The sequence below is a fragment of the Lissotriton vulgaris genome, chromosome 2_1 (genome assembly GCF_964263255.1).
Source record: "Lissotriton vulgaris chromosome 2_1, aLisVul1.2, whole genome shotgun sequence".
Lineage (NCBI taxonomy): Eukaryota > Metazoa > Chordata > Amphibia > Caudata > Salamandridae > Lissotriton > Lissotriton vulgaris.
In genome coordinates this window covers 162218343-162362521 of record NC_141687.1, presented here as the reverse complement: position 1 = coordinate 162362521, position 144179 = coordinate 162218343, and the positions used below count along the sequence as shown (strand labels likewise).

Sequence of the window (144179 nt, the reverse complement as noted above, 5' to 3'; positions counted from 1 at the left end):
TAGAAGAAGAGGCGGCCTAGCTTTGGTAGCCAGAGCTCCTTTAACTGCACACTCCTTGCTGTTACATCTGCTCCGGGAGCCATTTTAGAAGTGGCCTCTTTTAGTATCAAATTGACAGAAAACATTGGTTTCTCTGGAATTCTGGTCTATCGTCTGCCTGGTCCGCGAACTAAATTTGTGGAGACATGGTGTAAATTTTTGAGCCGTTTGCCGCCACTGCCCGCTATACGATCCTAGGAGATTTTAATTTCCAGCTGGAAAGTCTCCTAGACACAGATACTATTCATCTTGTTGATCTTATGTCTTGAGCTGTGTTTGAGCAGCAGGTTCACGCCCCAACCCATACTGCTGGTCATACACTGGATGGCTTTTTTAGTAATCATGATAACCTAGCGATTGAGACTATCCACCCCCTTAGTTGGGTGGATCACTATCTGGTTGAATTCATAATTGCCCTCCCCCCGGTAGCCCACAAAAAATGGGTGGGGTCCTCGGCTAGATACCATTCCTGTAGGAAACTGAATAAGATCACTGCGGCTAGCTGGGAGGCTGCCCAAGTCAGAGCCCTGCTTAACGAGACTGGTTAAGCAGGGCTCTAGGCACAGTTGCCCCCTCAAGAACTGCATTATCAAAAAGAGTAAACCCTCTGCCCCATGGTTCTCAGAGGAACTTATGGCTATGAGACAGGAATGCCGCAGAAAAGAGCGTAAATGTCATATTAATCCTTGCCCGCAGGAGAAAAATATGCAGCGCTCTATACTGCGGAATTACAAGGAGGCTATCTTCCAAGCTAAATCCTGCTGTCTCTCTGGCTGGATAATGACAGCTAATAATTCATCCATCATGCTGTTCACAGTAATTAAGGACATCTCTGAACATCCCCAGCAACTGCCCATGGCTCCCTCCCAAGATTTCTGTGATAGGATAGCTTCCTATTTTCATGAGAAAGTTCTGCAGATTCATCAGGGGTTAGCTCCCTTCCCTGACAGGGCCTCAGCTTGTGAGGAAGTTGGGAATACTGAGGCCCAATTAAGTACGGTGGAGTGCTCTCAGATCACCAGGAAGGATGGCGTAGCTCTCTTTGCCCCTATCCCAAGCCAACTTATTAAAGATCGCCTACTCCGCCTACAATCAGGAGCACCTTTGGATCCTTGTGCACCTACTTTTCTTAAAATGGCACCTGATATGGCTGCCAACTTTTTAAGTAAGGTATACAATGGAATACTAACATCTGGCTGCTATTCAACTATCTGGAAGGAAGGTGTCGTCCTTCCGCTCCTAAAAAAAAACCATTGCCGGCCCCCTGGAATTAAAGAACTTTCGTCCCATCTCCCTCCTTCCGGCTCCAGCAAAAATTCTAGAAAAATCCATTAATACTGAGCTGATGAAGTATTTGGAGGCACAAGAAATCTTCGATGGCTCCCAGAATGGATTCCGTTCTGGCCACAGCACAGAATCTGCTCTCTTTGCAGCTTCAAACCACATTCAGTTGCAGGTAGATCAGGGGGGATAGGCGGTGTTGATTCTGCTTGACTTATTGGCAGCTTACGAAACCGTCTCCCCTGATAGAATGGTCCTACGCCTGCGAGAAGTGGGGGTGTGAGGAAGAGCTCTACAGCTTCTTCAATCTTTTCTCATAGACTGAAGGTATACAGTTAGCTGTGTTGGCTTTAAATCCACAGCATTTGCTCTTCCGTGTGGAGTTCCTCAGGGCTCTTTGCTCAGCCCCACCCTTTTTAATCTTTATGTCACCCTTCTAGCTGAATTGGTGGGATCATATGGATTTCAGGAGGTGTCATATCCGGATGACACCCAAATTATTGTTTCTATCACCAACAACCTGCAGGAAACTTGCCGAAAAATTCAATGCTGGCATGTTAAACATTATTTGCTGGATGAAGAGAAACTCTTTAAAGATCATCACAGATAGGACTGAGGTAATGATTTTCAGACCTCAAAAGTCCATCTGGTCTAAGGCATGGTGGCCTACAGATTGTGGACGTCTTTCTGACCCTGTAAAAATGGCCAAAAATGTAGTGGTCATTTTCAACAAGAATCTGTCTTTCGATGCCAAGGTCAATCGTACTGCGAGTACATGTTTTTATATTCTGAAAATCCTCAGAAAAACCCTCCACTTTTCCCACCAGAATTTCATCGTTCCACTATTATCGCCCTGATTACCTCTTGGCTAGATTATTGTAATGGCCTCTACCTTAATATTACCGCTGCATCTCTGAACAAACTTCAGCTGGTTCAGAATGCAGCTGCAAGACTGATCTTAAACAACCCTAAATATCAATCTGCTTGAAAAGATATTCAGTCTTTACATTTTCTCCCGATAAAGGAACGCACATCTCATTCAAGACCCTTACTACAGTTTATAAGGCAGTACATTGCAAGGGTCCTTCCCAACTTAAATCTTTGCTTCATCAATATATTCCCGAGAGGACCTTGAGATCATCCACTCTGCTTAAACTCGCGGTACCTAGATTTAGAAGATCTAGATGGGGAGGTTGTTCTTTTTCGGTGGCCGCTGCCAAGCTTTCGAATCTTCTCCCCTCTGCTATCGTCAATGCTAGTTCCCCCTCTATCTTTAGAAAACTCCTTTGTTGTTGACGACGATGTAGATATTATCATCGGCAGCACTGCCGTCGACGTTCCAGTCGTCGTCGACGCTGTCATCGACACTGCCGTCATCGTCTTTGTTGAAGTCTCCATTGCTATTGTTGATGTCACCGTCAACAGCTTCGTCGTCACTGCCGTTGTAGATGGAGTTGGAACTGCCTTCATCGACGCCGCCAAAGCTCTCAGCAATGATCCAGTCGTCGGAGTTGATGAAAGTTTAAGAGACTGGTCCTTGTCACTCCGCATCAACAATGTGGATGACTGTTTCTTCGTCATCTGTGTTGTCCACAGCTTCGTCGACAAAGGAGACTTTTTCTCTTGTCGCTCATCAAAAGGACTAGAGGAGGTTTTTTTGAACACCTTTCTTCCGGAGGGGAAGGAGGAGGAACAGAGCCAGACTTCCTCACACCACTGTCTCCTGTTGTAAGTACCCTCCTCTCCTTTACACCTCGGTGAGGAGATTTAGTTGGACTGCACCTGTCAGACCCATGAGAGGTCTTTTTAAAGGCTTTTTGAGGGCGCTCCTCAGAAGAAGCAGGGTCAGATCTTCTTTTTTCATATCTTCTAGAAGACGCAGCAGATGAGGCCTCATCACTGTCATCCCTAGAGACTGGATCTCTTCTGGATTTTAGCTTTTGGAGTCAGGTAAGGAGACGCCCCTCACGGGTCTCAGGGTTTTCATAGAAAAGGTACAACATACCTTACTGTCCTTTGCCTTGTGGTCCGGAAATAGGCAATATATGCAAGCTTTATGAGGGTCCTCCACATAAAGCCTCTTTTTAGAGCAAGTGGCACACGCTCTAAAATGGCCTTTTTACTCCTGGTCTGTCATGATGTCAAGTCAAGTCAAGTCAATAAATTTATATAGCGCGCTACATACCCAGAGGGTCTCAAGGCGCTTGAAGAGGGGTGGGGACTTACTTGTCAAATATCCACGTTTTAAGTTGCTTTCTGAATGCTAGGTGGTTCTGAGTAAGGCGAAGGTGAGTGGGAAGTGAGTTCCAGGTTTTAGCTGCCAGGTAGGAGAAGGATCTACCTCCCATGGTGGTTTTGTTGATGCGAGGTACAGTGGCAAGGGCCTGGTTGGAGGATCGTAGCTGGCGGGAGGGGGTGTAGAAGGACAGTCGTGTGTTGAGGCATTCGGGTCCGATTTCGTAGAGTGCTTTGTGTGCGTGGGTTAGGAGCCGGAAAGTAATCCTCTTATTGACGGGGAGCCAGTGGAGGCTTTTCAGGTGACCAGAGATGTGTTCTTTACGCAGGATGTCTAATATGAGCCTGGCTGAAGCGTTCTGGATGCGTTGGAGTTTTTTCTGGAGTTTTGCGGTGGTACCGGCATAGAGGGTGTTTCCGTAGTCCAGTCGGCTCGTGACCAGAGCGTGGGTGACTGTTTTTCTAGTTTGGGTGGGGATCCAGCGAAATGTTTTTTTGAGCATGCGAAGAATGTTGAAGCAAGATGAAGAAACGGCGTTGACTTGTCTGTTCATCGAGAGTGAGGAATCCAGGATGACGCCCAGGTTCCGTGCGTGGTAAAGGGAACAGACCAAAAAAGTAGAGTAATCTGTTGAAAAAAGTGCTGAAGAATTCTCTGAAAAGTAGTAATAAGGAATAACTGAGCAGAGCTCAGTGGAGACTCTGTAGCACAACGTGTGGTAGAAAATCTGAAGGTCTGAGGTTTTCTCAGGAGGTTCTAAGGGGTGAGGCTGATCTGATTGGTTGTTGATTTTACTTGGTCTCTTTTTTAAAAAGAGGTGGATATGTTACAAAACTGGAATGGTACTGGACTAGTTTGTAATGACTTTGCATTGTTATTTTTGTATACCGGGGACTCCCATCTCGGCGACGGGGAATGATTCAAGCATGTGAATCTATGAAAGTTTCAATACTGGAGTAAGTGGCATTCAGCTAGGCACGGATTATCATTCCTGGGCAAGGGTTGTGACAGACAATAGCTAAACAGCTCTCACTGAAAAAGGTATGCTGTGTGCGCAATCTTAAGAAACTCAATTTATAGACTTGCTATTTACTGCTTTACTACATTTTAGCACAGCACTTAGAAGTAGCACTATGCATTGTTTCATTTCATTTCAAATTCTGTGTTGTTGCCATTCACATTTTATGCACTGGATTTGGGTTTTAGACAAACATTTTGAAACTTTCATTCAGTGTTTCTTAATGCTACTTTAAGTGAGCTATTCATTTACTAAAGAGGATCTGGATTTCTGCTGTGTCCCTGAACTCATACAGAGGTACTAATTTGCACAGAAAACACCACCCACATAGTATGGCTTAGTGGATTGTGTACGAATTGCAGTCCAGCTGAATTTCTAATTTGTGTTGGCGCATTGAACTAAATCACACCAGAGGGATACAAATTCCAAACCCTGTGGCTCTTGTGCAGAGGCCCCATATTGTGACAAAAATGTAGGCGGGACAGCTGTTAACTGGGTAGATGGAGAGCAGGACAAGAGAGAAACTAAACTATGGAAGAGATCTTGATTTTCCTAAAGAGAAAGGCAAATAATTGTACTTGTTAGGAAGCTCTCCTTAAAAACATTTGTATTCATTTTGCAATACATTCTTCATTAGTTAATATACTCTTCATTACCAAAAGGAGAATCGCTCTATTAAATTTAGATTTTTTTTAAAAACTCACCGACCACTGCGACTCTATACAATGACTTTTCTCCAAAATCTTGGTGTTTCTCACAGAGAACATTTCTACAGCAGGCAGCCAGTCTCCCTTAAGTTCAGGTGAAGTAGACTGTTGCTCTGGTTCAGAGCTCAAACACTGAAGCTCAGAATCTTTACTTAGAACAATCCAGGCAGAAAAGTCATCATTATTACCTTCTGTGTAGTTCAGCAGCTGTGCTCCTGATGTTCTCGGAGAAACTGCTCCAAATGCAATGCTCTCTGGGGGCTCTCGATGAGCCAAAGCACTATCTGTTGAATCCGCCTTAGGCACAATGGCATCGAGGGAGCGAGGCCTAGATGCTGTGCTGCACGGGGAGAGAGGTTTAGATATTGTACTTTCAAGGGAGCGTGGTCTGCAAGCTCTGCTATTTAGGGAAGTATTTTCCAAATCAACTTTCCCTACAACACTAGTTAGTGGCTTTGGTTTGCTTTTCAGCAAGGCAGTAAAATCCCATTTAGAACCTTCAAGTATATATTTTAGGAAAAGGTTTCTCTCCACATCAAGTTCAACTTTCAGGTGCCTGATGCGAGCAGCTTGTTCTCCATCGACCTCCCATCGAAGCTTCGACAAGACATCTTGCAACTTGCACTGACACTCAGCTGCCCCAGAGTCTCCTTCACTCAACCTACGGACATTGCCAGATTTGCTCGAGTAGCCCCTGTTCAATAACTCCTCAGCCAGCTGTTTCTGAAGGTCTCGTGCCTGCCTGACAGCAGCATTCCTCTCCTTCTCCAAAAAACTCTGGAGCTCACGTAATTCGGCATCCTTCCAGCGCAGCAGCTGTCGAATCTCCACCTCCCGCTCTCGCACAATAAGATCCTTAAGCTGCTGAGACTCACGAGTCTTCTGCAATTCCCATTTAGACCGTAGATCATCCACCAACTTGCGCTTTTCCTTTTCTGCTGTCTCTTTGATCCCCTTCACTTCTACCGCAAACTTCCTGCGGAACTCCTGCGTTTTCAGTTTTTCATTTTCCAATTCCAATTTCAGCTGATCAACTTCTCGTCTACAATCTTCCAGAAGGATGACATCAGACTTCTTGGGTGAAAAACGAGAATTGTTAGGACTGTCTTTCATCGTGATCAAGTAAAGTAATTTGGGAAAGAATCAGCAGGGAAAAGTGGCAGCATGCAGAAGAAAGCAGGCAGATTCATGCAGAGGAGCAAGTCTAGCAGCATGCATGAGTCCAGCTGTGGGGTCAGGAATGCAAAGACAAGTTAATAAGCAAGCATCAATAAATACAAATTCCCAACAAAATACCCAATTTCACCACAATGAAAACCTAGCACTAAGAATGCACTTTACGTTGTTTATGTTCTAACTGAAATATGAGAACAGTTCAAGATTTATTAAAACTAAGTATGAAAAAATTCTGTGTACCCCTTGTCATTCAGATACAATTTTCATAAAGTCCAAAATGACTAATTCAAGAATAGGTGCAGTAGCATGCTCCCTAGCACAACATCTACATGTTTGCAAAGACTAATAAACAAACCAAGTACACACCGTCCAATTTTTCCTTGAAAACAACCTCTTGCCTATTGTTGATGAGCAAAAACATGAGTGGGTTTACAAAGACTGATAAACAAACCGAGTACACACGAGGCAATTTCCTTGATAACCAACCTCAACAAGACCAAGGTTATCTCGCTTTTGGAAGTGTATGCCCAAACAGGGCAAGTCGTTACTTAATGCACTGCCAATAGAAAGAGTATCCACCTACAAGTACTTGGGATTCACACTGGATGCAGGGGACTCCTTTGCCCCACCGAAGGAAATTATCAACGATAAGGTCTGTAGGAAAGTACCCCTTTTTTCATGGTTACCCCCCACTTTTTCCTGAGATCTGATGCACTTTTGACTGAATATGCACTGGTCCCTGTCAATCAGGTTACCAGTGACTGTGTTCTTTCCCATAACTGTAGCTTTGTTTCCACAATTGGCAAACCTCTGGCCCACATATAAGTTCCTTGTAAAAGGTGGCCCTGGCACCAAAGTCCTTGCGACCAGAGAGGTACTCTAAGGGCTGCAATATGTATTGTGCCACCCTCTGGGACCCCTCACCTAACACATATAGATAACCACTGCAGATTTTGTCTTTTGGTGCAGATTAAACTTAAGAAGAGAACATGTCACATAAACACTGCCTGTGGCATAGGTACCTCTACCAGGTCTGACAGACCTAAGGCAGTGTGCTCTATACCACAGGTGAAGGCACAGGAGCATAAGCAATATGCTCCTACAGTCTTTAAGTCCATTCTTAGACATTTTAAGTGCAGTGAAGCCATATTGAGTGCATGGGCTGGGAGTTTCTCATTATGAACTCCACAGCTATTTGCTGGCTTTACTAAATGCTAAGAAGTTTGGTATCAAACTTGCAGCATAATAAACTGACACCAGAACAAATAACTCTCCCCAGCACACGTCGAGTACAAGAGAAGTTTTTCAACTAAGCAGTGTAAGGTAAGTAGTTATAATACATATAAAATAAACACGATTCTTTTGTCTCTCTTCTTGGTTGTTTAATAGTGTTGTTCTTTAACCAGCTCCCAACAGCCAACAGGTGTTTTGTTGCATAAAGGGAGGTTATCCTGCGTCTTTTTCAAGGCTATATCTCCTCAGTAGAAAACCTTTGATTTGTGGTGATACTTCCTGTCTAGGCGGCGTCACTAATTCTGCACCCTTATCAGTATCCAGGGATCTCCGTATGCCCCTTGTCAAAAAGGCTTCAATTCAAATTGTCCAAATACCGGATGCTGCCACTCATGTGGTGCCGAGTACGGTAACACACTGACACCAGTGCTGGATTTATTACAAAATGCACTTACAGGGCCCATTAGAGATGCCCCCTGAAAAACGACCAACTACCTTGTGTCCAGCTAACTGGTCGGCACCCGCCAGGCCAGTCTGCCATACACAACCTGTTTCTGACCCCCTGAGGCAGGAGCCCTTGTGCTCTTGTGGGCCAGGTACAAAGACTGATGGAGGGAGGGGGGCGGGAGGGGGGGGGTGGCGGGTGGGGAATGGGGGTAGGTGCTTCACACCTAAACCCCAAGCAGAAACAGCATTGAGTGCGGTGAGCCTCAAAGGTTTCCTGCCCTTTGATATGCTAGCCAGGGTCTCTCCCACTAGTGGAGATATCTGCCCCCCTGACCAAGCCCCACTTTTGGCTGCAAGGTTGGTCGGAATATTAGTAATCTCTCTGCCACTACCACCCCTAAGGTGCCCTGGACCAATGTGACCCATCCTTAGAAAATCCTCCATCTTGAATGGAATGATTTTAGCCAATCAGGTTAGGGGATGGCCCCTCCCCAAAGGGAAGGGACATACAAAGGAGGATGGTCCCTCCCCAAAGGGAGGGGACATACAAACGGTGTAGTCACCTTTAAGGCAAGTAGCCCATTGGCTAACATCTGTCAGAAGCTGTGACACCCCTAAATTCAGTATTTAGGGCCACCCTTGAAGCTTGATCCTCAGACTCCTGAAATCTATGAAGAAGAAGGACGAAGACGCCGCATACTGACTTGGCCCCAGCATCGTCCTGTGTCCAGCACAAAGCTCCTGCAAAGAACACACCTGTCCTGTGACCAGTGACTTCCACAACCCAGAGGAAGACTGCCTACTCTTAAACTGTATCTTTCGTGGACATCGGCCCTGTCCAGAAGAATCTAACTACAAGGAATCCTGATCCAGCTGGAACCGCGGCTCCTGCCCCACCCTGCTATCAACGCCCACAACCCGAGTCTGAGTGGCTCACCTCTCCAGAGGCTGACCTCCCCTGGACTCATCGAAGATGCCTGCAGTCTCATCACAAATGGCCCCCCTGACCACGACCGGCTTCGCTATATAAAATCTAACACCTAAAGGCATCCCTGAATCCTAGGTCCGACTTTGGGGAGCCCTGCAGTCAGTTCCCAGTCATCCACCGACACCTCTACTTACCTGCCCAGCTGTTGGTCACCTTTGTCCAGCCTCCTGGTCCAAGTCTACAGCCTCTCTGTGCAACCGAGATTCCCCTTTATTGGCATTGGGCACCCGAAGCTGATTTGCACCCTGCACTTGGCTGCCCCTGTGCCGCTAGTGGTGTTTGGTTGGTGCTGCTTGTAGCCTACCCTGCGCTTACTTTAACTCCCAGGGCATGTGCCCTGAAACCACGGATACTTACCTGCAACCAGAAACTCTTGTGGGTGCCTCCAGTCTCCATTGACTAACATTGGGCCAAGTGACCTTTGCACCCAGCCGCCCCAGTACCTACCTTGACCTGATCCTTGCCCAGTGTTGGTCTAAGATGGGCATTTCCGGTTCTCTGGAGTGGCAAAGAGATCCAGGGACGGACGACCCCATCGTCGAAAAACTAGATCGAGTGTTGGTTGATGTAACTCCCACTTGTTGGTCGATGGGGTCGACGACGAAGACGACTTCTTCGTCGACAACGATGGAGTGGTCGTCGACGGAGTACTCGTCGACGGGGCCGTCGATGAAGCTGACTTCTTGAGAATTCTCGTCGACGATTTGGTCGTCGACTGTAGAGTTTTTTTCGTCAACGACGAAGCAATGGGAATGGTAGATGACACAGTCTTTAAACTGAGGGATACCTTCGTCGACGATGATGACATCAATGAGACAGCCGTCGACGATCCTGAAGCAGACGTCGTCGTCAGGTCGCCGTCGACGAGCCGGAGATGGCAGATTTTGTCATCGGGACGAACGACGACGCTCCCGTCGACGAAGAAACATGTTTTTTCACAGAAACATGAAGTGAAGATGCAGCAGACGCCTGAGAGCCAGGTCTCGTGGGCATGGAAGTAGTAGGAAGAGGTGAAGACACCGCAGGAGCCATAAAGAGACATTTTCTTCTTTTTAATGACTCGAGAGGGCAAGTCCTGCACACTACTACGTTTAGATGCTGCTTGAGAAGTACCAGAAATTAGACATTCGGCATCAAAGTATATTATCCTTGTCTTTAAGTCTCTGAAGCCACAGGAGGAGACAGCCTTTCCTGTTTTTGTAGAAAAAGTTCTACAGAATTTAAAAGTTGAAAACTGAGCATAGCTCAGGGAGACTCCCTTCACACGACGTGCGGTAGAAAATCTGAGGTACTGAGCTCTGAGGAAAAGGTTCTGGAGGGCTGCTGGGGCCTGATTGGCTACAGTTTGGACCAGTATAATGACAGGAATAGGCTACAAGTGTTTTTCTCTTTCCATGTATTCCTATGTAGGAATTATGTCTGGGCATTTACTGCCTTTTTTCTAATGTGTATTTCATGTGTTATGTTTTTACATATACATATTATGAGTATGTTATTGCTATTTTATTTACCGTGGGACTCCCACTCCGACGACGGGGAATATTCAAGCATGTGAATCTATGAAAGACACCCTAATACTGGAGAAAAATCAAGAATCTTCTAAAGGCCCCCAAAATTCTGCAAAGGTGAGTGGGCCCCAGACCCCTTCTCAACCCAGCTGTGGGCACAAAGGTACAAATGTTGATCCCGTAAAGGCCTGGTGGCACCACTGTAAGAAATTGGGACACACAACTGGAGACTTGCCTGTCCCCATAAAAATGCCCCATATCCTACTTCAGTTAGCAATGATACGACAAGTCTCCAGGTGGGATCAATAGTGTGCCCAGACCAAATCAGGGTTCACACTGAAGCTATTAGTCTCTGACGGTGGGGTAGATTTGGCCACACCTGCTGTTAGACCCCCTATTATGAAGACGTACCAGCAGTACCCCTTGATTAATAGAGCTAAAATAGATTCCCTGAGGGATACAGGTGTCAGTGTCACCATGGTGACAGAAACACTGGTTTCCCCAGGACAATACTGTAGGAAGGTACCTCCTGACTATGGTTGCCCCCAACTTTTTGCCCTGTGTTTTAGCTGGTTTTTTGACATAGTCGACCTGGGACCCTGCCAATCAGGACCCCAGGCCTACTGCTCTCTCTGTAAAATGGATTACATGTACCCTAGGTGCATTTACCAATTGGTACTGGGCCACCTTATCAGACCCTGTAACTCAGGGCATAGGTGTACTCAGGGCCTACCAGGGGCTGAAGCATGTATTATGCCACCCCTGGCTGGCCTCCTAAATTTGACACAACTGGCTGCATGACAGCTGGGGCAAAGTCGTGTAATCACCCTTTGCTGTAGATATACTATACCTATATCTAACCCTAAAAATGGACACACAGATTCATATAAGTCACTCCTATGGCAGGCCTTAACAATTCTGAAGGCAGAGTGCTTGGAATCGTGTGAGATGGTGCTCTGGCATGAGCTGAGCCTGTCTGCAGCTTGCGGAATCAAGTCCTAATAGCTGTTCCATGATATCGCATACCATATACTCTTAAGTGCATTATAATCCTCGCGGTTAAATGCTATCTTTGGTATTGCTTTATCAAAACATGTCGAGTAAGGTGTCATACAAATTGGAATACTAACCCCTCGCCAATTCTGGCGACGGGGTTAGCATTCCACCCTTCTAGAGGGACACGACATGGATGTAACTGTGAACCCCGGTTAAAGTTAAACGAAGCCTCAGCTCCACAAAATGGATGCTGCCACCACAGACACGAGTCTCCCCTTCCAGCGAGGGGAGCCTGGACAAAGGGTTTCCTGTCGGGGGCGGTGCTAGCACCGTCCCAGACAGGGTTTTGTGTATCCTGGGTAGGCAGGGCTTTACAGGAAGGTGACTGCTGAGTGGCACCCCGGTGCTCACTACGCATAGGCCGGTCAGAACCAGTTCCAGGGGAACACCAGCCCCTGGCCTGGGGAAAGTCCGGCATGGGAGAGGGGTGTAACCACCCCCCTCCTAGTCCCACCCATAGGCAGGACCTAGCCACCGGGTCAGCCCCCTTTTTTAGTATAAAGATAGCAGCGGGCCCCCTGTTAAAATTAGATCATCTTTGGAATCAAGACACGACTTTCTGCGAAAGGACATCAAGATTTCTTCTTCAAGATTCTCCCTTGTGACTAAGGAGTAGTCACCCTGCATCAAGCGGGCACCATCCTAAGAACACTGCGGTCTGCTGCAAGTCCTTCCTCCGGAATCCGACTGCCCAGCTCGACGAGACCCGGCTTCCCTGGCACCTCTGACCTCTACTCACCTCTACAGCCAAGCTGAGAACCGTGAGTGCGACGAGACCTCGAGGGACCGACGATCGCCAAGACTGCACGACTTCTTTGCAACAAGCCCACCGTGTGCTCCACTGGTGAGTGCTTTGGGGTCCGAGAAGCCCCAACCCTGAGCAGCTCCAGCACCGAAGATCAGCCCTCCAGCATCTCCACGATCTGCGTGGGGCCCTTCTGCTTTTGCCTGCTCACCGCGCTGTGTGGCTACAAGCCGGCTGGCTTGTGGCCTTCTTCACGACGCCCGATGACATCACTGCTGCTGGTCTGGTTGCTCCAGACTGGCCCTTGCTTCCTTGCAACAGAGAAGCACCCCGGACCCTCCTGGTCCACTCCAGACGCCATTTTGAGTCCACCGCGTGGGCTTGAATTTGCCAAGGCTTTGTTGCCCAATCCTGGGCCCAGCGACGCCGACAGCTTCATCCATCGTGGGACAGCTCGCTCCTCCATCCTGGTCGCCGACAATGCCTCCTGGTCCGTGAGATCTGCAGAGCACAGCGTGACCCACTCACCTAGTCGAGGTGACTACCATCCGGTGCCCTCCTGGTGCCACCTGACTACTGGCTAGTAGTCTCGAACTTGGTCCCCTCTGCTTTCAGGTATCGTCCATCTTCAAGATCCAGGCTTGGATCACTTCGAACTCTCTTCACTGGTCGCCTGCCAGCATCTTTCTTCCAGGCTCCTGGTCCGTCTACGAGGATTCCCGACGTCTTTTGAGACCTATGCAGCTGCAGCCCCTGGGCTAGGTAACTTCGGCATTTCGGTGCCCCAGCATAGCCTCACTATCCAAGGGTCAGAATCCACTTTCGTTTTCCTCCTACCAGGTCGGGTTCGCCCGAGAACACTAACTCTGTGAAATCTAGCTACCATAGACTTTGTCCTGCATCCCGCGTGAGTGCACACTCTGCACCCGAGTCCCCTGGGTCTCCTAGAAGTAATCTGAAGATTCTATAGTCAAGACCTAGCGATTCCAAAGCCTATTAGTACTGTACTTACCTGCTAGTAATTTCGCATTCCACTTTCAGAGTATATGGTTTTCCGTGCCCCTCGGGCATTTGTATATACTGTGCTAACTTCAGTATTTTCGTAAGAGTTTTGTTTTGTGCTTAGTACCCTGTCCTCATAAAGAGTACAGGGCTGTTGTGATTCTTAATAAATATACTGTTTATTTTCATAACACTTGTGTGGTGTCCTTTCACTTGGTATTCAAGGGGTATATGTGTGGTATAACAGCTGGCTTAACACGCCCTCTCGAGTCTTTAGCCTTAGACTGCTCGTATCCACGCTACTAGGATAGCTGGTCTATAAGGTTGACTTACAACCAATCATCAATAAGGGTTGCTGGACTGATACATAGTGTTCACTAGAATAGTGAGCACTGCATATCAGGCCACCTTCTCACAAATACCTGACTGTAAAAGCCTATTCAGTCACCAACGCTGATAATGTCACTAGAGTCCATCCCATATCTACTGTGTCATTTGAATTGGGAGAGGTTACTGGCCTGAAAGAGGTAGTGTTCTCCCCTAAGATCCTAGATCAATGTCTGCTAGGGAATGATCTGGAGACCCCAGCATGGGCTGAGGTAGAATTGAAAACCCAAACAGCCATGCAGAGAATTCCTGAATGTGTGTGTGCAAAAACAAGGGCACAATGCTGAGCACAGGGTGAAAAAGAAGTGTTGTAGCCTGGAAGAATGGCCCAACCTTCCAAGAAGAAAGGTAAGACTGGGGAACCAGCTTATGTACATCAACAAGCTCAGGACCCCTCTCCTCAGGGAGAGGAGTTGTCACCCCCAGAGGGAAATGAGTCTAGGGAACTTGAACCTTACCAGGTTGAGCTCCTGGGTCCAGGGGGGACCATCTATTGAACAGCTGTGCCTTGGACAGAGGACCTATCCAACTCTTGAAAGCCTCCAACAGCAAGTTGCTGCACAGGAAAATGGAGATGTAAGTGGCTCCCACAGGACCGATTGGGAGGAGGGACTCCTTTACACCGAGGCCAGAGACCCGAACCCTGTTACCACTAGGAGAGTGGTAGTGCATTAGGAGCTTAGTAAATTCCTCCTCACATTGGCCCATGACATCCCCAAAGCTGGCATCTTGTCCAGACTAAAACTTGAAACAGACTTGTCAGCCATTTTAACTGGCCAACCATGTCCCAAAAGGTAAATGAGTTTGTAAGCTCCTGTGTCACCTGTCAGGAGAGTAACAATACATGTGGCCACCTGAATACCTTAATTCCACTGCCAGTGGTTGGGGTTCCCTTTGAAAGGCTAGGTATGGACGATGCTGTGAACCACCCACAGCATCAGGAAACAAATACATACTGGTAGTAGTGGATCATGCTACCATGTATCGTGAGGCAATTCCCCTTAGGACTACTACAGTTCCTGCAGTAGCCAAAGCCCCTATTGGTATCTTTACCACGGTAAAGAGGTGGCATCGGACAGAGATTCAGACTTCATGCCTGCATACCTGACACACATGTGGAAGGAGTGTGGCGTGACCGGAGTTCACTACACCTTATTACCCACAAACCAATGGCCTGGTTGAAAGGTTCAAAAAGGCTTTGAAAGGTATGATCATGGGACTCCTTGAAAAGATCAAAAGGAGAAGGGATGTCCTTTTGCTATGCCTGCTTTACGCCTAGAGAGAGGTGGCTCAGAAGGGAGTAGAGTCCCCCCCCTTTTGAACTTCTGTTTGGCCAACCTGTTAGGTAACAACTTTGTCTTGTGAATGAAGGTTGGGAGAAGCCTCTCCAACAACCTTAGCAGGATATTGTGCACTGTGTACTAGACCTTTCCTCCAGAATGGCAGAGTACATGGTGAAAGCATCCAAAAACCCTGAGGCCAGCCAAAAGCTTCAGAAGATCTGTCTGGTATGACCAAAAGGCGGCATTGGTGAAGTTAAAACCAAGGCGGGGGGGCAGATAGAGAGGCCCGTTGAACTACACCCGCCATTGCTCTGGGAAGACGGAGGCCATCCGCGCGAGTTGGGACTGTGATTCCGGGCCGCAGGAGGGAGCCTACCTTTGGGTTCAGTGACGGGACACATGCTGAGCGGCGGCAGAGGCCTGTAGGTGGGGCGCCAACCATCACCGTAGCCACACAAACATGTCCAGGGCCTCGTGTTCACGCGACTGTGCCTACAGCATACAGCAGCCACACAGCAAACGATCATTGAACTCCTGCACACCGCCTCAACGCATTGCTGGCTTCAGGCCCGTGCTCCTGGTCCTCCCCTCCCGCCCGGCACTGGGCCTCGTGGTGCGCAGTGGGGGACCCTGGCGAGGGGTGAGATCATAGGAGGATACAAACCGGCACTGTAAGGTTGCCTACATAGATAAGGCCCCAAAGACGCTGCAGCCACAACAACCATCAGTTACGTGGGGAGAGACAGTCAAGGAAGACATGTTCTAGGCCCTACGATAAGCATTGTGGCCACGCACCAGTGGGACAGACCCCGATCATTGCAGCACAATGGCAACCCGATAGCGGTGACCCGACAGCCATCTGCAGCTTACCCAAGACAGACGGCGACCCCCAAATCCCCCGGCTCCCGGTGCTGGGACTCGAGGCGCGAGTCGGGGGCCCAGATAGGAATATCTCCTCTGACACTATGGGATGCCACCGCATCACAGGGCCCACGCCGGCACAAAGTCGCAGGCAGGCTTCCCCGGAACCCGTGACTTCCCTCACAGAAGGGGGGCCCTCCCACGCGGCATCCACATCTGACAAACTGGATAAAGTCCTCGCCGCCATGAACACTCCAGGGTGACGATGGACAATAAGTTTGGAGAATTGGCAGCAGATATCAGTATCTTGCGAAATGACCACCAGAAATTAGCGGACAAAGTCAAGCATACAGAGACGACACTTCAAGTGATAGAACCAAAGGTACGGATGCACCAAAATACCCTGAAAGACCTCCAACAAAGAATACAACTCCTTGAAAATAAAAACGGACGATTTGGAAGAACGCTCTCGGAGGAGTAATATCCGCATCTTGAACCTGCCGGCGCCAACCCAGTTAAACACATGGAAACATGGATCAAGTAATTTACCCGACCAGAGGATTTGACTCCGTACTTCTCCATAGAAAGGGCGCACTGGGTACCAGCTCGTAAACCAATACCGGGCTCACCACCCAGACCGTTTCTCCTGACGCTACTCCACTTTCAGGACAGAGACACTATTCTCATGGCAGCCCAAGAGAAGGGTCCAATTCAAGTAGAAGATACGCGCGTTATGCTATTCCCAGACTACTCGGGTGCCGGCTAACAGAGAGCTACCTTCCTGGCAGTCAAACGAATCCTGCGACAGAAAAATGTGCAATACGCTCTCCTCTTTCCAGCCCGCTTAAAAATCTTCCATAACGACTCTGCACATTTTTTCACCGACCCTGCATAGGCAAGCGACTGGGTAGACCAGCAGCTATACGGGCCGGATGTCTACGAGACCAAGCAAAGCCATCGACCATCGAACCGCCACAGGCGTCAACAGAGGAAAATTACCCTCACACAGCTCAGCTCCCGCTCGGAGTCACTCACACATCGCTCCCTCGATTTAGAACAAATTATAGCAGAGCGCAGGAGGGCCCTACAGGTAGCAGCCGCAAGGAGGGTGGTCGAGAACAACTCGGATGTGGAAAAAGCTCCTCACATCTTCACGTCGACGATGAAGTAAGTGATGCACACACATCTTATGGCGGCTCAGGCACGCCACCAATCGTCACTCCACAAACAGCAGACATGTTGACATATACTGTGATGAGAGGGACAGGTCATGCTAAAGTGTAGCGCCCTCGCCGATGTCCACCCCGGACTCAGAGTGCAATTATGGCAGCAACAGGTGGTGAAGCTAAACAACCCAAGGGGCGATCCACCTTGGCTTGTCACAGAGAGAGACGACACATGCGCTACAACACGAGAGACCAATTCCTTAGCAACATGAACTGGTCACTATTTAGCGGGCGGGCGGACCTCTGGAGACACCCGCAGCCGAGCAACCATCCCCCCCACAAAGAAAGATTTAAAGACAGTACATGAAGTACAGTTTGGACATACTGTCCCCGACGCTATGTCCCTCCAGTTGGGAAGCTTCCCGGACATCCAAGGTTTACTTTCCCGTTTTCCAGGTTCCTCCTATACCCCCTGCAGAACAATCTAGTAAAATCATATGGAATCAATGGGCTGTGGACAAAAGGAGGGGAAGGGCACAGGAGGGAGGTGAAGGATGACACACGAGAGCGGCTGGCCCGCGCTCACGACATATCATGACCCATAAGGTCCCTAACACAGATATAAAGATCATTACCATAAATGTCAGAGGCATGCACACGGCTAGCAAGCGATAAGCTGTTTACGCATATATCAAACAACAACAGGCACAGATAGCGCTCTTACAGGAGACACATTTGTCAGCACAGGAAGTGGGCAGGCTACACAGAAAATGTCAGGGTATCGTATGTGCCACTACTTACTCGGCATTTGCCAGGGGCGCTCTCATCTGGATCAGGCGGGGGATCCCGTTTAAAGAACAAACACGGGTCATGGAAAAAGAGGGCCGATATGCCCTGATAGAGGGCATGCTGGAAGACCGGACTATCCTACTGGGAAGTATATACGCTCCTAACATAGATCAAAATCAATATTGAAAGCGTCTCACTGGAGTACTTACTCAATACACCTCCCATGGCTCCTAGGCGGTGATTATAATTGTGTTCTGAACATCCAGCTTGATAGGTCCCACCTGTGAGAAGTTGCCCTGATATGTGATGTCCACTATTCTAGTGGACACCCTGTATCAGTCCAAACAACCCTTATGGTGATGGTTGTAAAGTCTACCTTATAGACCAGGACCAGCTATCCTAGTGGTAGCATGGACAAAGCAGTCTTAGGCTAATACTTCAGAGAGCATGTGAAGCCAATTGTTTTACCAATAATAACCCCTTGAATACCAAATGAAAGGACACCACACAAGGTATATATCAAATATATATGTATGTATTACTAACACAACCCCTCTGCACACTTATGAGGTCAGAGTTCGAGATACAGCACAAGTTACTCAATAAGCATACTATAAGTTGCACAAATACAATTCTGCCCTCGGGGCCTCACGAACCATATACTAAGTAAGTGGTATAAGAACCACTTCAGGAAAAGTGAACATGCCTAGGGCATCGCTGGGACTACACTGAGTAACCAAAGGTTAGAAAGCAGAAGTCCTACAGGATGCATGTGCAGTGTCTAAACACACACGCGGGTTCTCATAGACTTATTATGGGAACATAAAGATAACAAAGTAATTAATTTCGGACACTTCCGGGTGGACTACGGGAAAACCCAGTTAAAGTAGGACACTTGGATAGTTATTACCTACGGAAGCACCGGAGTACTCGAGTTACCTCACCCAGGGAAGCCGGGTGCATAGGTGTTCTTTCGTGTCGGGTTTCGTCGTCGAATCCTATGGAGAGCTGCACAAAGATGCTGCAGGCGACCAGGAGGAAGATGTCCGGTTGGATCCAAGGGTGGATCGAAGCAGTGAAGAACCTGTAAGCAGAGGGGACAGAGTCTGGGTTACTAGCCAGTGACCAGGAAGGAACCAGGCGATATCGAGCTGCACACAGGTGAAGAAGTGAAACTTGTCTCTGCAGCCACGTGGACCAGGAGGCGTCGACGACGACCAGGAGCTGGATACGGACTGTCCCACGAAGGATCTCGCTGTTGGCAGTGTCGGCTTCCGGATTGGAGTCAACAAGCCTTGGCAAATGCAACCCACGCAATAAGGGAAGATCGACTTCTGTTCAGACCAGCAAGGTCTGGGGAGCTTCCCCTTTACAGGAAAGCAGGAGCAAGCCCAGCGCAACCAGGCAAGCGGTGTTGATTCATGAAGATGTCTTCAGGAGGGCCACTAGCCAGCGGGCTAGCAACCGCGAAGTCGCATCGAGAAAAAATGCAGGAGCAGGCCCCACGCGGCACTCATGGAGTGTGGAGGGTTGAGCTTCAGTGCAATTCCGGCTCGGTGTTGGGGCTTCTCAAGTCCCAATGCACAACTTCGAGGACGCCTCAGAAGCTGCACAGTTAGCAAAAAGCAGGTATTGCAGGTAGTCCGGTCCCACGTCTCTTGTGTCCGCCACGGGTCTCAGCTTTGATGTGGGTCGGGTCAGAGAAGTCTGGAAGTCCAGAGGATGCGTCGCTAAGTCTTCGAGCTCCGGCAGGAGTGTCGACAAAGCAAACCCGCAAGTCACTGATGGTGCCTGTATGCACAGGGTGGTCACTCCTTGACCACAAGGGAGATTCTTCAGTCTTCTAAATGCAGTAGAATGTCGAAGGTCCAGAGTTTTGTTGCAAAGTTTCAGTTCAGGATAATCTAAAGTCTCTAGATTCAGCTCCTAGCTTTATACTAATCTAAGGGGCTCCTCCTATGGGTGGAACCTGGGAAGGGGGTGGTTACACCCCTTTCCCATTGTCCAGTTTTGCGCTGGGGCTGGAGTGCCCCAGCAACTGGTTTGAACCGGGCTATGCATGGAGCACCTTGTGTGCCCAGGCAGTGTCATTTCATTCAAACCACCCTGCCCCAATACACTATAGCCTGTCTGGGGAGGTGCTAGCACCTCCGAAGGCAGGAAATCTATTGTGCAGGCCTCCCTCGCTGGATGGGCTCCCAGCTGCAGGAGGTCAGACTTGTGTCTGTGGCAGCAGCATCAATTTTGTGATGCTGAGGCTGTTTAACTTTAACCGGGTTAAGCTACAACTGCATGTCTTCTCCCTCTAGAAGGGTGGAATGCTACCCCCGTCGCCAGAACTGGCGAGGGGGTAGTATTCCAAAGCGTATGACACCTTACACAACATGTTTTGATAAAGCCAAACCAAAGTTAGCATTAACCGCGAGGATTATAATGCACTTAAGAGTATTTGGTATGGCTATATCATAGAACAGCTATAAGGACATGGTTCCGAAAGCTGCAGACAGGCTCAGCTCATGCTACAACACCATCTCACATAAAACCAAGCACTCTGCCTTCAGGATTGTCAAGGCCTGCCATAGTAGTGACTTGTAGTGACTTGGAGTGACTTGTAGGTATATATGTGTCTATATGTAATGGTAGGAATAGAGATACTATCCCTAAGCAAGGGGTGATTACATGACCTTGCCCCAGCTGAGTGATCAGCCAGTTGTGTCAATGTGGATGGCCAGCCAGGGGTGGCATAATACATGCTGCAGCCCCTGGTAGGCCTTGGATGCACCTATGCCCTGGGTACCTATGGTACACTATACAGGGGCTCACAAAGGTGACCCAATACCCAATTAGGTATGTACCTAAAGTATATGGTATGAATTTAGAGAGAGAACAGCTGGGCTGTGGGTCTGATTAGCAGGCCCACAGACACACTAAAGTCGAGAAACCAGTATATCAGAGCAAAAGGTGGGGGTGATCATAGGAAGCAGACCCTACTCTCCTACACCACCCCCCACCAATACACTCCCCAACACACAAACATGCAGCCCAATACCAAGCATGGGTGCAACACTGGAACCTGATGGGCCCGTGGCGGGAGAAAAACACAGGCATTAAACTCCACTCCTTTCACTCCGTACCACACAACCTGCGTGTCCGCTTCGATAGATTTCTCTGCTCCTCAACGGTGCTCTCATATGTACAGCATTCTGATTATCTAGGTAGAGTACTTTCAGATCACGATGCCCATATACTGACACTCAGATGGAGACCGCCGCACCCCCCGGTGCCCACATGGAAACTACTGCGTGATTGTCTCTCCCATCAGGTGTTCCGACAGAAACATAGCGCCTATATCCGGGAACACTTCGCACTCAACTCAGACACAGCAGGGTCTAGACTTATAGAATGGGACGCGTTTAAAGTAGCGGCCAGGTGTCACTGCATACAACAAATAGTAGGGGTTCGAAAGACGCTCGACAGAACACTTCAAGCAGCAGAACTGACGCTTGCAACACTACCAAAACTAGCGGGTACTGCTGAAGCCACTACTGAGCGAATAGCGGCGGCTAAAACCACCTATGCAGAGGCACTGCAAGATCTGCGCAAATATAACTTTAGGCCCTAAGCCGCCAGAACACACAGAGAGGGCAATAGGGCGGGCACACTATTAGCGTTGTTAGCCAGACAGGAAGTGGACACAAAACCGGTCACGGAACTACTAGACCACACAGGTACCCCCAGGCACTCACAAATCTAAATTTTACACATCTTACGAGATTACTACTCAGAAATATACCGAACCCCAGCTCAAACAAATCAATGGGAAATAGCACAATTCCTCCAACCACTGCAAATTCCCCACATCCCAAAAACCGCCAGAAAAGAATTGGAGACGAACATCAAAGCCCCAGAGGTCACTCACGCCATTAGACATAAAGCCCCAGGAATGGATGGCTTCCCACTTGAATACTACAGCACGTTCTCGATGCATCTTGTCCCCAAGGTAGTGACCATCTTTGAAGAGGCACTGACAAGGAGGGAACTCCCAGGGTCTCTCCGGGAATCCGTAATTGTAACATTTCTAAAGCCCCATAGGGACCTCACCCTCCCAGCTTCTTACAGACCGATAACACTACTAAATACAGACTGTAAATTGTTGAGGAAGATTCTAGCGAACCGATACACCCAAATTCTAGCGCCGTTGGTGCACCCTGATCAAAACTGGTTCGTTCACGGGGTGAAACACCTCACAAAACATATGTAGACTGTTCCATCTCCAAGACAGAGCGAGAACACACTTTCTGAACGCAGCCTGCCGGATTTTAGATCTTGAAAAAGCGTTTGATACTCTGCTCTGGCCGTATCTGTTTGTGGTTCTGCACAGGGTTCGGTGGGACCTGTTCTGCTGAAATACACAAAACTACTCTACAAGGGCCTAACATCTCGAGTGCGGCTAGGCAAATATATTTCAGCCCTATTTCAGTTAGAAAGGGGGACAAGACAGGGGTGCCCCCTGTCCCCCCTCTTGTTCGCCCTAGCAGTAGAACCGCTCGCAATTAAACTACAACAAAAGGGACAGGCGTGGGGTATACCGATAGCAGACATAACACACTGCTTATCACTCTAACCAGACGATCTTTTGATCTATGTCAGAGACATTACGAGTGACCTCTCTACTATCTGGTCGGCGCTACAGGACTTTGCGGCAGCATCGGGCCTTAGGATCAAATGGACCAAATGCATGATATTCCCCTTGTGCCCACATCTAGCTCCACACGACATAACGGTGGGCGCTCACACGCTCACTTGGAGTACAGTGGCACCTAGATACCTAGGGGTACAATTATTTCACTCTCCCACAGATTTATACGACGGGAATCATCACAAGGTCTTAGCGGGACTGGAAGCGTCTGGAAATCACTAACCCTTGCCCCCATGGGCCGCATAGCACTTGCAAAGATGATAATGGTCCCACGACTCTTGTACCCTTCCAGTGATACCGCCACGTTCCTTTTCTACAGAACTAAACACGCTTCTAACCACCCTGATCTGGGGAGGAGGGAGAAGCAGGGTGGCCCTGACCACGCTTTACCTACCCACGACCCAGGGAGGACTCAGTGCTACGTCTTTTGAAGCATACTTCCTGGCGGCGCAACTCCAATGGTTGTCGTACTGGACAGCAGAGCGCCATATCAGAGAAACACTCACGGAACAAGGGCGGATCCCCCTTCCAGCTATACGCAGGCTACTACTACCAGATACAAAGCCCCTACGTACACACCCCTTGAAGGTGACAGTTACACGCACGTGTATGCTGAGGATCCACCGCATGTCTAAAGGGAAACCCCCGTACTCACCACTACTTCCGCTGGTAGGCTTTCCCTGTAGTGACAGTTATTATACCAACCCGCGCCGTCCAGGTTTGGACTGACCACTCTATCACGGACATGGCGGATATTCAACGACAAAGAGTGGGAAAGAGCCCTAGAGTATCCAAAGAAAGTCTCCAGAAAAATATGCTCCCAAAACATTCAATTCAATATACTCCATAGAGCATACCTCAGCCCACAACGTCTCCACCGGTTCTATCCTGACACACAGTTCGCCTGCCCCCGGTGTCAGGCCCCTGAAGCAGACTTCAAACACATGTTTTGGGGTTGCCCAATCATCTAACAATATTGGAACCAGGTACACCACACACTCCAGGAGGTCACAAATAATTTGACCCTATCCTCATGAGAAGCCAGTGCCCTCTGTGCATTCCGTAAACGGAAAACCAAGAAGGTACCATGCCGATTCGCTTCACTAGCTATTCTCCTAGCTAAGAGAGGGATAGCCATGCACTGGCATGCTCCGGGTGGACCCCCCCCCCCCCGAGGAAGCATGGATAGGGGCAATGAAGAAATGGGGGCAGCAGAGGAGGAAGCGTTACGGGATGAGAAGGTGAGAGGCATGCAAGGGCACCCAATCTCTTAGAATGGGGGCAACTGATGCATCAATTTACCCACGTAACAGAACGGCCAGCCTCCCCAACCAACTCCCAGGCACAGTCCCCATTGGGCTCCCCTTAGAGACAGATAGGAGATAATACACAAGTAACTGCCGACACCTAGAAAGATCATTAGAATGACACCAACCCTACCTCCCCCAAGGGATACATAGAGATTACGTTTCGCGAATGCCTCCCATAAAGGTCCTACCGAAGTCCACAGCACATACCTAGAATAGACTTTCTCACTAGAATCTCCGCAGCACTATCCCCCAGTTCATTCCCCCTTGAGTTAACAGTTCTTCTCTATATCGGAGGTTCCGATTCCGATACACAGTTTATAGGAACACACCCAAGGCCTGGTGAGGGGCACCACAAGGATATATGGAAGTGTCACACTGAGTCCTTGGACACGCTGGACAATACTGACCCAATAGCCTGAACACTACATAACACTACATCAGAGGGTGGGCTTTCCACAACTGACAACTATTGAAAACGTTCAAAATGACCATATGTAGGAGGTCATTTCCCTCTTTTAAAATAGAATCTCACCAATGCTCGTTGAGTGGACACTCGCCATGGATCAATGTATTTTTATGTTGAAATGATTTACGCTCACTGGGATACTTGATGTAATGTAATACAAAATCTCAATAAAAACATTTAAATTAAAAAAAACTTAGTCCCCAAGCATCACCCACAGGGTGTAAAGAGGGAAATTCGTTTTTTGTGGACTACAGAGGTGTCAGTACTGTTACAAAGACCGATGCTCACGCTATCCAGGGCTGATGAGCTGCTAAACAAACTGGGTGCATCCAAATTTCTCAGTACATTTGACCTAACAGCAGGGTACTGGCAGATTGACATGGTCTAAGGAGCCAAAGAAAAAAAACTATTCCCCCACCCAGATGGGCATGATCAGTTCACGGTTAGGCCCGTTGTCTTAAAAAATGCCCCTGCCACCTTCCAAAGGTTGATAAATAAAGTCCTTGCTGGGTTGGAGACCTTTACTGTAGCAAATCTTGATGATATAGCATTCTTTAACTCTTCCTGGAAGGATCACCTGGTCTACATAGAAAGCTTTTACAGGCCATGCAATCTGCAGGCGTAACTATCAAGGCATCCTAGTGCCATATAGGGCAGGGGACTGTTGTATACTTGGGCCACCTTGTAAGTGGCCACATTACAACCCAAGAGCCAGACAATTCTGGACTGGGAAGCTCCAATAACCCAACCCCAAGCCAGGGGACTGGGTACCACAGGTTTTTGGTGAAGGGGTATGGATCCATTGATACACTCCTCACAGAGCTCCAAGAAGATGTCCAATAAAGAAAACTGGACAGTTAGTTGTCAAAAGGCTTGTGACACCCTGAAAGAGGCAATGCGCTCAGCACCAATTCTCAACGCTCCAGACTAGTCTAAGCAGTTCATTGTGCAGACGGATGCCTCAGAGCTAGGAATAAGAGCAGTCCTATCCTAGACCAACGATGATAGCCAAGACCAGCCTGTTCCTTTTATTAGCAGGATCGTACTCCCCAAGAAACAGTATTGGAGTGCCATTGAGTGGAAGGCCTTTGTTGTGGTTTGGTCCCTGAAGAAGTTGAGACCATACCTGTGTGGTATTCACTACATCATCCAAACTGACCACAGACCTCTTAGATGGCTTATGCAGATGAAAGGTGAGAACACAAAACTTTTGAGGTGATCCATCTCCCTACGTGGAATGACTTTACAGTGGAAAACAGACCTGGGACTGCCCATATCAATGCAGATGGACTCCGGTTCTTTCACTTAGACAATGACGACTCTTTCGGGAAAGGTTATCCTCCTTCTCTATAGTTTGGGGGGGTTGGGGGATAGGTAGGAAAGTGCCCCATTTTGCATGGTTATCTTTTGTCTGACATCTGATGCAGTTTGACTAAATGTGCACTTTGTCCCTGCCAATCAGGATCCCAGTGCCTCTGTTCCTTCCCAAAGCTGAACCTCTGTCTCCACAATTGGCACACCTCTGGCCCACATACAATTCCTATGCAAAAGGTAAACCTTGTACCAAGGGCCTTGTAAACAGAGAGTGCCTCTAAGACCTGCAGCATTTATTGTGCCACCCTCAGAGACCCCTCACATAACACATATACACTGTCATTGCAGACTGTGTGTTTTGGTGTATATAAAACTTAAGAAGCTGACATGGCACACATTTCCTGTGTGCCATGACCACAAACACTGCCTGTGGCATAGGCAAGTCACCCCTCTAGCAGGCCTCACAGCCATAAGACAGGTTCTATTGGACACAGCTGCATGAGCAATATCCCCTACAGTGTCGAAGTCCATTCTTAGACAATGTAAGTGCGGTTAAGCCATATTGAGTACAAAGGCTTGGAGTTTATCATAACAAACTCCACAGTTCCATGATGGCTTTACTGAATGCTAAGAAGTTTGGTATCAAACCTCTCAGCATAATAAACCCACACTGATGCCAGTGCTGGATTTATTACAAAATGCACTCACAGGGCATCTTAGAGATCCCCCCTGAAAAATGACCAACTCAATTGTGTCCAGCTGAACGGTCTGCACCAGCCTGCCACACACAGACATGTTTCTGCCCCCCTGAGGTGGGAGTCCTTGTGCTCTTGTGGGTCAGGGACAAAGGCTACTTGGGGTGGAGATGTTTCACACCTACCCACAAGCAGTAACAGCATTGGGGCGGTGAGCCTCAAAGGCTGCATGCCCTTTGATATGATAGCCAGGGCCTCTCCAGCTAGTGGAGATGCCCGCTCCCCTGACCAAGCCCCACTTTTGAAGGTAAGGTCGGTGGAAAATTTAGTAGTCAGGAGAGTTGTGTTCCCTCTCTGCCACAACCACCCCTAAGGCGCCCAGGAACGAGGTGACCCCTCCTAAGAAAATCCTCCATCTTGAATAGTAGGACTTTAGCCAACCAGGTTAGGGAATGAATGCCCCCTCTCCAAAGTGAGGAAGGGGACATACAAAGGGTGTAGTAACACAAAAGGCAAGTAGCCCATTGGCTACCATCTGGCAGTACCCGTAACACCCCTAAATTCTTTATTTTGGAGCACCCCAGAACCCTGATACTCAGACTCCTGCAACCTACGAAGAAGAACATCATGTTCATCTCGCTGCCGACAGCATCGTGGGGAAGTTCGTTTCGGCGTTGCTGTGGAACAGAGCTACGGCCTACGAGAGGGAGGGAACGATGAGGCAGCCAGCGGAGCGCGAAGCAAGAAGCTGCCACCCAGAGCACGCCGGAGAGCACGAGACCATCCGGGGAGAAACGCAGACCCCCTGCGCTCTGCCGGCAGCTGCGGGGATACATCAGCAGACACCTGCAGCCCAGAACACCTTGAGGCACGAGCGCTTAGGCCTCGCTGGGGCTACCAGTACCCTCGCTTGAAAGACTAGCCGGCCTGCCCTGGGAGGATCGTGTAGCAGGAGCATGGCCGGCAGCATACGCAGACATGACACAAGACCCATCCTTGACCTAGACAAGGCAGAGAACGTGGGCCTACTACTGCCGGATTTGGAGCACCGCCCCCGGGTCCTGCCATAAAGCTACGCACCATCTTGAGAGGTAGTACTTTAGCAGGGAGTTGGCATGGAGGCAGATGGTGTGCTGTGGTTGAGAGAGCTGCACACTGCCCATGAGAACATGCTTGAAACCAAAACGGTAGCGAATGAAGGCCCTCATAACAGTGCTTGAATCAGCAGGTAAGAGAGCCTGAGAGTGGCCCCTGCTGCATCTAGACCTTATATCCACATTACAAGTGCTTACATTGACCCACAGAGTCACCGGCTTCAGGATAGCAGCACCTTAGTGACCACGGACAGGGAGATGCCCCTGCTACTTCGGAAGGAGCTGCATTGAGGCTGTATGGCGGTCACCCAGCCAGTTGATAGACTCAGGTCATTAAGCAGTCTCGCTTCTGAATATGTACACGGAGTCCAGTTTTGGCTCCTAACATAACCACCAACATATTTCCTGCACTGAGAGGGGCCCCGGAAAACGTGGGCCTACTACTGCCGGATTTGGAGCACCGCCCCCGGGTCCTGCCATAAAGCTACGCACCATCTTGAGAGGTAGTACTTTAGCAGGGAGTTGGCATTGAGGCAGATGGCGTGCTGTGGATGAGAGAGCTGCACATTGCCCATGAGAACATGCTTGAAACCAAAACGGTAGCGAATGAAGGCCCTCATAACAGTGCTTGAATCAGCAGGTAAGAGAGCCTGTGAGTGGCCCCTGCTGCATCTAGACCTTATATCCACATTACAAGTGCTTACATTGACCCACAGAGTCACCGGCTTCAGGATAGCAGCACCTTAGTGACCACGGACAGGGAGATGCCCCTGCTACTTCGGAAGGAGCTGCATTGAGGCTGTATGGCGGTCACCCAGCCAGTTGATAGACTCAGGTCATTAAGCAGTCTCGCTTCTGAATATGTACACGGAGTCCAGTTTTGGCTTCTAACATAACCACCAACATATCTCCTGCACTGAGAGGGGCCCCGGAGTTATGAACAACTGAGAGCCACATAACTGGCGTAATTTGTACGAGTGCAATCAGGAACATTTTCTCTTAGTGCGAATGGCCCACTAAGCCTGTTTGAAAATTCATACCCCAACCACTAGACAGCCAACCAGAGGCACAAGGCAAGCTACACATCGCAGGCAATATCCCAACTGCAATTGGTTTAAAAATAAACGCACCTGCAAAGACCACAGCTAGCGCGACTACCACAAAACCCTGTGGTGGTGCACAGTGTACCAGAAGAAGGGGGAAACGGATACCAAACAACAAAAGCTTGTTTTCAAACAGCGGAAACCCATTCGAGGGTCCCCAGCTATGGAGGAGAGCCAGCTGGAGGTGGACCCGGCCGGTGCAACACCTCCCGAACCAGACATCTGTGAAATGTTCAGGGATCTCTAGCAATCCCTCACCGCTATAGATTCTAAAATCGACTCCCTGTCAGACAGATTTGATCATCTAAAGGAGAAGGTGACAAAACATGGGGAACGGCTTGAACAACGCTGAAGAAGAAGAAGGTACAGCCACCGGGGAAAAGCTCTTTAGCATGGAGAAAGTGCTTAAGGTGATCAGGACCAAAAATGAAGATTTGGGAGGTCAGGTCTTGCCGAAACAACCTTCGAATCGTAGGAATGTCGTAGTCCACTGCCATGACATGGGTGGAAGATTATGTGGAGGAAATGCTGCTGACCCTTTTTGGAGAATCGCTGTCACCCGGTGGCATCGTGGAGCGAGTTCATAGATCCTTGGGCCCCCGTCCCCCTCCAGGTGCCCCAGTGAGGCCCATAATTGCACACCTCTTGAGCTATCGAGACAGAGACACGGTGATGCAATTAGCCAGAGACATGCAAAACATCATATAGCAGGGCATCCCGATCTCCTTTTACCCTGATTTCACTCTGGCAATGCAAACGGGCAGAAGAGACTTACTGCCAATTAAACGGGCCTTGCAGCAGCAGGAGGTCAAGTACTGCCTACTTCACCCGGCCAAGCTTTGGATATTTCATGTATTTCAAGTATTTCATACTTCACTGACCCTAAGAGTGCAACAAGCTTCGTAAAAGACTTATGACTGGCAAGGAAGAACGACAGTCCGAGAAAAGAACGGGAGGAAGAAAACCGCACCAGTGAAAGACAAACGATCTGCAAAGCTGCAGTCGAAAAAGACTGCCGTCAACTATCTATCGGAGCGGGCACGACTTGCACCGAAGCACAATATTACTTCTCACTTCTATCATTTACCTCCACTCTATATGTAAAAACTGTGATTTCTGCTCACTTGAATTATATTCTGACTGATTAATTACACTTGTAAACCTTGTCCTGCTACCTGACTTCCGCGGTTGGGCGTGCTAGCCTCCCAGTATCTCCCCCTCGGGGTGTTTCCTTACATTGAATAATGTTCTACCTATATTGAGCCTGTGGGAGGATGGGCCATATTGGGGGGTTGGAGTGGGTGGGGGGTGGGCTTCTTTGCAGATGTTTACAGGTAGCAAATGGTTGAAGTGCCATCCCTTCCCATTATTTTCCTACCTTTTCCCTGACCTTCCACACGGCTGTGACTGGTGGCATTGCATGCATACAGGTGAACAACCAAGATGGGCAACATGACTAGAGTGAAGTGTGTTACTTGGAATGTCCGAGGCCTGAATGATGCACGATAGACAGGAATGATAGCCACGCAGCTGGATCGCCACAGAGTAGACATATGCTTCCTGCAGGAACTTCACCTCACCGAGACTACATGTAGGCGGCTGCGAGCGAAGTTGATGGGTGAAAAACACATGGCATGCTATTCAAACTGTGCAAGAGAGGTTGCCATACTTATCAGAAAGGGACTGCGCTGGGGCACACGCACAGCGGTATGCGACAAGATCGGCAGGTACGCCATGATAGCTGGCACGCTCAGGGGACACCCGATCAGACTCATCTCTCTATATGACCCTAACACAGACGATCTGGCTTCTTTGCGGAGGTCTGGAGAGTGGTGCATTCTATTGGCCCAGGTGCTATAATCTGGGGAGAGGACTACAATGTATTACTTGATGCCCAAAAAGATAGAACAGGAGACTCCTGTCGCCCTCATCCCTGAGCGGCAGCACAATTGCCAGCCATAATTTCAGAGCGCAACCTGATAGATATATGGCGCCATAGGCATCCGGAAGACAGGTGCGGAAAATGCGTGTCGTCCGCCGGGCCCTCCTGGTTGCAGATAAACTACTGGCTGGTCTCCAGAGACACGATTACTAGGTCAGCGGAGGTGCGACATTTGCCCAGAACCCTCTCAGATCACTCTCCGGTGATGCTTGTGCTGGAGTTCCCAGACTACCCGACCAGAGCTTTCACCTGGAGACTGCCGCCAGGTGCGCTACGTGACCAGGTGTTCCGTGAGACCATTAGACAGGCCATATCCGAATATTTTCTTAACAAAGGCACAGTTGGCTCCCCTTCAACCCTCTGGGAGGCCTTTAAAACTGTCAAACGGGTGAATGTATCACTAGAAAGGCATAACTACTTTGGTGATTGCGGGAGGATCTAAAAACGATTAGTATGGTGAAATACAGGCTCTGGAGAGTGAGTTTTTAGTCAGTAAAGATAACAATCTGCTACGCGCCATTAGAGATAAATTAGATGAGTTCCAGGAGGCGGCCTTAAGGGAAACACACTTTCTTAGCAAGGAACCCAGAGCCCGGCGGTATGGAGAGGTAGAGCTTGCAGTAAAGACGCTGGTGTTGCTCGTCCGGAACCCCTTGGACAGTGATTATGTACCTGAGTTAAGCACCGCGGACGACGATCCGGCAGTGGGCCAATCAGCTGTTCAAGCTGAGATGCTTTCCTTATATCCTTCCCTCACCAAGCTGGTGGAGTTTTTCGACACACTGCAGCTACTATTGCTAAAGGAGGGACATAGGGCCTATCTTGATTAAGCTATTACAGAAGAGGAGGTGATTAGGGCCATTCGTGCTCTCCCTAGAGACAATACTCCTGGTCTCAATTGTCTATCATCCGCCTTCTATAAGGAGCATGCTAATTTACTTGCTGAAAATCTAATAAGCATGTACAATGTATCGGTAGAACAGGGGGCCCACCCTCCATCGCTACGGGTGGCACTCATCATCACAATTTTAAAACCTGACAAAGACCCACTCAAATGCGACTAATACTGGCCGTTCTCTATGATTAATAAGGACAAGATTCTCACCCTACCATATGAGCAGAGCGGCCTAGGCGCGTCAGATTGCGACTACTGGTAGGCCCAAGCGCAATTTGTCTACCACTGGATATATCCCACACAATTTATACACCACACCAGAGCATAATCAGGTGGCCCCGCTCCCACTCCCAATGACCCTACACTAGCCACAACCTCGTCCTTGAATCAAGATCGATACGGTGGGATGCACAGTTAGGAGCTGACAAGAAAGGCATCGGAAAGCGAGACAGGAAATAATGTATGCACCCTTAGTCCCCTTTACCTAGACACCTGGAATTGCAGTTTCTTACAGACACAGGCCCCTGCACTAAAATACGATCCATGAAGCTCACCAAGATGGGAGATGTGTTCCCGGAGGGTACCTTTATCGCACCTCATAAGGTAAATGAGGGGAAAGGGCTAACTACACTAGAGCAAATTACATACTATCAGCTGCGTGCCGCATTGCAGGCCTACCTCTCCTCTTTCCCAGCTGCGCCCCACAAATTCCAGACACTAGAGCGCTTCTTGAAGAACCCCACTCCACGCAAAATCATTACACACCTATACTCTGATATGCAACACACCGCTCCAGTGCGCACACTGCGCGCTCATCTGGACTGGAAGGCCGCGTTGGGTATCTCAATCATGCAGGAACAATGGACATTCTGCTGCAAGCAAGCACCGTCCCCAAACTACAGACAGCTCCTCATACACTTTAAATTCCTCCACCGACTTTATAGGGCACCAGGCTGGCTTAACAAAATCGGACTGTTTACTGAAGCGCAATGCCAGAAATATATCTTCCCTGAGGCGACTTTCCTTCACCTTGCGTGGGGGTATCCTCAAATACAACACTACTGGGCGACCATTTATTACACTTTTGAAGAAATTAAAAGCATATCCATGCAGAGATCCCGCTGCTTGGCTACATTAGGGACCTCCCGCCAGACAGCAGAAAGCTCACAGCCATGCTTCTATTACTCGCTAAGAGACGTATTGAAATGAGTTGGAATAGGACACGGGTACCTTAAAGAGAGGAATGGCTCAGAGACGCAGCGTTCTGTCAAGGGCGATTGTCTGCATACTGGGACCTAATGCCCGCACAATCTCAACCTAAAGATATATGGGGCCCGCTACAAATATATATATGATCGTACAAAGAGGGCAAGGGGCTCTCACCGTTTCAGGCAAAGTGCGAGCAGTAGTAACTAGACATGCATCAGTTGCGTACACTGATGCGGCCGATATCAATCCACTTGACGGAATGAGCCTAACCGGTCTAGCCCCTTGCTCACTTTCCCTGCACCCTTCCTCCCCCTTCCTAGTTTGTTACAATGGCAATCTTTTTCTTGTCAGGAACCACAAACTGTATCCTGTAATCGGACACTACTCTCTGTAACGGAGTGAATTGATTATGTGTACAGATAGCGACTGGAACCAGGCCACATGAACACACAGATTTGTCTCTGGCACTGAGAGAAGTAGGCTTGTTGCCATTGTCCCGGACGTCCATTCCAGCACTTTGTGTTACAAAATTTTTAATACAGAGAATTAAAAAAAAACTGTTACCTGACGGTGGTAACAACTACCACACCTAGATATCACAAGTTTACCCTTAGTATCCATCTTCCAGCTAAAGTACACAGGGCATTCTCTACCTGCCGCTTTTGGGGACTGCCTTCCCCTGAGGCATGTGGAGCTCCCACCAGTGGATGTTCTTTTGGTACAGACCAGGTCTTATTGTTTGTGCCCAACTAGGATCAATCAAAGCACCGGGTTGGAAGAACAATAGTTACTTACCTGTAATCTATGGTTCTCCAGTATTGGTGTCTTTCATAGATTCACATGCCTGAATCATTCCCCGTTGTCTGAGTGGGAGTCCCACAGTACATAAAAAAGCAACAATATGGACATAATAACCAAAAAACCTTGGTAATACACAACCAGGAAATAAAGTAGCCCTAGCTACAAGAGCAAAAACTTCCACACTCATGACTATCATAGTCATTTTGTATAGTCCAAACTGCAGCCCAGGTCTACAGACCACCCGGACCCCGCCCCCAATTCTGCAACTCCATCGCCGACTTCATCAGCACACACGCACTGACCTCCAACGACTACATCCTCCTCGGCGACCTGAACTACCACCTGGAAAACAACAACGACAGCAACTCCTCCACTCTGATTGACAACCTCACTACCCTCGGACTGAAACAGATCGTCACGACACCGACCACAGGGTCACACGCTCAACGCCATCTTCTCCTCCAGCCCCCACATTGCCTTCAGCCACGCCACCGAACTCACCTGGACTGACCACCACTGCGTACACTTCACCTTCCGGAAACCAGTCATACGTCACCGCGCCCTGCAGATACCCCAACGTCATTGGGGCAAGGTCACTAAGGAACCCCTTCAAACACACCTCGCACTCAACCCACCGACCAACCCCACCAACCCCGAGGAGGGGGCCCGTACCCTCAGACTCTGGATGGAAAACTGAGCCAACACGCTAGCCCCATTGAGACAGCACGCCAACGGAAACACCAGCCAGAGAGCCAGCTGGTTCACTCCGGAACTACTAGCCTCCAAACGCACCTGCGGGAAATAAGAAAACATCTGGCACAAAGAGAAGGCGCCCAACAGCCACGCAGCCCACAAAGACGCAATCCGCAACCACCACCACCTCATCAGGACCACCAAGAAGGCCTCCTTTAAAGACTGCCTCGAAAACAACGCACACAACAGCAAGGAGCTCTTCAACATCGTTAAGGAACTCTCAAACCCCAGCTCCTGCACCAACAACATCCCGCAGTCACAAGCACTGTGCGACACCCTTGCTGCCTTCTTCCTCCACAAGATCACCGACATCCACAACAGCTTCAATCCAACCCACCGACCCCCACCGACCACAACCTCCTCACTACTTGGACCAACGTAAACACCGAAGACACTATCAAGACCATGAGCACCATCCACTCAGGCGCCTCTTCCGACCCTCTCCCCCACCACATCGCCAACAAAGCCGACAGCTCAATCGCACCACACCTGTGTAACATTATCAACCTCTCCTTCGAGACAGCGACCTTCCCTGAGAGCTGGAAGCACACCGAGATCAACGCCCTACTGAAAAAACCCAAGGCAGACCCTAGCGACCTCAAGAATTTCCAGCCCATCTCCCTGCTTCCGTTCCCAGCTAAGGTCATCGAGATGATCGTCAACACCCAACTCACCAGCTACCTAGAAGACAACCGCATCCTCTACCCCTCCCAGTCAGGCTTCCGCAAGAACCACAGCACCGAGACCGCCCTCATCGCCGCCACAGACGACATCAGAATCCTGCTCAACAACGGCGAGACAGCAGCCCTCATCCTCCTGGACCTCTCCGCCGCCTTCAACACCGTCTGCCACCACACACTACGCTCACACCTCCAAGACGCAGGAATATGCGACAAGGCCCTGGGCTGGGTTACCTCCTTCCTCTCTGACAGTAGGCAAAGAGTCCGTCTCCCCCGTTCTACTCCAGAATCACCAAGACCATCTGCGGCATCCCGCAAGGCTCTTCCCTCACCCAGACGCTATTCAACGTCTACATGGCACCTCTCGCACGCATCGCCAGACTACACGACCTCAACATAATCTCGTACGCCGACGACACCCAGCTGATCCTCTCCCTCACCAAGGATCCCCTCACCGCCAAAGCAAACCTCCACCGGGGCATGAAGGCCGTCACCGACTGGATGAAAGAAAGCCTGCTCAAACTGAACACGGACAAGACGGAGATCCTCATCCTCGGGCCCAACCCCTCAGCCTGGGACGACTCCTGGTGGCCCACATCACTGGGCTCCCCCCCTACACCTACAAACCACACACGCAATCTTGGAGTCATCCTCAACTCAAAACTCAGCATGACCAACCAAGTCAACGCAGTATCCTCCACAGGCTTCCACACCCTCCGCATGCTCCGCAAGATCTACAGATGGATCCCGACAGACACGCGAAAAATCGTCACCCACGTCAGCAGCAGACTCGACTACGGCAACGCCCTCTATGCCGGAACCCCGTCCAAACTCATCAACAGACTTCAAAGAATCCAGAACGCCTCCGCACGCCTGATCCTCAAAGTACCGCGCTGAGACCACATTACCCCCCACCTCAGAAACCTGCACTGGCTCCCCGTCGACAGAAGAATCCGATTCAAACGCCTGACCCACGCACACAAGGCACTCCACAACAGCGGTCCGGCCTACCTCAACGACAGACTCTCACGCTACGCACCCAACAGAAAACTCTGTTCCGCCGACCTGTCTCTGGCCGCCGTCCCACGCATCCGCAGAACCACCTACGGGGGTAGGTCCTTCTCCCACCTCGCCGCTAAGACCTGGAACTCCCTCCCTCTCCTACTACGACAGACTGAAGACCCTCTGTCCTTCAGGAGACTGCTCAAGACCTGGCTTTTCGACCACTAGCTGCTGTGACCCCCTCCCCCAGCGCCTTGAGACCCTCACAGGTATGTAGTGCGCTCTATAAATCCGCTGATTGATTGATTGATTGCAGCCAATCAGGCGACAGCACCCACCAGAATGTTCTCCCCAGAGGCTCAGGCTCTCAGATTTTCTAGCACAGGAGTGAAGCTAAACATCATAGCCAAAGAGCTTCTGCGGGGAGGTGGGCGGGTTGCATGTGAATCTTTGAAAGACACCAATTCTGGAGTACCACAGTTTAAAGGTAAGTAAATATTGTTCTTCTCCAGCATTGGGGTGTCTTTCATAGATTCACATGCCTAAATTAGAGTAGATAGCAGTACAACCATAATGCTCGTTAGACGCTCTTTGCATCACAGAATATATGTAAACATGTTTCTCAAAGCAGCATGAGCAGAATCTTAAACGTATATAAATACAATAGTGCTTACAAATGCATACTGGGCAAAAGAGAATACCATGTAAGAATACACGTCTAAAAAGAGCATCGTGGAGGAGGGAGAACAGAGGCTCACCTTATTTGAAAAGATTGCGGAGAACTGCTCGTCATACTGACGTATCTGCTTCGCTTGCAGTGTCTAAACAGCAATGTTTGGTAAGCATGTGCCTGCTGGACCAGGTTGCCACTCTGCAGATCTGATGAAGAGGCTCACCAGCAAAGAGAGCGGTGGAAGAGGAGACCACCCTTGTAGAATGCGCTCTTGGCATGGAGCGTAGAGGCATTCCCGCTTGTTGATGACAGACTTATCGTCGAGGACATCCAGCGTGCTATAGTCTGTCTGGATACAGCGTAACCTTGACGTAGCCTTCCATATGCTACGAATAGCTGATCTGTTTTCGAATTGTTGCAGTTTGTTGCAGATAGAACTTGAGACATCTCCTAATGTCAAGGGAATACAAAGCTCTTTCTGCCGCGGTTTGAGGATTTGGAAAAAATGTCTTTAGAATTGCTGGTTCATTAAGGTGACAGTCTGAAGGAACGTTAGGCATGAAGCTTGGATTGGGGGGGCGTGGCTTGGGCGCCGATGGCGATGGTCGCCTGAGAGCTCGGCTCCGGGACTAAGCCCGGAATTATCCTGAACATCGGAGGCTGAGGGGCACCCCAGACCCCGCATTCGGTTGAGCGAGGCGACGACACCCTGCCGAGGGCCCTGGTGGAGTTTGGATGGAGGTGGCTTTGAAGAAATGCCGAAGTTTGCGGAGTGGCGGAGTGCGACCCAATATGGCGCCCGGACCCCTTTGTCCCCTTGATCGGACCTACGGAGTTGAGGAGGTCTCGCGGATGTCGCCCGGCACCCGGCTTCATCAGCCTCAGTTGTTTTAGACATTGGACATTGGCTGGTTCGGACCCTCTACAGCGGAACCATAACTCGATTGGACGACCGGGCGGGTGCCCACGCGTTAGAGGGCCCCGGGCACGGGTGCACTCAGATCCAGGCGGTGATCTGCACCGCGACTCCGCAACTAGCCGCGAGTTCCTGGCCACCCCAACTACATGGATGGCGCGACACTCGGGCGCCACAGGACAACCGGGAGAGTTGGTGGCCCTTGCCCCGGAGCTATAGTGGGTGAACGGGCCTGCCCGACTCGGAGACGGGTGTCTCCGCCCCCTTATCTGTGCCCTCGGACGCCGTGGCGGTGGCGTGAGCCGAAACGGCGGAGTCTCCACAGGCTCTGGAGAAGGAGATCGCCCACTCCGGACTTGAGGGCGAAATCCCGGGAAAGTCGTGCTGGGCACTTGCACACGGAGACGCCTACTCCGGGACCTTTGCGGAGAGCCCCTGGCAGCATGGGGAAACCTAAAGGAGCCAAGGGATCCAGCCAAGCCACCTCGGACTCTGAGGCCCAGGACAAGGAAGAGCATGGAGATCCTAAACGACCTGGTGGCGCACCACTCCAACAACAATTCGACCGCGTACTGGAAGCCATAGAGGCAACTCGGTCGGCCCTACAACAGGACATTGCCCAGGTGGCGACTGGCCTGGGCCTCCTTAGGGCAGACCACGGTAAACTCTCCGACCGGGTCAAGGAGGTGGAGAGCACGGTGAAGTCTATCGAACCGGCGCAGAGAACCCTGGCTGCGACGATAAAGGATGCCATGTCCCGAATCGAGACCCTCGAACGGAGGGCGGAGGATGCGGAAGGCCGAAACAGGAGGAATAACATTCGGGTAGTGGGCCTGCCGGAAAAGGTCGAGGAAGGCGATATGGTGCGCTACTTGGAGACCTGGCTCCGAGACACGGTGGTCCCGGAGGGCCTGTCCTCCTTTTACACTCTAGAACGGGCCCACAGAGTTCCAGCGCGGCCCCCACAGCAGGGACGAGCCCCGAGGCCGGTGGTGGCGCGGTTGCTACATTTCCGGGACAGAGACCTGATCCTAAATGCCGCCAGACACAATGGCCCGTTCCAGGTTGCAAACAGTCAGGTGAATATCTTCCCTGACTATACCTACGAGACGCAGCGCAAGCGGTTCTCCTTCCTGGCGGTTAAACGTGAACTCAGGAGTGAGGGCATCCAATATTCACTCCTATTTCCCGCGAGGCTCCGAGTCATTGTCGATGACAAAACCCAGTTCTTCGACACCCCGGAGGAGGTCTGCGACTGGCTCGAACTATACCGAACGGGGAAGGATGGTTATAACGCCGCGACCCATCAGGCGGAGGAGCCGGAACAAAGGAGGCGATCTAAAAGGGTCAGAAACCGCCGCGGCCGCACGGGAGGACCCTCGACAGCGGAGACATCATCTGAGCGGAGAGGAGTGTTGGAAGTTCTGTCGGAACTGTCGGGAGCAAGGGGCGATGACATCGAAGAGGAGGAAGAAAACCCGGGTGCTCAGGGGGCACCATCGGACTCGGAAGACTCAGTGGCAGACAGTACCCACACACCGGTGATCACACCGAAATCGGTGGAGGACCTTTTGGACGGACAAGGGTAATGGAATAGGTTGCCTTGTTTTGGGTGGGGGCCCGGCAGGGGGGTGGCGGCTGCCGTTCTTTATTGCTGGCAATGGAAGAGGGAGGGTTGGGAGGCTTATGCTCTAGCCCCGAAAGTTTTTGACACAGGGGGGGCTTATTATAGTCCTGGTAGCCTGGGCGACGAGGGCCCGTTGCCTCCGCTCAGCCCGCACCTGGCCCATAAGGCCTTCCTACGGTGGCGACCGTAGGACTAGTGGGGTTCTCGGGGTTGTTCTTCGTAGCAGTTTGGATGGGATCTAGATGGTGCAGTTTGGGTCCTGTTCTGGGGTGGTTGGGAGGGGGTCTTGTTGGTTTTTGGGGGGTTTGGTTCTGGTTGGGGAAAATGGCCGCCGTCAGCGCTGGGAGGATTGATGTTTTTTCTTTGTGGGAACCCGGACGGGGGGACTGTGCACGAACACTTTGGGACAATGGTTGATGTTGCTAACTTGAAATGTATTACTTGGAACGTGAGGGGGCTTCACACTATGTCCAGGCGTCACAGGGTCCACGCTTATTTAGTGCGTAGGGGAGTGCAAATGGCGCTGCTGCAGGAAACGCATCTGAACAAGGAGGAAGGGGCGGCGCTTCAGCGTAGATGGCGAGGGCAGGTCTTTTCCACGGCGTACTCTGCTTATGCCAGGGGGGCGCTGATATGGATCAGGGCAGGAGTCCCCTTCCAGGTCACGAGGACAGTGTTAGACCCAGAGGGGCGTTTCGTGGCCATATCAGGCACGCTAGGAGGGAGGGACTTGAATGTTTGCTGTGTGTATGCCCCTAATGTGGACCAGACTGCCTTCCTTTCTAGGTTATCGGGCTCGTTGGCCCACTTTTTCGCCGGCCCCCTCCTACTGGGGGGAGACTTTAACTCCGTGGTTGATGTAGACATAGACCGCTCGCATCCCCCGCTCCCCGATTCCCCGGTCCGGCGGACGGCTAAGGGCCGTCAAGATTGGCAGACCCGCTGGGGTTTGACGGACATCTGGAGGGCGCATCACCCCGCGTCTAGAGATTATTCGTACTTTTCGAGCCTTCATGAGCTGCATGTCAGACTGGATGGCTTTCTTGGTTCGTCCGAATTAGTCTCGGCAGCGGTCCGATCGGAGTATTTATCGCGAACCATCTCGGACCATAACCCCCTACTACTGGACATTCGCTGGTTCCCTGGGACGCCGGCGGTACCCACCTGGAAGATGCGCCCCGAGATCCTCGAGGACAGTGTCTTCAAGGCAGACCTAGGGGAGAGAATCACGGATTATTTTGCATCCAACGGCGGCTCCGCGAGTACTAGGGCGTTCGAATGGGACGCTTTCAAGGTGGTGGTGAGGGGGTACTGTATCTCTAAGAAGGTGGGCATGCGGCGTGTTATCTTGGCTGATTTAGACGCAGCGGACCGAACGCTCCGCGAGCTCGAAATTAGCCGACCCGGACACCCGGAATTGCAAACACGAACAGTAGAGGCGAGGGAGAAGGTGGCGGTGGAGGTCGAACGGCTCCGCTGTTTCGATTATAAGGCCTACACGGTCCGATCTATAGCGGAGGGCGACAGATCGAGCGCGTTACTGGCGTGGTTGGCCAACCCTACGCGCCAGTCCCAAACGACGACTAGGATGCGTAGGGCGGATGGGACCGAGGTGTGCACCCAACCGGAGATTCTTGATTGCTTCCGGCATTATTACGAATGCTTATACCGCAGTCGCTCCGCGCGTGATCCGGACCGGCTTGATAACTATCTTAGCCCGCTGGAACTCCGCACAGTGGAACAGGAAGTGGCAGACACCCTGGGATCTGACATTGGCTTGGGGGAGATCTGTGGGGCCATCAAACGGATGGCGAGGAACAAGACCCCGGGCCTAGATGGCCTGCCGGTGGAGTTCTATGCAGCTTATGCTGACCTCCTGGCCCCTCGTTTACTGGTGGTCTACAGGGAGGCGAAGAGGCTGGGTCGCCTCCCCGGCTCGATGTGTGAGGCGTTGGTGGTTCCTCTCCTCAAGCCAGGCCGAGACTCGTCTGACCCGGGGTCCTACCGTCCCCTCTCAATGCTGACGGTGGACTACAAAATATTGAGCAGCATCTTGGCCTTGAGGCTGTTAGGACATATGAGCTCCCTAGTACACGAGGACCAAGCCGGTTTCATCCCACGGCGAAACACGACCATGAACATCCGAAGGTTGTTTCGCTTGCTTGGGGAACCATTCGTGGACGCCCCGTCCCCGGTAGTTTTGTCGGTGGACCTGGAGAAGGCGTTTGATAGCCTGGAGTGGGACTACTTAAGCGCGGTATTGCGGAAATTTGGCCTCGGGGAGGGATTTATCAAATGGACAGCAGTTCTCTACGCTTCCGCTTCAGCCAGGGTTAGATCGGGCCCTTTGATTTCATCGCGATATCCGGTGGAGCGTGGCACGCGGCAAGGGTGCTCCTTATCCCCGCTTCTTTTTGCACTAGCGGTGGAGCCACTAGCGATGCATCTTCGTTCGGGAGCCCATTATACGGGCTTATGGACAGCGGCGGGCCCACATTACGTCTCGCTCTATGCGGACGACCTGTTGCTCTTCCTGGAGGATCCGGTCGACGCTTTCCGGGGAGCGGAATTAGCGCTAACGGAGTTCGGAGACGTCTCAGGCCTACGAGTGAACTGGTCTAAGACCTGCCTCTTCCCGATGCGTAGGGGTGCCCCCACTCCGGCGCTAAATAAGGAGATCAGATGGGAACCCGACTGCTTTAAATACCTTGGGGTATTTGTGTACCACGACCAGCCCGACCTCCTAGACGGAAACATTGCCCGTTGCATACGAGCACTCCGAGGCAGCATGGATTTTTGGGCCACGCTGCCGCTCTCCGTGGCAGGACGCATCGCCCTGCTCAAAATGGTGGCACTCCCCCGACTATTGTATTACTTTCGGACTTTGCCGATCTGGGTCCCACCGGCTACGTTTCGCCGCTTGCGTTCTATGGTGGTCGGGTTCCTTTGGGGCACGGGCCGGCGGCGGGTGGCCCTCAATACCCTGATGAGGCCGAAGGACGAGGGGGGGCTCGCTGTGCCGGACTTTGAGAAGTATTACCTTGCGGCGCAGCTCCAGACATACACCCAGGAGATAGCCAGGGAGTTCAGAGGCCCGGAAGACGGTAGAGGGACGGGTATGGCAAGGCACGTCCTCTCCTTTATCGCGCTGCGACAGCGTTTAGTCCTTCGGGACCTGTCGATGGAGGAGCGGACTATCCGACTCTGTTGGAATCGGGCTCATAACAGGGGTCACCTGCGAACCCCATATGCACCTGAAATACCGTTGGGGATGCTGACGGCCCTCCCACACGGAGGAGACTGGTCGCGACTGGCGGACTGGGAGGATTCGGGTTTACAGCTCGTCGGGGACCTGTATGAGGACGGAGTGCTCCTGTCCTTTCAGGATCTCATTGACCGCTTTGGGATCCCCCGGGGCGACTTTCTGCTGCACTCGGCCATTGTGCGAGTAATCCAGGCGCACTGGCGAAACGGACTAGAGGAACCTCAATTGTCTCAGGTGTGCCAGTATGTAATGATGTCGGCGGGCACAGTGAAGGCGGTCACTTGCCTTTACGGCAGGCTGATTACCGAGGGGTTGGTCCCTCTCACCACACTGAAGTCCCGCTGGGAAGAGGACATCGGTAGGGAGATCCCGGAGACGACCTGGTCCCAGCTGGTGAGGCGAGCATGGAAGGGTACACGTAGCGCCCGTTTCCAACTGGTCCACTACTATGTTCTCCATAGGGCGTACCTGACCCCGGTTAAGATCAGGCGTTATTTTGCCACGGCCTCGGCGGAATGCCCTAGGTGCCCGGCTCAGGAGGCGGACCTCCTACACATGCTATGGGCCTGTCCAGGATTAACGTCCTACTGGCAGGAGGTGGCGGCGACTTTGGAAGGGGTGACGGGGAGGCACTTATCGTTCGATGCGGCGGTAGGGCTATTGCACTGGTTCCCCCATACCCCCCGGAATAAAATCACCAGTAAATTTATAGATCTGGGGCTCCTACTGGCTAAGCGAGAGGTGACCAGGAACTGGAAGGCACGTGCTGGTCCTACGGGCAGCAGATGGCTCGGTGAACTTTTGAAATGGGCGGCGGGTGAGAGCGCGCTGCGATATCAGTTGGCTTGGAGGCAAAGCAATGAGAAGGCGCAGGAGGCCGCGTTAGAATGGGAAACGCTGGTACAGGCCCTCAGGGATTATTGTGCCCCCAGCGACTCCGAAAGCGAAGAAGCAACTAGACCCGAGTCCCGCTAGACACTAGCATTAACAGCACTATTACCTTCCCCGTGGGTCAAGCAGAGGATCCTAAAGTGATAAGCTCCCTGGCGCTGATGGTGGGGGGGGGGGGGGAGGGGGGAGTTCCACAATGACTGGGAGTTTGAGGGGGGGGTATCTTTTTGGGGGTTGGGGTTTGTTTAGAAAAGCAGATGACGGACAGTGTGTTATCCGGACCAGCTCCTGCATCCTACTGGCCCCAGCTACATTCGCCGCCCAACCCCAGGGATATGGGCTGCTTGGCTGTATAGCAATGCTATGGAAGGGGGTCGATGGGCTATATCTTGTAAAGGTTGGCTATAATATGATGCTGGTCGTTACTGTATTGTTGTACTGATTCCTGCAATAAAAATATATTTAAAAAAAAAAAAAAAAATGAAGCTTGGATTGGTACGAAGCACCACTGAATTTGACGTGAATTGTAGAAAAGGAGACTTAATCGTGAATTGCCTGAATGTCGCTGACCCTTCTTGCTGATGTCAGCGCCAAAAGTAGAGAAACCTTCCACGAAAGGAACTTAAGATTCACTTTATGAATGGGTTCAAAGGGGTGACGCATGAGCAGAGTGAGCACCACATTCAAATGCCAGGATGGAGGCAGACCGCAAATAGGAGGTAACATTCGAAAGAGTCCTTTAAAAAATTGCTGAATAACTGTAGCAGAATAAAGAGAAGTAGAGCCATCCTGACAGAACCTCGAGATGGCTGCCAAGAATACCTTCAACGTGGAATGAGCTAAACCCGATCTAGCCAAATTAAGAAAGAACGGCAAGATCTGTTCTGGCTTGGCATGAATTGGATGTAAATTGGCCGAGTGACACCAGGCACAGAATCTCTTCCATTTGAGTTTGTATGTTTTAATCGTGGCAGGTGCTCTGGCATTGGCTAAAACTTCTTGCCAATCCGCAGGGATATCTAAGTGTGCGAACTCAAGGTGTTGAGGAGCCAAGCTGCTAATTTCAAGGAGGCTGGGTCCGGGTAACAAATCTGACCCCCCTGAATGGTCAGAAGGTTCGGTATTGGTGGAAACTGAATGGGAGCGCACTCGAAAGGAGGAGAAGTTTAATGAACCAGTATTGGTGAGGCCATCACGGGAACACTGAGGATGAGGCGACAAGGCTGCCTCTTCATTTTGCGGATGGCTCTGGGACCCAACGGAATCGGAAGAAAGGCGTATGCATATATCTGAGACCAGTTCATCGTAAGCGCATCCCCGCATGAGTCCTTGCGGGGAAGCCAGCTTGCAAAGTGTGGGCATTTGCGGTTCTGAATTGTTGCAAACAGGTCCAGGTCAGGGTGATCCCACTCCCGAAAGACTCGGTCCAGCGTCGGTTGATGGATCTCCCATTCGTGATTGGATATTGCAGAACTGCTGAGCGAATCCACTAGTACATTGGAAATCCCTGGAACATAGACCGCTGAAAGATTGATCTTGTGATCCAGAGCCCAATCCCAAATCTCTTGGGCTTGCTGAGAGAGAAGGGCCGATTTTGTGCCGCCTTGTTTGTTTAAGTAATGCATACTTGTTGTATTGTCCGTCCAAATTAGTACCGAGCACCCTTGAATGACTGTCCGAAAGGATTTCAAGGCCAAGAATATGGCTCTTAGCTCTAGGAGGTTGATGTGCCGCTTCTTTTGTTGCACATTCCACTTTCCGTTGACAGTCATTCCCTGAAGGTGTGCACCCCATCCTTCGAAGGAAGCAACCGTGGTGGTGGTAAAATGTGGTACTTCGCCAGGAATGCACATCCCTCTTGCAAATTTTTCATCTGAGTCCACCAGTGAAAGACTTCTCTCATGCATCAGTTATGTGGATAATGTAGTCGACCGACCCCGAAACTTGCAACCATTGGAAGTTGAGTTGCTCCTGTAAAGGTCTCATTCTGAGACGACAGTTGGGTATTAGAGGGATGCAGGATGAGATCATCCTGGGAAAGATTTGAACATCCGAACTGAAACGTACTCTTTTTCTTGCAATAGGCGAGCCATCTTGCAGAGCTTGTGTTGCCTTTCTTTTGAGACGAAAGCCTGAGTGAGATCGGTATCCAGTGTGGCTGCCAAAAATGACTTCCTTTGAGACCGAATGAGATGGGATTTTTCGAAGTTGATGGAGAGACTCAGAGACTGGAATAGAGGCAGGTACTTTTGAACATGTGCGCTTGCTGTTGTAAAAGAACTGGCCTTGATAAGGCAATAGTACAAGTATGGGAAGTTTTGAATGCCCTCTAAGCGGAGATGCGCTGCCACCGGAGTTATAACCTTCATGAAAACACGGGCGCTGAACGAAGTTCAAAGGGGAGAACTTTGAACTGAAAATCATTGCCAGACACTTTGAATCGTAAGAATTTTCTGTGTCTGGGGAGGATCGGCACATGAAAATAAGCGTCTTGAAGGTCGAGGGTGGCCATGTGATCCCCCACTGAAAGAAGCTGGAGTATTTCTTGAAGTGTTAACATTCGGAAGGTCAACTTCTTTAAGTATTTGTTGAGGGCGCGCAGGTCGAGGATGGGACGCCATTCCCCCGATTTTTTCCTTATGAGGAAAAATCTTGGGTAAAAACCTGTTCCCTTTCGCAAGTAAGGAACTTTTTCGATCGCTCCTTTCTGTATCATTGATTGTATTTGGGTGAACAACTCTTTGATATGAGCTGGAGGCGGGCCCTTGGGAGGAGAATTTGGGGGAATTTTGACGAATTCTAACTTGTGCCCTCTGGCCACTATATCCAGGACCCACTTGTATGCAGTAATTGCGGACCAGTTCGAGTAGAATCAGGATATTTTTCCTCCAACTTTTGACTGGGGGAGGGTAGAGATGGTGGCAGGTGGCATGTCTCACTGTTTTTTATTAGAATCTCTTCCACGGTAGGAGGACTTCCTTCTGGACTGTGTGTAAGAATTACCCCACTGTCCGTAAGACTGTTGTTTGTAGGGCTGGTACCTCTGGTTGGATTGAGAGGTTTGATATGACTTCTGCTGATAGTAATTTCCTATGTTGGAAAAGGATCAACGCTCTTTAGCCCCTCGAAAGGACGACTTGCGAAACTGCAGGCTACCCAAAGATCTAGCTGTTTCAGTGTCCTTCTTGATAGCCTGTAGGGCCTCATCAACATGCTGGCCAAAAAGAAACTCGCCATCAAAAGGCATGTCAACTATTTTGGTCTGGACCTAAGGCGAAACAATGTGGACTTTAGCCAAACCTGTCTCCTTAACACAGCCGCACCCGCTAGCTGTCTGGAACCTGTAGACGCCACGTCTACTGCTGTGTCAATCATCTCTGCTGAAGCAAGTTCACCCTCTCGCAATATTTGCTTTGCCTCAGTTTCCGCAGGTTCTGGTAACATCTCAACATAGGGGGAGATGTCGGACCACATCTGCCTGTCGTATCTCCCTAATATCGCTAGGGAGTTTGCGGCTCTTACAGTGGTTGCTGCCATCGTGGAGACCTTCTTCCGGATGGAATCCAAACGCCTACCAGCTCTATCAAGTGGAGCCGAAATAGGTGAAGAGGGGTTCCTGGCCCTTCTTCGCGCCGTTTGAGCGACAACCGAATGAGCCTTTTGTTGCCCTATTAGGCATGCAGGAGAGTTGTCCCGTGCCTTGTACTTTTTGTCTAACCGGGGCAATACAGCTGGAAGGGAATTGGGTGTTGCCATAATTTTTAAACCTTCTTTCCATATGAAGTCAATGATGGGAATAGTTTTGACTTGCCTTCGTGGCTGATCTTTAAAATCAGTCACTCATCAAGCACTCATCTTTCTTTATTTACATCGAGATTAAGAATATTTTAGTAGCCCTTTCCATCAGGAGATGGAAGCCTCTGATGTCTAAAAGGAGGTGAATTAGCCGCAGCTGGAGCCGAAGGCGACGGTGTCTGAATTTGGAATTCATCCCACTCCGACAGACTAGATTTCTCATCCACCTCTCCTTCCTCTCTATCCTCATCTGTGGTGTTCGCTTCTTGAGAATGAGGAGATGGTGCTGGGGAAGGTGGTCTTGGAAATTTCAAAGCGGATGTAAAGGCCTGAGGCATCGGAGTGGATGGTAGAGATGCCGCCGACTCCGATGGAGGGAAACGCCGATAGTAATTGTCTAACATGTACTGTAAATTATAAAGAAGAGCCAAAGGCATTTCTGCTGAGGGCACCTTGGTAGGAGCTTGACATACAGATTCAGAGAACTGTTCCTCGTCTGGATCTTCCTCTTGATATTTAATAAGCAATTCAGATGGACTTGTAGCAGTGCGGAACCTGCCTTCTACATCAGATTGCTCCTCATAATCTGAATCTAGCAATTGGTCAGGCAATTTAAGCGGTGATAAAGCTTGTAATGACGAGCCACCTCTCGCAAGCAAAGAAGGTGTTGTAATCGGATGGGCAAAAGAGGCTGTAGATGGTGAGGAAGACCATACTTTAAGTTCAGTACATGTCGATAAAAGTGGCGTCTACTGTTTTGTTGTCGACGGTGTCGTTGTCGAAGAAGATGGTGTCGACGAGACAGTCAATTTAAGTGATGGTGTAATCTTCGTCGACGATGTTTTCGACAACGAGGCCTCCTTCGTCGACGACGTCTTCGTCAACACGGCATTTTTCTACGATGAAGCTGTCGTCAACGGGGTAGTCTTAGTCTACGGTGGGGTCGTCAGCGTCAGGCCAGTCTTCGTCGACGAAATCTTACCTCCTTTCGAAGTCGTCGACGATGGAAGGCATAATTTTTGTCGACGAAATAGGTCCTACCAAAACAGAGACCAGCGACGACGGTGAAGAGGCTGATGACATTATCATCTTTGGTTTAGGTGATGATAAGGTGACTGTCGACGTTGAAGTGGCGTTGGCAATGATAATCGACGACGATTGAACCGCCGACGACTTAGTCGACGACGTAGACCTCTTCTTCTGAGGAAAAACCTTCTCAGGTAGCCTCTTAGATGTCAAAGACTTTCCAGTCCTTTTAGGGGGCGAGACAGATGACGATTCAGAAGGTGGAGAAGCCTTTTTAGCAGAAGGCAAGCTAGAGCCCTTGGAGGGCTGAGCTTTCCTCAACACCTTAGCCCCAGTGGAAGATAGATCTTCCTCAGCCATCCTCTTTCTTGAGGATACAGATGACCCTCAAGCAAAACTTCCCACTTCAGAGAGGGGATTGTCCTGGTCTTTCATCTTCTGTAGCCACAGAAGAAGGTGTCCTTCCCTGTCTCTGTGGGTCTTGTGAGGGAAGGTCCTGCAGATTTTACACTCTCACCTCATGATCAGGAAAAAGGCAGTAGATGCACTTTTTGTGAGGATCTCCTTTAAAATGCTGGAGCTTCCACAGGATTCACAAGGCCTGAAGAGAGATTTTTTAGTAGAAGACATCTTGGATGAAGAAATTCAGTCAGAAAAATGAAGTACTGAGCAGAAGCTGTACCTTCACACGACGTGCGGTAGAAAATCTGAGTGGTTGAGCCTCTGGGGAGAACATTGTGGTGGGTGCTGTCGCCTGATTGGCTGCAGTTTGGACTATACAAAATAACTAGGATAGTCATGAGTGTGGACATTTTTGCTCTTGTAGCTAGGGCTACTTTACTTCCTGGTTGTGTATTACCAAGGTTTTTTGGTTATTATGTGCATATTGTTGATTTTTTTATGTACCATGGGATTCCCACTCCGACGACGGGGAATGATTCAGGCATGTGAATCTATGAAAGACACCCCAATACTGGAGAAATCGGGCACCCTGGACCACCGCCCGCCTGAACATCCTGCTCCTATTCTTAGAATGGCCATGGGACCCCTTTCTCCTCACACTATTCCAGGATCTGTCTGGGTTACTGTGAACCTTCTCCTTACTCTGCTGAGGGAGGCCTGAAACACCCTCCTCGGGGTCACTCCCAGATACCTTCACGTAGACCCTTGTTCTGAGACAGAAGCCTGCTTCCTTAGCGAGCACCCTGGGGCTAGTCAGCTTGCTATCAATCAGGTTTTGGTGCGAGTGTGAAAAAGTTAAAGAGCATGTGATGTCTCAAAAATCAGATTGCACAGCTCTTCATAACTACTCACTTTGCTGCTTCTCACCCAACCATTAAGAGCCTCACAGGAGAAGTCCAGAAAGTCTACCCAAGATTAGTGAGGCAGTTTGTGAGTGTCCCTAAACCTTAAGCTGTATCCCTCTGGGGTGAGACTAAACTTTATGATAAAGGTTGCTTTCCTGGGTGTTTAGGACATCTGGTCAGCCATTTCTAAAGCCAACAGGGTATGTCTCCAATACCTGACATCTGTCTCCACAGACTACCTTCAAAAACTCCTCTGGGACCCAATGCATCCTTGGGCCTAACTCATATGCTGTAAACCACTAATCAATGTCATCCCATATTACGAAGCTGTGCACAATGTCTTTGGGTATGGGATCCTTTTGTCTCCATTGGACACTGCATTTTTGCTGCCACCATTGCTAGTGGGCTCAGACTTGTTTGATCTTTAAGACTAGATCCCTTAGACTTCTTTTGTGAGGTCACAATGTTCTTTTTCTCCACAGCTAACTTTCACTCCTCCAGGGCTAGTGCTCACTCTGCCTCAGCCCTCTCTCTGCCCTTGCACTTGTTCAGCAGCCAGTTACAGCTGGACCTGCTGCAGCTTGAACTCCCTTTCAGCTTTCCTGTCTTCTGGATCCTCAGGGGATGACACACTGCTTCCTGTGCCTTTCCCAATAGAGGATATCACTCCTGTGGATCTCCTTTTCTCCTCTGGTACTCGGGCTCGGGAGGGCAGAAGACTTCCCTCTCTGTCAGTAGCAGCTGCTACCGGACGGGGGTGAGGGGTGGATAGAGGAATGTAACAAAAAAAGGACTTGCCTTTAACGGGCAACCGCTGTCTTTCCTCTGTCTTTGTCCTCTTCATCTTCTTGTCTCGGCAGGCAGCAGGAAGCACCCGGGCAGACAGACTCCCCAGAGCCAATCACAATGCTGTGATGCAGCGTTGTGATTGATCTGACCGCCGTAGATCAGCGCTCCGACTGCAACAGGGAGCATGTGCATGTTCCTGACCAGGCTGTGTAATGCAGCCTGAGAGGAACATGCAAACTGTTTGGACGGCTCAAGAGGGCTGACCAAACAGTTCATGCGCACTAAGGAAGTGCACACATCTCCTTCCCTGCTCTTGCCAACACCTGCCACTGACGGCAATAGGGAAAATAAAATGATAATAACAATAAGTTATCATTTTCTTTTTTCTTTTGAGCAGTTGGGCGACACTCTTCCGCCTTAGTGGAGGAGTCGCCACTGCTATCTTTCTAGCTTTGGAGCTGTTGCAAGTTTATCCCCCTTCAGCCACCTCCTCCATTTTACTCTCCCCCTCCTCCTCATCATCATCTTGCTCCTGTGCTGCAGCTGGAAACATACAAACCTCCTCAAAGGCTGGAACTCAAACTTTATGGAGTACATAGCAGGCTTCAGCCCCCTCTCCTGGCACAACTTCTTCAGCTCTGCCATACTGTAGCGGTCAAGGTTGTTGAAATCCAACTTCATCTTCGCAAGTGTCACAGATGCATAAAATGTGAGGCAGGAATGGTAGTGAATTTGGAAAAATCAAAAGAGGCCAATCAAAAAATATTTAGACAAAATAAATAAAACTGGTATCAAGTTATTTATATGGGCTTATAGTATTCTACAAAATCACTATGTGGTATTCCACAAACAAAACTTCTTGAAACCACCATTAAACAGCAATGTGAAAAATGGGTTCATTGGTTGAGTGGCGATATGGAAGTCCCAATCCAGCAACAATCGCAATCCTTTTCATGTTGAACCACAAAAGTCACTGAATTAACCTACGCTTAACCCTCTGGTAGCTTGGAACAAAAGCAGTCAGGTTTCACTTACAGACATACAAACAGTAATAAAGTTAAAAATCAACACACCAAAAATTACAAACCAATACGGAAAGATAGAGATCATTTTAACAAATAAAATGAGGCCAGAACGACTAAAATCCAGAGCTATGCAATTTCAAAGTTTGCGGTAAGTATAGTGCCTAAAAGCACGAACTGCCACTTGTGGTCATCTAATTGTGATAGGCTGGGGGGAAGTCAGAAGTTCATGCTGACCGTGATGGAACAAGGGCAAGGCACAGGGGCCAAGTTAGTCCAGCTGAAAAAGTTACCTTCTCAAAGTCCGGCATGAATGGTTCAAAACTTCAGGATTTCACAGGAGGCGCTCAACTGATGCCAGCCAAAGGAGCTGGTCCGGGGAGGACACCTCTTAGGGAATCAGGACATCATTCCAGCAGACGTCAATTTGGAGGCCCAGGCAGGGCCAGTTGCAGCAGGTCAGTTAGTCAGCGACAAGGACACCTCTGGAGTTAGTTGTGCCGCTGTAGCTCAGAAGGAGTAGTTTCTGTCCTGTAACTCCAGTTCTGTAGTAGGGGTATCTCTGTTATAGTCATATTCTAGTGAATAGTCCCGCCCATGTGCGCGGATCCCGGAGCAATCAAAAATAATCTCTTAAGCTGTCAAAAATGCAGAAATGCATAGACACTTAAGAGAGAATTTAAAGACAGATAATGCAGCCTATATCCACAGGCTACCCTGTCCAATACTTCAACTGGAAATTCCACCAAAAACCACAACAGCACAGCCTGTCCAGGGTTTTCCACAGAGAAAAACCTTGCTTTGAACAGCAAAACCCTCTGGAATGATAGAGAGGAAGGAGTGGACAGACAAGCCCCATAGGCTGCCATTATGTGGCTTAAAACAGGATACTGTGCCTTTAAGAGAACTTCCCAGAAGCCTCACAGTATCCCAGAATGCAGTGCAGGTCCCTTTCACCTTCAGTTCTTTTTGAAGGCGTAACACGCCAGACCTGTAGCATTCCTTACATGAATATCTCTCTCCACCGGGGAGGCGGGCGGGCGCTTATGACTATAACAGAGATACCCCTACTACAGAACTGGAGTTACAGGACAGAAACTACTCCTTCTGTAGTAGGGGATCTCTGTGTATAGTCATAATCTAGTGAATAGAATGGCAAGCCCATCCCCACACCAAAGCGGCGGTGGAGAAACGAGAAATAACACCACTATTGTGCGAACAAATTTCGCAGCAAAGCCTGCCCAACCTGAGCATCTGCCCTGGAATCAGTGTCAAGACAGTAATGCTAAGCCAAGGTATGGACCGTCTTCCAAGTGGCGGCCATGCAGATTTCTGCAATCTGAACATTTAGCAGCAAAGCAGTCGCGGCAGCTTTGCCCCTGGTGGAATGAGCCTTAGGTTTACCTCCTAAGGTCGTATTAGTCTGTTGGTAACACAATAGTGTACAGGACACAACCCACCTAGAGATGGACTGGTTTGAGGTAGCAAAACCGGTCCAGACTGATTCATAATTGTCAAACAATTGATCTGAACCACGAATATCTCTGGTTTTAGCCAGATAAAATTCCAACACCCTCCTAACATCCAGGGAATGTAGGGACCTTCCCGCTGGAGATGCCGGATTCTGAACAAACATAGGCAAAGTCATTGTCTGATTGACATGAAAACCAGAAAGAACCTCAGGAAGACATTCAGGGTGAGTATGCGTAACAACCTCAGCAGCATGAAATACAGTATAAGGTCCTTGGCAACAACGCCTGAATACCACTCCCCCTGCAGGCCGATGTGATGGCCACGAGGAACGCCGCCTTCCAGGACAGATGCTGCAACGAAGCCTTATGAATAGGTTCAAAAAGGCTCCTGCATCAATCTGGACAGCACCACATTCAATTCCCATGAAGGCGAAGGAAGCCAGACAGGCGGGAATGCTTTCTTCCAGCCTTCCAAAAAATCTTTGATCACAGGGATCTGGAAGAAGGAAGTCTGAAGGGCATTTCCTGTAGGCAGTCAGCGCAGCAATATGAACCGTAATGGAGTAGACATTAAGGCCCGACTGCGCCAGGCGTAGAAGATACAGAAGGAAGACAACTTCCTTACACGTCGACAGGGCACGGTCCTTGGACTCGCACCAGATGCAAAAACTTCTACCACTATTAAGCAGAAGAAGTCCTAGTGGAAGGATGCTTAGCCTCCTTCAGTATGTCCATACAAACTTCTGGTAGATTCAAATGGCCATATCACACTATCTCAGGAGCCATGCAGCCAAACTCAAAGACGAGAGGTTGGGGTGCAACGTCTGCCCCCTGAACTTTGCGAGAAGGTCCGGCCTGCAAGGCCTCCGTATGAGAGGACGGAGAGACCGGTGAAGCAGGTCCGTGAACCACCACAGTCTGGCCCATTCCGGGGCAATCAGGATCATCCGCGCCCTGGACTGGGACAGCTTGATGAACACCGCCGGAATCAAGGGAAAGGGTGGAAAAGCGTACAGAAAGCTGTTCGACCAGTTAATCCAGAACGCATTCCCCAGCTTCCCCACAGGCAGTAACTGGAGGGGAAGTCTCGGCATTGGCCGAAGACTTCTCCTAGTACTTCGTCGTTTATGACCCACTCATGGCTTTCCTGAACAGTCTGCTCAGCACGTCTGCCCGAGCAATCTGCACACCTGGCAGATGGGTAGCCGTTAGAGTCAGTCGCCAGATCGCCCGCGCCTCCTGCGACAGAGTGCGCGATCTCGAACCCCCCTGCTTGTTGAGGTAATACATTGTGGTCAAATTGTCCGTCTGCACAAGCAGAGAGTTGGTCTGGAAGGACGGAAGAAACGCCTTCAATGCCAAGGGAACAGCTCTGAGTTCCCAGAAAATGATGTGATACGTGGACTCCATCGGGGACCACGTACCTTGTATCTGCAAGTCTCCGGAAAGCGCCCCCCCAGCCGTGGGGAGACGCATCCGTCACGACAGTCTGTGTGGAAATGTCCTTGTGAAAGGGACCCCTCTTAGGAGATTCTCCGCTGAACACTACCACTTCAGAGACTGAAGAGCACGCAGAGACAGTCGTATCTTGTCGCCCAAGGATCCTTTCCTCTAATCCCACTGATCCTCCAAGCACTCCTGCAAAGGTCTCCTGAGCAGCCGTGCGTGTGGCGCGAGGAACATACAAGAGGCCACCGACCCCAGTAGAGAAGACACCGTCTCCACTACCGTAGATGGGGCGGTCACAAGAGCCTGAGCCTTCCCAAGGGGAGATAATCGACTCTCCACCAAAGGAGACACGCTTGCTGACAGCGTATTGACGGAGGCTCCCAAGTACTGTATGCACTGGACCGGAATGGGGACAGACTCGGACATGTTGATGTGCAACCCCAGCTCGTTCCAGAGAACGCACGTCCTCCCGAGGTGTGCCTGAGCTTCCGAGAAGGAGGAGGCCCTGATCAACCAATCGTCCAGGCACGGTTAGAGAAGCCACCTCGTTTTTCCACAGGCGTGCAGCTACCACTGCCATGCACTTCGAGAATCGGCTGGGCGCAGACTTCAGCCCGACTGGCAGTACTGTGTACTGATAATGCTGGGCGCAGACCTGGAATCGCAGGAACTCCCTGTGTGCAATGAGCAGATCCCGTAGATCTATGGCACCAAGCCAATCTCCCTGTTGCAGCAGAGCATAACCTGATGCAACGACAGCATGCGAAACTCCTCTACTGCGAATCCACTTGTTTGCTTGTCGCAAATCCAGAATGGGCCGGAACTCGTTCCTGTCCTTCTCATGAACCAGAAGAACCGGGAGTACAGACCTCTCCTCTTTTGAGACAGAGGTACGTCCTCTATCGCCCTTGTCCTAGACAGGATAACGGCCTCTGCTTAAAGCTCGCACCGCTGAAACCGCGAGCCGACCGGAGGAAGTGCTGGAGGAGGGCCGATGAACCGAAGACTGACTTAGACCCAGCCGGCCTTTGTTCGCCGAGGAGCCACAAGCTCTCCCGCGTATGCGTACAATATACTTGTAAAGCATTAAATGGCGGCCCAGGACCACCGGCAAATCCTGGGAGGAAAAAACGCCGCTAGAAAGGGCAGAAGGCCTCAGGCCGTTCCCCATGCCCAAAACCTACAGCCGACCAAAAGTCTCAGATTCAGACTTCATGCGGGCCACTCACTACTCTCATGGCAACCCCAGGGTTGCCCAAAGAACGGGAGAGTAGAAGCACACTGCTGAGCCGCAGGCTGCAGAGACGTCAGGCAAATAAAAGTATGGCAATGTAGGACAAACCCACAATACCTGGGGGTCGGCAGGAGAGAAAAACTCCGCTCCGACACTGATGCCTAGATCCGAAACTATCAGGCCCATTAGACCACCTCTTGTAAGGCTTCCCTCCTGTCTCTCGGCAGAGGAACCACAAATCGGTGAAGATAACCCCCCCCCACAGAGGGATCTCCCAACAACGGTCCAACAACCGCGGGCCACAGCGCGAGGCCTACATGCCGCCACCCCTGCGACCAAGTCAGGAGCACGGTCGGAGCCAGAACCTCCTGCCAGGCGGTAGTGGACGAAAGGTAAGCCCCGCCAACCAGTAAAGAGTCGGAAAAGGACTCCCCGTACTCATGGCAGACGCATCCCTGGCATCAAGGCACGGAGGTTCGCAGACTGAGGGGGCAAAAGGCCCCTGGGGTGGTGGACGGAAGAGGGAACCGAGGGGATTCTGAAACATCCCCGGTGGTCTCCCCAGTAGTGGTTGAGCAGGAGGCGACCTAGCAGACGTGCAGGCATGCAAGCACTCAAAACTAAGCAAAAGGACAAACGTCCCTCGTGTACACGTGGTGAGTAACCACAAACTCCCCATCAGAAGGGTTCCTCCACGCTGATCAACTGCTCTGCGTCGTGAGTGGAAGGTGCCGGGAACACAAAGTCCCCTCTACGACGGGGGGCTCACCAAGGAGCGAGGCCTGGAACCAGACCCAGGCGTCAAGAGCCGGCAGTACTCTGCGGCTGTAACCCATGACGCCGACCTCACTACGACGTCACCATCACTAAGACAGTGACTGTCTCTATGACAACCAACACTCAGACGTCAAAATGTCACTAGGTGTCAACCAAGGAGATGCCGAGCCATCCCTAACGGTGACGTCCTGACCCAACGGAAGAGGGCAGAGCCCAAGTGACCAATGCCCCAAAAGGAGCCTCACTGTCCCATGACGTCGAGCATCCCTGCCCCATGACGTCGAGCATCACCGCTCCATGACGTCGAGCATCCCTGCCCCATGACGTCGAGCATCACCGCTCCATGACGTAGAGCAACACTGCTCCATGACGTCGAGGCACCCCATGACGTCGGGGAACCCCATGACGGCGAGGTACTCCATGACATAGAGACACTCCATGACGTCGACGTCGAGACACTCCATGACGTCGACGTCGAGACACTCCATGACGTCGACGTCGAGACACTCCATGACGTCGACGTCGAGACACTCCATGACGTCGACGTCGAGACACTCCATGCTCGAGGCCCTTCCTGACGTCGAGGCACCTCATGACGTCGAGGCACTTCATGACGTCGACGTCGAGGCACTTCATGACGTCGACGTCGAGGCACTTCATGACGTCGACGTCGAGGCACTTCATGACGTCGACGTCGAGGTACTCCATGACGTCGACACTCCATGACGTCGACGTCGAGGCACTCCATGACGTCGACGTCGAAGCACTCCATGACGTCGACGTCGAGGCACTCCATGACGTCGACGTCGAGGCACTCCATGACGTCGAGGCACTCCATGACGTCGACGTTGAGGCACTCCATGACGTCGACGTCGAGGCACTCCATGACGTCGACGTCGAGGCATGACGTCGACGCCGAGGCACTCCATGATGTCCAGGCACTCCACGTGCCGACTGGAACCGCGTCATAGCTCAGACGTGCCCTTACTGGGGATAACCCCAGAGATTACAGCATGGGACTCGGTAGAGGACCTACCCTCACCTCACCCAGAGGCTGAAGATGCCTTCAAACTCCTCTGTTTGAAACCTGGAAGCCGAAGCCCCCTAGAAAAGAAGGTACAGAGAAGACAGGTGTCCAAAGACACAGGCAAGCACAGAGTACAAACCCTGTGAGCTTCAGCTTTGGCCTTCAGTTCAGCTGCAGACAAAGCACATGTCAGACTAGAAATAGTCTAAAGATAAAAAGACTGCAGAAATTCTGCCAAAAAACCACAGCAGAATGCAGATAAAGGCCAAAGACGTCGAGGGAAGCTACAAAAATCCAAAAATATCACAAAAATAGTATAGAAAAAGCTCAGAAAAGAAGAGCTAATGCTCCAGGGTCCTGCTAGCAGGAGCCGGAAAAAAGAACTGAAGGTGAAAGGGACCTGCACTGCATTCTGGGATACTGTGAGGCTTCTGGGAAGTTCTCTTAAAGGCACAGTATCCTGTTTTAAGCCACATAATGGCAGCCTTTGGGGCTTGTCTGTCCACTCCTTCCTCTCTATCATTCCAGAGGGTTTTGCTGTTCAAAGCAAGGTTTTTCTCTGTGGAAAACCCTGGACAGGCTGTGCTGTTGTGGTTTTTGGTGGAATTTCCAGTTGAAGTATTGGACAGGGTAGCCTGTGGATATAGGCTGCATTATCTGTCTTTAAATTCTCTCTTAAGTGTCTATGCATTTCTGCATTTTTTGGCAGCTTAAGAGATTATTTTTGATTGCTCCGGGGTCCGCGCACATGGGCGGGACTATTCACTAGATTATGACTATACACAGAGATCCCCTACTACAGAACAGGAGTTCAGCCAACTGATACTTGGAGCCTGGGATGAAGGGATTAGGTCTGGTCTTCCTTTTGACAGAGCAGGGCAGGCCTCAGCAGCAGGGCAGTTCTCAGGGGAGCAAGGTAGGCCTCAAACAGCAGGGCAGTCCTCTGCGGAAACAAGGCAGGCCTCAAGCACCAGGGCAGTCCTCTGCGGGAACAAGGCAGGCCTCAAGCACCAAGGCAGGCCTCAAGTAGCAGGGCAGGCCTCTGCGGGCACAAGGCAGGCCTCAAGCACCAGGGCAGGCCTCAAGCAGCAAGGCAGTACTCTGAGGGAGCAGGGCAGGCCTCTGCGGGCACAAGGCAGGCCTCAAGCACCAGGGCAGGCCTCAAGCAGCAAGGCAGTACTCTGAGGGAACAAGGCAGGCCTCAAGCAGCAGGACAGTTCTTTGGTAGCTGCAGGAACAAGCCAGTCCTTCTTCTGCAATGTCTGCAGGTCCAGGAGTGTACTGACAGGTGGATCAGGAGGTCCAATATTTATACCTGGAGCCATCCTTTGAAGTGCGGACATTTTCTGGGGTAACCCAACATCTGGTTCTAGAAAGTTATTTCCTACTCTTTTCAAGGCTCCAATAAGTCTGGGGTGACAAAAGAATAGTGTCAGGTCCATTCGTGTGTGCTGGAGGCAAGCCTTTTGAAACGCTAGTGAGGCAGGGAACAGCTAGGCCTCCAACCGTCCTGTCCACACTTAAGCCCTTTTTGTGTCACTGACTGGGAGGAATACACAAAGCCCAACAGCAAAGCCATTCACTGTCATGTCACCCAGGATGCTGGCTGAAGGCAGAAAGTGGCATTTTCAGAACTTACTTAAAATAAGACTACCATTCAAGGGGCTTTTATATTACAATTCATTTTAGTCTATACAGCATATTTTTATATGATCCCAATCCAAAGTCATCACTTATTTAACGAGATAAGGTATGATTGAGTCAGCCAACATTTACCTGCTATGTTGAGAGGGGCTGCTGGAGCATCTTACTAGTTAATTTTCTTAACGGGGAGGGGGTATAAACGGGACATGGCGGGACTGCGTAGACCTAACCCAGTTCATAGAAGTATATGTATTGGAATTACAGGGGGAAACAGGCGCTCTGGTAGTTGGGGGATGGTGGGCAGTTCAAAGCCTACTATGAGGGAGGCAGGGAGGGGTGGGGTAATGTTGTTAAGACTCGCTGCAATGCTCACACAATAAGCACACCATTACCACACAGCATCAGCAGGACAGGCTGGGTCCAGATGAGGGATGCAAACACATGAACACACAATGTCAGGCACTCAATCACAAGATACTACCCGACATACTCAGAGTGACGTTCTGGAATGTCAATGACCTAGGCCACAAACCAAAGCGGGCATAGTTTTACAATACATCAAGAGATGTAGCTCAGACATAGTACTCCTGCAGGAGACCCATCTATTAGGTAACACCTGCAAGGTAATATCTTGCAATGGGTACACTCTAACAGCTCATGCGGGCTAAACCTCAAATACAAGGGGGGTAGGGGTAGGTATAAAATTCAACAACATTTATTCCCACCACCACATGGAGGGACACACAAGGCAAATGTGTCTCCAAGTTGGGGACATGGGACGGTATCATTGTCACTGTATGCTCAGTATATATTCCACCACACTGTCGCCAGATCACCTTCCCGTCAATAAGCGAGCTCATACCACAACTCCCACAGAGCGTATTATTAACGCCATCATGTCAGGCTCTGAGGACACTGCAGGTAAAAGTCATATCCTGACAAAACAGAGAGTATGACATAGCGAACAAGGCTGGCAAACTTCTGGTGTCGCTAGAAAAGAGAGACCGGCAGGCAACTGGGTGTCAAGATTGGTGAGGGTAGAGGGGGAGGTCAGGACTGTAGCAAAAGACATAGAGGAAGAATTAGCAAAATATTACTCTGAACTCTACTGAGATAGGAGTAACTTTCAAACATATGACTTCCATGAATTCCTCAAAGCGATAGCCACACCCCGACTATCAGGCGAACTTGGACAAATGCAACATAGTGCCTTCTCGCAAAGCAAAATAATGCAAGCCATAGGTTACATCACCTCCGGGACAGCAATGGGACCTAATAGCATACCAACTGAGCTCTACAAGAGGCTGAAGAACAAAGTGGTGCCTCAATTACTAAATATGTGGAATGAGGCCAAGACTGTGGGTTGATTACCTAAGGACCAATGACAAGCCACAATTGAGGTTATCCACAAGGAAAAAAAAAACCTCTGATTGCTGTGGATCATTCAGCCCCATATTCCTTTCCAATCTGAAAGCCAAATGTCTGGGCAAAACATTGTTACTTCGACTAAGACAGGTCATAACTACCCTGATCCACCCGACCAATCGGGCTTCATGCCCAATAGTGGCACCAGACTTAATCTAAGACGACTATTTAGAGAGATGGCCTGTGCTCAGGATCGCCGTATCACAGCTGTGGTCCTTTCCATGGACTCCTCCATGGCTTTCGACACCCCTGACTGGAGGTACATGCACGGGGTCCTAGATCTCTTTGATTTGGCCACACCGATCTAAGTTGGGTTCGACTACAATACAATACCAGAAACCAGAGTGAACGGGGTGACTTTGCAAGTGTTTGACTTACATCGGGAAACGCGTCAGGGCTGTCCACTCTCCCCACTAATACAAATAATTAAATGGGGATAAATGAAAGAAGAACACATCTCTCTATAAGTGGATGATATTTTATTGTATGTCATGGACCCAACATTTACCGTCCCCAGATTTTTGCAGATACTTCATATTTTTGGTATCCTCTCAGGATACACAATTGCAGAAATCGCTCAAACACCTCCTTATGGGGCCACCGCTGGCTCTGCCGGGTGAGATTCCAATGCACTTGGTAGAGGAGGGATTCAAATACTTAGGCATTCATGTCACAAAGAAACTGCTGGCCTTTTATAAATATAACCTCAAACCCACTCTGGAGCAATTTCAAAGAGATGTGCAACACTGCTGCTCTCCCTATTAGAAAGGGCGCAGCGTTCAAAAATAATGATCCTCCATGCATAATTTATGCCTTACAAACACCCCATACTTGGTGCTTAGAGAGTTTTTTTCTCAGGACGGAGGCAATTCTCCTGCTATTACTCTGGGGGGATAGCCCTCCTTGGATTGCCCTCCAGAAACTTACTAAGGGGGTATACTACAGGGGAACTGAACTGCCAGACATTCATGAATACCGTTGTGCAGCACAATTAACAGTAGTTAATGACTGGGTCTTTTTTGCCTTGGTATGACCCAACGACACGTCTGGACAGATTAGCATGCAGTAAGGAGGGTTATGAAGGGGTATTATATAGGGCTAAATTAGTACGTACAGTGTGATACACTCGAGGACAGTCGCTCAAATTTGGAGGGAAGCCACCACATATTTGAAATGGAAGGCACAACTAACTAAGATCACCCCTCTCTGGTCCAGCGATCCCTTGTCTGAGGTAGGCAAACTACAGGGGTTTGCCAAATAGACATTGATAGGAATGACTAAACTGGGCGAAGTTTAGCAGGGTAGTACTCTGCTGCCCTAGACTGCATTGACCGACAAATACCAATTGGCGACTACTCAAAGTTATAAATATATCCGACTCGAACATGCATTGCCACTCACATACCCACCGCCACACCCATTGAGGAATCCTCCCCACTTAAAGACTGTGTTTTGAATGATTATCCAAGAAAGCTAACCTGCTGATATATAGGAAAATACTCAACAATGCCCGACCCCAAGCTAACCCTCAGGGCAAAATGGGAGGAGGAGTTTGGACAATTCGAAGAGGGTGGATGGGAGGAAGCGCTGGGAGCCCCCAGAGAGACAGCGATCAAATTGGGTTTTACATTGGACCAGCTGCGCCTATTATAACGTTCATACTACTCAAACTCCCTCAGTAAAACTCCCACAGCAGCCTGTGGGATATTTCATACATATTTGGAACTGCCCACAAATAAGGCCCTACTGGTCCTCCATTAGAGAAATGATGCACAAAATAACAGGATGTAAACGTTATTTACCTTCGGTAACGTACTATCTGGTAAAGACACAGTCTAGCCGCAGATTCATTTACTTTTGAATTCTCTCCAGGCGCCTGTCTGGATCTGAATATTTTTCAGCAGTACCTCTGCGAGCCGGGAAACAGCATGGCATGGCTCCGCAATGACGTTGACTACGGTCATGATTTCAGTGGAGCCATGTAAGTCCCCGTGGCGTGCGGACAGCAGTTTCTTCTGTGAATCCTTCTGAGCAGCACAGTGAGCTACCATAGAAATTGGTTGCGGAAATAATGTACCAAAAAAATCAAAAATCTTTGAAACATTACTAAAGAAGAAACATCAAATGGTATGTTAATACCAGACATGGAATTTAAAGAAAACCCCCAAAGAATCAACACAGCACAGGGCTACGTGAAACCCTGCACGCTGATGAATTACCATCATGTGAAGGAAGAAAACCTTACACTCTATAAACCATTCATCAATGGTAATGAATGGCATGGTTACATATCAACAAGAAGAGAGGTAGGGAGAAGGGAACACTCTTATTCCCCACTGGTCATCATTAACAACAACAGAAGAGTGTTCGGAGCTCGTCAGTAAAGGACGGGTTTCAGAGCACAAAGAGAAGAAAGTAGAACCACCCTCTTGGTGTTTATAGAAAGCCCTCACTCACTGACCTGGTCGGTGACATGCTTCATCATCGGGCCCCACTGGGAGTGGCCGAGTGCCTCCCCAGTGTGCTTCAACGCCAGATTTACTGCGGAGCGGGTAATGTGAAGTCGTGAGTGGCTAAGTGGTTGTGTAAGTGACTGAAAAAAGTGTTAGTGGTGAGATTAAAAATGCCTTAATTGTATCAAACTTTTTTTATTACCTGATCAATAAGACATATTAAAAATATGTGTGGGAAAACTCAGCCAAATAAATTGCGTGGCTTGTTTCCTCTAGATTTAAATGCTGGTCAACATGTTTCTGCCAATGTCGGTTTTAATTTACCTGGCATTCGTCAGGACCTTTAGTGTAATAAACCCCAGCAGTATGGACGCGCTAAGGCCCACCCTACCAAGGGACGTGAAAAAGAAAAATACTGTCAAAAAGAAGTGCAACAAAATGGTAGGCCCTCACAGTTTGGAGACCACACAAAAATTAAAATGCACTTGACAGGTGTGAAATTATCACACCATAGACCTCGGGAGGGGGGTGGTGACGAGACCCGGTTACCGAGGGCAGATGCAGGTACCAAGCGGGTGCTTGATGCTGAGGGCAGTGTGCCAATTGCATCACCACCCCCCTCCCGAGGTCTATGGTGTGATAATTTCACACCTGTCAAGTGCATTTTATTTTTTTGTGGTCTCCAAACTGTGAGGACCTACCATTTTGTTGCACTTCTTTTTGACAGTACTTTTCACTTTCACGTCCCTGGGTAGGGTGGGCCTTAGCGCGTGCATACTGCCGGGGTTTATTACACTATAGGTCCTGACGAATGCCAGGTAAATTAAAACCGACATTGGCAGAAACATGTTGACCAGCACTTAAATCTAGAAGAAACAAGCCACGCAATTTATTTGGCTGAGTTTTCCCACACATATTTTTAATATGTCTTATTGATCAGGTAATAAAAAAAGTTTGATACAATTAAGGCATTTTTAATCTCACCACTAACACTTTTTTCAGTCACTTACACAACCACTTAACCACTCACGACTTCACATTACCCGCTCCGCAGTAAATCTGGCGTTGAAGCACACTGGGGTGGCACTCGGCCACTCCCAGTGGGGCCCGATGATAAGCATGTCACCGACCAGGTCGGTGAGTGAGGGCTTTCTATAAACACCAAGCGGGTGGTTCTACTTTCTTCTCTTTGTGCTCTGAAACCCGTCCTTTTCTGATGAGCTCCGAATGAATGGCATGGTACAGCATACTAAACCTAAAATAACAACACTAAGCTGTTTATTGAATCACACCATTACGTGACATATTGATAGTGCCAATACAAGGTATGATGAAACCAAACAAAGACTTTCAAAGAAAGAACAAATAAATCAATATTGCCCACTGGTGCGCAATCCACTGTGAAAGAGAAAAAACAACCCACCCTACCAACCACCCACATTTGGAAATAGAAAATATGGCAACATCTATACAAAACCTACGTCGCCAGGCTAAGTTGTCTGTTGAGTCCCAACATAAGTTGAGATATTGATCACCGGTATTTAAAAACAGTACTGAAAAAGGAATAATCCTTACTTCATAGGTCATTCGCAGAGTGGGGAGGATGGGCAGAGTTACTGAATCTGCAGCTAGAATGTGTCTCTACCAGATATTACACTGCCGAAGATAAGTAACTTTTATATCTGATAGAGACATCTGGCCGCAGATTCCTTAACTACTCTCCCTGGAGGAGGGTCTGCAAACTAATCCTACAAAGGTTCTCAAAGACAACCAGACGGTCATAACTATCAACCGACAAAATGTTATTAGGAATAGCAGAACAAGAGCTTGGCTTATAACAGAATCAATGATCACTGTCACAGAGCATATACATAAAAGACAATCCTACAGGCCCGAGAGAATCGTCCCTTGAAGGAAAAGGGGAAAAAACACCTAAAGAACTCTCTGTCAGTTAACGGACATCCTCAATCGCCCAAGGGGAAAGAGAACTCGCTGACCAAAAAAGGGCAGAGTACAAGACAATGGTCATGTAATCCGCATTCTTCACAACAATAAAGAAATATCAGAGAAAGAACTGCCCTAATCAAATCCAAAAGAAGGACTCTCAGAACTCTTTCCATTATACCAAGATGAATGCACACCAGAAGAAAGATGAACCTCCATGGTATAGAGAATTTTGTTTGAACAAAACAACCACTCAAAGGTTACATACTGCTCTGTAATAAAGAGACTAAAATTACACTAATAGGATTGAATTTAAAATTGATATTCATGAATTATGCCAGTTGTAAAAATATATTCCACAAAGGTGTATCGCCTGGACATATGATAATATATATAAAATTGTCTCACAATAGAATCCAAGTGATCTGACAACACAAAGAGCATCGCTGGCCCACATTTACTGCAGGACCGCAGGTATCTACAAAGCCTGCGCCTGCATGGCCGTCAGTGTCATGGCCCGAAATTCTGAACATGACTCCGAGCTGTGGGCACGATCAAAATACCAAGGCAAGAAAAAGAAGAAAAGGAAAGGTACCTATTAGTGCAGTATCAAAACATTGGGGGCCAGATGTAGGTCGCCAATTACCGGTCGGTAACGGCCGATTTCGGCCGTTACCGACCGGTAATTGGTTTTTGAGATGTAGGGGGCCCGAATTTTACAGAATCTGTAAATTTACAGATTCTGTAAAATACCGACTCGGTATATTTACCGAATCGGTAATTCCAGATGTAGGTGGAACTTAAAATAGTGCCAGGCCCTTAAGAATTTGTTATTTACCATGAGATGCTATCTCATGGTAAATAACGAATTCCTGTGTACATGCACATCTGTGTATGTACACCTGTGCCATGTGGCACACATACATGCCCTAAGGGCATGTATGTGTGTCACATTGCACACAAGCCAGAATCAGGGGTGCAACAGGGTGTCAAAGTGACACCCTGTCCCCCTTGTAAATTCGGGAATTTTACAGAATCGGTATTTACCGATTCGGTAATTGACATTGATTCCTATGGGCCTCAGGGCCCATAGGAATCAATGTCAATTACTGAATCGGTAAATACCGATTCGGTAATTACCGAATCTTACCGATTTGGTAATTGATTCGGTAAATATACCTACATCCCGATTGCCAGTTCTTAAATACCGAATCAGTATGATTGGGTATTTAATAATCAGTAATCGGGGATTATCTACATCTGGCCCTAAATAAGGAAAAAAACGTAACTTTCAAAGGAAATAATATATCAAATGAATCCTTGTTAGCAACAAGCGCATGCAACAATACTTGTGATATAAATACAGTTTGATCACAAGTCCACCTCTAAAAGTAACAGCCATGATTTCTAAAGATGAAAAACCCACAGCACCCATACATGCATTTTTTTTTCTTTGAAGTTTTATATAGCCCTGGCTAGACCCGGAGGTATCAGAGCGCTTTACATGAGGAACAGAGCATTACAGGTTACATATTTACATCAATTACAGGCTTCAAGTAAAGACATAGGAGAAAACAAAAACATGAGATGCGGGGGAGCGAAAAAACAAAATGCGGCGAGGAGGAAAGCAATATCAGATGTCTGGCTGGGTAAGTGCCAAGACTCCTCTACAGCTGCATAAGACAGCTCCACCAGGTATCGGCCAAGGTTGCTTGAGCTCCGAGGTAAGTACAAAAAGTTCTTGTATCCGCCATGGAGGGCATCGTCAAAGTTCCATTGAAAGGCACCAGACCTGGTGTTACTGGGACACGCCGTCCGCTACGTTCTCCAGCACACACCCAGGACAAAAGTGGTGAGAGGAGAGGTGGAAGGGACAGATTCCAAGGTCGGCAGATTGTAGGACAACCCATCGTTCCTGCCTTCAAACCTCTTGGCGGCGGTAAAGCTGAAGAGCAGTTGGGTCTAGAGACTTGATCCTCAACAAACATTAGACCTCTATAGTCCCCCACAGATGCGTCGTCTTTTGCTGGGCCGTGAGTCGCACCTCTGGTTTGTATCCGTATGGATGATGTTTGTGTAATGGTGGCTATTTGTTGGGTAGGAACCAAGCCTGTGGCCGCGGTCAGGCAGGGGCGACCATCTTAAGGTCAGGCAATGGTGTGGTTCTGTGCCACATGTTCTGGGGTCATATTTTAACGTAGGATGTCCCCCCTGGGCTGCCTCCACTCTCACCGCCTCCACCGCCTCTGGGCCAAAAAAAAGACACCCCAGATCGGGCACCATCTTAGGGTCAGGCGCGACCTCCCAGTTGCAGCCTTACTCAGGGCCCAACTTTCCCTGCCCCTCAGGATCGGATTTTAGCGTAGGATGTCGCCCCATGGGTTGCCTCCACTCTCAATGTCTCCACCGCCTCTGGGCCCCGCTTACCTCCACGTGGCCCCCCTGCCACCTGGAGGCTTCAGTCTCCCTCTTGTTCGCGTCGTGGCCGTAAGTCCCTTTCAGCCTCCTCGAGCAATGTCACTGTGACAGTGTGCCTCGACCGGCTCCTCCTTGCCCCCCAGCATAATCAGGCAAGCTGTTCTCGACTCCTCCGCTGTCTTCCCGGGTACCACTGAGTCCGCGTCCATTCAGGCCATCTCTGAATCACATACCTCTAGCTTAACTCAAGAAGTATGGTTCCACTTGTGAAACTAGAGAAGGGTCCTCGATTTGAGAGTGCAGAACCTTGAAGTGGCTATTTCTCCAGTACGAAAAACAGACAACCTTCCTGAACTTCCTCCATATCATGATTTCTTTTAATGTCTGGATGCAGACCAGTTTAGCTGCTTGGAAGACCGCATGACATCAATTCTTCACACGGACTGTCCGTAAACTCAACTTCATGTCAGTCTTCCTTTACTCCTTTGTACTAACCAGGCCTGACCATGCTTAACATCTGAAATCAAACGAGATCAGAAACTTTCAGGGTGATATGGCCGTAATCCCAGGGACTTGTAAAACACATAGAAAATAGATACATATCCAAAAAGACAGGTAACATATAACCTCCAAACAAATGCAAAAAGCATTGTGGGAGAATAACAAGAAGAGCTTCCTCTAAAGCCTAAAAACTCTAACCATAAACTGTAGGACAATAAATGGGTAATAAAACTGCAGCTAGAAGTCTCCATCTGATTATTTCTAATACTACCTATCACAGCGTAAAATACAGAGCTCGTCCCATCATGCTCTAGGAATTAACAAATGAATTACTTATCCCCTCCGTCAGAGAAGGCGGCCACTAACACCTGTCTTCCAAAGACTACACCATAAACTCTGCGTTTACCCGCACAATTTTCCAAAACGTAAACCACATATAATAAAAATGTAGCTATGCAGTCCGCTCAGAAAAAGAAACAACCTGCACCAAGTAACACATGGACTTTAATGAAGAATGAACTACAAAAACATGTTTTCAAAGAATACAAAGCCTAGGCCCTAAATCCATCAGCACCATGATAAATATGCACACCACGAGGGGCGTGGCTTGGAGCGTCAAGACGGCTGTCACACTCGAAGAGTGCTCTGGACCTCTCCGTCATCTGCTCCGAGATCTATAGCCATTGGCAGTCTAATTCTTGCCCCAAAAACAGCTGCTCATTTGCTGATGCAGCGCCATCACCCTGAGGCGTCTGAAGAATCTGCGGTACCCGCTTGGAGCCACTTCTCCTTCCTGTGACTGGAGCGTGCTGCACAAGATGGCAGACCTGGCCCTATCCCTGAAGCACCCCGGTGAGGCCTGAGATCACCTGCTGGGGTCCTGCTGAGACCAGGGGCGACACCGGCCGGGCGCCCTACATGTTGGCCTCCTGAAGACTGGTGGCTTCCCTGCAACTGACTGCTGTGGTGCCAGCCTGGCTCGGACCCTTGGGCTCTCTTCCCCCAGATCTGTGCAGCAATCCTCGCCCACGAAGGGCGCGAACTGTGAGCAGTGGTGCAGAGGCATGACCTTAGAGCTGTGGAGGCCCACCTGGGGGGCCGAAGCCACAAAAAGCATTGTGCCATATCTTTAAGGCTAGGGGAGTGACTGATGCAGTGAAGCTCCGACAGGGCCTACAATGTGATCCGGCCGGAGCGGCTAGTTCCTCGTCCCGCCAGGTCTCAGAGACAGCGGTGAGTGCCTCCCCCTACCTCCGATAGCTGCTGCTCCAGCAGTCGCGGAGATCTCTCGACCCTCCGGTGTGTGTGTGTGTGGGGGGGCTGAAACTGTGTGCCTGTGCCCCCTGATCCCGGGAGCCCCTGAAGGACTCGACCCATTGGGCCTTCCCTCGCCTGAGAACCGTGGCTGGGCTGGGTAGCGGTACAGGGGTATTCTCAACGGCCCCGGGCTGCTGCTCCTCCTCCCCGCCTCCCTCCTCCCGCTGCTGTGGTTCCCCTGGAGGTGACGCTCCACCAACCAACTGGACTTCGGGACCCATACACCGACCCCGGTCTTGGATCACCCGCATATCCCCCCGATTGATACAAAGGGTCCTGTCTCGCTCCCTGCGGTAGCAGGACCACCAAAAAGGCTCTGGGGCCGGACAGGGACGCCAGAGGCACCGCATTCTAACCTGGACACCGAGGTGAGTTGGGGCCTTCCAACCAGAATTTGAAGGGGAGGGCAGTGAAACAATCTCCCGCACATTGATGCTCCTGCCCACCCCGGACCCTCGACATCCCCCCCACACCTCCGACTGGACCTTGCCGCGGGGGCCACTTGCACCAAGGCGGGAACACTCTTGAGCCTAGAGGCTGCACAAACCGCCTGCTGGGCCAGCTAGCTGATCGCACGCCCCTTGGGGCCCCACTGTCCACTGACCCCCCCCCACCTCAGACCCCAGAGTTTGCCCTCCTCGCTACAACAAGTGAGAGTCGGAGCGGAACTGGGTTCCCAACTCCCTGGCTGATTGGATCCGGGCCAAGGAATCCTTGACATCAGCCCTGCTGGAGACTTTCTCGCCACTGACCATGGGGAAGGACCAAGGTCCCAAGTCCTCTACTACCTAAACACAGACAAAATTGGACCAGTTTACTACAATTGGGCAGGGGCTGATAGAGGGTGCCGGTAGCAGCCCATCCCTCTCTGGCAGTGACCATACTGCAATCCTCCAAGCGATCAGCACGTCCCAGGCCTCGGTGGAGGGCAAGATTGGAGAGGTTCGAGTGGATATGGCCCTCATCTGGCCCGACCTGTGCAATGCCACTGCCCGTATCTCGGAAGCTGCTTTCCGCCTTTCCACAGTAGCCCACATATGGACCCACACTAAAGAGCTACACAGAAGGGGTGAGGATGCTGAAAATCAATCACGGCACAACGATCTACGCCTGGTGGGGTTTCCAGAGGTGATTGAACGGGGTCAAATGGCAACCTTCATCGAAAAATGGATAACATCATGGATGCCTAAAGACATACTGTCGGTCTGGTTCGCCATAAAGTAGGCCCATCGATCCCTTGCATCCAAGCCACCACCCAGGGCCCACACCGTCCTATAATCACCATTTTCCTCAATTTTAAAGACCGGGACACTGTCCTAAGAGAGGCACAGACTCTGGGCACCCTGAAATTTCAAAACCATACCATAATGGTGTTCCCGGACTACACAAAGGAGGTTCAAGTCAAACGGTGCTCCTACACAGTTGTGAAGCAGAAGTTGCGTCCCCTTAACCTCCAATACAGACTTCTATTTCCAGCCCGTCTTCGTGTCATCTTCCAGAAAAAGGCACAATTCTTTGATGCTCCGCAGGCCGCTTGGACCTGGCTGACTGAAGAACGGCTCATCAGGGCTAGTCTGGTCTCTTCACAAACACCTCCTGGGCCCCAGGCCCTTCGTCCTCTGTCTCCCAAAAAGCACAGGAGGCGCACAAAATCTTGCAAGGGCCGCAAGCAAGCCTCTAAATCACCGGGCTCAGCCACCCAAGAACCTGGAAACACCTTCAGCCCAACGGGTTCCCAATCTCGACAACGGAATAGATCCACAGACAATTTGACCATCAAGCACAGCCCCCCTAGAACTCAGGACTCTGCAACCACAGACTCGGACCTCTCCCTCGAAGTCTGAGCGATTTAATGATCCATGGGAGAGCAACAGCAGAGGAAATGAAGGGCCTCATTCCCAGGAGTCCCGGGCTAGTGTCCCACTGAACTGTAGAACTCCGAGAAACCTGCCAATGCTGCACCCACATCCAACACTGTAGGAGGGGTCCACCACATAATTCCTGAGCTAAGCTAAGCCTTCTAGTTTAGCCTGTTCTTTTCTAGTTTGTAGAGCAACAGATGCTTCAGTTCCAGAAGTGTAGGGTGGGGGGAGGTATGGAAGGAGGGACCTGGACTGTTATCCAATGTTTGGATTTATGTTTTGTATTTTTCTTCTTTTCGTTTATTGCTCACAGCACTCTAACACAGGAATACCACGCATTCACTGCAATTCCACACACTGCAATTTGAGTAAGGGGACCATACCTTCCTCGCATCTCCTTAAGGGCCGCCGACCAGCTACCATTCTATAACTCCCTTAGACCACGTGCTCCATATGACGCACGCAGAATATATGGATAGCTCTCGCCAAGTCATGTCATGGAATGTCACTGGGTTGCTTGATCGCATCAAGCGTACAGCAGTCTTGCCCAACTACTGTCCTCCTGCTTCAGGAAACCCACCTCATGGGGACCCAATGTTCCCTTCCTGCACGCTACGGTTTTGACAGAGTGTGGCATTCGGGCTTTGACAGAGGCTCACGGGGTGACCATCCTGCTGCAGAGAACCATTTCCTTTGACCCCACCCACATCAATAGGGGCCCACAAGGGCGGTTTGTAACTCTCTCTGGAACATTGGAGGGGAGCGCGCTTAACCTTGTATCCCTATACATCCTGCCCGCTATGCTTACACCTATGCTGAGCCACCTTACCGACATTAATGCCACCCTGCCTTTAGGACAGACGATTCTGGGAGGTGATTTTAACGCAGTTAAGCAATCCGCGCTGGATACTACGGGCACACCCTTTCCTGCTAGGGCGACAAAGAAACTGGTTGAATGGGCAGCCACTTTGGGCCTCTGTGAAGTGTGAAGAACCTGGAACCCTCAAATCCCCCAATACACACACACCTCAGTGGCGCATCATACACACAAATTAACATGATTTTTATGCCTCCCACCGACTGTCATAGTGTGTGATGGACAAAGCTATCCTCTTCCGAGGAATCTCAGATCATTCAGCATTGCTTCTGCGCCTATGCGAAACCCCTGGCATTCTGCGACCGATGTGGCGACTAAACACCTGGTTCTGCAAAGCAAAGAGTTCCAAAAAATTATATTGGAGCACTACTTCCTCAAGAATCTGGACACGGTTCCCCTCCCCAAGTACCCTCTGGGAGGCAAGCAAGGCCACCATCCAAGGAGTTACCAGAAGCCATCTCCGAGCACAATGGCTGTCCAGAGACAGCGACCTCACCTGGCTCTCCTCAAAGCGCAAGCAGTCTGGCTGGAGGCTGACCTCGCCAGGGCCCCAGATGTGGCTTATGATAGGCAACTAGCGGTTCTGAGCGAATAGATGAAGCAGATCTCGTTGGAATCGGCCAAGTTGTTATGGCACTTGACTGTCGCCCGAATACATGACTGGGGCAACGAGAACGGGAAGCTGCTACACAAACTGGCCTCATATCGACTAGCAAATCGAATCGTCCCTGAAGTCTATGACCCTTCCGGAGCTGCTCGCCAAACATCGCCCGAGGTCGCAAAGACATGCGCTGAATATTACGCCCACCTATACTCAGCACGTAAACTGGAGGGCTCTCTCCCAGACCTACTAGACCCGGAGAGGGTACATATTCCCTGCCTTACGCACTTGGAGGCGGCAAGTCTAGTACTCCCTACTACAGCCCAGAAGAAATAGGTACTGCAATTTCCTTGCTGGCACCCCAATGGATTTCCTCAGGAATACTATGCCACCTACCGGGAGCTGCTGATCTCCCACCTCACCACCTTATTCTACCATGTAACAGAGGTTGGAGTATTTCTCCCTAAAACAGACATAGCGACCATTGTGGTCCTCGACAAGACCTAGCCACCCTCATCAGCTTGTGCAGACTATCTGCCGATTTCACTTATCAACACCGGTCGTGGCTCAACACCTATGCCCCTTCCTCCCAAACTGATCACCCGGACCAATGCAGCTTGATGACGGCAAGCAGCACTAGACACTGTCTGCGACGCCTCCACCTCGTGCTCATAAACCGCCAAATGCTCACTCCCTACCTAGTGTGCTCCTCCTTGTCGATTTTGAAAAGGCCTTCAACACAGTCGATTGACTTTACCTAGAGAATGTACTAATGATGGGTATGTCTCAGCATTTTTGTCGCTTCATTCGGGTCCTATATTCCGATCCAAGAGCCAGAGTACTCATTAATGAGGCCTGTGGCATCGTGGTTCTGTGTGCATCTGTGCTTCATGACATAGCTGCGCTGATGTCATGAAGCACTGGAATCTCCTGCACATCTCCTAGAATGTTATGCTTTGTTCAGCAGGCAGTTATAACCCTACTTTGATGCTGGCTGGATGTTCCCCTGTGGATGGGATCTTTCTTCTGAATAAAACCAGAACTTGTTACCTTCAACTTGTGGATTCCTATTTTACATTTGGCGACGCAGGATGGGATATATTGGAAGAAAAGATCTCAACACCTACCTCTAATATTTTTTTTTTTTTTTAAAAGAAGAAACGTGTCCACAAACTTTACTTGGAAAAACTTTCATGAGGTACTCCGGTGGCATTCAACTTAAGAAGAAGACAAATATTTCGGTGGCATTCAACTTTAAAAGAAGACTTCAATTTTGTCTTTCTCTTATGGTAAGAGAAAACAGAGTCTAATATTTTTCTTTATTTTTGACTCTCACTTTTGGCTACATTTAGCAGCTTGAGCATTTTTTTTTAGACCTTCGCGACCATCTAATTTTACATTTTCGCGTTGATTGAACACAGCGCCTTCGATCTGCATCTTTTAAAAAGTCCTACCTGCCCAACGTCCTCGCGAGCTGCCTTCTTGAAAGAGAACGCCATATCGTCCAAGCAGCCTTCAGAGAACTTCGAAGCTTCGGAAACAAACAAACCAGCTTCCTTAGTCTCTACGTCTGTTTGCAAGGCTTGCTGGGAAGGACGTAAGCGTGCCGCAAAGTACCTTGGGAGTCACGCTGACGTGGGCGCCATCTTGTGTTGGTCACTCTGCTGCTTTTTACTTCGGAGTACACGTCTTACGCTTTAATTGCGTTTCGTGACTCTGACTATGGATAATATTTTGGAAATTTGGAAATTACGCTGAAGTCTTTTGTCTATTCAAAGATTGCCACATATTCTACAAACATGTAAAGGTACTGTTTTGACTCTCGTTTTCTTCTCCAACATTTCAACTACTTGTCTACCTTCTGTGACACACTCACTCGAAGCTGCTTTTGTGTGTCCTACTACTGTGACACACACACACTAAACTCTCACTGCACTATTACTGGAAGCTGTTCTTGTGTGTGCACTTACTGTGACGCACTCACATTTGACTTATATATTTTTTTTAAATTTTTTTTTTGTGTTTTGTTTCTCTTGTTCATCTGTTTTATTAGCAACATGCAAAATGTAACTGCCCCCCCTTTCTTCTTGTCCTCACCTGGAGATCCACCTATCAGATGGAAAAAATGGCGTAAAGTGTTTGAAAGGTATGCAAGGGTATGTGGATCTAGCTTGAGTGCCGAAAGAAAGACAGCTTTACTTTTACATTGTCTGGGGGCAGAAGGACAAGAAGTATTCGATCATTTGCCTGATCTTGATGATGGTAGTTTAAATGAGTATGAGATATGTATTGCAAAGCTGGATGAACATTAGCTTCCTAGAGTCAGCACAATTTTAGAAAGGTATCATTTTGGTCGGAGAACACAAATGGAAGAAGAGACAATTGAGAATTATATAACAGCTTTAAGGAAGCTTGCTTCCTCATGTAAATTTGGTGCAAGTCTTGATGAGCATATAAGGGATCAGTTCATGCTTGGATGTTATATTGAAAAAGTAAGGGAGGAATTGTGGCAAAAGGACGAGCCTTCTTTAGAGGAAGTGCTTACTATTGCAAGAGGATAGAACATTCCATCAAGTGTGTGGAAGTCATTAAGAAAAATGGTGAGAACAAAACTGCTAAGGAAATGGTGAATGTTGTAAAATCTACTCCTAGAGTAGGTGACAATCACCAGAAAGAGTCTAAAAGTGAAAATGTTTCAAGCAAAATACCCTATAAAAAAAGGAAAACAGTTTTGATTTCTCCCAAGTAAAATGTTACAGGTGTGGTAAAATGGGGCATTTTGCTACGGATAGACAATGTCCAGGTTGGAAGGCGTATTGTGGTAAATGTAAAAGGAAAGGACACTTTACCACATGTTGTAAAGGGGGAAACTACAAAGGTAGAGTGAATGAGATATTTTATGATTTTGGAAATGAAAGTAATTCAGATGAGCACGTAGATTGTGGTCAAATCTGTATACAGACTGTAAGTGCTGAAGAAGCAAAGAATTCTCCTTCTGACGAAATTCTTGTAGAAGGTTTTCCCACAAAAGTTTTGTTTGATTCTGGAGCAAAAATCACCATTGTAGCAAAATAATTTTTCTTGAATAAGTTGGGACAAAAGCTTGAACTGTCTCGCCCTGATATAAGGCCTTTTGGTTATGCTGGGCAACCCATTAAATTACTTGGGTTTTTGAAGGGATGATCAATTATAAGAATAGATTGACCAAAGCAAAGATTTATGTTTCTCAAAAAGGAGATAGCATAATAAGTTGGTTTGCTCTCAAGGATTTGGGCGTAATACTTGATCCGAACTCGACACCACCTATTGTTTTAAAAGAGCCTTTTCCCTGCACCTCTCAAACTGTTTCACTGGTCTCTCAGGATTTCACTAGTGAGCTGAAAATGAAATTTCCTAAAGTTTTTTCTGAAGACTTGGGGTGTCTGAATGATTATTGTCATCGTATCATTTTGAAAAAGGATGCTGTACCTGTTTGCTGCAAGGTACGAAATGTACCTGTGGCTGTCAGGGAACAGGTTAAAGCTGAACTTGACAAACTTGTAAAGGGGGGCATTATAGAAACAGTAGAGGGAACAAAATGGGTTGCTCCGATTGTTGCAGCTAAAAAATCGGACAACTCTCTTCGTCTCTGTGTTGCTTTAAGAGAGCTCAACAAGTGTGTGGTTACAGATCATTATCCTTTACCCAAGATTGCGGACATGCTTATGTTACTTAAAGGTGCCAAAATTTACAGCACCATTGATCTAAGGTCCGCATACCATCAGATTAGGTTGAAGGAGGATTCGATGGATTTGATGTCTTTTGTGACACCTTATGGCACTTTTAGGTTCGTGAGACTACCATTTGGCTTGGTGTCAGCCGCATCGGTTTTTCAGAGGGCGTTAGAAAAGGTTTTAAAAGGTTTACAAGGTGTTAGAGTCTATCAAGACGATATTCTCGTGTTTGGCATAGATAATTCGCAGCATGATTTTAGGCTCTTTGCTGTGTTAGAAAGACTATGTGGTGCAGGTTTAACTGTCAAGATTGAGAAATGCAAGTTTAGGAAGACTTCCATAGACTATTTAGGTCACACAATCACTGAAGGAGGAATTTTACCTAAAGAGAATTTGATCTCTACCATTTCTAAGATGTCTCCCCCAGAGAACAAGGAAGAATTGATGAGTTTTTTGGGCCTTGCTGAATATTATAGCAAATTTGTGAGGGATTTTGCCTCTTTGTGTGCCAACATGAGATATTTGTTGAAGAAAGGAGTGGAATTCATTTGGGGAGAAAAATGTCAGCACGAATTTGAAGTCATCAAGGAGAAACTAGCCTCTGCCCCGAAGTTGAGCAGTTTTGATCCTTCTGAAAAATCCATCTTGATTACTGATGCAAGCTTGAAAGGTTTGGGTGCGGTACTTGTACAGAAATTTGAAGGCACCGAGAGGGTCATTCTTTTTTTGTCAAGGAGTTTAAAAGGAGCTGAAACTCGCTACTCGGTGATTGAGCGTGAAGCACTCGCTGTTTACTGGTCAGTCAAAAAGCTTAAAAACTTATTATGGGGAACTACCTTTGAGGTTAGGACGGATCACAAGCCGCTTTGTGAAATTTTGAAGAAAAAGGGTATTGATGCAGTGTCTGGTAGGATCACGAAATGGGTTGTTGGGTTGCAAGATTACGATTTTGATGTAAAATACCTACCTGGAGTGGAAAACAAGGTGGCAGATGCCTTGTCTCGCCTTGTTCCTGTTTCTGAGGCTAGTGGTGAGGAAGATTTTGATGAAGATGATGAAATGGTTTGTGTTGTAGAGGAGGCTGTCATTGATAAAAAGAGGTGGTTGAGGATGGTACAAGAAGATTTGATTCTTGTGGAGGTACTTAAGCTCTTGATGACAGGATGGAAGGTTAAACCTAAATAAAACGAAGGGCTTGAGAAATTTTGGCATGTTAAGGATCAGCTTTCAGAGCAAGATGGTTTACTTTTTAGGGGCACTAGATTAGTTCCACCTCTAGCTCTTCGGGACGAGCTTATGTCTTTAGTGCATATTGGACATTTAGGAGTCTCGAAAACCAAGGAGATTTTGAGGAGGCCATATTGGTGGCCAAATATGGATTTGGAAGTGGAGCGTAAAATTAGGGATTGCATTGATTGTGCTCTTAGTGAGAGGGTGGCAAAACCTAAAGTCCAGCCTATGGTAATTAGGGACAGACCGAATGCACCTTGGAAAGAGGTTGGTTTGGATATTTTGGGGCCCATTGTGTCAGCTGGTTGTGAGTGGTATGTTCTTGTCCTTGTTGATTTCTTTTCCAGGTGGCCAGAAATTGCCATTACTCGTGGCATCGAGACTAGGCATGTGGTGGCTTTCTTGGCCAAACTTTTTGCAAGGGAGGGCATTCCTAACACCATTCTCACAGATAATGGTCCTCAGTTAGTGTCTAAAGAGATGGAATAATTTCTGTTAGAACAAGGTGTTAAACACAAAAAATCATCTTTGTACCACCCAGAAACCAACGGTATTGTGGAGAGATTCAACCGTGTTCTTAAAGAAACTATCAGGATGGCTAAATCTGCTGGCACAGACTGGAGGACAGATGTTTTTAAGAAGGTTAAAGTTTACAGGATATCTCCCCATGCTGTTACTGGGAGGACCCCCTTTGAACTTTTTAGATCGCGTACTCCGAATACCCTTGTGGTGCCTGCATGGGTTAATGATCTGCAACCATGTTCTCCTGATGTGAGTGATGATTCGATGTTGCGTGAATCCTCTAGAATTGAGAATAGAAAAAGAATTTTTGATGCAAGGAATTCTGTAAAAATCACACCTGTCAAAGTGGGCGATTAGGTGCTTATTAAGAATCCCTGCAAAAACAATAAGGCCCTTTCTGCTACCTTTAAGAAGCCTATTTGTGTCATCAAAGTTTTCAAGAACGCCATCAAAACTGCAGATCATCGAGTTTGGAATTTGAACAGGGTGGTGGTGGTTAGAGATGATCTTGTGGAGGCTTCTTGTAGTCGTCATTGTCAAACTACAAGAGATGAACCTTCCTCACTTCCTCGCAAGTCTGCTAGGGTTTCTCATTCTCCTGAGTATTTAAAAGACTACGTGACTGTGTGATTTATGTTTTAATGATTACTCGTTCATTTTCATAATTTTGTTCTTGTTGTTAGAAGGGAGATGTGTGGCATCGTGGTTCTGTGTGCATCTGTGCTTCATGACATAGCTGCGCTGATGTCATGAAGCATTGGAATCTCCTGCACATCTCCTAGAATGTTATGCTTTGTTCAGCAGGCAGTTATAACCCTACTTTGTTGTTGGCTGGATGTTCACCTGTGGATGGGATCTTTCTTCTGAATAAAACCAGAACTTGTTACCTTCAACTTGTGGATTCCTATTTTACAAGGCCCTCTCGGAGACATTTCCGATCCATAGAGGTACGAGGCACGACTCTTGTTCACGCTAGCAATGGAGCCCTTGGCGTGCCTCATTAGAGCGGTCGACTCGATCCACGGCTGGACCTGGGGGAGTCACCACAATGACATAATTGCCTTATATGCGGACAATGGCCTGCCCTTCCTGGCGGACCTGGCCCCAAATGTCTTTGATACTTAAAAGCATTTGAGAGTGTTTCTGGCCAAAATTGACTCTTGTACCCCTCCACCTTTCTAGGGAATGCTTTAATTGGCAGTCAAGTATTCCCGTTAGAAGGCAGTCATTTAAATATCGGGGCATATGGGTCGCTCTGCTCCCTGAATTAGAATGGGCGCTAAACGTTACCCCTCTTGTCAAGAAGGCCAAGGAAGACCTCCTGTGCTAGCAAACACTGCTGCTTAACCCTCTTGGGAGGGTGGCATTATTTAAGATGATGATCCTCCCCCGCTTCCTGTACGTCATTCAAAACACCCCTTTACATTTCCCACAAAGCTGGTTTAAAGAGATAGATGCCATGACCACTATGTTTTTGTGGGGAGGTGGGAGACCACATATAGCTTTCACCAGTTGCCGGATTCCGTCCTTTGATGGAGGCATGAGCATGACTGACCTTTACCTATACTACCTAGCCACCCGACTGCTCGTCCTTCACGATTAGTTCACCGGAGGGTGGTCTGACCCAGCCTACAGAACCGAGCTAAGAGACATGGACTTCCCCCAAATTCAAGCCATCATGTATGGGTGCCCCATACCTAGAGCACTGCCGTCAGTAACTCGGGCGGTTCTCCTAGCCTGGTGCCTGGCCCTGCGACACACACAGTGGGACAACAAATTAAGTCAACAAACAGCGCTCTGGCAGGGTGCATGATTGGATGAGGTGGTAGCACTAGCGGGCTTCAAACGTTGGGACCACATTGGCATATCACAACTGGGCGACGTGTGGGTGGGAGATCACATAAGGACCTTCCAGGACCTGCAGGGGCGCTTTACCCTCCACGCCTCGCAATTTTACAAATACCTACAGCTGTGACACACCATCAATGTTCACATATCAACAGGCACCACATTCCCTGAGTTCAGCCCACTAGCGGCGTAGGTCATGATGAGAAACTTGGGGGAGGGTGGACTATCACGAATATACTGGATCTTTAAGAATAACGGCCCTATAACGCTTAACCCGCTCAGGCACCAGGAGGGATGGCTGGGCCCTCTAGAGGACGAGGACTGGTGAGACGCCCTTATGGCCCCCAAGGCCATTACCGCTTCCACCAGACTACGCTTCATCCATACCGCTTATCTCACCCCGGAGCACCTGCAGAGGGCAGGATTCTGCACCTCATCTGAATATGCGCTCTGCTGACAACAATCAGCTGATTTTTACCACATGGTCTGGTATAGTCCCAGACTTATAAAATACTGGGATGAGATACAGTCTGAACTCACACACGTCCTGGGTTGGCAGGTACCCCAACACCCCCTACAGCTACTCCTGGGAGTCATGGATGGCCTAGACAGGTCCTGAGAGGAAAAATCATTTTTGGAGATGGCCACTATGGTGGCCAAACGCCATATCGCTATGGTGTGGACACAACCCAACCCTCCCAAAATAACTATATGCCGTGGAGGGGTAGACTGGTGCGCCGCCCAGGAGAAACCCTTTTCGAGGCCAGGGGATACCCAGCCAAATACCAAAAGATATGGGAGATGAACAAATTGGGATAATGGGGTCTGTATGCTTATCTCTCCACCTTTTGATTGCTTGTGTTTGCGATGTACCCCGATCGTTGTATCATGTATGTACATTACTGCCACTAGCATACTTGATATACCAATGAATACTGATCTAAGTGCTGTACTGTTATTACTATTTTTTGGTTTTTCAAAAAACAATAAAGTTGATTATCAAAAAACAAATATGCACACAACCAGAGTAGTGAGGACATGATTTGCTGATTACTATAACAAGTAAAGACCAGAGTGTCCCTAAATACCAGACTTACCACTGGCATACCAACTTGTCCCTATGCAAGACAAAGAATGGTCAAAACCATACACATTTTAGCATACTGAACTGCTTCGAAGAAGTTTGCATCTGATAATCTTCCATGAAAGAAGAGAAACGTCTCTTGACAATAACCTCTTGAGCACAAAGCTCCTCCTCAGAGGCCACGTGACAAAGGGAAATCTCCCTCAGTTATCTAAACCAATCCTAAACAAGGAAAAACGGTACTGAGAACAAAACATTAAATATCGCAGGACACCAAGTGGTCAACCAACAACGGACATGTAAAATGTCCTAACAAAGCTTACTTGCTTATAAAGAAATAGAGACAAGTTACCCAGAAACAAACAACAAAAGCTATGTTTCTGATGGGCTCTGTCTGTCAGGGAAGTGATTGAACACTGATTCAGCTTAACTCACAAAAAGGTGGGCACCATCAAATGGCAAGTAAATCAAAGTCGACCGGACAGCCTCTGGGAAACCCAAAGTTGCCAACCAAGGCGACACCTTATTGGCACTGCCGATGCCATCGCTCAACCTCAAAGCATGAGAATATCGTCTCAGAGCACAAGACGTATTTATGGAGGAAACGCTCGTCAGTTTGATACCTACCGGCAGCAGCGGCAGCTCAGGGGGACACGTGAGGAGGAGAACCACGCTCCCCATAATCCAGCGGGGCTAAGTGACGCCCACAGGGGACACGGCCACCCCTGAAACCGGCCAAATACTTCTCGCGTTTCCCGCTCTGCGGGAAACGCTCGGCAGTTTGACAGATACCTACCGGCAGCAGCGGCAGCTCAGGGGGACACGCGAGGAGGAGAACCACGCTCCCCATAATCCGGCGGGGCTCAGTGACGCCCACGGGGGACACGCCCACCCCTGCAACCGGCAAAATACTTCTCGCGTTTCACGCTCCGCGGGAAACGCTCGTCAGTTTGACAGATACCTACCTGCAGCAGCAGCAGCTCAGGGGAACACGCGAGGAGAACAACGCTCCCCATAATCCAGCGGGGCTCAGTGACGCCCACGGGGGACACGCCCACCCCTGCAAGCGGCCAAATACTTCTCGCAACAGATACCTACCGGCAGCAGCGGCAGCTCAGGGGGACACGCGAGGAGGAGAACCACGCTCCCCATAATCCAGCGGGGCTCAGTGACGCCCACGGGGGACACGCCTACCATTGAGGTAAATAAGACGTCTAGCCTCGCTTATGGTGGACAAAAATGATTCAGAAAAGGGGTTGGTGATGAACAAAGTGTCTGAATTAAGCAGACCACTCTTACCCAGTCCAAAGATCAGGGCTTGATCCATCACCGTTTTTTAGCTCACTGCACCATCCCAGCTCAGAACTTGGCTATATGCAAATTAGTCTGACCCTGGCCCAGTGCATCATGGGAACAGGGCAGACCAAACTACCAAGCCAATTCTTCACCAGAAAGGAGACCGGTTTCTTGTCTCCTTTCTGGTGAAAAATTGGCTTGGTAGTTTAGTCTGCCCTGTTCCCATGATGCACTGGGCCAGGGACAGACTGATTTGCATATAGCCAGGTTCTGAACTGGGATGGTGCAGTGAGATAAATAACGGTGATGGATCAAGCCCTGATCTTTGGACTGGGTAAGAGTGGTCTGCTTAATTCAGACACTCTGTTCATCACCACCCCCTTTTCTGAATCGTTTTTGGCCACTGTAGGTGTGGCAGGGTATACTCAGACATGAGTCCCTTTCTCACTGCACCATCAGGATTCAAGCAAGCCGGGCCGAAGACGGCTGAAATGCCAGAAACCGGTCCCCGGTAGGTTGTCTCCTTTCTGGTGAAGAATTGGCTTGGTAGTTTAGTCTGCCCTGTTCCCATGATGCACTGGGCCAGGGACAGACTGATTTGCATATAGCCAGGTTCTGAACTGGGATGGTGCAGTGAGATAAATAACGGCGATGGATCAAGCCCTGATCTTTGAACTGGGTGAGCGTGGTCTGCTTAATTCAGACACTCTGTTCATCACCACCCCCCTTTTCTGAATCATCCTCGAGTACTACAGCACTTTCTCTGCCCCCCTGGCTAACCGCTATGTTTCTAGACACATTTGAGAAGGGAGAACTTCCAGGATCTCTTCGAGAGTCCGTCATAGTAACGTTCCTTAAACCGCATCGCGATTCCCAACAATTGTCCTCATACCGCCCCATCACACTCCTCTCTGCCAATTGCAAGATCCTGGGTAGAACTCTGACAACCCGGCTGGAACACATCACAGAACATCAGACGATTGTTCCAAGTTCAGGATCAGGTAGGGAACACCCTCCCCCGCGCTGCCTGTATTATCCTTGATCTTGAAAAGGCCTTTGACACCTAAACCTGGCCGTACTTATTCGCGGTCCTGCGACAAGCGGGGATAGGTCCCACCCTTCTGCGATATACCAACCTGCTATACAGGAACCTCACGACCCGGGTTCGACTAGGTCGACATTTCCTCCCCGCTACCGGTCAGGAGAGGCACAAGGCAAGGCTGCCCCCTGTCCCCTTTAATCTTTGACCTGGCGTGGGAACCCCTGGCGATCCGCCTACGCCATGAGGGAACCACCTGGGGTATACCCATAGCGGACACGGTCCACTGCGTTTCCATGTATGCGGATCACCTCCTTCTATATATCAGGGATATCACAGCAGATCTGATAGCCATTTGGACGACTCTGGCGGAATTTGCGGAGGCATCTGGCCTTCAGGTAAACTGGGACAAATCCACAATCTATCCCCTCCATCACTCCCTAGCCCCTCGAGAGATACACATCGGCCCACAAACTCTGCGCTGGAACACGGGCGCTCCTCGTTATCTTGGAGTCCGCCTTTATCACTCTCCCACTGACCTCTACGAGGGCAACCACCGCCAGGTGTTAGCAGGCATTCGGTCATCAGTGGAATTCTGGAAATGCCTTCCAATGGCACCAATCAACAGGGTGGCCATAGCCAAAATGATCATACTTCCTCGACTCTTATATTACTTAACGAATCTACCCGTTGTCCCAACCGGCAGCTTCTTCCGTGAATTGGATTCACTCCTCCGTGCGCTCATATGGGGGACAGGCCGACACCGTATCGCACTCACCAAACTACAGCTGCCCACCACCGAGGGGGGTCTAGGCGCCCCCGCCTTTGCGTCGTACTTCCTGGCCGCGCACCTCCAGTGGCTATCATACTGGACGGCAGGGCGGCACACTAGGGAGACCCACACCACACAGGGCCCTATTCCCGTTCCTGAGCTCCAGCGGCTATTGCTCCCAGGCACCAACCCCCGCCGGTCTTATCCTCTACAGGTATTGGTGGCTCGCCGATGTATGCTACGGATCCATCGCATCGCAGCTGGGACCCCATGCTACTCACCACCGCTGCCGCTGGTCGGCTGGCCAACCGGAGAGGCTTACTTCACGTCCGCAAGGCTCCGTGCGTGGACGGCAGCCGAGATCACGGAGGCGGAGAGGTTGTTTGCGGAAGGGCAGCTCCGCCCATACGAACAGCTCATGGAGGACTATGACCTCCCCCTCTGGACAGTTTCTAACCCACCGCCAACTTATTACTGCCTTTCGCCCACATTGTGATCTACACCTCGGCGAGCACACCATCCTGTACATGGGTATAGGTCGACATCTAGTTACCAGGCTTTACAAGTCAATTTGCGAGCTTGCGCACAAGCCCTTGCTTACCCTAAGAGCCACTTGGGAAGACTTATTCGGACGCCAACTACATGACGGGGAGTGGACCAGGGCGCTAGAATTCCCTAAGAAGGTATCTAGAAACGCAAGATTCAAGAACATTCAGTTTTTTTGGTTATGCTGTGCCCGGCACCTTTCCTGACCTGAACCCACGTCTGGGAATAAAAGTTGATTATGGCGTCCAAGAGTTTGGTTTGGACACCCCAGTTGTGCATTTTTGCCCATAGCTTGGCTCTCAGGACTTTGTCGAAGGCTGCTTTAAGGTCTATGAAGCATGCGTACAAAGGCCTGGATTTTGCGAGAGCCTGGTTGGCTAGCAGGGTGACCGCGGAGATGTTCGTGAGTGTGCCCATCCCTGCCCTGAATCCTGTTTGGGTGTAGGAATGAGGTTACTTCTTCTGACCCAATCCTTCAAGTCAGCCAACAAGTTTGATGCATACATTTTTGCCTCCACATCGATTAAGGCTATCAGACGGTAGTTGGAGGGGTCGGAACGGGCACCCGATTTATATATTGGGTTTAAAATACTGCCCCTCCAGGAGTATGGGATGGGACAGGATGCAAGGATAGAAGAGAAAAGTGGCGTGAGGAGTTCGGACCAAAACGAAGAATTGTGCCAGAACAGGGCGTTTGGCAACCCGTTGGGTCCTGGAGCTCCCTCAGGTCTCCGTTTTTTTAATGATTTTTAGAACTTGCTCCTTCTGGATTTGCAGAGAATATTCGGATGCTTCAGGGTTGGGGGTGAATTTGACACGGCCTGCTACAATTGGCCTCACGCCTAGTTCTGAACCACGAGTTGCCGGACAGACCATTGACAAATCATTGTATAAGTAACGGATGTGGGCTCCAGGTGTCCTCCATGATTTCAGAGTTGTAATGCCGGTTCTTGCCATTTGCTAACTGGTTGAATATTTCCCAGAAGAGCCTAGAGTCCCTTTGTTTGGTGAAATGGTGGAGTTTGGCCTAGAGCTGTTCTTGGAACGCTGTTTTTGCTGCCTTAATGTCTCTTTTTAGGTCTTTTCTGGCTTTGGTGATTAGTTGCAAGAGGTCCTTCTGGGAGGGGGCAGAGAACTGGGTGCGTAGTCTTCTAAGGTGTTTATTCAGTTGTTATTTTTGAGTCCTGAGTTTTTTTGTGAACTTTTTTGGTGTCTTTTTACTTTTTTTCCTGTGGCCTGCTTGCAAAATTTTTGATTTAATTCTAGGGTGAAGAGCTCCTATGCCTGAGTGTTTATGGGTTCAGTTTGAAATCTATCTAGGAGGTGGGTGCATGTCCCCATGATATCGTTGATCGAATCTATTGTACATGCCAGACGTTTTAAATTGAAGCATTCTGTTTGGTGAGATAAAACTCTGGCTGGCACAGGGTTATCTATGTTACTTAGTAACGTGAAAAATTGCGGTTGGTGGTCGCTTTCGGTCCTGTACAATATTTGAAAATTTGTGATAGATGGGAAAAGCTCATGATCCATGAAGGTATAGTCTATTGTTGAAGCTGATTTTTGAGTGATCCTGGTATATGCGGCTGGACTGTCTGTCGGGCTGCTCCGGTTTAGCATTCTCATTGAAAGCTCCACCAGACTGGCCGCGCATCTCTTGACAAGTGTCTCTTCGTTATTTTGGTGCTTGTGTGCGCTCATTGATTACTTGCAATAAGTTCATATTAAAATCCCCTGGCAGGATGATGTTTGCATCCTGGTGGGCGAGTTTTAAAGTTGTCAGTGTTGCTAGTAAGTGATCTACTCTTATCTTTTTTCGGTTAAACACTGGATGACTATAGATGTTAAGTATGAGCAAACAGGTGAGAGGTGGGGCTTCGAGTTTGACACATTGCAGCCAAGAGGACTCGAGGTCTATTGTTGAAGCTTGCCATGGAATATCGGTTGAAACGAAGATTGAAAGACCTCCTTTGGCTCTCCCTAGGTTACCAACTTTTTTGGCGGGCATCTGAAATTCCTTATATCCGGTTATGGGTGTAAGATTAGTCAACCAAGTTTCCTGAAAGAGAAGAATTTTATGCTTTGATCCAAGCTTCCATGAAGCTTGGATCTTCTAGTTTAGTAGGAAGGCTGAACACATTCCAGGAGCAGATGTTGCAGCCTTGGAGTGGATTGGTAGCTACGTGGGTGTTGATTCATGCCATATCTTGAGGTGATCCGGCTGCGATTGGATCTTGAAGTCCGGGGGGCTTAATGGCATCTGGGTTAGCAAAGGTGATGGTAATGTTCTTCGTTGTGCACTCTTTTCTTTTTTGAGGAGTTTGGTGGTCTGGGCCTTTTGCCCCTTTAACAGGCCCTCTGGTTGGAGCAGGTTGGGATAGCAAGGGGGGTGGATCTTTTTTAACTTGATGCCCCACTTTGCAAATTGGTCCCTCTGCTGCCAGATTTGTTCAGTAAAAGAGGTGGCTGAGAACGAGGCTGTGGTGGTTCTGTTTAAATGCAATACTAACAATGTCACTGGTAGTTATGTGGCTCAGGGGGGAGTGGGCAGGCTTTAAAGAATTTAAGTAGGATGCTTCTGTTTAAGATGTTGTGGTTCCCCCTTGATACGTAGTGGGGTATAAAGTCCAATTTGTTGGAATTTGAGGAGGAGTCCTGGTGCGACGCTAGGCGTGCAGCCCTTCCCAAAGCTTTATCGGCCAGTGGTGACTGTAGTTTCGGAAGAAGTAATCAGGGTTACATCTGTGTTGTTTTGTGTTAATTGTTTGTGGACCTTTATCAAGGTTGCTTGGTTGCTTCACGCGTTTGGGTTATTGTCTATCTGTATGGCAGGTTTCTTTCCTTTGGTTCTCGGTAACTGATTGTACTACGCGTGGGCTTGTTGTACTTGTATCTTTCGTAAGTTTCTTTAGTTTAATTGAGGAGTTCTCTACGTATATTGCCAGGGTGGATGTAAGAAGTTTGTCTTTCCTTGGTGGCTTAATTATACTATATACTTTCTCAGGCTGCGGTAGTTCCCTTTTGGTGTTATTTAGGCGGTTCGGAAGGGTAGCTTGGTTGGATGGAAGGTTCAGTTGATCATTATTTGAAATTGTATCCGGAGAGGTGAGGGCTGCATCCTGGTCACTCTGTTTCAATCCCTGATCGGCGTGGACAGGAAATAAATTGATTGCCTCACTGGAATGCCTTCTGTTTCTTGTTTTTCTTAGATGTTTTCGCTCACGTTTGGTTAGTGTCTTGATTACTGTAGAGGGCTGAGCTAATGGTTGCTCCCCATTGTCAGTTCATTGTAGGGCTGAAATGTTTGGGTTGATAACGGTGGTTGCTGAACTAGGTGCTGTGAGGTCTCTCTGTAATTGTTCTGGAATGGAAACTGCACCGCTTGGTATCTGTTCGCCGACTAGACTGCGTAGTTTGGTGTCCGTCGCCCATAGTGCCTTGTGGTCTTGCTCTATTTGTGGGGCGTGCTTTGTTGAAGCTTCCCTGGTTGTGGCAAGTAGATCTGACAGGTGGGTGGGGACTACCGCTAGTTTGTCTATAATTTGGGTGCAGTGGCAGTTGCACATTTGATATGTTGTTTCCTGGTTTCGCTGCACCCTCGAGATCATCTCGTTGAAACTTTGCAGTTTCTGTTCTACCCCCTGAATGTGGATTGCTAAGATGTTTAAAAGGTCCACTTGGGTATCCAGCTTCTGTGCATGGTAAGACATTGCTTTGGCAATTGTGTCCATTGTTTGTAGCAAGAGCTGCCAGGCTGATGCTGGGATGCTGCCTGGTTCGGTTGGAGAGGCCTGGGCGCCGTTTTTCCTGTGTTTTGAGCGTGCTGATGGAGGGGAAAGTAGAAAAGCCGGTCTTGCTAAGTTGTTCCCTTGTTTGGGATGATGGCAACAAAAGGTTTGAGTCCTGCATAGCGGGGAAGGGGGACTGCACCTCCTGTTGGATTGCCTGGCAGAGGAGCTGGCAGTGATGCTGTTCTGCTTGATCTTCGAACAAAAATGAAGAAAAAACAGGCTTATCGCAATTTTTTTTTAATAGGATTGGGGAAGACAAATCCCTGGACCCAGGTGTGCTGGACGCCCAGGGGGTTTTGTCTGGTTCCCTGTTAAGTTCCCAGTTGAGTGCGAGATGTTTTTGGTTGTCTCGTTGGCAGGGGCCCCTTCGTTGTAACTTTGGAGACCATCTGTACATGTGGAAAGTAAAAGTAAGGTCTGATAGTTGGAATAATCAACAGAAGTGGGAAAGTTGTGTATTTGTGCCTCGAAAACTTGGTTATTTTGCTTATGTCCGAGTTCAAGCGGGATGAGAGCTTTAGATGATAAGAGTTGGAGGCTTGGAACAGCTGTGGTTTATTTATTTATTTATTTATTTAATGGTTTTGTAAAGCGCGTAGTAACTCCGAAGAGCATCCCAGCGCTGATCTGCTTCTCCAGGGGTTTTGGCCAACTAATGGGATTATATTTGCGGGAAAAGGAAGGTCTTTAAGGTCTTTCTGAACTGAAGATAGTTCAGTTCAGTCCTAAGTTTCCGGGGTAGCTGGTTCCATCTCTTCGCCGTGTGAACCGAGAAGCGACGGCCACCGGTCTTAGCTTTTCTCACTCTAGGGACTACAATGAGATTTTCAGAATTGGACCGGAGATCCCTCTCTGCTTTGTATGGAATTAAAAGTTCTCTCAGAAGGGGGGGACCGTTGTTGTTGAGTGTTTTGTGGGCCAGACAGAGGGCTTTGAACAAGACCCTTTCTCTGACTGGGAGCCAGTGGAGAGAGTTGAGGGCTGGCCTGGCGGAGGATCTTCCAGGTGTGCCCATAAGTAGGCGGGCTGCGGCATTTTGGACTTTCTGCAGTGAATTCAGGGTGGCTTCAGGAGCTCCCAAGTATATAGCGTTACAGTAGTCTAATCTTGCCAGGATTAGACCCTGGATGAGGAGCCTCCTTGCGGTCTTTGGGAGCAGGGGAAAGATCTTCCTGCAGGCTCTAAGTAGTCCAAAGCATGTTCCAGCAGTTCTCTTTGCCTGGGTTCTGAAACTCATGTCCTTCTCAATCCACACACCCAGGCTCTTGACTTCTTCCTTAGGTGTGGGAGGATCCCCAAGGCACCTGGGCCAGAGGTGAGGTGGTAGGGAGGGCCCATTGTGGCCCATCAGGAGGATCTCAGTCTTGGACCCGTTCAATTTTAATGAGGAGAGGTTCATCCATCGGTGGACTTCAGAGAGGCAGCTGTGGAGGTCGGATGGGGCGTGGTGAGGGTGGGAGAGGGTAACTACCAGCTGAGTGTCGTCGGCGTAGTTGATGACTGACACGCCGTACGAGCTGACCCTCTTCTCCAGTGGGGCCATGTACACGTTGAAAAGTGTAGGGCTCAAGGATGAGCCCTGTGGCACTCCACACCGGAGGGGGATGATGGATGAGCAGCTGTCGTTTTCCCGCACCTGGAAGGAGCGTCCAGTCAAAAAGGATTCTAGCCATTTCAGGGCCAGACCCTTTAGTCCGATCTCTCCCAGTCGGTGGATTAGGGTGGGATGGTCTACAGTGTCGAAGGCCGCACTGAGGTCTAGGAGGATCACTGCCACTGATCCTCCCGTATCCAGAATGCTTCTGGCCCTCTCCACTGCTGTCAGGAGGGCGATGTCGGTGCCCTGACCTGGACGAAACCCTGTCTGGGAGGCCGCTAAGAGGTTGTTGCTTTCTAGGTAAAGCGATAGTTGTTTATTTACCAACTTCTCAGCGATCTTGCTGTTTCCAGGGAGAAGGGATATGGGCCTGTAGTTGGCGAGGTCCTGCGGGTCTAAAGAGGGTTTTTTCAGCAGACCTTTGACTGCTGCCGCTTTCCAGCTGGGGGGGACAATGCCCTCTGAGAAGGAGGAGTTGATCAGGGCCGTGAGGGGGGGGGATGATGGTATTTGACACTTTTTTTAGGAAGCGGAGGGGGGCAGGATCAAGGGGAGAGCCACTTTTAATTGCGGCCAGCATAGCTCCTACTTCTTCCGTTGTTACGGGCCCGAAGGTGTCCAGGGAGGGTTGGAGGGCTGGTGGCAGTGGAGGGTTGGCGGTAGTGATGGTAGGATCCGGCTGTGTGGGGTCCTGTTCGGGGGGGGGGAATGGTTAGGAGAATGTTTTGAATCTTCTCATCGAAGAAAGTGGCTAATTTTTGGCATTTGGTTTCCGCTGCTTTGGGGTCGAGGGGTTTGAGTGGGGGGTCAGGGGCGTGGAGTAGTTCTTTTAGAACTGAGTAGGTTTCATGCTTCGTTGCTTCGTAGAGGACATTCAATCGTTGAGGTGACTGAGAATCTCTCCTACCGCACTCCTGATTCGACGTTTTCCCACTTGGCGTGAGTGTGGTGGCCTCGCTCGCTGGGCTGATACTGATTTTGTATCTTTTGTTGGAGGCGCCAGGGTTACTGCGGTGTCGGTTAACTGAGGAAGATTCTATAACAACTTTTAAAAAGTCCGTAATCAGTGCCCGTTTGCTGTGGTTTGGTGCTGAGTGATGCCTGGGTAGAGCTATGGAGATGGCTTTGGTACTGCCGCCCCATTTCGCTACTGGAGTCGCCGCTGTAGATATTTTTGATGTGGCTGTTAGTCAGTTGCTTGCAGTTGCTACGGTTGTTACTTTTATTGGCGGTGGCAGGGTGTCTGTTAAGGCTCCTGGTTTTAGCCCCTGATGTGTTTCATCTTTGGCAGAAGGACTGGGGCCAGGGGAGATAATGCTTTGTGGTTCTTTGGCTGCTGCCTCTTTAGCTTTCTCCTTGTCCTTTAGCGGAGGTGAGCTTCTAACTTTCCCTGACCGCATCCTCCGTTGCACTGCCCCTGGAGGGTGTGGCTGCGATTGGGTGAGGGGAATAATGAAGTGATGTAACTGAGTTCTGTTCTGTTTACAAAGTGGCAGTTAATAACAGTAGGTGGGGCGGTTGGGGGAAGCAGAGATCAGGGCTCGCTGGAGGTCGCAGGCCGCACCCAGCCTAGCTGGGCCACCACCGCAAACTCTCCTGGGCACTTCACTCTGCGGCCTACTGCTAATGGAGGCCGCGCTCCCGCATTCTGACACACTTGAGACTCACCAGTAACCCACCAGTGCTGCAGCACACCTGCCCGCTTGCCTGTGTAGCTGCTTGTTTGTTTGGCTGCCCACACCGCTTTCACCGCTGTCCAATCTAGAGGTGTGAAGATGTGGCTGGGAATGGGAAAGACCTGAGGACAACTGGCAGCTATGGTCTCAGGTCTACCTGGAGACCAGGAAGGCTTCAGTTGTGGCAACATGAGGGCAGCACTGGGAGACAGAAGTTAGGAGGTTCAGTGCATGGAGTTTATGCTTTTCTGGACAGTTTCAGGAGGATAATCAGTGGAACATGTTCAGAAGTGCATAGGCTTTCATGGTGGCATCGGTCAGCGAGAGGCAATAACTGTGGCATAGCAGAAGCAACAGTGAAGAAGGGGGACTCTAGCACGTTCCTTTGGAGCAACCTCTTTCTTTCTCTTTTAAGCTATAGAAAAGTAAGATATCTACTGTCTGTTGAATTACTTTTGTGATTAATAAAAACATGCTTTTTTAAAACTGATGGTTGTTGCACATCAAAGTACTTTTTTTTTTTTTGGTGTAAGAAGTTTATTGCACTTTATCATATCATCAATATACATGTTGTCGCCTACAACCTCAACAGGCCGGCTATGCAGTTATATCATACGTACAGTTTTTGCCAAGCACACAGCCCATCAGCCGACATCCAGGGGACCGGCGGCGTTGTAGCGAATATTGTGTGACATTTTAGAGCAGTGCGTATGCATATAAATAATCATGTTAGTCATCTTACTTTTCTGTTTTTTTTTTTATATTTTAATACACTTTAAACAACTAGAGAACCAGGAAATCTGAGAATACCTATCACTGTGTCACAGCATCCTTCCCCCCGTCACAGGTTGATTTCACTACACCACATTCCATCATTCCCGTTTTAGTCCACGCTATGGGTTATCAACATTTTCGACCAACTCATGTTCCAATAAATATTTGCGTAAATACATCCAATAGTCTCTAGGCCGCGATCCCACTGGCAACTCTTCCTCATATGCGGCCAGCATATCCCGGCAATATGTCAAATCTTCCAGCTAGTGCTTAACCCTCGGCCCCAATTTACTGTTCCAATGCATTGACACCCGTCTCTTGGCCATCAGCAATGCCACCCCGCAGAATTTACGTTGTTGTGCCCTCAGCTGCGGAATAACGCCCAATAAGCATATCTTGGCCTCACATTGCATTGACATCCCAAGCATTTCATTGAGGGCCTGCATCACCTCCTCCCAAAATCCGCGCACCCGGCGACAACTCCACGCCAAATGTATGAAGTCCGCATTCTCTTGTTTACACCTTACACATCTGGAGTCATCTCTTCACCCATATCTTTGTAATCTCATTGGGGTATAGTATATTTGATGTAGGTACTTGTAGTGAATAATCCTCAGGTTCCCATTTGGCGTCAACATACCGGTAAGCAGGCAGGCCGTTAACCACTCGTCATCTGTGAGTCGTGCGTCTAGCGCAGTGTTCCATTTGTCCCTCGCCCTCTCCGTGTTCCCTCCTATATCTCGCTGTATGCTGGTGTATAATTTCGATACCAAGTGGGAAGCCGTAGGTGTGGTGAGTACTAACTGTAAAGGTGCCAGTGTCTTAGGCTCATTTGGGTAATTCGGGAAATGCTCTTTAACCGCCCTCTGCAGCCTGTAATAGGTAAAACTAAATAACAGTGTCGGGTTAGTAATATACGCCAGGTTATCCAGTGTCTCAAAGACCCCAGTTTGGTATAGGTTGCCTATCTTATCTATCCCAGCACATTTCAGCAAATCCATTCCAACCTGTTCCTGGGTGACTGAGAGTGCCGGATGGTGCGCCAGTGGAAGGGCAGGCGCATAAAGCGGCAGGCAATTCGCAGCCTTCCCCATCAGTCTCCACGCTTCCGTGGTGGTGTTGACTGGGTTAATAGCATGTTCGTGTAAACAAGGCCGTTTGTATGATATTATACTTGTCAGCGGAATCGGGTCCGCATCCCCTGCTTCCACCGCCACATGTGTCAGGAAGGGTATTTCGTGGTACCAGTAATGCGCGAATTGCACCTGAGCGCACAGGTAATAGAGATAGAAATCTGGGACTTTGAAACCCCCCTGTGCGAATGGTAGCGTCATAGTGTGTAAATCTAACCTGGCCTGTTTTCCCGCCCACAGCAAGTTAAGCACCAGTTTCTTAATGTTGCGGAAGACCTCCGCAGGTGGTTTTATTGGGATATTATTGAATAAATAGAGGAACTTGGGCAGTAGCACCATCTTTATTATCGCTACTCTGTCCGCCAGGGATAACGGCAATTTATTCCATCTGGCAACCTTATCTTCTAATGATGATATCGTCCTACCGTAATTAGTGCGAATGACCAGTTCCGGGTCTCTATGGAACCATACCCCCAAGTATTTGGTTGGTTCGTCTGACCATTCTAGAGGGTAGTCTAGAGTCGTGGGATGCGTGCTATCTGTCAATGCTAATACTAGGGATTTGGACCAGTTTATCTGTAAACCCGAGTGCTGCCCGAACTTAATATATTCTCTTAACAAGGGATTGAGGTGTTGTTCCGGATTTTTAACATACAACACCATATCATCAGCATAAAGCGAGATGTGTATGGGCCGTGTTGGTAGCTGTATTGCCGAATAGTGGTGATGTTGTCGAATTTTGCACGCCAGAGGTTCCAATATTAAAGCAAAGAGCATCGGTGAAAGCGGGCACCCTTGTCTTGTGCCTCGACAGATCCGTATCGGCTCAGAGACATATTTATTAATTCGTATCCGTGCTGTTAAGTTCGTGTATAATATTTTAATCCATCCCAGAAAGATAGGTGGAAATCACATGCGGAGCAGAACAGCGTGCAGGAATGACCAATCTATGGTATCAAAAGCTTTGGCCGCATCTAACAACACCGCTACAGCTTTAATTTCCGGCGCCAAATAGTGGGCCAGTGCGAATAGCGTACGCGTGTTATGCATGGTGGACCTATCCGGTATGAATCCGGACTGATTTGGTCGAATTAAAATGGGCATCAGTGGCTTCAGTCTATCCGCCAATAGGCTTGCTATTATTTTTGTGTCGACATTTATGAGTGAGAGGGGGCGGTACGAATCGCATTTATCCTCGTCTTTCCCAGGTTTCAATAACGCAATTAGCAGTGCCTCTCTCATTGATGCTGGCAGAGACTGTGCCTCATGTGCCGCTCCATACAATCTTACTAGATATGGTGCTAGCAAGTCCGCAAACATTTTATAAAATTCCGTCACAAACCCATCAGGGCCTGGCGCTTTGCCATTTGGTAGCCTTTTAATCGTATCCGTGAGTTCTTCAATTGTAATAGGGCGAGCTAGATAGTCCTGGTGTCCATCCGCGAGCCATGCAATTTCTACGTCTGCCATATCGGCCATTAAGTCCTCTTGTGGTATCGAGGGGCGTGCCTCGTATAGCTTGCCATATGTGGCCATGAATTCCCTAGTTATTCCCTTCATGTCCCTAGTGACGTGTCCCTCTTGGGTTTGAATAGCCGTGACATTTTGGGGTGGACGGCCTGAGCAGATCTTGTCCGCTAGCGCTTTGCCCGGTCTGCCCCCCTCCCCATACCGTCTGGCAGTTGTGCGTTTGGATATATATTTAAGCTCGTCCGCTGCAAACTGGCGGTGTTCGACTAGCAGTGTTTGTATGTCCCTTAATAGTTTAGTGTCGCCTGTTTGTGTATATCTCTGTTCTAAATCGTGTAAGTCTTTCTCACGTGTTTGTAGCTGGCGTCGGATGTCTTTCAGTATGCCTGCGGAAGTACTTATGCATACCCCGCGGATTGTGGCTTTAAACGCCTCCCATAACAGACAAGGATCATCGGTCTCGGGTCGTTGAGTTTGAAGTAATCTACCATTGCTTTATGTAAGGTGTCTTCATATAAAGGGCCTCGCAGTGCTGCAGCATTAAATCTCCAAGTGAAAGGTGGCGGCACATAATGTGGGATATTCATCTCGACCAGCACAGGGCTGTGGTCAGACAATGTCCTGGGGAGATGCCTTATTTGTGTGGCCCATGACGTCACTTCATGTGTTCCTAGCCAGTAGTCCAGTCTGGACCAGCTGTTGTGCGCTGCGTTTATATGTGTCGCCACTGTCATCCCCGGGTGTTGAGCCCTCCACATATCAATCATGCCTAAGTCCTCCACTGCATCCTGTATCATTGCTCTCGCTCTGACATGTGGTTCCAGCGTGCCTGGTGCCCTATCCAGCCCATCCCTCAGTGCCACATTGAAATCCCCACCCCAGAGCACATGTTCCACCTGAAGTTCTGCAATGGTATTCCATACATTCCTAAAGAAACCTGGGTCATCTACATTAGGACCATACGTGTTCACTAATGCCAGCCGCCTTTGTCTCACTGTACCCACCACAATCACATACCTGCCTTCGTGATCTGTGTGTGTGCTAGCTATTGTAAAATGTGTCCCCTTCTTTATTAAGATGCTAACCCCTCTGGAATATGACGTGTAGTTCGAGCAGGTAACTGACTCCGCCCATCTGGCGCCCAGATTAGATGTACTTGTGGCTGCAATATGCGTTTCTTGCAGAAATGCTATGTCAACATGTATTCTATCCATGTACGCAAATATCTGCCTGATTTTCTTGGGATTACCCAGGCCTCTTACATTCCACGTGATGACTTTTAATGCGTGCGACCCCGTCACGTCGGTGTGAGCATGTGAAGCCATGTTGTGTTAGTGGCCATCTTGATGCGTGTCCTGGTAGTTGGTGGCATCACTATGTGAAATTGGTGAAGTGTGAAATGCATTACAACTGTCATGTCGATGTGATTCAGCAACAAGGAGGTTGCCATGCTTCTCAGACACAGTGTTTGAAATCCAATAACCCCTAAACCCCCCGCCTTCCCCCCCCACATACTTCAGCGCCCAAACTTTGCCAAAGCCTTCCCTTCATAACTTTCAAAACAGTAGTAGAACTTGGATTGGGGCGCACCCTCTTGGGGGTGTCACCAGGTTCACACATCTCCATCCACATGGTGGATGTGGACAGAAGCTTGCGGTCTAGTCATTGTAGTGCACGAATTCCCTTGTTCCCCCTCCCCCACCCCTCGCAAGTCTGCAATCGCATAGTTCAACCTTGCCGCCCATTTGTGTGTTTGCCACGCAGTAGGCGTCTATTGCGTCAACTGACACATGTGTGAATCCGTTCTTGTTGGTATGTCCAACAGGACTCCACCGCATAGTTCCAGTGTTCAGTTACATTCCTTAAGTCTAATCCCATCAATCTCTCTATATGCCCAACTCAGCATACATCACTCAGCGTGGCGTCGTGCAGCCCATCGTAGTCTATATTCCGCTCCCTCTAGCCTGACTCTCAATGCATTACTAGTGTACTCAATGCAAGAGGTGCCACCTCTAGTGTAGACATCCAGCTTTGTCATGCATGTGGTACATGGGGGGTCTCTTCGTCTTGAAGCAGTGTGTTACCAATGCTGCCCGTTGTCCCTCTGTGAGCGCGATACCCTTCCGCTCTCGCTCCCCACTTCAGCGCCCTTTAGTTAAACTTGTCTCCGTCTGGTTATGCATGTATGTGAGGAGTCCATTCTCTCGAAGAGTCGATCTATGTCGCTGGTCTGCTCGTCCCGGTCCTGTGTCTTCCCCCGCTTGCCTATTTTCTCGATGTACTCTTGTGCCGCTTGCACTGTTGGGTATTTACAACAAGGGGTGGTGAGGGACAGAGTCTCTGAATTGAGCAGAAAACTCTCACCCAGTCAAGAGATCAGGGCTAGATCCAACACCGTTTTTTAGCTCACTGCACCATCCCAGTTTCAGAACCTGGCTGTATGCAAATTAGTCTGTTCCTGTCCCAGTGCATGATGGGAACAGGGCAAACCAAACTACAAAAGCCAATTCTTACACTGGGAAGGAAACAAGCTCCCGGGGACCGGTTTCTGGCATTACAGCCGTCTTCGGCCCGGTTTGCTTGAATCGTGATGGTGCAATGAGCAAGGGACTCATGTCTGAGTATACCCTTCCACGCTTAGGGTGGACAAAAATATTTACAACAAGGGGTGGTGAGGGACAGAGTCTCTGAATTGAGCAGAAAACTCTCACCCAGTCAAGAGATCAGGGCTAGATCCAACACCGTTTTTTAGCTCACTGCACCATCCCAGTTTCAGAACCTGGCTGTATGCAAATTAGTCTGTTCCTGTCCCAGTGCATGATGGGAACAGGGCAAACCAAACTACAAAAGCCAATTCTTACACTGGGAAGGAAACAAGCTCCCGGGGACCGGTTTCTGGCATTACAGCCGTCTTCGGCCCGGTTTGCTTGAATCCTGATGGTGCAATGAGCAAGGGACTCATGTCTGAGCTGAAAAACGGTGATGGATCAAGCCCTGATCTTTGGACTGGGTAAGAGTGGTCTGCTTAATTCAGACACTCTGTTCATCACCACCCCCTTTTCTGAATAATTTTTGTCCACCATAAGCGTGGAAGGGTATACTCAGATGTGAGTCCCTAGCTCATTGCACTATCAGGATTCAAGCAAGCCGGGCCGAAGACGGCTGAAATGCCAGAAACCGGTCCCCGGTAGCTTGTTTCCTTCCCAGTATAAGAATTGGCTTGGTAGTTTGGTCTGCCCTGTTCCCATGATGCACTGGGCCAGGGTCAGACTAATTTGCATATAGCCAAGTTCTGAGCTGGGATGGTGCAGTGAGCTGAAAAACGGTGATGGATCAAGCCCTGATCTTTGGACTGGGTAAGAGTGGTCTGCTTAATTCAGACACTCTGTTCATCACCACCCCCTTTTCTGAATCATTTTTGTCCACCATAAGCGTGGAAGGGTATACTCAGATGTGAGTCCCTAGCTCATTGCACTATCAGGATTCAAGCAAGCCGGGCCGAAGACGGCTGAAATGCCAGAAACCGGTCCCCGGTAGCTTGTTTCCTTCCCAGTATAAGAATTGGCTTGGCAGTTTGGTCTGCCCTGTTCCCATGATGCACTGGGCCAGGGTCAGACTAATTTGCATATAGCCAAGTTCTGAGCTGGGATGGTGCAGTGAGCTGAAAAACGGTGATGGATCAAGCCCTGATCTTTGGACTGGGTAAGAGTGGTCTGCTTAATTCAGACACTGTTCATCACCACCCCCTTTTCTGAATCATGCTTGCACTGTTGGGAGCACCACCGGTTTACCCGCAGTCATGATCTTGAGTTTCGCCGGGTACAGCATTGCGTATTCTAGTCCCAGATCTCGCAATTTTTTCTTCACCGGGGCGAATTCCTTGCGCGCCATCTGTACTGCCATAGTGTGGTCTGGGTAAAATTCCAGGGTATTCCCGTGATGCGTGATTTTGCCCATATCTCTGGCCAGTCTAAGGACTGTGTCTCGGTCCCTGTAGTTTAGCAAGCGGGCAATGATCATGCGCGGGCCGCTCCCGGTTTAGGCGCCGGCGCCGATGATCGGTGAGCCCGTTCGACCAGGAAGACAGATGACAGTTTTTCAGCGCCAAAGATCTCCTTCAGTAATGTCTCGACGTAGGTCTCCATTTTTCCAGTGTTGGTGGACTCCGGCAGGCCGGAAACGCGCACATTACGTCTGGACCTCGCTTCCTGGTCCTCCACCTTTGCCCGAAGACTCTCCAACGTTTTGTCATATCCACTGCATGCTTTCAATGCGGTCCTGGAGTCGTCCTCCACTTTAGAGATCCTCTGTTCCGCTTCTACTATGCGCCCATCATGTTTTTCTATCTTCGCCGCCATGTTGTCTACCCTCTGCATCACGTTATCCAGTTTGCTGTTCATCTCCTGGAGACTCTGCTGGATAGCCCTGAGGACCGCCTCCATGCCTGCACCTTCAGGCGTCTCCTGTTCGCCTTCTATATCTGGGGTAGCCGCGTTATTCTTGACCTGTTTCCTGGTCTCGAATGGGAGTTTCGTCTGCTGTTTATCTGGCTTACCCATATCACCAACGTGCTTTTGGGGGCTGTGGCTGTGCGGGCTCGCTGTTTTTTGGGCTCCCGTAGTGGCTTGGAAGCAGCGGGCTGGTGTTCTGGATCCTGACAGGGCGGCAGGTCTACTCATCAGTTGCAGGCTGGTTGCGCGTGACCCTCCGTGTTGACTTCACTGTCAGATTTATAGGCAGCTTCAGCTCAGGCAGCCATTATCGCCGTCTCCGCAGGGCTCAGGCACCACTCATCAAATGAGGTCGCAGGGCAATTATATGGGGACCCAGACTTTCCCTAGTCCCATTGCAGTGCCATACCTTCTTTGCTGCACGATCTTCGCGCCCCCTGTGCAGTGTGGCAGAGGCGCAGCAGCTTAATGGCTATATCCGTGTTGTCCCTCTTTCCAGCGCATCCTTGGTTTGTAACACACTGTGGGGTACGTGTGGCAGAAGCTCCTGTGGTCCCGACGCCACCGCTCGCCTGGGTTTGCCGCCCAAAGTTGCCGCTGTCGCACCCCTGGCGCCGCCAAGAGCTCACCTCGCAGCCCCAGTTACAGCTCCCGCCGACCTGCAGTCAGTTGACGTTGCTCACGCTCGTGATCTCGCAGCCAGCGCCGCGCCACACTAACAGGAGGTTTTTTCGCTGGCCTTCCGCCGGTGGTCCCTGATCATCCGGCAATCAGTGTCCCTTAGCGTTGCGCGGGTCCAGGATCTCTTCAGACGCCCCTCTCGTCGCAGCGGGTTTGCGTTCCAGCACCTCCGCCATCTTGTGTCCGCTGGAACGCATACCGCATCTCCGCAATCTCCGTGCGTTCCCGAGCTCACCGCTGGTTTTCTTTAGGTGTGCTGGCATCGGAGTGTCTCGGCAGGTCCCACGGCGGGTCTGGGCAGTGGTGTGTCGGGCGTCTGAACCCGCGGTGTCCACAAATGCCGGGCGCGGCCATCTTGCAGCTTCGCTCTTTCCAGCAGCAATTTTCGCCGTTAACTTCAGTAAATGCCACTAGTTTGGCATTTCAGCACACATCGCTCCTGGGCTGAGTATTCAGACGGCCATGTCGACCGTTTTCGTCTCTTTTTGGATGTCCGAAGGGGGTCAAAGGCCGCTATTTAGCTCCCGTCCGGCAGAGCTGACACACTCAGCCAGCCATTCCGCAGTGCGCCCTCTAGCGCCCCCTGCACATCAAAGTACTTTCTCTATTTTGAATCTATGTAACCATAATCTATGTAAAAAACACAGTTGATTGACAGAATGCAGAACAATGTCTTACATTCACCTCTGTACAAAGATCTGGGCCTAAATCCATCGTTTTTTTGCACTCCACACCACCCTAGGTCAGACAATGGCTATATGCAAATCAGCCTTGACCCTGTGCCTCATGGGAACAGTCCAACCCGAACTGCCAAGCCATGTCTTTCCTAGACCGGAACCAAGCATCCAAGGACCCGTTTCTGGCTATCAGCCTTCTTCAGCCTGGATAGCTTGACTCCAGTGATGTGGAGAGCCTGGGACTCACGTCTGAGCATACCCAGCCCACTCGGGGTGAAAATTGCAAAAAACACAGTTGATGGACAGAATGCAGAACAATGTCTTACATTCACCCCAGTACATGTCCCTCATGGAAACAGTCCAGCCGTGAGTCCCTTGCTCACTTTGCCACTGGATTCAAGCAAGCCGGGCTGAAGACGGCTGGAATGCCAGAAACCGGTCCTCGGAAGCTTGTTTCCGGTCCAGGGAAGACATGGCTTGGCAGTTCGGGCTGGACTGTTCCCATGAGGCACAGGGTCAGACAGATTTGCATATAGCCATGTCTGAACTGGGGTGGCAGAGTGGGCTAAAGAACGGTGATGGATTAAACCCAGATCTTTTGACTGGGTGTGAGTGTTTGATTGATTCAGATGCTTTGTCCATCACCACCCCCTTTTGTACCACTTTTGGCCGCCAAAAGTGTGGCAGGGTATGCTCAGACGTGAGTCCCTTGCTCACTTTGCCACTGGATTCAAGCAAGCCGGGCTGAAGACGGCTGGAATGCCAGAAACCGATCCTCGGAAGCTTGTTTCCGGTCCAGGGAAGACATGGCTTGGCAGTTCGGGCTGGACTGTTCCCATGAGGCACAGTGTGAGACTGATTTGCATGAAGCCATGTCTGAACTGGGGTGCCAGAGTGGGCTAAAGAACGGTGATGGATTAAACCCAGATCTTTTGACTGGGTGTGAGTGTTTAATTGATTCAGATGCTCCGTCCATCACCACCCCCTTTTGTACCGCTTTTGACCGCCATGAGTGTGGCAGGGTATGCTCAGACGTGAGTCCCTTGCTCACTTTGCCACTGGATTCAAGCAAGCCGGGCTGAAGACGGCTGGAATGCCAGAAACCGGTCCTCGGAAGCTTGTTTCCAGTCCAGGGAAGACATGGCTTGGCAGTTCGGGCTGGACTGTTCCCATGAGGCACAGGGTCAGACTGATTTGCATATAGCCATGTCTGAACTGGGGTGGGAGAGTGGGCTAAAGAACGGTGATGGATTAAACCCAGATCTTTTGACTGGGTGTGAGTGTTTGATTGATTCAGATGCTTTGTCCATCACCACCCCCTTTTGTACCGCTTTTGGCCGCCAAAAGTGTGGCAGGGTATGCTCAGACGTGAGTCCCTTGCTCACTTTGCCACTGGATTCAAGCAAGCCGGGCTGAAGACGGCTGGAATGCCAGAAACCGATCCTCGGAAGCTTGTTTCCGGTCCAGGGAAGACATGGCTTGGCAGTTCGGGCTGGACTGTTCCCATGAGGCACAGGGTCAGACTGATTTGCATATAGCCATGTCTGAACTGGGGTGGCAGAGTGGGCTAAAGAACGGTGATGGATTAAACCCAGATCTTTTGACTGGGTGTGTGTTTAATTGATTCAGATGCTCCGTCCATCACCACCCCCTTTTGTACCGCTTTTGGCCGCCATAAGTGTGGCAGGGTATGCTCAGACGTGAGTCCCTTGCTCACTTTGCCACTGGATTCAAGCAAGCCGGGCTGAAGACGGCAGGAATGCCAGAAACCGGTCCTCAGAAGCTTGTTTCCGGTCCAGGGAAGACATGGCTTGGCAGTTCGGGCTGGACTGTTCCCATGAGGCACAGTGTGAGACTGATTTGCATGAAGCCATGTCTGAACTGGGGTGGCAGAGTGGGCTAAAGAACGGTGATGGATTAAACCCAGATCTTTCGACTGGGTGTGAGTATTTGATTGATTCAGATGCTCCATCCATCACCACCCCCTTTTGTACCGCTTTTGGCCCCCATAAGTGCAGCAGGGGATGCTTAGACGTGAGTCCCTTGCTCATTTTGCCACTGGATTCAAGCAAGCCGGGCTGAAGACGGCTGGAATGCCAGAAACCGGTCCTCGGAAGCTTGTTTCCGGTCCAGGGAAGACATGGCTTGGCAGTTCGGGCTGGACTGTTCCCATGAGGCACAGGGTGAGACTGATTTGCATGAAGCCATGTCTGAACTGGGGTGGCAGAGTGGGCTAAAGAACGGTGATGGATTAAACTTAGATCTTTTGACTGGGTGTGAATGTTTGATTGATTCAGATGCTCCGTCCATCACCACCCCCTTTTTGTACCATAATCTATGTAACCATGTGCCTCAAGTCTTGATTGAATGACAACTATTTTCAGAAATAACTTGTGTGAAAAGAAAGGTCCAGGACCATTGTTTTCTGTACCAATAAAATAAGGATCAGGCAGTTTTTCATTTTGAGAAGAGGCAAAACCTAATGTCTTTTTGGTATAGGAGAATCAACTTAGGTACCAACTGTTTTTTTTGGGTGTTTTGGTTACTGACGAGTTTTCCACATCTCCTTTACAAAGGGCTCTAGAGGGGCAGAAATCCTTCCTGTTTCTAGTTACCAAGACTGTAACGACTGGCAATGCTGTTGGTGTTGGGAATGTTGGCTGTTTACGTATGTGTAAATAGTCTACCGTTGTTATAGGAAGTCTGCCACATTTAGAACTAAGATGTTGGCCATCTTAGAATGGTAAAACAATTAAACACTATAGATAACGCTCTTCTGGTTTGCAGAAAGGGGCCACGTGGGGTGTGCTGCATTGCAGATGAAATAAGCGGCAAGTAAGTAGAATCCTCTTAAACACTGAAACAAAAAGAAGGGAAGTAAAGAAATGAAAGGGGAACTATAAAAGGAGAAGACTTAAAACAAAAGGACTGTCTAAACAAACGGACACAGAAGAACACTTATTTTCAGGTGGATGTACACATCTGATGAGAAAATCCAGCCATTCACAGGGCAAGAGAGTCAATGACTGACGTGGACTAAACCATGGATGGAAGAGGAGCAGAGGACTCAGGAAGACCAATGTCAGAAGAGGGCTCACTCAAAGACACTCTATGTACCTGTATGAATATTTATCAATATATGGATATATTATTTAAGTAATTTTGTATTACAAGATCCTGACAGACAGCTAAGAAGGGAATCCAGCCAGAATTATTATAGTACAAATCTTCTCCTCCTAGGGTTTGTCAGAGGGTGTAACCAACACCAAAATCCTTCCCTATAAAGGTAATCTGTGACATTTCATGAAACAAATAACCATCTGTAGGCTTTATTACAGAGAAATAACAATCACCCCTTAAACGTTTATTGACTTTAACATGAGAGTTTACCAATAACTATGTCAAGCCTACTATGTGTATTATAACTTTTTATACCAAGCATATCAGACATATGGTATCGTAAATATTTTATCTAGTGCACCAATACGACCCTCTAGTTACTAATAATGACTTGTCCCCATAAACAACTCAGGCCTCCTGTATTAACCTTCAGCTTCCTCACGAGGCAGGCATAGAGTTAATATAACATTATATAAACAAGCATTGGTAATGCATCTGTTTCGCCAATGTAATGAATAAAGAACTGTTTTCATCTTCCGGGAGAAAGAAAGACCTCCCTGACAGATAAAAAGGGAGTGTCTTCCATTGTAGCCTGAGTTTTGTCTGTGACTTGGCTTGCCATATCGGAGCACAAGGAACAAAAATAAGATTCCTGCTACGAGTCCCAAGATGAGAGGCAGGCTGCCGAACACAGAATGCACAAAATTCAGGAAGATGCTAAGAACAGCTTTGAAGGGTGCTAGCAGTCCCGAAAAAATTGTCTTAAATACATGTGCGATGCCACTGGTATCTGGCATGTTTAAGATTGGACTTAACATTTCTACGAAATGTTCGGGGCAATTTGTTGACAATAATGCATGTATCTCTGCAGCTGTCCTTGCCACTTGCAGATCATATGTTTCTCTAGACGAGGTTAAAGGCACAGTTTTTTGTAAAAGAATAGACTTCATTCTGCTTAAATTATCAATTCGAATAGAAGAGATATTCAAAGAAGGCCATATTGACGCCTCCATGTCTGGTATGCTGTTTGGATACAATACTTGCATACAACAAGTGACCATGGAAGTAACTCTCACGAGATAGGCTTTTCCAGACCCCATGCCACAACAGCTGTGGTCACTTATTATAACGTAGCTGCCGTCGGAAAGCGGTCTGAAAAAAGGCTCTATCTGTGTAGCAGGAGTGCCGTGCAGGTGACATGAAAGGTTATTTGAAGAACCTTCGCAGGCTCCATGCAAGTTAATTCCTTGACATAGAAGTGTACCGCTTAGTGATTTTTTACCTTTGTTACCACTAAGAAATACCTCTTTCTCTCCCCACTCCAACATCTATGTGTATAAGGCAAATTCCAGGTTGACTTGATGCATCCTTTACCCAACCTTTCATACAGGCCAGCTGGTATATACTTTTGGCAGTATTGAAACTGAAAAGTTGTTATCGGGATTGTAATGGTGCCATGTATTATCCATTCAATGACCGGTCGTTCTGACATTGTCAATGGTAATTTTTTGAGTTTTTCAATGCTCAGCACCGTTTAGTCTGCCCCTCTTTGTGCCAAAGAGATTTGGTCATCAGTAAGGTTAAAGATTGAAAATAATGACGTTGTGTTGATTAGACGCCATGGCACGTTGCCTGAACGCAAATTGTGTAACGTCCAGCCTAACTGTACAATAGAATGTAATTGGGACTGGCCATGTTGTAACATTAGCATATACTGTTCTATTATATAAATAGCAGATGATACAATGCTGTCCAGTGAATAAATTCTGGAGGACAGAGTCGTTAACCCATCGTCCACTACAGAAAGTGATTTTTCCAAATTAATACGATCAATTTCTCGCATTTTTTCTGCAGTTTCAATTTGTTTTATTTTCCAAGCTTCATTGTAAGCTGCGTATATACCGGCATATATGAAACGTTTTTGACGCTGTTTGCGAGGTCCCAGTAAGAAATCTCGCAAGTCAGCACCTTCTTTAACCCCTTCCATGCTCATGACGAGCTCAGCTCGTCATAAGGCACACTGAAGCTGTGCTTATGACAAGGTGAGCTTGTCATGAAATAACGCCTTCCGAGCTTTTCCAGCAGAGGAGGGGAAAAGCCATAGCAGCCAAGGTGTTAAGTAAAGTCAAGTGTTGCTTAATTTCAGGTAGTGTGGATTTCTGTAGCCATTCGAGGCATAGTTTTCCTACACTGTATGTTGTAATTATCCCTGGATGTTGTCGCTGGGAATATCTTGGGTCTGGCCTATTCTGTTTGAACCCCTGTATTTTGTTCAGGAATCTATATTGACAGTTATTAGTGTCTGTGGGCCAGTTCAACCATTTTCTCCAATCAGGATTTGTTCTCTTTTGTTTTAAAATAAAGGACACGTCTAACCCCTCATCTGTAGTGTTATTTCTATCAGGCATGGGCTTTGGTATAGACGGGTTGTTTAAATCTTTTATCCTGGCTAGGCCAAGACAGGTTGTTTGTTGAATGGTGTCATTCAGGAACATAATTTGTTCTGGGATCATGCAGGCTCTGAATAATGATTCTAACCCTTGTACCTGCCATTCTTTTGTACCCCAGACAGTTTTTGTCTCCAAGTTTATTTTTACCAAAATTCAAAACCAAACGTAGACATTTTTTCATAAAACTTTTCAGAATATATCAGTTTAGTGTTTGTCAACATGTTTTTCAATCCTGTCTTATTTAGAAGTTTTAAAATAAAATGTTTCTGGATCAGAGATATTAAACCCTGAAAAGTATGGGAATTTTTAATATAAAAAGTTTTCGAACTGCCTTTTGGAACACTGATTATAACAGAACACATTTCTAGGATTTGCAGATTTATGCAAATAATGAAGCCCAAAATGATTGAAGCAATACATTTCTTCATAATTCGATGAACCCTGTAAATAATCATGTTCTGTAAATTTTTCTGACATTTCTAAATCTGACATCATTTTATTAATATTTTCAAAGTCCCAATCATCAGAGAAAGTACTAGGTGATGCAAAGTCACTCAAAGAAATCTTGAACTGGTGTGGATATTTCAAGAGTTCAACCGGGCCATAGATTTCGTAATCAGTATTGTCCCATGCTACACCACCAGGTATAGGAATGGCTGTGATCAGAAGAGGATCAAAAAACTAATTCCCTACCTACCTCCTTCCGCGGGCAAAACCTTAAATCGGTACTCTGGTTTTATCAAGAACAGATTACTGCAATGCCCTCCTATTGAATGCCTAAGAAAAGGTCCTCAACAGATTGCAGATGGTCCAAAATGCCTAGGCCAGGACCCTACTAACCATCCCCAAGTTCACATCCATCTCCCTGTACATTAGACAGCTGCATTGGCTCCCAGTAAGGAGTCGGACCAAATTTAAGGCTTTATGCATAGCCTACAAAGCCATCAACAACCAAGGCCCACTATTTAAAAAAAAAAAGCCTTCCGCCCACTCGAACATTCAAGATCTTTACGTTCATCATCAGCCCATCTGTTGAGGGTTCCACGTACAAGAAGGGCCAATTGGGGAGACAGATGCTTTACCACCTCGACAGCCAAACTCTGGAATACGTTACCCCTCCATATCAAAACCGCTCCCACGCTCATCAACCTCAGAAAAAAACGTAAGACTTGGTTGTTCTCAGCATAAATTATTATTTTTCCTGTCACAGTGAGAGTTTCTGTTACGCTAGCGCCGAGACACCCGTTGGGTATTTGCGCGCTTTAAAAATCGCATAAAATAAATAAATAAAATAAATGTTCACTGATGATAGTTCTCTTTTTCAATGTGAGATGATCTGTGAGGTTTTAGGACCAAGTTGATGTTCTGACTTGCTGTGTCCATTGTACTGTATTTTCCATCAATCATTCTTCCCAAGCTTAAAACTAAGATGAGCCAGAGCAGGAGTAAAAGTACACCTAAAACAATCCACAGTTCAATCCAGGGTGAAATCAGATATGTTTCTCCAAGTTGATGAAAGAGTTCTGTAATCTTGTCTTTGAAAGTTTTGTTTGCTGGCTTTTCTCCATGTTCACTTGGATCATCGGAAAAGTCATCGAAATTGATTAAGTAGCCAGATGCAGTTTTGTCAATTGTTTGGATGCATCAGGATTGTTATTAATCTTTGTAGTTGCTTCTTCCTTTTTCATATTAGAATAGTCCGAGGCTACATTATTGTAGAAAGGTGTTTCTTGACAAACTGTTGCAATTTGGGTTTCAAGAGGCACAAGTTCCATGGCTTTGTTGCATAGTCCTTTTTTATTCACTGCAGGTTTATCAAATGTGATTAGTCTCTCAGTTTGAACCTCTTGGCTTGTAGCAAGGTTTGGTCTTCTGCTACTTCTTGGGAGTCCACTGGGTTGTGGTTTTACCAGGTCGATTGATACAACTCGGTTCTCCTTTTTACCAGCAAGGGGCGGTAGTACTACTGATCTTGTTCCGCTGATAGCTAAGACAGGTACTGCTTTTCTGTAAGAAGACCCAAATTCCTTCTTCACCGCAATTTTTTCTCTGACCAGATCCCCAATCTTTGGAATCCAGACAGGTCTTGCTGGGACAGGTGGTTTCTCTTCAGTGGCCGTTGGCTTTAGCTTTGTGTTACTTAGACTTCTTCTTGTTTCATTCAAGTCCTGTAAAACAGCCAAACGATCTTTGACATCAAAAGCTTTTTGTTTCACCACTGAAGTCTGAAAATCGAGATCTTCGATTATCATTCTTGTACCAAACAAAAGTTCATAGGGAGTGATTCCACTCAGAGAATTTCTTGGCAGATTGTTAAGACTACGTTGGACCCTTATTAGATGTTTGACCCACCCATCACCCGAACCGAATACCCTCGCTGTTATGGATTACTTTATGTCACGTTTTTTTCTCTCCAGTACCGCATTTCCCTCAGGATGGAATGGACTAGAGTACCGCAATGCAATGCCCATGCTGGCCATGGCCTCCTTGTAAGCTCGAGAGCTAAACGCAGGACCCTGGTCAGAATGTAGCATGCCAACTGCGTATGTGCCGATAAAGACTCGCAAATCTTTTATAACAGTTCTGGCGTCAGCCGAGCGCTGGGGCCACATCCAAATGAATCTCGTCTTAATATTTATGGGATCGCATTTGTCTGGTCGGACGCCTGCGTGTAGATAGTCTAATGCTTTCTAATAGAGGTGTCTGGGCTGGTATTACTGTGTTAGAGTCAGATATCTGGTCCGGTTCATAACTGCGATCTCTATTGCAGTCTTGACAATCCATTGCAAAGTTATAAACTTGCACGCTCATTCCCCGCCACCAGTATTTTGATTGCAATTCTATTAGAGATGTCAGGATCTCTTGGTGCCTCAGACCCAATCCCATGTGTGCTTCTTGAATCAAGAAGACTCTCCTGGGAGGAGGAGCTACGACACCAACCAAGATGGCCGCATAGTCTCCCGGCTCCGCTGACCTCCGTCCTTTGCTCTATCATCCTGTTGCTTATCCTAATTACCTACACCGGATCTGTGTGTGTGATCCGACCCGCACTCCAGTGGTGCAATCCCGGAGTTTCTCCGCCGTTGTGGAGCGGAGCTACGTCGATGGTCGCATTGAGGCCTAACCGAGCAGAGAAGCCGGGGTCTCGATTGCTGGCTCTGCCGGGTCCGAGTTGAATAACAACGGACTGCTGAAGGTGGTTGGGTCCAGTCTCTGGAACACTCAGACTTTTTTGATTGTTTTGCTACCATCAGCTGCCTGGTGCCCTACAGGAGGTGAGGTGACGAGTGACGCACGGTGCTGTGTCGCGGGGGTCCCTGACCGGGGGTCCGGCATTCACATCACCGTTCCCCCAGGTCGGTGCCTCGCTGCATACTACTGCTCGCTAACCGTCAGTTCCTCATGGCTTACTCCTGCTCCGCCTAATTTTGCCCAGGAGAAGGCGCCTGTCCGTGGGGTCCACCATGTTGGAGGACGAAACGAATCTAGCGGAACAGGCTCGAAATGGCCCGTCACTGCGTATGGTGCTGGAGGCACTCACAACACTTAATGGAACTATTGAAGTCCAGACTTGCAGTTTGTTGTCTGCGACGGATGGACTCACAGGCAGGAGACCGGATCCTGACTCGACGCCCGTGATCCGGCAGCCAGCCCGCTTTTCAATGGATGTCTTGGAGGTGTATTTTGACCCGGCGCTGGAAGCAGTGTTTGCCCCTATTGAAGTGGATCTACCTGACTGTACTGTGCCTGGTCACCCCACTGAACCGTTGGAACCCCCGATTGTGTATCCTCCGGAACATTTATATGTCGTCCCCATTTTGGAACCTTCTACTTTCTATCCTTTGCTGTTTCGGACCGTGTCGACTCCCCTCCCCTGTCGGTCTTTCAAGATGGCGGATGGTGTAAAGCTTGGCTTCGGAGGCAAGGTCAACATTGGTACCAGCCATCTACATCAGGACCTGCCGTTCTTTTCTCATCTGTGTACTCCTGTTCGGTAGACTTTGACAGTACTTTGTGGGAAGTGCTTTCCTTAATTGATGACTTCAGTGAATTTGATCGACGGGGCCAGGGTTGAGATTCTTCTCCGAGTTTCTCATTGTGGCACTATGTTTAACGGGACTGTTTTTTATTGACCTAACGGAGTCCGGGGCGGGGCTGGCTACGACGGGGGAAGGAGACCGGGAGCCCGTAGAACTATGCCCTCCTCCGATTTCCCTCATCGTGTGGGGTTCTTTGCCTTTTCCTTTCTTTCCCTTTCTACTATATTTCGGGTTCTGGTTACTGGGCGACAGGCACGCTGCGAGGGGGGTGGCCGTAGTCATCAGCAGGGGTGCAGGGTGGGTGTTTCGTTTTTATTTGTGTTCTATGGCCTCTTTTCTTCCTTCTCTTCCCTTGCCTTTTCTTTCTTTTCCTTTTCCGGGTTAGTGTAGTGGTTCGGCTTTCCTTACATCCTTGTTTCTACATCTGTACCTAGACTTTTCTGAGGTTTTGGTGCTGTGGGGCGGACAATAATGATGGCGTAGACGAATAATAATGTGCTACTTATCCTGATGTCGTATGTCTTAACGCCGCTGACCTACATGATAGCGAACTTATTTTGGACACATTGTTCTTTTGCTCGCCCCCTTTTGTGATCCGAGACACTGTACGACACCTGATCCTTTCAACTTTTTATATGTAAAATGAAAACCTCTTATCCTGTTTCCGAATTGAACTGCTTTTGCAACCGATGTGCTTTGTGGATGGAGTTCCTATGCTCCCCAGGGAGGCTGGGTCTGAAGTTGGATTGTAATAACGTACTGAAATGCTTAGCGGCCAGCCCTGGGGGTTGTAGGCCTGTGTCTGTATTTGATTGCAAATGTTAAATAAAGGTTTTAAAAAAAAATAAAAAAAGAAGACTCTCCTGTTCGTGTTTGGAATTACTATATCCCCCACTCCAGGGATTTGAGCAAACGGAACGGAGTTAGCATCAATTATGTATGCATTTCCGAGTGGATAGTTTAGAGGTAACGCCGCATAATTGCCTTCCATTGAGGCTTTTACTGCAAGTAGCGTTTCACCATCTATTTGTTTTTTAGAACGCTTTTTTGTAGTACGGAACCCGTTGGACCAGCTGCCACAGTGGCTCTGTTAGCCAATGAATTCCCTGCAACATGAAGACTCTGCGTATGTATCATGTGAGTCTTTTGTAGTTCTTTCTGCAAAAGAGCTACCTGTTCCCAAAGCTTTTTATGCTTTATTGTGCAACCTCTTTCATCTTTGTAACCATTTTTAATACAGGTCTGCATGGAATTATTGTAGGACTGGACGCAGTAATATGGATCGCACACTATTAGTGTGGGGAATTCGCGATCAGTATTTTCAAGCGCCATTTTGAAAGCCTGTAGTTCAGCTCGCTGAGCTGTACAATCTCCTAGTGATTGAGTTTTAGTGATCATTGGTCTGAATTTACCTAAGCGCCAGCGACCTTTAACAATCGCACACGCTGAGTTGTAAACTTTTTTATCCACAACGTAGTGTTGTGCAAATCAATCTGTTTAGATTAAACAGGTGTACTGTTCTAGAGTTAGAATTTCAATCGACATTGGACATTCTTGTTCGTATTCTAGATGTTCTAGCTTTTTCATTCTGGGATCAAACGCGTGTATCACTTCAGTTGTATCAAGAGAATTAACCCATTGTATCCATTTTGGATCTAATGCCATAGCATTTGGAATGCTCAGTCTTGTTACTGCTTCAAGGGCTGATACTGCTGTTAAAAACAGATATCCTCTTCCCATGAGCTAGGGCTTTTTCTTTAGCTACAGCCGTTTGAACCGCAGTTAGAATTTTTTCAGTAGAACTTAATCTTATTTCAGCATGTGTGTACAAGTGTGATTTGTAAGCTATTGGTACCGTTTCACCCTCATTAGAGGTCAGGTATGTAAATCCTCATCATCCTGGGATGACTCGGATTACAAGGTTGCGTTCGTTTGCGCGTGTTTGCAGTTTTGTTTTGGTTAACATGTCTGTTTGTAATGATCGTAACATTTCTGTGTGTTTTTGAGTCCAATTAATTGGTTTGAAATCAGGTTTTATTATTTCGTAGAGTGGTTTAACCTTCTCTGCATAATTCAGAATGTAAGTTCTTCCAAAATTCAGGAAACCTAGAACTGATTGTAAGTTTTTCAGCGTTTTTGGAGCTTGGAGTACTTCACACTTCTCTAAGAAGTTGTCTGATAGGCTTTTGCCTTCACTTGAATATTCATATCCTAAAATTAGGACTGTCTGGTGGGCAATTAGTGACTTTTTAAAGTTAAATGTGTACTCTTCAGATGCGAACCCAAGTATGATGGTGTTCACTCTTTTCAAGTGTGTCTCCAGGTCATTGTCTGTAAGATAGATGTCATCGACATAGGATAATGCCTCATCATCATATATTTCTAGAAACTCTGTTACTCTGGCTGAAAATAATCCTGGGCTGTTCTTGAATCCCTGTGGGAGAGGACAAAATTGCTTTTGGGCCCCCATGCTGGAGAAAGCAGTCCAATACCTGCTTTCTGGTGCAATGTTTTGACAGAAAAAAACATTTGAAATATCTAATAGTTTATATTTTTTGCGCACAATATTATTCATTAGTGCTGCACTCTGTGAGTTTTGTACTGCAAATGTTTTGCAACAAGAGTTAAGGTGTCTGTAGTCCAAAACTAGACTATATGAATCGTCCGGCTTGGAGACAGGAAACAAAGGATTGTTCATTTGTGAGGTGCATGTATCAATCACCCCATGGTACTCAATTTGATCTAAGATCTCCCTGACTTGTTTTTTAGCTTCTTGCTTAACAGGATACTGCCTCTGTGCAGTAGGTTGATTTTTTAACTGGATTTTATGGTGAGGAGAATCCTCATCCCATCCTACATGATTTTTATAGAATGCAGAAGCTTGAGCCACTGCCCATTTTCTTGCATATGTGTATTTTTTATGAATTGGAATGTGATTTGAGAAGGCAGGCATAATCATTTCTTCGCCATGTGGGCACTCCCTGACAAATTCTGGTGGCCATTTTTTTTCTGCTAGAAGGATATCATAACCTTTAGATAGATTTTCCCAGAAGAGACCTTTTATTTTCCTTGTTTTATCTCCCTCTATATGTAATGTTATTTCATATAGTTTATGGGGCACGCTAACTCTGGTGTCTGCAGTTTCCACTTGAATGTATTCATTCGTTTCCACTGTCTCCAGAAGATTCATCAGGATCTTGCGAGCTATTGTCACTTCTGCTGCACTGTCTAGCATTGTTTGGGCCCACTCTCCGTTCTTGAGTTGTGTCCTCAGGATCCTTGGCATGTTTTATTTTAATACTGGCTACCTTCTTTTTGGGAAATTGTAATTTTTTACTTTGATGTGCAGGTTCTTTGTCTTTGGACTTGACGCGCTCTTCTTTATGTTGTGACCGTCCTCTTCTTTCCGATTTCTGTGAGGAAGTCTGAAAAGATCGAGAGGGACGTGTATCAATATTGTGATATCTGTCAGGTTTTCTCAAATGTTCCCTATTTCTAAGGTTATATCTTTTTTCAGAGGGCTCCCGTTGTGGAGACTTGCCCCACCCCCCCTTTCTGGAGATCTATCTCTCCGTTGGGGCGACTTTCCTCTGGACTGGAAATGTTTTTCTCTGGGAGAGGTTTGCTTATTACCATCCCACTTCTTCTTTTGAGAATTGAGATTATTTTTAATGAAAGTTTTTTCAGGATTTTCAGTTAGTTGTGGTTTTAGTTGTTTACCACCTAAACAGTCTACCTAATTCTTCATAGGATTTTTCAATTATTCTGGCAAGTTCAAAAGGTTGGTCTGCTATATCTGTTTCTTTTAGTTTCTGGCGGATTGCTGTACTGTCAATTGAACTAACTGTCTATATGCTTTTGTTAATTCTTTTTAATTTGAACTAAAAGTTCCTCGCTAGACATTTTTTCAATGTTAGGATGTGGTGTCTAGCTGGCTAGAACCGGCCATGTGGCTCCTGGTCTACCTAGTGGACCGAGCCTGGTAATGTGATTTTGATGTTTTAGGGCGCCATTAAACCAGAGCTCATGCTCCTGCTAAGTTAGTGGAATTTCAACTTCCTCGAAAGGGGTGTATTCCGCTGGAGGTTCCCCTACTTTGTAGTAGTGGAACTCATGTGTTACAGCATTTGATGCTGGAAAAGTTATCCATGAATAGAATACCTCTGTCTGCCGATATTCATGTGCCTCGACAACGAATATGACTGTACCCTCTCTCGATGATACTCTATTTTCTATAAGTTTTATAGTTAAGGTTTTCCTTACATTTACCGGGATGAGTATTGCATCCGGTTGATCTTATTGGAGACTTGTGTCTTCCGTCAAAAGTTGAGCTGCTAGTTTAGCTCTCTCCCTTTCATCGTCACTTTCTGACATTTTACTGACTGAAAGTTTGCAGATCAAGTTTCAAGGAAACAAAGATTAGGTGCACAATATTTTGGAACACTGTATCCTTCAACGTTGACTAAACCAAAAACTAATACATAGGAATCTTTTCCTACTACGTTTTGGCGGATATTAACCTTTTACCCACTCCAGACGTCTATTGGAGTTTTTACGGGAAAAAGGGGTCTGTGTGAAAAGCACGACTGAGTTACTCTAGTATCTAGCGTTAAATTATCGCCTTACCAAACGTTGGGCGCCATGTAGTGTAGTTTATATATTCCCAATAGGCTCTGCGCATTGGAATAACATAAACGATAGTTTAGACGTAGGACTGAGGTCGACTAGGTCTCTATTGATTATGTTAGACTTAATTGTGTGTGCCAGCTAGCTCAGAGGTCACTAGAAACTTTCTCGAGTAAACAAGAAGGTGTTTAGCTTTCCTGAATAGACAAGAAGGGATTAGCTTCTGACAACCATATCACATGACAACTTTGTTCCCCCTGCAATAAGGAATATATCTCTAGTCGCGGAAACAATAGATAGCAATCGTGCATGCTTCGTTTCACCAGAAATGCAGAGAAATAGAGAGACGGGCATTTTCAATAAAAGGGTTATTTATTGAGCAGTCTTCTTTCTCATGCAAGAGAAGAACATAAGTTACTTACCTGTAAACTGTGGTTCTCCAGTATTGGTGTCTTTCATAGATTCACATGCTTGAATATTCCCCGTCGAAGTGGGAGTCCCACGGTACATAAAATAGCAGTAGTATATGCATTTATAGATGAAAAAATCACATAATCATACATATGTATACATAGAGTAATAGGATATAAAGATATCATAAAGTTAAGAAAGTACCATAGAACAGAATAGGCCTATAGCAGCCTAAGGGAGAATTCACTTTAGTAACATATTAGAGTCATTATAATGGTCCATATTCCAGCCAATCAGGCTGCAGCACCCTCTAGAACCTTCTCCTCAGAAGCCCAAGTCCTCAGATTTTCTACCGCACATCGTGTGAAGGGAGTCTCCCTGAGCTCTGCTCAGTTTATTCTACTTCATAGCTCATTTCTACTTGACAAATGTCTTCCTCGATGAAATCTTTATTTAGACAATGTTCATCCTGTGGCAAACTGAGACTATTTCATGAAGATCCACACTGTAAATGCATTTACTGTCTCTACCCGGACCATGAAGTCAAGAATTGTAAGTACTGTCGTACTTTTTCTGCTAAAACTTTAAGAGACAGAGAGGCCCGTCTCCTCCTGTGGCTACAGAGGTTGAAGACATCTGACTCTGTGGTCTCGGCCGTTGAGAGTGTCTCTTCATTTCATTCCAAGGCCTCTCAGAAGCGTGGGTCTGAGACGGAGATGCCCTCTCCATTCCTCAAGAAAAGAAGACTTGCTGAAGTCTCTAAGAATGTCCCCCCACAGGACTTGCCTCCAATGCCTACGGGACCTGGTTCTCTGGCGTCAAAGTCCAAAGCCGTGCCATTATCTTCAAAATCGGGGACGGGCTCGTCGACGCGTCCGTCGACGACATCGGCGACGACCAAATCTGTAGATGCGGTCTCTACGTCGATGACGACATGTTCAATGTCTTCAGGAACTATGTCGAAGACGTCCACCTCGTCCACGACAGCACATGAGGTGAGACCCATTGCTTCCATAATTAAGATCCTTGCGCCGCTCGTGCGTCACTCTTTGTTTATTTTCCAGGGTGGCATTAATCATTTCGGACATAGGGCACATTGCTGTCGTGTAATAGCCTGTCCCTTGACAGCACGCTGGGGAATGGTGCATCTTCTTACGTCACAGGGGATGGCAAATCTTTAGCAACATACTTGAAACAGCTAAGACGCACCACATTTTCGATTCAAGTATTGGTACACAAGAAGCTTGACAGTCTCCCTGGAACATGCTATGGGCAGACAAAGGAGTAATAAACAAGCATTTTCAATGCAATAATTCTTGCATTTACCCAAGTTTAAGCTATTGGCATTGTAAATGACAATGCCTTTTATTTATGTTTTTTTTAAAACATATAAATAAAAGGCATTGTCATTTACAATGCCAATAGCTTAAACTAACGTCAATGCGAGTAGAGTATTAAAGGGGTGGGACCTATTGCATTGCAAATGCGTGTTCTCTTCTGCACACACTAAACATCAATCCTCCTAGTAATGGCCAGGGACGGCTTAAGTGCTGGTGGGGCACAATGGGTTGCAGCTGAAGGCAGTGTGTGTTTCTCTCAGTGGGGCAGTATGGTATTCAGTGGGGGAAAGGATGTGGCATTCTGCTGATGACAGAAACTGCAAGGCTCTGAGACAAATGGCTTGTGATAGCATATTTAAGCATATTTTGCAAATGGCAACGTTTTCAAATGAATGTATAGTGTTGACCAATAACAAGTGAGCGCATGTGTGCATTGTTAATTTAAATAAATGTGGAAAAATACTAGCTGTAGTGTCGTCTTTTGCTTGTGGCAAAAATAAATGTGGATAAATACAGAAAATATACCCGAAAAATAAATATGGATAAATACAGACGGAAATGGCAAAAAAATAAATACCATAAAACCGGGAGCCCTAATTATGAAATAATACTGTAAAAGCATTTATATGGTTTCTAAGCCATAAGATACTTTAAAATGGATAAAATACATACAATGATAAAATAATGACTAAACGTACTCAACTGGTGTTTCTAAGATACGCCTACCCCAGTGTACCTAACCTAAGCCTAGTACTTTGGAAGGAGTAGATGAGTTACAGTTTTTGCCAAGAATCTGAATCAAGAATTCTCTATTAGTCTATTCAGCTCCGTACCTTAGGTATAGAATGAAGGAGATGAACAAAAGGTACTTACCTCTAAACTGTAGTTCTCCAGTATTGGTGTCTTTCATAGATTCACATGCTTGAATATTCCACGTCGTCGAAGTGGGAGTCCCACGGTACATAAAATAGCAGTAACATAAGCATGTATACCTGAAAAATATCATAAATAAAAATATACATACATATAATGTAATAAAAATGTAAATTTTAAAAGTACCATAGAACATAATAGGCCCATTGAAAAGCCTAAGGGAGAACTCACTTTAGTAGCATATGAGTGTCATTATGTGTTGGTTCACATTCCAGCCAATCAGGCTGTAGCCTCCTCTAGACTGTAGGAATTGCACCATCAATACCACGCGGTCCTGTCTTTCTTGGGAAACGAACACCTTCCCCCGCCGAGAATCTAGCGAGGCTTCGAGAAAATCTCGCCTTTGCGACGGATAAAAGTGTGACTTCTGGCAATTGATTGAAAGCCCCAAGGTTTGGAAAAGGGAGACGCAGACCTGAGCGTGCTGCTCCGTCAGTTTAAAAGTCTTGGCCTTGATGAGGCAGTCGTCCAGGTATGGATAAAATTGGACGCCTTGTAGACGCAGGAAGGCAGCCACCGGGGCCAAGATCTTGGTAAAGACCCTTGGCGCTGATCGAAGGCCGAATGGTAGGACTTTGAATTGGAAGTGCAGCTGTCCGACTGTGAAGCGTAGATACTTCCTGTGTCTGGGGTGAATTGGCACATGGAAATATGCGTCTTGGAGGTTGATCGTTGAAAAGAATTCCCCTGTATTGAGATAATTCAGAATTTGAAGCAGAGTTAACATCTGAAAAGTTTTCAAAATGATAAATTTGTTCAGGGCCCGTAAATCCAAAATTGGACGCCATTCCCCCGACTTTTTCTTGACTAAGAAGAATAGGGAATAAAACCCCTTGCCGCGTTGACCTTGCGGCACTACCTCGATGGCTCCTTTTTTGATCATCAATTTTACCTGGGCCAAAAGTTCTTTGAGATGGGGAGTGTGGCCCCGAAGGTGGACGAGTGGGAGGGAATTTTGTAAACTCCAGGGTATGTCCTTTGGAGATAACGTCCAGGACCCATTGGTCGGAGGTGATTTCGGACCATTTGCAAACGTATTTTGAGATGCGACCTCCAAGATTTACAGTCGGCAGGAGAAAGGAACTGAGACTGTGACTGCTTTTTATTGTTTGAGCCACCTCTATATGTTGTTTTTCGGTGGTATGGTCTGGTGGTGGACTGACGATTCTGGGATTGGTAGGAACCCCTCTACCGGTTATCGTTGTAGGTGTTGTATGAACGATATTGACCTGATCCTCGAAAAGTAGAGGAACCTCCGCCTCTACCTCGTGCCCCCCGAAAGGGCCGTTTCTTGTACTGGAGGGTAGCTAAGGACTTTGCAGTGTCGGTGTCCTTTTTTTATCGCCTCAAGGGCATCATCTACATGCTTTCCAAACAACGAATCCCCGTCGTACGGCAAGTCCAGGACTTTTGCTTGTACCTCTGGACGGAAGGTGGTAGCCTTCAACCAGCCTTGACGCCTCAAGACTGCAGCCCCAGCCAATTGACGAAAGCCCGTGGAGGATATGTTGAGCGCGCACTCAATAATTTCGGATGAAATTATCTCTCCCTCCTGAATAATGGCCTGCGCTTCTGCACGGATGACATCGGGTATTTGAGGAATCAGTGCGGCAATCTTGGACCACATCTGGCAGTCGTAACGGCCCAAAATAGCCAAGGTATTAGCCGCCCTCATAGTAGTAGCCGCCATTGTAGTACATTTTTTGCCTATAGAGTCCAACTTGCGGCCTTCCTGATCAGGAGGAGACGTGAGTGGTTTAGCAGGATTGCGGGATGTTTTCTGTGCTGCCTGAGTTATAACCAAATCTGCTTTCGGTTGTGACACCAAACAGGCCGAGGAAGACGCCGGAGCCTTATATTTCTTGTCCAATCTGGGCAAAACTGCAGGTACCGAATTTGGATGTTCCATTATTTAAGGCCCTCCTGCCAAATATAGTCAATGATTGGTATTGTGTGGGATTGCCTTCGTGACCGGTCCTTAAAATCATACAAGAAGCATTCACTTTCATGTTGTTGTTTTTCGATAGTGATATTGGAAAACGCTTTGCAGCACGGACCATCAAATTATAGAAATTTGCAATGTCCACTGGAGGCGATGCTAGAGGTGATGTGGGCGGAGTGGAAGGTGTTTGAGCCCTGTAATTGTCCCACTTATTCATATCGACGCCATTGTCGTAGTCATCAGTGTTGCGAGGATCAGGATCCTCGTTGTCGGTGTCAGGACGAGTACCCATCGGTGACGTGGTGGAACAGGTGCAGGTGCTTGAGGAAGTTGAGGTTGAGGCTGAGGAGGAAGTTGTGGTGCTGGAGAGGCAGGTGTAGATGGAGGGAACCTGTGGTAATAGTGATCTAGCATGTGCTGCAGGTTCATGACCAAAGATAACGGTATTTGCGTAACCGGCTCCGAAGTAACTGGTTCTGATTCCTCAACAGGAAATAATTCTTTCCCATCTTCGACGTTTTCCACTTCGTCACCCTCATCACTATACTCCTGGCACTTAATGTGCAAATCAGATGGACTAGATGCCTGTCCGAATAGTTGTTCCACCTCTGAATCGTTTCCGGATTCTTCCTCACCAGACTGAAACAATTGGTCTGGAAGATGAGTTCCACTTCTCACTGGACTCAGTGGAATGAGAGGTACTGTCCTCAAAGAAGAAGCAGTAACCACTGTAAAAGTGGCAGCTGTGGCCAAAGGTTGATGAGACGTCAACGAGCCCGTTGACGTAAATGCGGCAGTCTTAGAATCAACCTGAAGCGTCTGCGTCGTCGCCATAGATGTAATCGACTCTGAAATTGAAGGCTTTTTTTTCGTCGACGAAGATTTCTTTTCCGTCGACGGAGCCGTCAACGAGATTGGAGCCTTACTCGTCGACTATGATGTAGACGTCGACGGGATGACAGCCGTCGACGAAGTCGTCGACGAGACAGCCGTCGACGATGATGGGCCCGTCGACGAGCTGCTTTTAGATGACTTGATCTTCGTCGACGGGGTTCGCGTCGACGAGGGAAGCGTCGACGATGACTTCTTCGTCGACGGTTTGGATTTGACAGTCGTCGACGAGATCTTCACAGTAGAAGTAATGGGTCTCACCTCCTGGGCCGTCGTCGACGAGGTGATAGTCGTCGACGCAGCACTGGTTGACATAGTATATGTCGTCGTCGACCTAGAGGCTACAGTCACTGACTTTGTCGTCGCTGAAGACGTCGACGGACGCGTCGACGAGCCTGTCAACGAGCCAATGCCAGATTTAAAAGTGGAAGGCAAGGCTTTGGGCGCTGACGTCAGAGAACCAGGGTGTAGACGTGCCCTGAAGCGAATCCTGTGGGGAAACAATCCTGGAGGACTCCAACAGTCTACTTTTCTTCAGAAAAGGAGATGGAACCTCAGTCTCAGACCCACGCTTCTGAGGGGATTTGGAAACACCAGATGACAAACTTTCTACCTCAGAAACCCCGGACTCTGAAGTCTTCAACTTCTGTAGCCACAGAAGGAGACAGGCCTCTCTATCCCTCAGAGTCTTGGGAGAAAAAGACAGTACTTACAGTTTTTCACCTCGTGGTCTGGGTAGAGACAGTAAAAGCATTTACTGTGTGGATCATCATGGAAAAGGCGCAGTTTACCACAAGAAGGGAAGGCTTTAAATAAAGATTTCCTATTTGAAGACATTTCTGAAGAAAAAAACAGCTAGAGTTGAGGAAAAACTGAGCAGAGCTCAGGGAGACTCCCTTCACACGACGTGCGGTAGAAAATCTGAGGACTTGGGCTTCTGAGGAGAAGGTTCTAGAGGAGGCTACAGCCTGATTGGCTGGAATGTGAACCAACACATAATGACACTAATATGCTACTAAAGTGAGTTCTCCCTTAGGCTTTTCAATGGGCCTATTATTTTCTATGGTACTTTTAAAATTTACATTTTTATTACTTTATATGTATGTATATTTTTATTTATTATATTTTTCAGGTATACATGCATATGTTACTGCTATTTTATGTACCGTGGGACTCCCACTTCGACGACGGGGAATATTCAAGCATATGGAATCTATGAAAGACACCCCTAATACTGGAGAACTTGTATCGCTCTCTCAGGACTCTATCTCCCAGAAACCCGCAAGGGTGACCGGAAAACACTGGAGCTGGATTTCTCGGCTCGAGAAAAGACAGCGTCTCTCTCAGTGCGTCAGCAGGGAGGGTCGGCTTCCTTCAGCACTCGCATCAGCAGGGCGTCGGGCAAGTAGATAGCCGGTTCTGCTCCAAGCCACCAGGTGTTGCTTAAGGCAGATGCTGGTATATTCATACCTGGAAGGTGCTGAGTTTGACATAAGACTTCACTAAGAACTGGCAGTTCTTTCAGGACTCTCAGGAGTTCTAGGACAAATCAAAACAGAAGCAGGGGGAATTCCCGAGCTGCTGGAGGCTTGGTTTGTTTAAGAACATGTTGTACTTTCTAGGAGTCTATGGGAGCAGCCTTGCCGTATTTGGACTGCATTGGCTATGACTTAATATGGATATGATTCTTATGCCTTTATAAGGATATGATTTTTTATAACCACATAAGGGCATAAATCGGGAATATCTAATTATGGTCCTAGATACATTCACAACACTCTATGTGTGTGTGCGTGCGTGTGTGTCTGGTTACAAGGAGCCAAGGGAGATAGGAGATTGTGAACGCGTGCGTGACCTGATCCGATTCCGCAAGGTTGCGCGTGCACATCACTTGTCTATTGTCTCACTTGACTCCATGAAAGCAGAACTGATTGCAATAGAGTCTCGCAGCGACGATCGCTTCGCGATCGGTTCACAGGTGCGAGACCTAATAAAGGGTTAAGCTGATAGATATATTCTCCTGAGTAAGCATTTACCATGAAACAAAATGATTATCACGAAAAAAATCTCTCAGCCTCCGAAAGCTAAGCCTTGTCTTTCGACTGATCATGGAAAGACTGAAGCTTATACGGAACCCTACACAGAAATCAAATTAACCCAGGATGAAAATATGGGACTTTATATCTTTGCAAGATGAGGTTAAAACTATCAACTATATAGTTTGGGGAGTCTTATAACTATTTCTCTTTGATAGTCTGGTGATCTGTACAAAAGAGTCAGAAAACTTAACATATTATTCAGAAATTAATTGTCGTCACCGGATGTGTTTTTGGAGGCAGAAGTTAACCAATTTAACAGGGCAGCTAGATAATTATTTATTTTTAAAACATGGAAGAGACGACCCTCTTTCATCTTCAGTTAACTGAAGAATTGGGAGCTTAACCCGTGGTCATTTCTTTTGCCAGATAAATGTGTGAATGTCTGCGTCGATAGCCTCAAAAAATTATTTAGAGAATTTAATCATGACATTAGAAAAGGCAAACAGAAACAGCTGTAAAAAGTTTATTTTTTAGGAGGGAAATACAGCCTAAGATGGGGTAAAAAAAAATTCTTAATACTGTGAACATCAGTTTTTTGACTTTATATTAGGCCGATATTTTGTATTATGAGCTTTCGTGTTTTTCTGTAAATTTCCAAGTAAGCACAAACCAGACTGGTTTGTTCAGTCCCTTCCCCACCTGGTGTTGCCACGTAGTCTGCTGTCTAGACTTTGACCACCTGAGGCTTATCAGTAATTCGCTTCTGATCTTTGCACTTCTTAGTTCTTGTAAATGCTATCGCCTTCCCCACCTAATCGCAGAAGGTTCTCTTTGCTGGTTTTAATCATACAAAGCCTGTTAAAACTTGCATAAATAGCTTTCGAGATCTTTGTCAGGCCATCTCTTCATTGCCATCCTAGTGCTGTGAATGTAACGTTTCCTAGCTATCGTGAAGGAAAGTTTCAATTCTATAAAGGACGAGGAGGCGAGGATTATGCTTTTCTCTTCCTTATTTTATTGCTCAGCAGACTTAAACAAATAATAAGACTACAAATCCCATGAGTCTTTGCATAGTTCAAAACAACCATAGAGGCAGTCCCATATAAACAACATCAAGGGATAGCACTTCCTCTTTCTTCGGGCGAAACATCTGATCCTGCTTTATATTAATAATCTTGTTTCTAATCAGTCCCTGGAAAAATAGAAAGAAGCAATATCAGCACATTGATAATGTACTGTTATCCCTGTAATAGAGCGTCAAAGGCGCAGGTTAATCAGCAATCAAAATCATTACGTTTCCCACACATAGCAAGTCCTACATAGGCATCTCCCCACAACCCTCTGGAACTGCAATACTTAGCCAACATGAAGCATGAGAACATTGAGGGAGGGTAGAAATAATGATTACTCTGAGTGGGGTTAATCCTCGTCTCCGCGTCCTTAATAGAATTTAAACTTTCCTTCACAATAGCTAGGAAATGTTATATTCTATGTCAGGACCGGAGGCTCCGATTATTGTAGTTCAAAGCTGATCGACAACTAAGTCATTGGAACCACCACGGGCGAAGAACATCATAAAGTCCTTAAAAGAATAAAATGGTCAACCAATCTCAGCCATAGACTGTCAGGTTATGTAGCCAGAAGGGAGGAAGAACCAAACCCAGTTCACACTGAGAACATCACACATCTCTGGGAAACACGGACCTCCGACTTATTGAAATGTCTGGGCAATAATAACCATCTAAGCAGCTGCCAATTCCATACTGGGTCTCGCCGTTCAAAATCGCAGTGCTTGATACAGAGTAAGCGTGCTCTTAACAAGGCAATTAGGGCACAAAAGAAAGGCACTCATTTGCCAGGGAGGCACTCCATCGCCGCTTTGCGAACTGACAACAAAAAGAAAGTCTGGGAGCACAAAAGACTGCAGACCGAAAAGAATTGGCTGACCGTGTTTTCCTTAATTAAAGGAAATGACAACAGCAAGCTTTGGCGCTTTATCAATAGTCTGACCCCCAGAGGCGTGCACAAGGAAAACAGTGTTGCAGGGAAAGTGTGGGAACAGTACTCCAAGGGGCTGTACACCTGTGAGCCAAACCGGCCCAACCCCGGAAGCCTTGTGTGCTCCAAGGTGGCGGCTGCAACTATCAAACCCGAAAGCTCCCCGACAGAAGGCCGAAGTTCGACCCGGCCCGGAAAGTTCACAGAGGCGGAGGTCCTTAAGTGCATCAAGGCCATTAAAACCAATGGCGCTCCAGGCCCAATGGGATTCAATCAATCAATCAAAGACATTTATAGAGCGCACTACCTACCCGTAGGGTCTCAAGGCGCTTAGGGGGGGGGGGGGTGACGTTACTGCTCGAACAGCCAGGTCTTGAGCTTCTTCCTGAAGGAGAGGTGGTCTTGGGTCAGGCGCAGGTCGGCCGGGAGGGAGTTCCAGGTCTTGGCGGCCAGGTAGGAGAAGGACCTTCCTCCTGTTGTGGCTCTACAGATGCGTGGGACGGCGGCGAGGGCGTGGCTGGCAGATCGGAGGTGGCGTTTGGGAGCGTAGAAGTTGATTCGGTTGTTAAGGTAGCTCGGGCCTTGATCGTGAAGGGCTTTGTGTGCGTGGGTGAGGAGCCGGAAGGTGATTCTTTTGTTGACGGGGAGCCAGTGCAGGTCTCTCAGGTGTCCGGAGATGTGGCTGTTCCGTGGGATGTCGAGGATGAGTCTGGCTGAGGCGTTCTGGATCCGCTGGAGTCTCTTCTGGAGCTTGGCGGTGGTTCCGGCGTAGAGGGCGTTGCCGTAGTCCAGTCGGCTGGTGACGAGGGCCTGGGTGACAGTCTTCCTGGTCTCCGTGGGGATCCACCAGAAGATCTTCCGAAGCATGCGCAGAATGTTGAAGCACGACGAGGAGACGGCGTTGACTTGCCTGGTCATGGAGAGGGAGGAGTCCAGGATGAAGCCCAGGTTGCGTGCGTGGTTCGTCGGTTTGGGTGCGGTGCCCAGGGCGGGCGGCCACCAGGAGTCGTCCCAGGCGGAGGGCGAGGAGCCCAGGATGAGGACCTCCGTCTTGTCTGAGTTCAGTTTCAGGCGGCTCGTCGTCATCCACTCGGCTACTTCTTTCATCCCTTCGTGCAGGTTGGCTCTGGCGGCGGCGGGGTCGTTGGTCAGGGAGAGGATCAGCTGGGTGTCGTCGGCGTAGGAGATTATGTTGAGGTTGTGTTGGCGTGCGATGGCCGCGAGGGGGCTCATGTAGACGTTGAAGAGTGTAGGGCTCAGCGAGGATCCTTGAGGGACGCCGCAGATGACTTCGGTGGCCTCTGACTTGTACGGTGGTAGGCGGACTCTCTATGTTCTTCCGTCGAGGAAGGAGATGATCCACTCCAGTGCCTTCTCCTGGATTCCGACGTTGCAGAGGCGCTGCACTAGGGTGCGGTGGCAGACCGTGTCGAAAGCCGCGGAGAGGTCTAGGAGGATGAGGGCCGCTGTTTCTCCATCAGGGCTCGGATGTCGTCGGTGGCGGCGATGAGGGCGGTCTCGGTGCTGTGGTTGGCACGGAATCCGGAGTGCGAGGGGTCGAGGGATCCGTTCGTCTCGAGGAAGGCGGCCAGCTGTTTGTTGACGGTCTTTTCGATGACTTTGGCTGGAAACGGGAGTAGAGAGATGGGGCGGTAATTCTTGAGTTTGGTGGGGTCTGCCGTAGGTTTCTTGAGTAGAGCGCTGAGTTCGGCGTGCTTCCAGCTCTCGGGGAAGGTGGCGGTGTCGAATGAGGTGTTGATAATGTCCCGCAGGTGGGGTGCGATGACAGCGTCGGCTTTGTTGAAGACGTGGTGAGGGCAGGGGTCGGTCGGAGATCCGGAGTGGACGGAGTTCATCATGCGGATGGTGTCTTCGGTGCTGATCGGGGTCCAGGCTCGGAGGGTGGTGGTGGGCGGCGTTGCTGTGGTCGTGGCGTGGGTCGGATGGGTGCTGAAGCTGTTGTGTATGTCCGCGATCTTGTTGTGGAAGTAGGAGGCGAGGGAGTTGCAGAGGTCTTGCGAAGGGGTGATGTCGTTGTTTCCGGCGTTGGGGTTGGAGAGCTCTTTCACGATGTTGAAGAGTTCCTTGCAGTTGTGTGCGTTGTTATCCAGTCGGTTCTTGAAAGCCGTTTTCTTGGCGGTGCGGATCAGTTGGTGGTGTTTCCGGGTGGCGAGCTTGAGGGTGGACCTGTTGTCCGGTGTGGGTTCCTTTCTCCAGACTTTCTCGAGGGCTCGGCAGTTCTTCTTGGAGCTCTTGAGTTCGTCGGTGAACCATGGGGCTTTCTTACTGCCGGGTCTGCTGGGCGGGGTCCTCAGAGGGGCGAGTTCGTCCGCGCAGTTGCTGATCCACTTCGTGAGGTTGTCGGCGGCCTGGCTGGGGTTCGCTGAGCTGGCCGGAGGGTGCTGGCTCAGGGAAGCGGCGAGCTGGTCGGCTGTGATCTTGTTCCAGCTTCTTCGTGCAACCTGTTGCTGGTGGTGGTGGATCGTCGTTCTCCTGAAGGTGAAGTGGATGCATCTGTGGTCCGTCCAGTGGAGTTCTGTGGCGTGGCTGAAATCGATGTCTTTGCTGGATGAGAAGATGGCGTCGAGTGTGTTCGGCGAGGTGGGTGGGGGTGCTCACCAGTTGCTTGAGTCCAAGGTTGGCGAGGTTGTCGAGCAGGGTGCTGGTGTTGCCGTCGTTGTTGTTCTCCAGGTGGAAGTTGAAGTCCCCCAGGAGGATGTAGTCAGCGGAGGGGAGGGCATGCGGGCTGACGAAGTCGGCGATGTCCTCGCTGAATTGAGTGCGTGGTCCCGGAGGTCGGTAGATCAGGGTGCCTCTGAGGGTGGTCTTCGGGTCGGTGTGGATCTGGAAATGCAGGTGTTCGGCGGAGGGTGGGGTGTTGTCGGTGCTGGTCGTGATGCGGATGGTGTTCCTGTGGATGATGGCGATGCCTCCTCCCACCTGGTTGGCGTTGCGGTCCCTCCGGGTGATCTTGTAGCCCTCTGGGATGGCGATGGCGATGTCGGGCGCTGAGGAGGCGTTCATCCAGGTCTCCGTGATGAAGGCAACGTCAGGGGCTGTGGCGTCTAGGAGGTTCCAGAGTTCGATGGCGTGTCTGTGGACGGAGCGGGTGTTGAGCAGGATGCACTTGAGGTGGTTGCTGCTGGTGTTCGGCTTGGCAGGTGCTGGTGCCGGGCAGGTCCGGATGCAGGTGAACTTGCAGGCGTGGCAGCTGAAGGGTCCGTGGGTGTGCTTCGGAGTAGCTCGGTAGCATCCCTGGGTCCTGCCGGTGTTGAGTGCGATGAGTGTTGTGGCGTCGTAGAACTGTCGGGTCGTATTCCGTCGGTGGGGTCCAGGGGTCCTGGCACTGGGCGCGGTCCAGGCGCGGATGGGCGTAGACGGGCTTACCTTTGGCGCGCCTTCGGAGCACAATCGGCGCGCCCACTGCGCGTTCGCACGGTCGCCATATATGGCGAAGTGCGCGGGTGGGCGGAGCAGCTGGGAGGCGGGAGCGGGGAGGGTACAGAAAGAAAAAGGGGCGGGGTTACCGGTGGTGGCGGGAAGCGGGGAGCGGGGAGGGATGAGACGGTGGTGGCCGAGGGGGGCAAACCAGGGAAACAACGGAGGAGAGAAAAACAACTAGTGCAACAACAGCAATACAATTACAATAAAACGGACCGAAAACGAGGCAAAACAAATACAGGGACACCAAAATCAAGGCAAAAACAAATAAAGTGTCACAGGGCAGGAATCGAGTGCAGACCACGCCGCTCGGTGGCAGGGGGCGTGGTCTCGCGGCTGAGACGGGGCAGGCGAGGCACAGGGCGGGAAGGCACACGCAGCAGCTGGTGGCCGTGCGGCGCGGGGGTGTCCCAGAACTGGGTCAGGTCCTCAAAACTGCCTCAGCCTTTTTTGCATCCAGACTTATCCCTTTATTTAACCACTCTTTTGCTACCGCAATTCTGCCAACTTCTTGACATAGAAGCAAAGATATACGCTCGCCTTCTTCTAAGGGATCTGGAGGATTGGGTGGACAAGAACGGCATTCTCCCGCCCACACAGACCGGCTTTAGGGCTAATAGCTCCACCCTCGACAACATCATAGCCCTTTCCTACCTCGCGAAGAAGGCCAATACGAGGAATAAGCCGCCCCTGTTTTGCTGTTTCATAGACTACTCTACAGCCTTTGATCGATTGAACAGAGGTCGGCTTTTCGTAAAGCTTGATTCCTGGGGGCTACCCCAAGTCCTGCTAAAAGCCATAAAGCGCTCTATGAGGGGACCTGGGTCAAGGTGAAATTAAGTCCTACAATAACAACTGCAAGAATCGACACCAATTCTGGCCTTAAGCAAGGGTGCGTCTTGGCCCCCATGCTTTTTAACTTGTATACTGCGGACATGGGGACAGCCCTGAAAGATGCCAACTTAGCACCCCCAAGAATGGGGAAGCTCGTCTTGGGAACGCTCCAGTATGCAGACGAAACGGTGGTCATGGATCACACCAGGGTGGGGCTCCAAAGAGTTTTAAGCAGCCTTGCCACATATAATAAGGCAAATGACCTACGGATCAACGTGAGCAAGACTAAGATCGTCATCTTTGGCAAATACCCCCATAAAAAAGAAGCTTCATGGTCCCTGGGGGAGCACTGTATCGTCACTGCCTCATCCTACAACTATCTGGGCACCTGGGTTTCCGAGAGTGCTACTGCAGTCAAACACCTGAAGGAGCTTCAACCAAAAACAGAAAAAACCATACTGTTGCTAAGACGCTTAAGTCATCGCTTGGCCAGTCCCTCAGCCGAACCAATGCTGACAGTGCTCAGGGCAAAACTGATCCCCGCCATCTCGTATGGGCATATAGCCTACCGAGGTGCATTTGACCAAGTGGTCAATGCGGCCCAGGCGAAAGCCTACAAGATGGTGCTACAGGCCCCCATATTTGCAAGGAACAATAGGCTAAGGCTAGAAATAGGCCTTAAGCGACCAGAGCTGGCACTACTGGGGGACCTGTTAAAATTCTATATTAGAGTATTTTAAAGCGCCAGAACACACCCTAAAGCACTTCCTAAAAACAATCTTTGGTGAAGTGGGCTCCCCATGGCACTCCAAGGTGGAACTAGCCATTGATGTACTGAAAATCAACAGAAGGAGCCTGCCCCTGCACGAAATTCCATTTTCAGCCTGGGCCCAAGCCGTTGAGCGCCAAGTCCAGACCATCTCATTTGGGTTGACCTTGCATCCCTTCGGCAAAACCCACTAACTCAGGCCCTGGACAAATCATATTTCTGGTAAACCCCAAACATACCTGCAAGACCCAGTATCCACCCACGTGAGAAAGAAGATTCTGTATTTTCGCCTCTTGGCCCTCAGGATCGCGGACTTTAACCCTAATTGGGCACGAGCGGATGGCGCCGTAGCCGGTCGTCTATGCAATTATCGCAGAGAATCCTGGCTACATTTGCTGTGTTGCTGCACTAAGTTGGTCAACGACCGTCATCGCTTGCTGCGCCCGACCGTACAGTACTTAGGCTACAGATCTTGCAGAGAGGCCTCGGACTGGTGCCCCTCTGTCTCCACGACCTGTCTGATAGCCAGAGTCGGGAAATTCACACATCAGGTAAAAATGGCACTCGACTCCCACTTAACGGCCACTAATTCCAACGGTTCTGACAATGGGGTCTGTGCCCTACCGGTGGCCCCAATGATGTTAGCTCACAGTTAATTTAGGGAGTGCCTGCAAAGCAACTGGAATTAATCGCCCCCAGTCATCTAACCTGGGTTGGTTTAAGGGCCCAACGAGGAATCTATCGTCAACCGGCATTGGTTTATGAATTGGTTCTATCGAACTTCTATGTGCCTCTCTTCATCTGTTGTGGAACAATGGAGTAACCAATACTCTCCTTCTTTTAAAATAACTCTGTTCTGGACAACTAAGCAGTATTAACTGTATGTATTTTAACCCAAAATGGTATCTACTTTTTATGTGTGGATGGGGCACGTCGGGGGGGGGGATGTTCATCAAGTTTTTATACTATAAAGATTTTAAGGAATCGTGCAGTTCATCAATAAAGTAAAGTAGTAAAGTAGTACTTATGATCGACAACTAGAGAGGCCATGACCAAGATAGATTGACAATGAAAGTCTTAAAGGTGGAGTCCGAGGACCAATCCGCTGCTCCGAGTATGTCCTCTAGATGTACCCCAATGAGAAGGCTTTTGAAGCCATGGCTCCCCTTGCTGAATGGGCGCCAAAGGCCGTTGTATCAAAGCGTGCTTCCTTGGGCATCCATTTCACCCAGCGGACAAGATGTGGTGACTGTCACAGCTTAAAAAGGCTTCCTGAGCGAGAGAAAAAGTTGTGACGCCCCTGGAGGTCTTTAATCTTCCATCATTTTTTCGTATGCCCTGACACATCGAACAACGCACAACTTCGATGACCTGTGAAAGCCAGATAGTGAACCACCCTAGTATTTGACTTTGTACGTTGAGTCACCGTGAACAAACCCCCTTCCGGTGTGAACACCTGTGCTGTAACCTCCAAGGCTCAGACATCAGATACTCCCTTACAGGAGAGAAGAAGTGAAGTGAAGTGAAGTGAAGGGGTTTTGTAGAGCGTGACTGCTGCCCGAGGGCGTCCAAGCGCTAATTAGAGGAAATGAAACTCTGCGGGACAGGGGAGAAAGACCAGGAGGGGAGCTAATTTCTAAATTGGAATGTTTTCAGCTCTTTGCGAAAGGACGAGAGAGTAGGGTTAGACCTTAGTGAGAGGGTGAGAGAGTTCCATAGTCTAGCAGCGTTGAGCGTGAAGGACCTGCCTCCTGCCCTGGACCTTTTAATTCTGGGGATTGCAGAAAGAAATGCGTTTGTGGATCGAAGAGATTTACCGGGACAGTAGGGGGAGAGAAGTGAGTGGTTGATCTCAGGGCTAGCTCTATGGAAGGCTTGGTGCGATATGCACAGGGTTTTGAACTTTATTCTGTCCCTGACGGGGAGCCAGTGAAGTGACCTGATCCCTGCCTTAGCTAACTCTCTACGAGGGATCTGGAGAAGGGTGCGAGCTGCACAGTTCTGCGTGCGCTGGAGTTTCTCCAGCACGTATTCAGGGGCTCCCAAATATAGGGCGTTGTTGAAGTCTAGCCTGGAGTGGATGAGGCCCTGAATAACAACCTGCTTAGCTTCAAAAGGCAAAATCGGCAGGATCTTTCTCAGCATTCGGATAATCCCGAACCAGGTTGCTGCTGTTTTATTTGCCTGGGTATTGAAGGTGAGCGTTTTGTCCAGCTATACTCCTAGGCTTTTGATGTCCACCTTCGGGGTAGGAGGAGGGCCTAAGCTTACGGGCCATAGCTGGTCATTGGTGATAAGAGTAGGGGGGGCTGAGGATCATTATCTCGGTCTTGTCGCCGTTGAGTTTTAAGGATGATGTTGTCATCCATCTTCTAACATCCTCCATGCAAGCTGCCAGGTTGGATTGGGGGAGCCCGCTGTTTTTCTGTGTCAGGGAGACCACCAGCTGGATGTCGTCCGCATACGAGATGATCTTGATACCGTATTTTTGGACGACCCCAGCCGGTGGCCTCATGTACACATTAAACAGCGTGGGGCTCAGGGAGGAGCCTTGGGGTACACCGCAGTTTAGGGGTCTGCTCGTGGAGGACCACTGCCACTGACCCCCCTCGATCCAAGATCCTCCTTGATTCTTCCGTGACGGCTAGACGAGCCGTTTCTGTGCCGTGTTTATGACGGAATTCTGTTTGGGTGGAGTCCAGTAGAAGGTTCTCCTCAAGGTAGTTGGTGAGGTGGAGATTGATGTACTTCTCCAGAATTTTGCTTGCTCATGGCAGCAGGGAGATTGGACGGTAGTTGTTAGGGTCTGTGGGATTGAGATTGGGTTTCTTGAGCAATGCTCTCACCATTGCTTGTTTCCAGGAGGAGGCGGGCACTCCTCTTTGCATGGAACTGTTAAGTAGGTCCGTGAGGATGGGGAGGATGACATGGTTGGCCATGTTCATCATCTGAGGGGGAGCTGGGTCGAGGGGGGAGTCTGAATTTACCTGAAGTGCAAGGTATTTGAGTGATTTCAGGTCTAGCGGTGGGAATTCATTCAGGTGAATTCGCGGAGGATGTTCTGTAGCGCTTGGGGGAGGTGATATGACCGTGATAGTTTCCGGGCTGGTGGCTGCAAAGGAAGAATATATTTTGTTGATTTTTTTAAAGAAAAATTCTGCCAGTTCGTTACAGCGAGAAATAGGATCGTAGGTTGGGGCTATGGGGGGGGGGTGGTGATCTTGGAGAGGCTTTTGACTACTTGATATATTTCTCTTGCCTTTGATCGGGCTGCCATAATTTTCTCTTTGTAGTAGTTAGTTTGAGCTGAGTTTATTTCGGTTTTGTATGCCCTGATGGCTTCCCTATATCTGTCTTTCTCGGTGATGGCATATCCCAGGCGCCACGTCCTTTCCATTTTTCTACACTGTCGTTTCAGTTCCCCGAGTTTCTCAGAATACCAGGGGGCAGTTTGTCAAGCTCTTTTTAGCCTGGTTTTCCTGGAAGGGAGGATGATGTCGATGGAGTCCTCGATCCACTTGTTGAATGTCCTGCTGTCGGATGCAGGGCTTTTGGAAAGAGCGGGTTTGGAGGTGGAAAGGAGGCTCGACCACTGCTCTAGCAGGAGTCTCGACCAGTTTCTCATCTTGCGTGAGGTGGGGGCGGGGGGGAGTGACTTTACAGGTAGACCAGTTGAGGGGAATCAGGAAGTGATCCGTCCATGGTAGGGGAGTAATGGTGCCAACTGTTAGGTTGGGGCAGTTGGCGAAGACTGGGTCGAGCAAGTGACCTTTGTCATTAGTGGGAGACCTGATTAGTTGTTGTAGTTGAATCGCGGCTAGACTAGAAACTAGCTCGTTAGCGGTACTGTCGGTGTTGACATCAAAGTGGATATTGAAGTCACCCAGCAGCATGAAGTTTGAGGAAGACATGGCAGATTCTGCCGCTAACGAAGATAGAGAGGAGTGGAAGTGATTTAGTGGGCCTTGCGGGCGGTATATAAGTGCCCCTGTCAGGCTGTCGTTAGGAGTGAGTTTGAGGCAGAAAGACATGCTTTCGCAGTCTGGGATTGGATCCAGGGTACAGTAGCATTGGTATATAGATTTATGAATGACGGCGAGGCCTCCTCCTTTTCCGCGTGAGCCGTCCCTACGCATAATTTGGTAGCCCGGTGGCAGGGCTTGAATTACATCTGGGTCGCAGTCTGGGGTTAACCAAGTCTCGGTTAGGAAGATGGCATCAGGGGACCGTTCGTCGAAGAGAGATTTCTGCACTGTGTTTTGGCAGAGACCTGCAGTTTAGGAGCAGTAGGGTGTAGTTTTGCTGCGCCTGCTTGAGCCGAGCCGTTAGCAGGTTGGTATTGCAGTGCTGACAGTAGGTGGGTAGGTTCAGAGGATGGTGTTGGGGAAGGCAGCTGTCCTCCATGGGGGGTTTCAGTGTGAGAAGGGTAGCAGCACTGTATTGCGTCCTAAGGGGTGGACCGGGGGGGTGGCCCCTGTCCCCGGCCGGACGCAGACGGGCTGCGCGTTCGAAAAATGCACATATTTGTGTGTGCAGGAGGGGCGTGGCCTCCCGGCAGTGGGCGTGGCCTTGTGAGGCTAATACCGGCAGAGTGATTTTTCAACCCGCGGCAGTGTTCTCACGAGCTGCGCGGGGGTATCCAGGTGGTCTCCAAGGGGGGGAAGTGCCCAGGGAGCAGTGAGTAGCAGGTAAAAACAATTTTGAAACAAGAAGTTACATTTTTAAAAACGAGTGCTTTCTCCCGGCTTCCGCCTCAGGAGTCCAATTCTCTGATGCGCGCTAGTGATTCAGCGAGTCTTATGTAGCGAGGGGAAGGGGGCGTGGCCTCCCGGCAGTGGGCGTGGCCTTGTGAGGCTAATTGCGGCAGAGTGATTTTTCAACCTGCGGCAGCGTTCTCACGAGCTGCGCGGGGATATCCAGGTGGTCTCCAAGGGGGGGAAGTGCCCAGGGAGCAGTGAGTAGCAGGTAAAAACAATTTTGAAACAAGAAGTTAAATTTTTTTAAACTAGTGCTTTCTCCCGGCTTCCACCTCAGGAGTCCAATTCTCTAATGCGCGCTAGTGATTCAGCGCATATTATGTAGCGAGGAAAGGGGGCGTGGCCTCCCGGCAGTGGGCGTGGCCTTGTGAGGCTAATGGCGGCAGAGTGATTTTTCAACCCGTGGCAGCGTTTTCACGAGCTACGCGGGGGTATCCAGGTGGTCTCCAAGGTGGAGGGGGGTTGGGGGGGGGGCGGAGGGGGAAGTGCCCAGGGAGCAGTGAGTAGCAGCTAAAAACAATTTTGAGACAAGAAGTTACATTTTTTAAAACGAGTGCTTTCTCCCGGCTTCCGCCTCAGGAGTCCAATTCTCAGACAAAGGAACGTCGCCAGCTTGCCTGTCAGCTCCTCACGGTAAAGGTATGGATTATCTTGCCAAGATTGCAGAAGACGTAGCACCGTATTAACGTCCCACAAGGAGGAATACCTTGGAAGGGGATGAAACGACAGGCACATACCCTAAAAAAATCTACATACCAGAGGATGGTCTTCCAGAGGAACCTCGTGAATGGGCAAGTGGCCTGCTGATCTAGCAGATCTACTTGCGTTAATCGAACTATAGGCGAAGCCTTGATCCATGAGCTCCGACAAGTAGTTGACTACATGAATTATATCGGCCCCCACGGTATCCCGACCCCTTTGCACACACCAGCGTGACCACTTTCTCCAAGACTATCTATATCGCTCACCCGTAGATTCTGCCCATGCCTTCCTGATAAGAAAGGAAGCTCTTGCTGAAAGGCCCGGGACCTCCCAACGGCCCCTGTAATCCTCCAACCCATAAGGTTGAGGCTGACCACCTTAACCAGAGGGTGCAAGTTGCCCTGCGAGTCCATCACAAGATGAGGAGTCTGGGGAAGTTGGCTTGGAAAATCCATAGAAAGTTCCAGAAGAACTGGATACCAGACTTGAGATTTCCAACGTGGCGTCACCAGAATTACTTATGCCTTCTGCCTCTGAACCAATGCCCTGAAGCCTGGGTATCATGGCAAACGGGGGAAACGCATAATCCCGGAACATGCTCCAATATCTGCCAGGGGAGCCAGACACCAGCTGAAGAAATGGGGGATCTGACACTTGAGGCGTGAAGCAAAGAGGTCCACATGACATGGACCCCGCTGAGTCTTCAGACTATGAAAGATGGCCAGATCCAGCTTCCAAGCACTGTAATCTTGTAAATGTCTGGAATGCCAGTCCGCCGTCTGGTTGAGTGATCCCGAAGGTACTCCGCTGTGACTGACAATTTGCGAGTCAGACAGTACTCCCAGAATTCCTTGACCAAATCTGCTAAGAGTTTGGACCGAGTGCCTCCTAACCGACTGATACATCTCACAGCCGAGATATTGTCCATCTTCAGTAAGATGGCGCAGGAGACCTTGTTGGCCGCGAAGGAACTGGCCAGGGGCTCTAAGCAATTGATGTGTAGCAATTGTTAATGATCAGACCAATCCCCGCCTGTAATAAGTCTCCACAGCGGTAGCCTTAACCCGGTTGACTGGCGTCTGACTCGATCACCAGATCCAGGGCAGATCTGAAAATGGCCCTCCTATTCCAGGCTTGCATATGTTCAAGCCACCAAAGGAGCTCCGTGCGTGCCTTCTGGAGAGGGAGACCTCCTGTGTATACATGACAGCGATGCAAGTGTTGCATCTTTAGGCAATGTAGGGCCAGTCAATGCAACAGGCCTGGAAAGATTACCTGTATCAAAGATAACAGTCAGACGATCCAGGCTAGATGACATAGCGAGAACCTCTCTGTTGCTTGAGTCCAGCGCAGTTCCATGCAGATCCGACGCATTTTCTGTTGGGGTAATCTGAGACACTGCTGTACCGTGTCGACCTTGAAGCCAGAGAAGGACATCTATTGTGCAGGCACATAAACCGATTTCCGACTGTTCAAGGTGAAACCAAGACTCTGCAGAAGGTTATGAGCCTGTCGGAGCTGAGAGACCAGAGTGTGCTCCACCTGGTGCATCAACAGGATGTTGTCTAGGTACACTATGAGGCGAACGCTTCGAGACCGGAGCCACTCCATTGCTGGCCTCAGCACCTTGGTAAAGCACCAAGGAGCTGGCGACATCCCGAACGGCAGACAAGTAAACTCAAAAATTAGCCTGCCCCACAGGAATTGAAGAAACCATTTGTGGAGCGGAAAAACTGGTACCGTAAGGTAGGCCTCCTTTAGGTCGAGCCTCACCAACCAATTGTTTGGGAGCAACACATCTCTGAGAAGGTGGAGCCTTTCCATTTTGAAATGGCAAAACGCCACCCGTTGGTTGATCACCGGCCTGAACCGCTTGTCCTTCTCGACAAGAAAAATATTGCAAAAAAAACACCTTAGGGATGTAGGGATGTCCGTATGATGGTCTTTTTGTTTAGGAGATCCTGAACCTCCCTGTCTACCACATTTGCACCCTACGTGAGGAAAACTAGCGGTGTGGGGCGAGAGAGTTGATGGGGTGCCCCATGGAACTCTATGTGAAAGCTCCCCACCGTTTTTGACACCCAAGCATCTCCTGTAATTGCTGCCCAGTTATGTCGAAACCACTGCAGCCTTCCCCCCTACGTATGGTAGGATAAAAGGGATAGTCCTTACCGGTGGGCCCACAGAGGTGCGTGGTTGACTCCTCAGGGGTTGCCTGTACCCAGAGTCCTTTGCCGCGGCCCCTCGACGGATAAAACCCTCCAAAATTCTGGTCCTGTCACTGCATGGATCGTTTGGTCTGCAACTTGTGGGGGGTGTTGTTGTAAGAGCGACCGGAGGAGCGACCCCTACCTCTTCCGGCCCCTCCAAAAATTTGCTAGCTGAACACTTTCTTTATAGACTGCTGGGCCTTATCAAGTGAGGAGAAAGTGTTGACAAAACAAGATAACTCCTTCATAAACGGTTCTCCAAAGAGACCCCGGCCTCCATAAAGGCCAAGTCTGGGGTCAATTTAGATTAGTAAAGAGCACCTACGCTCTGTTGATAACACACAATTTGCATTGCCAAGGAAACACAGGGCTCCCTCCGGCCAGACCAAGAGAATCTCAGGGTCTATAAGGTGCCTGGCCTGTCTCTTTGGCGTCCTCTTTCATGTCCAGAATCTTAGTAAATGGCCCCAACACGGCCAAGACCTTATCCTGGCAGGACCACCAGGAGTGGCCAGACCCTTTTTAGGGTCTTTGATGACAGTGCCAATAAAGGTGGCCATTCTGGCATCGATCTCTGGAGTACATGCCACTTTTCTCTGCAGGTATGGTCGGGGGCATTCTCTCTTCAGACAGCCACGGACCTGTTGGTCCATGGGCTTCGAATCCAGCTAGCCACATACACCACCACCAAAGGCGCCGGTATCCAGTCCGCAGAGCGGGGGTGATATATGTCCTTCAGGTTACCGAGACATCCACGGAGTCATGGGTGTGAAGTAAATCCAACCGGGATTTTTTAGCGCCACCTTCCAGACGCCAGGGTCTGTTTGGACCAGGCTCTTCGTCTGACTTCCCAATAGGGGTGTCTGTATCATCCCGGGTATGGTTATCTGCCCCTGCTTGGGGGCAGGAATAGTCTTCGGGGGTCCCCTCCGGCTGGAAATCCTCTTGCCCTTCAAGAGCGTCTGAGGGTCTGTTAAGGTAGCCCTGATGCATCTTCTCAAAGGCATCTGAAGAGGCGGTACTGGTAGTAACCTTGGAGGGTTCCTTTGCGTTTGAAAGCATGAACTCCCTCCAATCATACTCAGTGGAGGAGCCCACCCTGCTCCAAACCATAAATTCAATGATGCAGCACCTCAACGGTGCAAGGGCAGAGTAAACCGCCCTCTCTAATGATACATCCATCACATCCACCAACCTCAAGTGAATAGGGAGAAGCAAGTGTTTCTTCTCCAAAGGTACCCAAGTATTAAATTCACCCGCCATCACAAAGGGGATCAGAAAGAACCCAAAGTGTATTAGCAGACACGTCCCAGAGAATAATCAGTGCCTTAATAATTCACCAGCACAGGCCAAGGGAGGCGATTGGATGTGCCAATGTTTTGTTGCCCAAAGAGTAGCTGATGCTCCGCGGAAGAACCGCTGTGCTCGAGCCACTAATTATAGGGATGCAAGTGCTGCAAGCTTCCGATTTACCCAGGCACGCAAAGAAACTGACAGCCCGCTTGACAGGAAGCTGCCTGAGGAGCTGACAGGAGCTGAGGAATGTAAAAAATGCAGAGGGATGCCCCCTCCCTTTTACCAGCACGCATGCACTGCGCTCTCTATTGGGGCCAGAGGTGCACCGCGGTGTGAACAGAAGGGAGTAGCACCGTCGGGGAAGGCCCTGCCCCACACCTGGAGCCGCATTCAGACCTGAGCACGATTGAGGCGCTCCAACACGATAGCACACTGGGCGTCGAAGTTAGAAGACGCAAAGAGTCCTACAACACACATTGCGCAATACCGACCACCGGGGATCCACCCCAGCCAACGGAACTACAGCAGCTGACAGGCACGCTTGCAGAGAGAAAGTTAGCGATGACAACACCATCAATAACCACAGCACAATCACGCTTAAAATGCCATAATGTCCTCGTAGGAATTATATTACAATGTCGCAACAGACATAAACAAGTTCATGGGAAAGAACTTCTCTGGCTGCTGAGCAGCGAAGAAAGAGGAAGTGCTATCCCTTGATGTTGTTTATATAGGACTGCCTCAATGGTTGTTTTGAACTATGCAAAGACACATGGCATTTGTAGTCTTTCATTGTTATTTGTTTAAGGTTGCTGAGCAATAAAATAAGAAAGCGAAAAGCATAATACGAGCCTCCAGTACTGACATAGGTTCTCCTGCTTGAGTGTAATCAAACTTTGGTATCATTTCAGTTACCTACGACTACTGGCTTTCTTCTATGAGAGCGGGGAAATAGAATTTTAACTTCCACAATCGTTGGAGGAAGACTATCCCAATGTCGTAACAGCGTATGAGTTTTAACTAGTAGAGACTTATAATTAAGAATGTATAGATCACTCAGTTTTAAGTAACTTTAATGCCCAGATACCTAATGGGCCGTCCTGCTTGAAATGTCATGTGCATAGTTGCTGGGAGAATCTCTGTAGAGCTATTAACCCCTTCGGTGACAATGATGTAATGGTTATGTCCTCTGCAGCGGTACTGCTGTGCTGAGGACTTAACCATTACGTCCTGGCACTGGCCCACGGGGAAAGCCATGATGCTTCTCCAGTGGGGCACCCACCCATATGACTCCACTGGGGATGGCAGTGAGATCGCGATCGTGGAGCAGAAATCCACACAATTAGACACCAGGGATATACATATATTTTTATTTGGGGGAGCGACACCTTAGGCAAGGGTCGCTAACCGGGGGCTGTATTTTTGGCCAATCTGCCCCACAGGGAAGGGGTTGAAACCCACTAGGCACCAGGGATTTATTCTAAATATATTTATAAGGAAGCAACACCTTGGGCAAGTGTTGCTGCCCTGGGGGCTGCATCTTTTCCTCTGTGTCAGCCCGTCAGGGGTTAGATCAGCGATTTTTTGGGCGGATGTAGCCCCCCGGGGGTGGGGGTTTAAACCCACTAGAAGCCAGAGATTTTGTGCAAGGGTTGCTCCCCTTTTGGGGCATTGATAATTTGGATTATTTTTATATAATGCAAAATGTTTTGGGAGTGACCCCTTGGGCAAGGTTTGCTCCCCTTTTGCACATAATGTATTGGGGACCAGCCCCATGGACAAGGGTCACTCCCCTTTTTGGGGTGAATATTTCTGCAGATTCTGCCATGCATTTTTAGGCCCATCTGCCCCAAGGGAGGCAAAAGCCACTAGACCACCACAGATTTTATTATATTTGCCACATAATGTTTTGGGGGGCGGCTCCATGGCCAAGTGACGCCCTCCTTTTTGGGGTGAATATATTGGCCGTTTATCTGCCATGGATTTTTAGGCATGTTAAGGCACTAGACCACCAGGGATTTTATTATATTTGGCCCATAATTTTTTGGGGTGCTGCCCCTTGGCCAAGGGACGCCACCCTTTTGGGGTGAATATTTTGGCATTTTCTGCCCCCATTGGGGGCAGATCTGCCATGTATTTTAGGCCCATTAAGCCACCAGACCACCAGGGATATTAATATATTTGGGAGCTGGTCGGCTAGAGAGCTGCATGAGGAGCCGTTCCTGAGCCGTTGTGAGGAGAGCGAGGAGCCGTTGGGAGGAGCTGTGAGCCGCGGGCAAGCGGGCGGTGTGAGTGCTGTGTGAGCGCTGTGACAACAACACCGCCGCCGCTGCCGCCACGGAGGGGGGAGCACTCCAAGCCCTCCAAGCACTAGAGCTGGTGCCGAGTATACGGCCGGGAGTGCGTCGGTTCCCCTCAACTGTTGCAGCCGCGGACACTCCCATTTTGGCGTCCGGAGCCGCAAACGCTTCCCCCCAGCGGGCGAACGCCTCGGAGCTTCGGAGCCGTGAGTATCACATTTTATAATATTTTTTGGCGGTCGAAGCCGCAAAACGCTTTTCCACAGCGGCCAGAGCCAGCAAGCGCCTCACCAGGGCGGCCGGAGACGCGAGTGACTTCTTTACTCAGGAGTCCTTAGGAGACCCAAGAGCAGGTGTGCCGTGAGGGTAGGAGAGGTGAACGAAGAACGCCCAACATCCCTTTTCCCAGCATCCGGCGCCATCACACTTGCATTGATGCTGTAACCGCTGCTGTTCCCCTGCCCCTCCAGACCCAGCACCAGACGGGGGTCGATAGGCAGTGCTCGAACCTGGTACAGAAACGCCCAGGTGGCGGGTGTGAGGCGAGGAGGTGCACGCCAAACACGCCAGATAGAAGCTGACTGGAGCAGACAGGACGCGGCCGTGGCAGGTCCAGTGCTGAGCTGCGGGGGAGTCTGCCGGAATACAATGAGCGAGGACGCAGAGGGGCAGTGGCAGCCCGGAAGGAGAGCGTGCGGGCCCCACAACGAGTGCTGCAACTGACGGACGGCAGAGCAAAGGATCAAAGGAGGTGAGGCTCAAGTCATACCCAGGAAATACACACACAATAAGACTTACCTAATCAACTATAAAAAATAAACCTTAGAATGAGATCTGGTACAAAACGGCAAATCGCTCCCAGCAAAAAGCAACAAAAAAAAACTAACCCGAAACCTATCCCCAAAGATCCCTCAATGTCTTCATCTGACGGCGAGCCCGAGGCACAGGGAGAAAGGGAGAGGCAAGACACGGGAAAGTTGATGGCAATACCCGAGAATCCCAGTTCAGCGACGGGTAAACAAGGGCAGCAAAAAAATTAAATTCTTTTTTCTAAAAGACCTGGTCTCGGCGATTTTTGCTGCAACAGTGGCGGGCGCAAAATCTCCAGAGCCCAATCCTGCCAGCCACGATCAAACCGTCACTTGCACCAGGGGTTTCTAACAAGGAAACAAAGCAAATGGATCAACGTTTACACGAGAGCACTGTAAACCTACTAGGCATAACAGGCCATACAGCGAAAATCAACATGATGAAAAAACAGACAGAAATGGTGCAGACCCAAGTGCACAATACAACTGGACCCCCCGAGAACACGGATTCCAAAAAGGAAGCGGATATTAAAACTTCAACCCATTTAAGCACTCAAGAGACAAAGGGCACGCATAAACCAGCATCCTACCTGCTAACACCACATGGTCTAGAGTCGCTTGAAAATATCTTCGCTAAATCAGGGTCTCAAAACATAAGCCATAAAGACTACACTAAGTGCAACAAAACACCAGAAGGGGCAGACTTAGGAGGTTTATTAAGCCAGAGACTCGAAGGGGAGGTAGAAATGGAAGATCTCTCTTCAACCACAAATACCCCAAAGCCGACTGTAACCTCTAAGAAAAAAACAAAAAGAGCACTAGAATTTGGGCAATCTACATCGGAACATCCGATTATAAAGGCGTACACCCAAGAGCTAGTGGCATCAACACCGCAAAACTCAGAGGATCGAGGCAGCAGCCACAGAATTTTGATCGACGACACCAGTAGTGTCGGTAGCGAGGCAATCAAGCAAGCCCAGTTGGATCCCATTCTAATTTCATCGGCAAGCAGGATTGAACAGTCCTGCGCAAACTTAGAAAACAGAGTCGGTTTTCAACAAAACACAAACTGGGGGAAGACCCTAATTAGCACATTGGATCAAGCAATAAGGGCATTAAACTTCCAATCGGATAAAATGGAAGTCCAAATAGACCTAATAAACATCATCGCTGAGCACATATCAAACATAAGCTCTAAAGCAGACACAATAATGACCTTACTAGTCAAGAAGGAAAACGCGGAAAAAAACACAAATACAAACATAGACCAGATAACTCTAGGAAATAGAACACAAACCAAAAGCTACTCTAGATCTAGTCGCTGTAACTGTGGTAGGATAATTGAAAAACTGGCCACCCTGCCAGAGATCCTAAATGACATCCTGGGAGCAGTGAAATCTACTTGCGAACAAAAGGGAAACCGGGAGCATACTGACACCACCCAGAACGAAGAAATTCCAAATGCCCAATCCGGACGACAAATCCCGGAACAATCCATCAAAGGGGTTCGGAAGAAAACAACCACAGGTCAAGACGTAGGGGCGATGGAAAGCCAAGAAGAACAAATCTACGAAGGCTCCCCTACCCCTCCATACGATCAACAGGACAAACTAACAAAACGTCAACGAAAGAGAGCCAGGAAGGCACGGCCCAAACAAAATAAGAAACATACCATTGCCCCAGAACACATCTTCCCAATTTTCATAAAGAAAGTAAGCCAAGGTCTCGAAATAAATAAAGATATGCTGAAATCTCCAGACAGTAGACCGTATCAACAATATTTGGAAAGGGTTAGTTTTTCGTTTGAGAACTCTATAATGGTGGAGTCAACACAAAAATTAGAAGTAGAAATCCTTAACGGACCAAGGGAACCCGAACAAACAACCATAGGCCCAACTATTCCCAGATGTCATACAAAAGAAACATCACGAATATTAGATTATGTGGACAACGGCCCAAACCAAAGATGTCCGGATAAAGACCCGGACATCTATAAAGATGCTGGCAGCAAAGAGGCTAGCTCGCCCTCACTTCAAAGAAAAGAAGTAGAGGAATCACGCAAACCCAACAATAGGTACCGGAGCAAAAATCTAAGCACCGACTCGAGGGAACCAAAAACCTCTCAACTCGAACTTGATCAGAGAGTTTTAAAGATTACCACTAACGCAACAGGCAGGAGCGTTATAACAAAGAGAGACCCCCCTGAACTTGAGCAATCAGTACAACGTACAGAAACTAGACTTGTGAAGAAGTCCGAAAACAGTATTGAGGTACCAACAGCTCACGTAAAAGATACTCATTCAATCAAAGGGCCCTTAAGAACAAAAAACAACTCAACAAAACAGGTGGGCAACCTAACACGAATACCAGACGAAATCGAACCTGTTGTTACTCTTATTCCAGAATACGTAACAAAAGGAAGGCAGGACATCCTCAATAGAGGAAACATCCTAAAACTGCTTAAGGAAATTCCGGATCTCAATGGAATAGCTTCGCAAGACATGGAAGCAGTAGAGTTCCAGCAAAATAGAGCAAGGCCAGGAATAGAAAATTCAGTCATTACCTGGAAATCAAAAGAGCTTGCAGCAAAAATCTACTCTCACAAAGCAATATTCGAGAGTTGGGGAATCAACTTACAGCAACATAAGCAACCGAGATACCCCTACCCCCTCCACAACAGCCTAGATCACCATAAGGACACGGAGTCCCAAAGGCCCAAGACAAAATCATGCTTACACGCAGAACGAACAACATCTCCGGGAAAAGGAATAGAT

General features: G+C 48.8%; 1 protein-coding gene across 1 annotated transcript in view; it reads right to left on the bottom strand.

Annotated features, from left to right (window-relative positions):
- Positions 1 to 6394, bottom strand: part of TSPOAP1 (TSPO associated protein 1) — a 2768302-nt gene extending 2761908 nt beyond the window's left edge. The window contains exon 1 of the mRNA XM_086954028.1: positions 5299 to 6394. Within this exon, the coding sequence (XP_086810154.1) occupies positions 5299 to 6394 (1096 nt within the window). The remainder of the gene's footprint in view (positions 1 to 5298) is intronic.
- Between the last annotated feature and the right edge of the window lie 137785 nt (positions 6395 to 144179).